This window comes from Rhizophagus irregularis, chromosome 17 (genome assembly GCF_026210795.1).
Source record: "Rhizophagus irregularis chromosome 17, complete sequence".
In the NCBI taxonomy this organism is placed as follows: domain Eukaryota; kingdom Fungi; phylum Glomeromycota; class Glomeromycetes; order Glomerales; family Glomeraceae; genus Rhizophagus; species Rhizophagus irregularis.
In genome coordinates this window covers 4,241,861-4,386,039 of record NC_089445.1, presented here as the reverse complement: position 1 = coordinate 4,386,039, position 144,179 = coordinate 4,241,861, and the positions used below count along the sequence as shown (strand labels likewise).

Below are 144,179 nucleotides of genomic sequence, written 5' to 3'. Positions count from 1 at the left end.
ACACTAGCTTTAAACCATGCAAGAAAGGCATAATCTATTGCTTTCTTATATTTTATATATCATTTTTTTGTAATTGGTTTGCGAAGTGATCCTCCTGATTTTTTTATAAGAGTCTTTGGATGCACAAATACAATTATTTCCACTTCTTGCACAAGTTATACAAACTAAACATATCGGACAAATATTAGGACTATAAGTTAAAGATGTAGTCTGAGACTTTATATATATATATATATTTGGAAAAATAAATATAAATATGATATGAATTATGAATCAATGAATTATATCGTTTAACTATTTTAACTATTATCGTTATGAAATAAACAAAGCAAATATAACGTGACAATCCGACATCCGACATACCGGACCGGATATCGGGTTCAAAATTTTACTTTGTCTCGAATAGTATGAAAACAGCTGTAAACATCTTTTTTTAATATTTTTCGGTCTTTTTAGACTGGATCTTTTTTTTTTTAATATTATTCTTTTTTCGGTAGACCGGATCTTTTAACCGAAATTTTTAATAAATTTTTAATATTTTTCAATCAGTTTTTTTGAATTTTTTTCATTTATTTTTATACATATTTTTTTTTTATTACCATATTTTGCGGTTAGTAAATAAGCATCCCTGCCAGAATTAAGCGATTTTGGCCAGAATTATGAGGACCTTGGCCACCATTAAATGCAAAAAAGGGGTAAATTTATATATGTATAGGTATATTATCGTTATCAGTTATTATTTATTTCGTCTTTTAGGTTTTAGATCTGGATACTACTATCTGGATCGAACACTGCAGTCTTACGGTAAGCGTGATTTTTTATTTTTTTATAATTTTTTTATTTTACTAATTTTTTTCTATTTTTTCTTTTTTTCGCTCTTTTACCTCTTATGTTTGGGACCAACATATAATTAAAATAAAAACGTGTTAATAATATATAAGATCTAATTTATTTAAATATAAAGCAAAGATTTTATTGTTATATTGATTTAAACTCATTTAATCCTGTTGCAACGCAACAGGTTAATTGATGTAAGAAATTAAACTAAATTTCACATTATGATATGGATTTTCATTGTCCACTATTTACTACCCATTTATTTAACCTATCACATTATAGCGATGTGCATTTCGCCGATTGAATATATACAAAAGAATTTTTAAAAATAGTACTATGCTACTTAAATCTCTCCCTCCCATCATAAATGTATTTTCGCGTCGGTAGTAGCAGAAAATAAGATGAATTTAACGCAGAATATTTGAGGTAGCAAAAAGGAATTTATGATAAAACATAGAAGTGCAATTAAATGAAAGTATTTCAATAATTTTAACGAATATAAGTATTTGGAAAACAATAATTAATGTTAGAATTCAAATTATTTTTTTTTTGTATCTATTAAAATAATTACTTGAATTTCAAATTTTACAACTCCGTTTTGCGGAAATTTTTTTTTTGGATGTTACTGGATCGGTCTTAGAAATTTGTAGAATATCACGTATAAACAAACGCAGTACGTATATTTTTAATTTTGTATCCTATAAAATAAAATAATTTATCGTTCATAGGCTTAAAATAAGCACTCTGTAAAATTTATTGGTAATGCAATTATAGTTGAAATAATATTACTTTCGTCACTTATTATCTTTGCCATTTGTCGACAAATAAGCACATCCTAAAAATACTTAACGCCTTACATTTATTATCGTAAAAAAAAATAAATTTATTTGTTATAAAAGATTTATACGCATACATATATAATATAAAAAATATATATACTATAATACTCTATCTATTCAATAATCTTCATTATAAACTACAAATCTGAATTTCCTAATGACACCTAATTTAATATAATTTTCAATAATTTTCTTTTTCTCATGATCTTTCATAATTTTAGATGATTTCAAGAAATCTATAATAATTAAAGAAAATGGTTTTTGTTGTTCACGATTACTCCAACTCATAAAAAACCATTCTAATACTTCTGGAAGTAATTGTAATTCCATCTGATGATCATAATGATGTATTAATTTAAAAAAATTTTTGGGTGAATAATTTACGATAACATTAAATAATTCTTTCATATCCATTTTTTGATCAATTAATTTAATACTTTCTAAATGTTGACAATTAACAAAAATAACTTTCAAATCATCATAACCGGATACTGAAGTGGAAAGTACTACAAGATTTGGACAAAATTTTGATATAGATAAATTTAAATCTAAGGCTTTAGTACAATCTTCTAAATAAAGCTTTCTCAAATTCTCTCCGTTTCTCTCCAAGAAATTATTAAAATGTTCAATTTTTGGAACCAAATAACTAAATATTAAAACTTGTAAATTTGGAAAGATAACACGTTGTAATTCTTTAAATGTATCCTCAGTAAAATTACCATTATTGGATGCTAATAGAAGTTCTCGTAAATTTTTTGGAAATGGTAATGGTATAAAATTTTTTATTTCATATACTCCTAATTTAACTGAAGTATTATCAGAAAGTTTTTCTAATAATGGAATTATACTTTTTAAAACTTCACGATCGTGAGATTGATGAAATATCAAATTTTTCAACTTATTTTGAGATAATATTAAATTCATCAATCCATCTGATATATGATGATCAATTACAACACATATTGCTTTTATATTATAACATATTTGTGATAATTGATGAAAAAACTCGGAATAAACATTTGAACGACAGCATAATTCTGAGAGATATTTCAAACTTTCTTGTGATCCAGGATATGAAGTGAATATTATATTCATTGATAATGGATCAATATGTAATGTTTTTAAAGAAGAAATTTGATTCATAAGCAATTTATATATTTCCTGAGCTACGGTTTTAACGGTTAAATCTTTTGGTGAAATAGATTTATTTTTAAGAAGGCGTTCAATCCCACATTTAATATGATAATCTGATAAAACTTTACAAAATGATGCGTAATTAAACATTGGAGGTTTTGATGTTGGAGGTGAAATTATTATTCCATTTATGTTTAAAATTTCTTTCGACTCATCCGGAAGACAAGCAATTAAAGTGCTATAATTACTAGAATCATAATTCCAAACATTACTCCATAATATTTTAACTGAAATGTTACACCAAAGTCGGTTGACTAATAAACATGAACGTAAGGTAATTTTATCTCTATCCAAATATCCAAGAATATCGTTAATACAGTCGGCGAGAAGTTGAGACATTTTGCTAATTGAAAAAAAAAAAAATTTTTTTTTTTTTACTAAAAAAATTATTAGCAAGTATCATAATTAGTTAGATTAAATACATGGCGTACATTTTGATTTGTGTTGTGTTACGTTATTAAGATACAAGAAAATATTTGGTTGATCAAACTTAAAAAGGTTTATTACTGCGGAAATAAAAAAAAACCGGAAAAAAAATTATACTTATAGCATTTTCCTAAATTTCGTATAAATATAAATACGTACACTATCAACATGCCATTGGCGTGGATCAGCGCTGTATTAGAACGTGAAACAATGTCAAATCTACTGAAAATTTAAGATTACAGTATAATAATTATATGTATATATATATATCTCTTTTTTTTCTCACCTAAAAAAATTAAAATCATTTATTCTCCTTTATTTTCACAAAAAAAAAGTGAATTTTGTTTTCTTGTTCTTATTGTTCTTAAATCTAAAAAATTAAAAAATCCCATTTACAAAAATAGAACAATTATTTATTCTATAATCTACATGCAGTGACATGCATGATAATGAAACTATAAATGTTTTTTGTTTTTGCGAATAATTTTATTGTGCTTCGGTTTGCACGACCGCACCCGAATGACCCGATATTCTGAAATTCACGGTATAGTAACTTTCATGTGATCGTAATAAAATTTCGTTACACCGCCTTGCACCCGATGCCTCGACCAAAAAAAGTCATGTGAAATTGAAATATTATTGAATACTGGACATCTTGGTCCAGTACATATTAAGTATAATGTAGTATAATATAGTAAATAACATAAACTATCATGAAAAAATCATCAGACGGATAATTTAGACTTAAGCGCCGTCTCTTGTTTATAGGCGCTTATAATTGAGAAACAAAACTTAATTTTTATATAACTAGTTATAGGTTAAGTAAATAATTAATATTGGCTAAATCACAAAATATATTTCTGGATTATTAATCCAGAAAATAATTAATAATATATCTTATGTTAAAGTGAATCTACGGTCTAACAAAAAAAATGGGACGTGATCCTCCTTGTGATATTTTTAACCTGTACATATTAAATATATGAAGGTCAAAGGATCTTACTTCACTTTCACGTGATAATTGGCGTGACGAGATTTTTTTTTTTTAACTTCCTAACCGTTCGACTGCGCAGACTGAGTATATATTCTAATATTCATAGAAACGAGAAAATTCTTTAAACTTAAATACTTCTTGTTTTTAATTATGGAATTTTCAGGGATAATGAGAAAAACGGTTTTTTTTTGGATTCAAAAATATCAAAATATTGGCCAAAACGTTTAAATTCGATAAAATTAATATTTTATTCACGGGATAAAGTTGCAAATGATTCTGATCAGTCAGTCGGTAGCCGCTAAGATATAGATGATATTTTTGCTGGCGGACCATATAAGAAGAAATATTGGTATATTGAGGGAAGTGTTAAGAAAGTATTGGATGTAAAATTAGGGAAACATCTGGAATAATAAATCATTTTCTCATTAATATTAAAGAATAGTCATTAAACATTTTCAAAACGTATAGACATAAAGCGAAGTAATTGAGTTTTATTATTTATTTGGCTTTATATTAAGCAAAATTTACATTTTATTATTGGAAGCAATAATTTTCATTTTTATTAATTATTGAGTAATATGAAAAAAAATCTAAAAAAATATATATATATAAAAAAAACTATCATATTATTCGTAAAAAGGTATCAACATTTTCATTTGGATTTTCTATTTTTTCTGATTCTAATTTTTTTGATATAGGGGTTATAATTGGAGCGGCATCATTTGTTGTATTCAAATTTGATTGATTTTCACTGAATACTTTCCATTGATTTTCTTTTTCAATGTCCAATTCATCTAATAACGTTTGAGCAAATTTTACAAGGAATTTTCTTCTATCACGAATAATATCAACACCTTCGCTTTGTATTTCATCCAATTTATCAAATGATTTAACAATTTTATTTTCATATTCCAAGAAATTTTTATTGTCGATTGAAATTGGTAAAATTTGTTTCCCATTTTCTTTATCAAATGTTAAATTTCCTAAATATTTCGTTTTTTGAATTTCCTTTAATTCATTCTCAATTTTATGAAGTATATATAATTTATTTAATATTTTATGAGTTTGTTTATTTGCTGATTGATTCTTAATAAAATTATATATTTTATGAGCTGCATTGATTTTAGCTTTTGTTTCGTCCTCATCACTTTGAATTTTTACTTTAAACGATTTTTTTGGTTGATAATTGGTGTTATATGTTGATGCTTCCGGTTGTTTCTGTTGCCTTGCTTTATGATCATAAAATCTTTTCAATCGTTCTAATTCTTGTTCTCTTTCATGTTCTTGTTGTTTTCGTAAAAATTGTTCCCTCAATAATTGTTCCCTTTGGTCTTCTTCATCAAATGGAAAATGATTTCGCGGAGTAGAATAATAAAAAAGTTCAGGTTGATTATAAAATGGGCTATAATTATTATGATAATAAGAACATGGATAATTCCTTGTACGAGGATAAAATGATGGTGGAGTACTTGGTTCGTACATGAAACTTGGATAAGTAAACATCTTTTATCAAAAGAAAAGGAATTTCAAAAAAATATCTGGTGTTAACAAAGAATAAAAAAATTTTTTTTTTTCTTACGTATTTAAAAAAGTTTATTTTGTATTTAAAAAAGTTTATTTTGTTAAAACTAAGAAAAAAAAATTCTTATCATATTTATGGATTTTAATAAAGAAAGTTCTAGACAATTTATAAGTAAAGTTTTTCTAGTAATTTCTTTATTCGAGAAAGTTCTAGATATTTATAGTAATTTTTACGGATTTAGACTAGTCTAGAACCTCCCAGAAGATCCGCATTCCTATTTTGGTCATCATCCGAAAATCCTAATACATATTCAATAATACATATTCTTACTAATGTTTACTCTTTTTTTAATTATCGTTTTCTAATCATTGGAAGTTATTCTAAATGAATAAATAAATATAAGATTGTAGGCGGAATCTGAAAATAAAATGGAGTCATTTCTGGCCCCCTAAATTAGGTTAATATTAAAAAAATCAATGATGGCGCAAGATACTCCGACAAATCAGGATTTTTTTTTGTTTGACACACTAATTATTATGAGAAATGTATTCATATTTAACATAATATTGTAAAGAATGATTTATTATTATTATTATTATTATTTTAAATCGACGCAACAAGTGGAACGAAATAAAGTTTATATTGCCAACCCAAAACAATTGCAAAAGTTTCAAAAATTCGTTGGATAGTTAGTTCATCATTTGGAATTCAAACTGTCTTGGATTTCATTGAGTCTAATCCGATTAAAAACCTGATTTGAATTGGATTCATATTTATAAATCAAAAATCCTGATCTAAAATTTCTATTGAATTGAATATTTATAAATTATAAACCTGATTTAGATTTGGATTGGATTATAAATCTAATCTGTATTTATAAATTAAACATCATGAATGAGATTGTATTGAGTCTAATTCATATTTATAAATTATCTGAGTTGGATTCCAATGAGTCTAATCTGAAGGGTTTCATTAAAGTCCATCCAAATTTATATATTAATAACCTGATTTGGATTTGATTTTATTTGAATTTGATTGAGCCTAAACTGTATTGGTATTCATTAAATTAAAAATCCGAATTGGGAATTGGATTAAGTGCGACATAAGATAAATTAATAATTGAATTCATCGATCGATAAAAAAAAAAGAATTATTTATAATCATCAAATGACACGAAAACTGATCATATTAGTAAGTAACCCGATCCACAATACTATTATGGTACTACCGAAAATTAATAATCCTATCCGCTTATGGGATTAGATTATGTAGATCTCAATCCAATCCAATTGATCGGCAAATCCAAATCCAAAACGAATTAAAATCATTTTTCTGTGTAGCTTAAATGAAACATTATTAACATGTTTATTGCATCAACGCATCAACTTCATAAATCACATGAATAATTATTTAAGGATAAGGAGATCATAATTTGAGCGTAACAAATTTTATTGACAAGAATACACAACTTTAATTAATTAATTATTTAATTAAATATCTTAGAAAATTATATATACATACGATATTGTATTTTAAAGCTATATTATTATTATAAATTTTAATTTTTAAACAAATTTTAAACCGATTGTTAAAATGATAAATATAAATTAAAATGTGAAAAATTAAGAGGTGCCCCCGAAAGTGAATTTTCTTAAAAATATCTTAATTACTTTAGAACCATTGCCTGAATAGTTCAAAAATATTTAATTAAATTCAAAGAAAGTCCGAACTCGTTTATATAAGAATGTGCAGCACGCAAGTAGTAGGATTTTTTAGTAAGAATTTGACGTGACATGAAATTTATTATAAAGAAAAAAATAATCTTTATTATTAGTGTCACATAATAATAGTCGTATGATATACCGGGATCCTCGATATATTAACCATATTGATATAACGAAATTGAGTTTTTGTATATAATAACGGATTTTTTAAAAATTTTATTAATGAACCGGATTGTCCATTATGTCGAGTTTATAAGTAACATAAATTTAAACTAGTTGCTTTTGTTCTAATTGATGCACAATAAGATGTAAGAAAAATTTTTTAGCTGGTGTTCTGGAGCCCATTTTATACTAACTTTACGATGAAAAACATTTATTTTAAGAAACCAGCAAATTATTTTTAAAAAAAATGCCTTATTTTAAAAAGAAACTTTTATTTATGAAACCCAAACAATCATCAAAATAAAAAAATGGCGCATTAAAATTTACAATTTGTAATAGGAAACAACATCATTTACACCGACGATGATACGTACGGTTAAACAATTTTCAAATAAAGGCCGTTCATATTGTAATGAATGTATCTGATCCTAGCTAAAGTTTCAAGAATATTCTCTAATTAGTAATATTAAAGACTCGATTACTATAACTTGTTGAGACAAGGATAAAAAGTTCGCCGAATATTTATTTTTTTTTTATGGTTGATCATCCACTAAATGATTGGACAAAGTAGCAATAATGGTTATTCACAAGAGTTTTGAATGAATTAATACGAATGGTAATATTAAATAATTATATTAAATCATTCCTGTAGTTCTATTTTGTTGAACGCCGTACTAAGAAGACAACTCATATTGTAGTGAATATGATTGGAAACGAGTTATAATGAGTAAATGATAATTAGTCAATAATATGATTAAAATTAATACAAAGGTAAATTTATTCATGAATGTGATGTGTATTCAGGGTTTAAAATAATTTTTAATAGAAACTTAAACTAGTTTCATGATTATAGCAAATTGCGTCCACAAAATATCTCATTTCCGATGAAATGATTCGTGTATTGGATGGTCACAAAATTTTATAATCAATTCTTCATTTTTGGTAAAAAATTCATGCATGGATGGACACAAATTTTATGACCAATTTATCATTTTAGGTCAAAGCTATATTTATACATCTGAAAATATTAGTACTTAATATCATGCTTCAATAGTGAATATTTTTTTGTCGAATTTATCTATTAGTTGAGAACTAGTTCATACATGCTAAAAGAGACCATTTAATGTTGGCGTAACGACAATATAATTACAAAGTTCTACTATATCACAGTCATATGTCGATTTGTGCGCCTTTAAAACGCGATTCCTTCTAAATATTTTGAAAACATATAATCGTTTTAACATTTTACATGTCATATTTTCTTTTGATAACTTCATTTTTTTCTTTTAAAACTTTCTGGAACGCCGACATGCATTAGAGTTTCTAAATGTGAATGATTATTTATTTGTAACTTTCTGGGTTCGAAATAAAAAGTTTCCATGATATTTTTTAATGTAGTGTGAAAATTTTTACAAAAATGTATGGACTTCAACACATTGCGGTGGATTTATGAAATTTGGCAAAAATTAAGCTCTTTCCTAAAAAATGTCAAATAATGACGCATCTTTACACTGGAAAAATTGGTTAGACGCAAGATTTGGGGTACAAAAGGGCTCATTTTTGCCTGTTCATTAATAAATTTGGGACTTAAATAGAAATTTGGTGACTAAAAGACTGTCAAATATTTATTTTATTTGACATGACGGACAAATTTTGAGGTATTTCACATATGTTTGCACCGTTGAAATTTATTGTTTGATTTGAAAAAAAATTGATAGTTGATTTGTTACAGAACTTCATTACTCATGCAATATGCGCTCAACGTATTGTATTATTAAGCACTCTTTACATAATCTCTTTTTTTAATGCATAAAACAATAGTAGCTCTTTATTAAAATCTTTCTTTATCGCAAATATATCGTGCAACGGTTCTTAATACATACCGTAATATATTTTACAAATTTTACAATAAGGAGGGCCAAGATGATACCACCAGGAAAGTTCAAGTCTGACTTTAACATCCTATAAGATCTGCATCAATACTTTCTTTTCATCGTTTATTGATATTTAAGTCGTTCCTTTGAATGTCATTTGCTTTCATGCTTTATTGTGGTTTTTTTGTTTGCAAAAAAAAAAATATTAGTACATAATAAATAAAACAATTATCCTCTTTAAAATGATACTTTGAGGAGAAATTTATAATAAAAAAATCGTTAAAACGAAAATAAAAATTTTTTCTAGATATAAAAATGAGCCATTTTTATTTAAAAAAATTTTCTTTATTATGATAGTTTATTAAAAATCAATGGCAAGGTAAATATTATTGCCCGTAAAAATTTTTTTAAAAAAAACCATTTTGATAAAGTGATAAAAGATAAATATTATAAATATTATTTTTTATTATTTAGTTTCTAACAGACCGTAAAAGACCGGTAAACTTTTTTTTATATAAAGGGAGTTCAATGTCTCCACGAAATACATAATACTTTATAGTGTTATGTGTGATCGTGTATTTACAAAGGAGTTCTGAAGGATGTCGTATTTTAATTTAAAGAAATGACATGCAAGTTGTTAACATAAAAAAAAAAATGTCGTATTTTAATTATGAAAAGTCTGCCGTCCTTGCATTAATATATGAATACATAAACATTATTTTTATTCAATAAAAAAAAATGGGGTTAAAAAATTCTTTTCTATTAGTAACAGTCTATAGACAACTTTCATGACAGAAACCCGGTGCAGAAGAGGAAAGAAGACCCTCTCAGCTGCGTGTAATCTTTTTAGCTAATTAATTTTAAGTTTTTTTCTTTTATAATAGCATGCATTTTATTTCGTATAAAATATATATATTATTAAAATAAAATTTTTTTATTTCATGAAAATATTTTATATCGCCCTTTTAATAACAAGTAAATAAAATAAAATAAAATAAATAAATAATATTTGATATGCAATTTAAAAACGCTAATTATAACAACACCTTTTGGGTTTGACCGTAAGGATGTTAGGAATATTTATTGTTTAGTCTTCAGTCTTTAGTTAAATAGATATATCATGTTCCATTTTTTCCCCACTTATACTGGTTGAATTATAATGACAACGCCTTCAATAACCCTCGCTCCATCATTATTTTATTTTAAGATTTGACGCTGAGATTGAAATTTGGAATATTATATAAAAAGATAGTGACAGTAATTTTTTTAAGTATGAAATTTACTTATAATAATTTTTAAAATATCGTACCTCATTTTAATCATAATAGCACAATAAGAAAACTTCAGTGCATTTAAGGATACAACAAAAAGAGTTAGAAATACTTGAAGGATAGAAAGAAATACGAATTATATTGGTTGTATAAGATGGATTATTAATAGAACTACATGCAAATCTGATATAAACGTCTGTTCGCGCAGAATTTATACTTTGTATTTGAAAAGTTTATTACTATGATGCTTTGTCGCGTCGCATCATTCACCAATATAAGCATTTATGCATTGTGTTATTATAGTACTCAGTATAGTTACTTTTGTGAAACAGTATTCCGATGCAAACTAATGTTGCGAGCGAAACCTAAGAGTTTCGCCAGAGGTCAATTCAGAAACCTGGCGAAGCTAGTTTCGCAAAACCCTTCAAAATTTTAAAACCTTCAAATTTATCGAAATATTTTATGGATATTAATTATTATTTTTTTATAATGTTATACATAGGCAAGAAAGTATGACGAGGGCATTCTGCATTCCAGCACGAATGGCTAATTTAACATCTCTCTTCATATACCCATCCCAACTAAACCGCCCTAGTTTTCCTCTATTTTTGGTTTGAAGGTTTGTCATGTGGTGTTAAAATGGACGAATCTTGAAGTTTTCACTTGGGATTCTTGTGTTAATACAAAAAAAATTTTTTTATTCTTGTATTGCATAGATTTAAGGCTATAAATTCCATGAAAATGATAAAAAACATGGAAAGATAAAACACGGATCAGATTTTTTACAGGGGCATATATATTTATTTGTTAAACACGTTTATCACATCCATTTTATCGTATAATTAATTGGATTATTTCTAAATAATTTAACAATTTTTGTAAAAAATTTTGATAAAAAATTTACGTCATCTTGAAGTAACATCGCATTGTCATTAAGTTATTATATCACGTGGTTTAAAGAGTTCAGAAGGTTACATCAATAGCGGCTAGTTTTGCCAATTTCGTCTTAGCTTTAACCTATCGAAAAGTTTCGGATTTCGCCTTTAAAAGTCCAAATGTTTTAACCCTAGAGCTTGTAACATTAAGGCCTGCAGTAAAAACATAAGTCTTTGACGGTTTACAACTAAAGATGTTAAGTCGGTCTTTTCGATCTTGTTTGTCCTAGCTGGTCTTTGGAAAAGTAACAAAGTTTGCACCTTTAGAATTTTGTGCCATATCTAGTAGTATAGACCAAAGACCGCCAAGTTGCAAAATTTGTGCTCAGCCCTACCCTTTTAAGACTAACATTGGATAATGTTAATAGAAGACCGGGTAAAAAAATGTTTTTTTCCTTAAATTCTTTTTTGTTCTGAATATATATATAGAGTAGCGTCATCAAAGTGGAGTTATGCGGTGTAAGGTTTGATTTGCGTACAATTTAAGATCTTTTTCGTTCATGGTAATATCATCAGATTGCGTATTTTTTTATCAAAATATTTACACGTAACATTTAGTTTGCCTAAATTTTGGCTAATCATGTTATATTTATGTTGCTTATTTAGCCAATCGCATGGCAATAGTTAGCTTTAATTGAAAGACTTTTTCATTTAAGGTTTGATTGAAGAATATTGTTGAAAAATGGTAAATGATTTTTTCATATCATATTTTTAGTAGGTTAAATAAAATTTTGGAATATGGATAATTTACAAGTAATTAATTGATTTTATAAGTTTATCAATAATAAAATTTGTTCTTAAAATTATTAGTAAATTGAAAAAGCAATAAATAAATAATTACTAAAATAGTCCTTATTTATTAAACATTTAATAAAATATTCTTAATTTACTTTACATGAATTGTTTTTATTTCCTTTTTTTTTAAGTTTTTCTAGTTGATTTTGAGCATCTTGATGTCCTTGATCAGCAGATTTTTTGTACCAATAAATTGCTTTATCTATATTTTTAACAATATTCTCATACATTAAGGCAAGATTATATTGGGCCTTACTATCTCCTAAATCCGCTGCCTTTTGAAATAATTCAAATGACTTTTCCTTGTCAATATCGGTTCCAATTCCATAATAATAACAATTTCCCAAACAATTTATTCCATATGCACTTCCTAAATCTGTTGCCTTTTGATATAATTCAAATGCCATTTTTTCATCAATTTCAGTTCCAATTCCTTTTTCATAACAATTTCCTAAATTAATTATTCCATACATTTTTCCTGAATCAGCTAACTTTTGATATAACTCAAATGCCTTTTTCTCATTAATATCAGTTCCAATTCCACATAGATAACAACTTCCTAAATGGTTTATTCCTTTTGAATTTCCTAAATCTGCTGCTCTTTGATATAATTCAAACGCCCTTTTATTATCAATATCAGTTCCAATTCCATCTTTATAACAATTTCCTAAATTATTTATTCCATCTGAATCTCCTAAATCGGCTGCCTTTTGGTATAATTCAAATGCTTTTTTTTTATTAATATCAGTTCCAATTCCATTTTCATAACAATTTCCTAAACTATTTATTCCATATGCATTTCCTAAATCTGCTGCTCTTTGATATAATTCAAATGCCTTTTTCTCATTAATATCAGTTCCAATTCCATTTTCATAACAATTTCCTAAATCATTTATTCCATTTGAATTTCCTAAATCTGCTGCTTTTTGATATAACTCAAACGCCTTTTTTTTATCAATATCAGTTCCAATTCCGCATTCGTAACAATATCCTAAATTATATATTCCATTTGCATCATCTAATTCTGTTGCTTTATGATATAATTCAATTGCCTTTTTTTTATCAATGTCAGTTCCAATTCCATTATAGTAACAATTTCCTAAATTATTTATTCCAGATGCACTTTCTAAATCTGCCGCTCTTTCATATAATTCAAATGCCTTTTTCTTATTAATATCAGTTCCAATTCCATTTTCATAACAATTTCCTAAATTATTTATTCCATTTGAATTTTCTGAATCTGCTGCTTTTTGATATAATTCAAATGCCTTTTTCTTATCAATATCAGTTCCAATTCCTTTTTCATAACAATTTCCTAAATTATTTATTCCATCGGAATTTTCTAAATCTGCTGCTTTTTGATATAATTCAAATGCCTTTCCCTTATCAATATCAGTTCCAATACCACTTATATAACAATGTCCTAAATAAATTATTCCATATACATCTTCTAAATCTGCTGCTTTTTGATATGATTCAAATGCCTTTACTTTATTGATGTCAGTTCCAATTCCATTTTCATAACAATTTCCTAAATAAATCAATCCACATGCATTTTCTGATTCTGCTGTCTTTTGATATAATTCAAATGCTTTTTTCTCATCAATATTAGTTCCAATTCCAACTTGATAACTATATCCTAAATTATTTATTCCAGATGCATTTCCTAAATCTGTTGCTTTTTGATATAATTCAAATGCTTTTTTCTTATCAATATCAGTTCCAATTCCATTTTGATAACAAATTCCCAAATTATTTATTCCATTTGAATTTCCTAAATCTGTTGCTTTTTGATATAATTTAAATGCCTTTTTATTATCAATATTAATACCAATTCCATTTTTATAACAATTTCCTAAATTATTTATTCCATTTGAATTTCCTAAATCTGCTGCTTTTTTATATAATTTAAATGCCACTTGTTTATCAATATTGGTTCCAATTCCTTTTTCATAACAATTTCCTAAATTGTTTATTCCAAATGCATTTCCTAAATCTCTGCCTTTTGATATAATTCAAATGCCTTTTTCTTATCAATGTCAATTCCAATTCCATTTTGATAACAATGTCCTAAATTATTTATTCCAGATACATTTCCACAATCTGTTGCTTTTTGATATAAATCAAATGCCTTTCTCTTATCAATATCAGTTCCAATTCCTAAATGATTAAATTTTCCAAGTAAGACATTATAATTTAAGTGATTTTGATTATCTAATAATAAATTATTAATTTCTTTCAAAGTTATATTTTGTTTATTAAAATAATTTAGGAATTCCAATTTTCCTACTTCATTATTATTAAGAAAATTCATTAAATTATTAACTAGATTCTCAAATTGATTACTTGATGATATTGAAAAATCTATTTCTTTTGTTTTCATCATATTAAAATATTGAGTAGTATTTTTAGATAAATCTTCATGTAATGAAATAATATTTTCAGAAATTTCAACATCTAAATTAGTTTGATGAGTTTGATGGATATTTGGTAATTGAATATCTTTCTTATTATCGTATAAGTTAAAATCTTTTATAATTATATTTTCTTTTGTTATAATCGCTTTTAATTTATCAACAACATGATTGATAGTTGGTCGATTATCAGGTTCAATATTCCAACAATCTATAAAATAATATTTTTTAATTAGAATCATTGTTTATTGTAAATTATATAAAATGTAATTTTATGCATACCGGTATAAATTTTTATATAATCTTCGGGTGTTTTAGGGATAGGTGTCTCTCTAAGGCCCTGTAAAATTCTTAAAGCCAAACAAATATTATATGGTATATCATAAAAAGGGGGTTGACCACTAGATATTTCCCATAATAATATACCGATGCTATAGACATCACTTTTTTCATTTAACACATATGATGTTATATTAAAACTTTTTGGATCAATATAAGGAATTAATCCGAATAATTTTGATTGAGAGTTGGATGTTTCCTCAATTCTTTTTGATAAACCAAAATCTGCTAGTTTAATAGTATTCTGATGGACTAACACATTATTGGAATGCTATTATAAATAATTACATAATTAAATTAATATAAAATATAAAATACTAATGATCATTAAAATAAAATACATAATAATTATAATAATTGTAAAATATTCACCAAATCACGATGCACGATTCCTTCATCATGCAAGCATGATACTGCATAAGCTAGTTGAAATGCAAGATTAAATTTATCACTCCAAGTAAGATTATCAAAATTTTCTTTTAAATATTTTCGGAGAGTACCATTTTCAGCATATTCTATTACCAATGAATATTCTTTTCTTTGATTTTCTTTTTAAAAAAGAAAAAAAAATTACAAATTAGTAATTAAATGATGTAAAATTAATAAAAGAACTTTTTATACCTTTAATGGAGGTTGTGACACCATAAAAACGGATAACATTATCATGAAAATCAACTTCACGTTGAAGTTGAATCTAGGTAATAAATAAAATATTACATCAAAATCCTAAACTTCAGTTTTATATTAATTAATGAAATGTGTTTAACATTATAATTACCTCATGAACAATGGCTTTAGCTGTAGCATCGCTGATATTAAAAAAAGATTTTATTGCGTAACATTTATGAGAATTTTTCCAGTTTGCACGATAAACTTTTCCAAAGCCTCCAGAACCACTCATATTCATAATGTTTAATAAGTTTTTTAGAAATAGCTTCTTCAATCCATTTATTCCAATCATTTGAATTGTTAATAAGTTCAGCTTTGTTAGACATTGTTAGGTACAAGAAAATTCTTAATGCGGGAAAGCTTTTCAAAATTGAATATTTTTTTGTGTTAACTATTTATATAATAGAACGCCAAAAGGTAACTGTCGATCATTTCATTTCTAAATCAAGGATTCATTTTGTGGATGGGAGTGATCATAAATTGTATATTTATTTTATATATTGCAAAAATGTACAGCCAATGAATGAATTTAACCTATTGTTAGACAATTTTTTATGAATGATTAAAGTATTTAATTATAGAAAAATTTATTAAGACTTTAATACCTAAAGTATTTACTAATTTGTTTCACGGTACATAATAATATATATTCATTATATTGTATTTCGTTGTTTTCTTTAAAAATTTTGCTGATTTTCATTTTCCAGCCCACTTTTTTTTCATATTTGTATATAATTAATTTTTGTAAATACTTGGAATAAAAGTACTATAACATGGATAATTTAATATAAGAAAAGCCAGGAAGTCATTTATTATTATCGTTCCTATTTTTTTTCACTTATATTTTTGTGAAAACCAAAAGAAAGAAACCTAACACAATATTGAAGTTGAAAAGTTGAATTAAAAAATACGATGAAAATCGAAGATTTTAATATTTGTTTAATAAGTAATTTAGGTAATAATAAAATTTATTAAATTTTCTTGAAGGAAGTAATGATAATTCATCATTTAGAATTTCTAGTAAATTTGTAATAAATTTAATAAATACTGTATTTCAAAAGTTTATCCACCATCATTCTTATGAAAGTAGATGACTAATGAAATAAATACTTGTTTGTATGACGTATACACTGATGGATTTTATACTTTTTATACTTTTTTATACTGGTGGAGTAATTTACAAAAAAATCAAAAAATCCATCGATGTAAATATATATAATACCGATGGGATAAACGACAAATAGTATAAAATATTTTATTGTATTATAATACAATACCAAATAGATGATTTTTGTGAAATTAATACAAGAGAATGCCCAATTGCCCATCTAGCTTACGTCAGACATATCCAATAAAAGAATTTATAAAGAATAAATGCCATCCATATTTATGCTAAATGTGCACTAGTAGCTGCTACCATAATATGCAACTGTTTACAACCTATGCGTAGTAAGGTTTCATTATAGTTGAAATTAGATTGAAACCTAGGTTGGTCATAATTATTACTTATTGCCAGCAACTTTAATATGCAATGACTTTCTTCAGCATACATATTGTTGTGACAAATAGTATGGATATAGTGATGCTATATGACAAATTAAATGGCATTTTGCATGTGAAAACTATTTTTCTAAGCCTAATAGGGCATAAGCCTTAATAACTAAGCCTAATTAAAACAAATAGTCAAACTAAGCCAATTGAAACCAAGCCAACCTAAGCCTTTTTTTGAAAAATAAATATGATAAAAATTAAATAAAAGAGCTAATCTATCAATATTCATATCTTGAATTCTTTATTATTCTTACAACTCTAATACTAATTTTTTCTACTAAAAGAAACAAAATTATGCAAAGATAATATTATTTCATCTTATAATAATACTGGATATTTTCATAATCACAAACTATAGAAGATATTTCCATTACTTAATTATGCTATATATATTTATTTGAAGTTTTATGATACTACGTGTATCCCAAAATCAACTATTATACTATCTAAATGTTAATACTATCGAAATGCTAATAAAACAATAAACCGCATTTACTCTCTAAAATGCTATAATTAATTTTAGAAAAAACCTAGCATAGCTTATGTATAAAGATTACTATAAAAAAAGTGTTACTGATTTTGTAGATGTTATAGGAAGAAGTTGGAAGAATAAAAGGAAGATATTGAAAATAAAAGTAATAAAAGTGAACAAGAAAAGAGAAATAAAAATAAGAATACAATAACTTCTATTACCTCCTTAATTTGATAAGTTTTGCCATTTAATCCTTTGCACAAAGCATCTACTAATTCACCATGAATAATATATTTATCTGTTAGAATCATAGTACTCCATATTTAATATTTTCTTCTGATATTTTAACTATTATAGTTAATAATAAAAATGAATATGCAATGTCTAAATTAACTGAGAAAGGAGGCTATAGCAAAGTTTAAATATATCAAAATTAAGAATTTTTATTGCAATATTAATTTATATGGTATTTTCAAATTATTGTGTAAGATTTGAACAAATAAAAGGATATTATCTATTACTGATTAAGATAAGACTTTTTTTCATAATTAGTACTAGCCACTAAGTATACATATCAAAAATATCCCTTCAATTACATTTAATATTTCAATTGATAATGATTGTGGGATTTTCTGGCTGCAGTTCTCATACTTTTCCAATATAATATCAACAACAAAAAAAATCAAAAAATATTTCCCCAAAACGAACAATAACGAAAGTTGCAACAACTAATACTGAGAAAAAAGAAATTAACACACAATCACGTGATTTATATGATCAACAAAGTAATTATTCCTTGTATAGAATATCTCTCTCAACACATTATGCTTAGTAATGCAATTAAATAACGAAAAATTAATTTTTGCAATGAAAGATAATAATTTAGATATTTATGGATTAGCTGAGACTAACTAAATTAAAAATAAACCAACACCAGAAGGGTACAAGACTTTATCATTATTTGATATGGAATAATATATATTTTCATTTATATTTTTATTAAGAATATTAAAAAATCCAATAGTTGAGCAAAATTTCTGGTCTAAATAATACTAGTTGGCAAGTGTACCATTTAGTAAAACAATTATCTGAATATAAATGTTTTAATATGGACAATTTTTCTAATATTAATTTATTTAAATTTTAAAAAAATATGAATATGGAGCATATGGTACAGTAAAAATGAATTTATTTAAATTTCCAAATAATTTAAAAATAAACCATAAATTAGATTGGAAGGAGTTGTAATAGATCAAGTTTTATCCATTTTATTGATTGATAATGGATCTATCACTATATTAGCAACAAACTATAAGATTAAAAATAGACTAAAATCATATAATTCATGAATATCATCATGCAAGAATAAATACCACAAATTCTATAACTGTAAAGAGGCCAAAAGAGCTTTTAGAAATAATTCTAAAAAAAGAATTATCAATACCAAAAGTTATTGATAATTATAATCATTTTATAGGAGGTGTGGATATAGCTGACCAATATAGATCAACAATTATCTGTTTAATAGTTTAGTATCATTCTGTGCAGGTTTGGAATTGATTAAAGTTTGACCTGTTTAACATGATTGACATATCAAACATATAAATATATTAGACATTAAATTTGTCAAATATGTGTAATTTGTTGAATATGTTAAATATGTTAAATATATTAGTATATGTATAATTTATTATATTAATATAGGTCAATATTTTTGTAGTAATGTTTCTTTCAGATAACAACAGATAATGAAAAGGTGATAAAGTTTTATTTGTGAAATCCTTTATTTATGGTTAAAGTGCTATACTACACGTCTGATTAGATACCGTTTAATTATTTACTGATTAATATATACAAACCTTCTGCTTACATAATTAAATAGTTTGCTAATATTTTAAGTGTTAAAGAACTGACCTAAGGTATTCATTATATTTGTGATGAAATATCTAAATGGTAATTTTAATGTTGGGTTAGATATTTTTAATCTAGAAAAGTTATTTATTTGATTTTGTTATATTTTACCTTCAAGTGGTTAAAACTCAATTTCTTTTTTGTCTTCTTGATTTGAAATTTTGAATCATAAGTGGGAAAATAGTGGATAAAATGATGTAACTAAATACATCTATTAAATAAATTACAAATCACGAGCTAAATCAGTTAAATAATGTATATATGTAAAGTGTAATTTCTTAATGATAATAACAACTATTTAGAAGATAATTTTTTCGTTTAATAATCTTAAAACTCAAATTGATATTGTGAGCTACTAAAAATTATTCTGTGATGCTTCTGGTTTTGAAAAAATAAATTTTCAGTTAACCCTACATTTTTCCATTTTAAACATAATACTGAAAGTTACTATTAAAAGGAATTGGGCAATAAATATGGTATTAAATCCGCTAAAATCAACATCACACATGTGATGTGTTTTTTTCAATTCCTTTATTCTTTTACTGTTTCACTATAAAAATAAAGAGACTATTCAAGTTGATGCTTTTGCTATAATTTAACTATTATATATAAAGAAATTTTGCTGGAGTGAGTTTTAAATTATTTTATAAAAAAAAATAAAATAGAAATAAAAAAAATAAAAATTTAGAAATCTATTCTAAATCTAAAAATCATAAAGCTTTTCACCACCCTTTCAAAAGATACCGTCTCCACCCTTTATAATTTTTTTGCTCCTTCTCTGGCAATTCCGCTAAGATGGCTGCTGACTGCCATCCGTAACCTATTTCGAGCTATTTCTCATTCTCTCCCTATGGTATAACAAAAAAAAATTAATAATGTATTTCATTTGTATCAAAATTAAAAAATGTATAGCAATTCATCTCATCATTGTTCTCAAATGCTAAAAATGGTTGCTAACTGCAAGTTGCAGCCAGCATTCGATTTGGATTCAATCGCCTGATCCACAATCGGCTTAACCAGATTACATTGCATGTAGATATATATTCTATGCAAGTCAGGGCAACCGCATAGAGTCAGTCTGAGAATATAATGCTTTTATATTCAAGAAAACTGAATAAGCACTACTACCAACATATTCTCCTTCCTATGATATAACAAAAAAAAATTAATATTGTATTTAATTATATTGAAATTACATAAAATTATGCAAATGTAAGATGAGTAATTTACATCATATAGGTGACGATGCTGTTATAACTCAGTGAATAGTAAAATAACTTTTTTTTTTTTAGAATTTTAAATGAAAAAATGCTTATAAATTTTTTCAAAATTTTTTTTATACTGAAAAAGTTTTTTTTTTTTCAGAAAATGAAGACATTTTTTTTATACAGTCAAAACACCTTGTTTAAAAATTCTTTGTTTAAAATATCATGTTAAGGGGTATGCAATTTTGTTAAGCTTTAAGGTTGGTCTAATAAGTAATAGATTTTATTATCTTAAATAAAATATAAAAAAAATAAATTTGCTATCTCATTTTTTTTGTCACCCTTGCTTTAAAGTTGTATGAATCAAATTATGCACTCTGCATCTTTTTTTATACTAGACGATTTTTTCTTTTGTTTCTAAAAAGAATAGATTAGGATTTCTATCTGGAATTTAAAATCCCTAACTTAATTAATACATATATTACTCAAAATCGTATTAGTCAAAAAAAAAAAGAATGTCATATGGTTCTTTGACAAAGACTTTTATATTTATTTAGAAAATTAAAAATTTTTGGTATTTGTGCCTGTTTTTGGGATTTCAATCAAAGAATTTGACAAAAGAATTGTAAACTTGCATGTGTTAAAATAATAATAATGGTTTATAAAAAATGGATAAACGGATTTAAGTGGTAATTACGCAGCAGCCACCCAGGTTTCTTTGCCGATTATTATAATATAACCAACCAAATATAGTTGAATATTAAAATTTTTAGACAATGGTGCATTATATAACGACATACTATATTATACTATATCAAATTTTCTTTCAAAACTGATTACGTAAGGTAATTACGCGTTTTATGATTGAACGCAATATTGAAAAATAATTTTATGCCAAAGCCGAATTGTATCAGTTAATCTCTTATAAAAGGTTCTTAATATTTCTAGCAAAACCTCAAAAAAAAAATTTTTTTATAAAAAAATCTCAAAAAAATCAAGTACACAATAAAATAAATTCATTTTCGTCTCATAAAACTCTAAAATTTCCTTTCCTAAATCAAATTACATAAATTACATTTTTTTTATTACACAAAATCAGCCAAATAACAAAAAGCAAATTTTATCTAACGTAATGCAACTTTTGCATCGTTAGCTTTTCTCTCATATTCAGTTATTTCATTAAATATTTATATTTATAATTCACCCTGCCTTCACAACCTTTTTCCAGTGACATATCAGCGACCTTTATATGTTTTAAAGGGTAGGGATTGTGTTCAAAGAGTCAGTATAGTTAATTATCAAAATTATAAAATTATGAAAATCATGAAAATTATACGAAATTATGAAAATTATAAAAATTTATGAAATCTCAAATTAGATCCATTTTTGTAAATGTAATCAAGTAATATTATTGTACAGATGATGTATTACGTACAATTCTTATATTAAATCAATAAATTCAAATACGAACAATGTCTCATAAAATCATTTTTTATTATTTATAACTTTATTAGTATTATACAATATAATTTAATTATAATATACTAGACTTTTATCCCAAAATATAAAGACTGCTGTTAACAATTCCTTTAATTGTCCCGTAAAAAACACGACCATAAAAATAATTATAGATCTCTCATTCAAATATAAAATAAATTCGCATATAATCTATAATCGACTTTAAATTCTGCTATCTCTAGAGTCTCTTTTAATCGTTCATATATGCTTCATTAATGATCTGATTAATAGTTGTACTATTGACATATCTAAATATGTGTCCATTTTTCTACTGCTGTTTTATTATATCTGACATATACTTCTATCACAAATTTCCGGATTATGCGCTACAGACTGACTCATTATTGTTCCACGAGATATCCAAATTAAATTCTTTTATAGTGATCATCTCCAATCAATATCTATATATCTATTAAATTCGTTCTCAAAGATCTATTAATATCGAGCGCCAACCATTCTACTACTTTATATCTATATTGGTTCATTTCTTTCATAAATTCTCTTGGACTTTAACCATTAATCCTCTCCAATATACATATATTACATATGTTAACTAAATTGGGTATAGACTATATTAAATATATTTAACATGTCGACCATTAATTTGACCATTGATCATGTGAGCGATCATTTATAAATATTTTATGATTATAATAAACCCATTTTGCATTATTTATCTGCTATATCATTTCCGAAATTCTTTGAATGAGACTTAACCTTATTTATCGAAATAATTAAATTATTTTTCTTAACAAAATTATAAACCATTTTCCATGATGAAACTGAATTAACATTTCATTTGCGTCACGCTGACCATATTAATTCCTCATTATTATATTAAATTATAATTATCAAAAAAGAGAAGCTTACAATATTGTCACTGTGTACTTATTTACAGTTAGACTAGTGATATTAATATGCTTCTGAGATTATGAAAATTATAAAATAGAAAATATGAAAAATTATAAAAATTATAAAATTATGAAATAAAAAATCATGAAAATTATGAAAAAGAATTATGAGTTAAAATGTTAAAACTTAAAATACAGAAAATAATACGAAATTGATAATCACAAAAAAAAATGAATATTATATATGAATGTTGTGCCCATCAATATTTTAATCCAATTTAAAATTTCCAATTTATAATGTCCTAAATTAATCATTGACCCACTTTAAAATTTGGACAATGGTCAATGGATGCATTCCAAATACTATTTCATATCTGGTAGCTTGGCATATAGTATTATTTATAACAAAAATATAGATTAAACATAAGGTCCAGTTTCTTGAATTATTTTCTACTCGTGTACGTGAAAACCCTTGACAACGAGAATTTGCTCTTTCTATCAATCCTTGTGATTGTGGATGCTTTGGTCTACCATTTACCAATTTTAAACTATCACTTTGTAAAATGATTTGGAATCTAAATTAGCGAAAAATTTTATACAATATTCCTGCAATAATTTCAGGTTCTTTGGAATTTAAAGTCTTAACCCATGAATATCGTGAAAAATGATCACTTATGTGTAAAATATAAAAATTTGTTGCTACAGATGTTTAATATCCATTTATATCCAATAAAATCACAATTTTAATTTTATCCTTTTTTTTGCTTTGTATTTATAATTTTTAGTAATAAATTATTATTTAAATCTTGATATTTTATCTATTTTACTATTTCTTTCATTTAACTAAGCTCATGCTAAACCTAATCCAGCATCATTAATGATAAAGTGCTCAAGTTTTTTATTGTTAATATAATAACTTTTATTAATTCATGAAGCAGCCATGGGATTTTAAATTTTTTTTGTCCAATTTCATGGTTTGATACTATATAAGGAATGTCGAAAATATTTTTATGATCAATTTACCCATTCTCTAAAGTCTCCTGAAATTAATAATTTGTTCCAATATAGCCCAAATTCATTAACTACCAATCCGTTCATCATAATAGAACATTCAGGAAGACTATCCAGTGTGAAATCAAAACTCATATAATTTACTAATTGAATCCTTAGATATGATGTTTAAGTACTTTCGCAATATTTGCTTCTAATGTATATTTACTGATATTTATTTTATCTTCTAAATATTATGAATCTTTGATTATATCACACATTTTATAGGACATTTCTTTTATACTATTTTATTTTTAATTTTCAGTATTATCTTTTCCTTTGACCAATCCTGCCTTCTATTAATTTAAACCTTATATTATGCATTAATTTTTTTGTTTATTAACCATGCTTCCATTAATTTATCTATCTTTTATAATATATATAATTTCTTTTAACCATTTTCTTTTCACTTATTTACAATTTTCAAATATAATATATTCCAAAAAATATTGTAATTATTCTTGTATTTTATCAAAATATAGTTTTTCTATTAAAATAATATATGCTAAAAGTAGCTGTATATCTAAAATATATAAAAAAAAAAACTTTTTCATTAAAAATTAAAAAATGTTCAGATAATGCTTTATATTATTATGATTTTCTGAATTTTTTTTTTTTTGTGAATAAAATTTGCTTTAAAAAATAAATACTAATTATATTACATAAAATAATGGCTATTTCTTTTTTTCTTAAACAATATGAGGGACTACATTTGGTATGTCTTTGTAATTTATTTCCAAAGTTGAAAAGGATTATTTTTTCGTTCTTGTAATTTGGTTCAGCTTCTTTTGTGAACCATTTTCTTTTATCGGATTTTTTAATATCATTAGGAAACGGAAACTGTTGTAAGTCCGGAGCAAAAAAAAAGGTTATAAATAAACCTATATCTTGAACATCTCAAACAGGAGCCCTTGTAACCTTTAATGATATTTTTGCAGTCTTTTATGACCGTGACCATAGTAATTACAAGGCACGGATCTGTTCATCCATAATATTGTTTTTGTATTTTTACTTTTTTGAAATCTTTCAATCATACTTATATGAAAATTGGCATGTCAGGAATAACAAGTACCAATATGAAAAAAGTGTCGGCATATCAACTGCTTTTTAATTAATAGAAGACATACACAAATGTGTACCTTTATCAAGTAGAATTACATAATGACCTGTTCTTTTGATTCCTAGTTCATTGGTAAAATTCTTTGATGTAAGTTTAATGCAATTATTATTTGAGGATGACGATGTAAATGAAATATACAAAATAATGATAATAACAAATGACTCTTATTATAAGAAATTAATGAGGTTTCTTATTATAAGAAACTCTTTCTTCTTCTAATTGTTTTCTTTTATCTCGCAAATATTTTTTTAAGAATTAATCTTGTTGAAAGTTTTATATTTAATTGGTAAGAACAATAGTACTATCAGAAAAATCAATAGCAAAATTTTGCTTAGTCATTTTCTCTTGCAGTAATCCAAATCCCAAATGTTGATGAAATCTAACTAAAATTTCTATTACTTACTTTACTAATTAAACTCTTCACCAATAAAAAAAACTCCATTTTCATTTTCTTTGTAAAAATCTTAGTAGCATATAAATAAGTAAATTATAGTAATTATACTTAATGTTAATAAGCAATCTCTTTAATTGCCCAATCATTTGTATATCTGGAATATGTTTTTAAACTTAATATTAAATAGATTAAAAATATAAGTATATCATTTTTTAAAGTAAAATTGTTTAATTAGATAAATGAAATTATAAGAATTAAAATTCTGTTTTATATCTTGTTCTTTCTAAGTTATATATTATGATATATTATATGATTTTTATTTTTAAAATTTCATGAATATTTTTATACTTTTACCAATAGTTGGAGTAGGATATATTTTGAATATAATAATTTATCATACTTCTTATTGACCTTCTTCTTTTATGATTTTTGATATTTAGTCACAATCTTGTTTTTCTTCTATACAACTTTTTTGAATATGAATTAGATAATCGTTATGTTATGATCTTATAGTAATATTATATTTTTTGAAATGATAATTCCTTATGTTCTTATATAGTTATATATATTTTTATAAGTTTAAGCATTAAAGTTAGTGAAAACATTTTTTTTTATCTTTTTGTTAAAATGGTATAAGATTATTAAATCTTTAATTTAATTATATATATATAGTAACTATGTGATATGTAATCTATTAGATAATTTGATGAGAATAAAAGAAAAAAGTGGAGCGAAAAATCATTGATTGAATCACAAATTTTTGGTTCATATTTAAATTTTTTTTTCCGGGTTACACCAGACGGAATTTTGCTACTAACATGCTATAATGGGGCTTTTATCAGCCCCTATTAATATTACAGTCATACAAAGTTTATAGTAAACTTATGGCTGTGTAAAAAAAATCGAAAATTGACATCATTTTTTGTATTAACAAATATCTAATCTACTATAAATGAATATGTTAGCTAAAATATACTTAAACAGATTATATTAAATTTAAATGGAATCTTAGGAATAAACTCTGAATAAGTTATTGAAATAAAAAACTCTATTAACGTTCATAACAAAATAGAGATTCGATCATGATCGCACGTTTTTATGTGAGAAACTAAAAAAATATAATAATAAAAATAAAATATAGGAGACCGGTTAACTTTTTGTGTAATTTCAAAAATTGAAACAAAAAGAAATTGATATACAGTAAAATTAGCTTATAGGGAAAAAAGAAAATGATAGATGCAAGATGAAAAAAAATTATTTTTTTGAACTTAAGTTTAATTAAAAAAATTTCCTTCATGAATTATATAACAAAAAATGCTTACGTGATTAGTTTGTGTTAATCACCTTTTAATAAAGTTGCTGTGCCGCGATTCTGTTGATCGATTATCAACTATACCAATTATTAATAATTTATTTAAGGTTTATCACATCTATAAGAAGAAAGTCCTGCATTTTTAAGGGGCAAATACCCATGTTTTATGCCATGAAACCTTAAATCCGTTTTTAGACAATTCTATAATTTGGGCGGCAGTATAATCAGTGAAAAATTAAATTAATAATTCCAAGAATGCAAAAACTAAATTATTGATTTATTTTTCTTTATAATAAATAAATAAATAAATATTTATAAATTAAAAACTGATTTTATATATTATCATATATTGATTCTTCACGGGGTTGATGCTGAAAAAATTTGGATCACATGCTCAGTTCTCGAATCAAACCTGTTTATTTATATATATATATACATATACATATACGTATTTTGATTATACTAAAAAAATTGTGTTACATATAAATTGGTTAAGCAGAAATTTTACAAATTTCAGAGCAAATTTCTAAATTAAATCGTCAAGTTTGAAATCAACCTTTTCAATAGTTTTTAAAAGTTTTAATATCATAAGATTATAAGCTTAGCTGAAATTGTTGCAAATAAAACCAAAATTATCTGATAGATTCTCTATATTCTCTGGGTTCTGGCAAAAATTTCTGCTCATCACCTGCGGCGACGATCATTACTGTACACTTTAGAGTTATGTTACAACTAGGGTAATTTGGTATTGTTAGTGAGTTATAATATAATTATTGCATTATTCAGTAATTATTTATATATATTTTAAGTAATATAATAGGGTTTATATTAAAAAGTTGATTTGTATTTTGTATATTTATCAAATAATAAATTTTATGGTTTATTTTGAGTTTATTAGTTTTATTAAAGAAATATTATATTTAATGATCAAAATGAATTAATCCTGTAACATGTTAAATGGTAATAATATAAAGATAAATATAAATATAATAGTTTGTATTGATTTTAATAAAATATTAGATATGATGATAATGTTAAGTATACGTCAAGGTTGCATGGGATGATCTCCCTCCTGAATATTATCGAAAATTAATTGATAGTATGCCTCAGAGGGTCAATTCTGTTATTTTCGCGAATGGATATAGAATTAATTATTAAATTTTTGTAAAATTCAATAAAGGAAGGCGTAATGAACATGTTAAATTTTTATTTTCATTTTATAAAATATATAAAAATTTTTTAATTTTGAAAAGTGGCCGGATCATTTAGGTCACCATCTGTATGTAACATGATCTGTCCATGTTATTTGATTGGCGGTCGGGTCATATTATACACAATTCTTTATTGCTGATATAATTTTCCGGTTAATGAAATTTTAATCACTTTTTTTACAAAAAAACTTAGTTTGTATTAATAATAATTTTTCTATTCCCATCCTCTTGGAATGAATGATGCAGCTATCCAGTTATTTTCAGATTTTGTAATTACAAATTTTTTTTAAATGAATATTATTCCTTTTTCAGTCAAAGCCAATTTTTTTTCCATCATTGTAATTCTTTTATTTATTTAGTGTTTTTAATAATTTTTTTATCACTATAAAAATTTGTTTTTAAATTTTCTATTAATAAAATAGTGGCAAAAAAAAAAATAATAAAAATTGATATGAAAATATAGAAACATAATATGGACGAAATTATATTTATTTTGTAAAAGATATTTTGCGATGTGATTTTAACATGATTTATATAAAGAAAAAAACTCCATTAATCCATTTATATTTTGAAACAATAAAATGATATATCTTTTTTTTATACTGTATATTCATACTGTATGCTTATAAAAAAATAAAATCTCCATATTTTTTAATATTCCACATTTTAAAGTACTTAATTAAATTCATATATTTATTATTAAATTCAAATAATAGAATAGCATCTGTTTTTTAATACTAATATATTTCATTAATTTATAATGTTTCATACATTGCATTTATTTATTAAGTTTCATTTATTCACATTTATTGTTAACCTTTTGTATACATGCAATTTACTTTATATATACTGCCTATTATCAGAATAAGTATGTTAATTATGTAATCATTTATGAACTTAATAAATAAATGCGTTAAAAAAAGAATCAGAATAAGTAAAAATTGGCAAAAAATCGGATCGCCAATTTTTGGCTACATCTGTCCAATTTGTGACTTTTACAGCCGATTTCATAGATCGTTAGTATATTACCAATATAAAAATGTAGATTCCATAATCCATATACAATTTTTTTGTATGGTAAAAAATAAAGAAAAATTTATATTGTAATATTAAATTTAATTTTAAATAATAATGCTTTATTAAGTAATATTAAATAAAAATTTAAATTTTAAAAATACATTAATGAATGTAAATATATTTGCAATTCAGTATAGTATGATCATAAAAAATATAAATTACTCCACTGCATTTTCATGAAAATTGGATTTTGACTGCTAAACAACTTTTAATTAATAAAAGAAGTCGATTTCCTTTGACCAAAATGTTCAAAATACGTTCTGAAGTGACAAAACAGAAAAAATAAAATTCATGAATGAGTACCATTGTGAAAAACGTGAATAACCCTTCAAGTATTAACTGTACCTTCATGAAAATTAATATCCAAGCAGATTATGACCCACTGAAAAACTTTCAATTAATATAAGAAGTCAATTTACTTTGACTGAAGTGCCTAAAATACGCTCTGAAGTGACAAAACGGAAAAAATAAAATTCGTGAATGAGTACCATTGTGAAAAACGTGAATAACTCTTCATGTATTAACTGTACCTTCGTGAAAATTAATATCCAAGTAGATTATCACCTGCTGAACAACATTCAATTAATATAAGAAGTCGATTTACTTTGACTAAAGTGCTCAAAATACGCTCTGAAGTGACAAAACGGAAAAAATAAAATTCGTGAATGAGTACCATTGTGAAAAACGTGAATAACTCTTCATGTATTAACTGTACCTTCGTGAAAATTAATATCCAAGTAGATTATCACCTGCTGAACAACATTCAATTAATATAAGAAGTCGATTTACTTTGACTAAAGTGCCTAAAATACGCTCTAAAGTGATAAAACAGAAAAAATAAAATTCCATTGTGAAAAACGTGAATAACCCTTCAAGTATTAACTGTACCTTCATGAAAATTAATATCCAAGCAGATTTTGACCCGCCAAAAAACTTTCAATTAATATAAGAAGTCGATTTACTTTGACTAAACTGCCCAAAATACGCTCTGAAGGTAAAAAAAATTTGTAACTTAGTACTATCATGTAAAAATGTAAATAACTCCAAAAATATTAACTGTGCTTTCATGTAGATTAATATCTTAACAGCTTCAAACTTGCTGAACTACTTTTAATTAAAGAGCAAGATATACTTTGGCCAAAATGCTCAAACCATAATTTGAAATATGTGTAAACAAACTATAATATTTGTTTATATTTAAATTCTGAGTTATTTAATTTAAATATGTTTGTGTTTATATTTAAGGAAAAAAAATAAAATTTTACTTCTATTTTATTAGGTTTTTGTAAATGAAAAGACAAAAAAATAATCAGCTGAAAAAATAAAAAAATTCTTTGTTAATAACCGTAATACATGATCACATGTTGCAATATTAAAACTATATTTAAATTGGTAATATGTATTACATATATGACCGATAGGCCAAATTATATCTCCTGCTATTACAATTGTAAAATAATATTAAAATTATGAATAAATTAAAAGTTTTTCTAATTTGAAAAATGCAAATCTTTCTGAATTACTCAAATTTTCAAATCTGTTTATTATAGTATAATCAATAGTTAATTTTCACTGCAAAATCTCCTAGGAATGGATAAATAAATACATATAAAATTTACTACCCAGTAAGGTTTTTTTGGATGGTTCTAACCTCTACTTATTATTTATTTTATTTATTTTATTTTTTTTATAGAGAGAAATTGTCATAATACATGTATTATTTTAAAATTAACATTTTAAAAATTAAATTAAAAAACTATAATTTATTAATTAACAATAAAATGTTTTTTGTTAAAATTATTTAAAAATTTTTTAAATTATAGCGAAAATGCTACAACAGTAAATAATATTATAATAGCGAAATTGATCAGCAAACAAATGAAAACATGCAAATATTGAATGATGTCTCAATTTAACAGGTATTTTCAGTGGCACAGGAAGAGTTTTTGCGAAAAGTTGGCATTAGAAGTTTTTTTCATTGTCATTGTCATTGTCATTGACTGACAATGACATTGACATTGACATTGACATTGACATTGTCACTGACATTGACATTGACATTGTCATTTACATAAAGTTATATAAGATTAATTTGAGAGTTTTTTACCAAAAAGGAAATTTTTTTATAAAAAGAGAAATGATTTTCAATTTCGAGGCAATTCAGCAGGTGTTTTAATAACAAATTGAGAAATGATTTCCATAGAAAATCTCGTGATAAAATTTATAATAAATTTAAAAATAAATGATCAACAAATGATCAACAAAATTGTTACTAGTTTTATAAAAAACGCCCAATAATATCTTTTTATTGTTTTAAAGCCGAAATTGGTCCAAAATTAAAAAATTATTTTGGCAACATGTATAAACTGTACGTAAAAATTAATAATATCCATTCATATTTTAATATAAATTTGGAAAAAAACATTACTTTTAACGGTATTTCCATAGTTGACATGTTCTACAGGTAACCTTAGAAAACTTTTTATTCCACTTCTTCCCATGTAAATTTCCTTGTTTTAAAATGTTAAAATGTTAAAGGATAATCCAAAAGTTTTTATTATGTTACAATAATTCTTTCTCTAAAATACGTAATACGGTTTATCTCTTTAAAGCAAAAATATATTGAAATGTCATTTTCCTTAAACTGTTTTATTTCTAGGCGAGAATTCTAATAAAATTTAATTCTATGACATATAGTTTTGTTAATAATTTTATTTTTATAATATAGACAAGAACAGGGAAATAACAAAATCGGTAATTACAACTTACAAGTATTACAAATACAAGACTAAACTAAACCATACTCAGTTACCTACAATCCCGCCAAATGTGAGTCGTCCTGCCTTTATTTAACACAAACTAATATACACTCCCATATTTACAGTATCTTTCGTCTTTTTAATGAAAAAATGCCACTTGTAAATACTGCCTAAAGTGGAATGATGCATGGGGAAACAAAAAACAGTGGTATTGTCCTATTTCTAGGTTCTAATCATAATGAAGTGACGTTAAGTGGTAAGCGGTTGAAATATTGGCACACACGTCTTGCGTGGTAAAAGTTTCATTTATTTTGTTTTTTGGTGTTTATTACACCGTTTAGGAGGGTTCATCCCCACTAGATAAATGTATTCGGGTGTTTCAATAGGAAGCGTGCTTGATCATATGCATTCAGTTTGAATTTGTATCTTGATTGGGCTGATTCCAGAATATCAGAAACTTGTGAAAAAGCGTTAATAAGATTAATAAAGGGGATAGATTTGGGTGTAGTGGATGATAGCGAAGCCATTGTAATGTCTATGGGTAAAGAATCATCAATCAACATAGTAGGTTCTTGTGAAACTTGCGCTCCTTCTTCAGAAGTAGTTGCAGGTTTCAGTGTTACAGTTTGTTTGGCAGCCGACTGTTGTTTCAATTGTGCAAGTTAGTTGTACTAATCACTTATGCATTATAAACGTTCTTCCTATTTAATATGGTCTTGACGTTCTTTTTCTTCTCTTTTAGCTCTATGAGCCTGGTAATGTTCATTTCTTTCACGGACTTTAGCTACACGGTGTTCAGTGTTGTTTTCTTTTTGTTCTTTCATTTGCTTTTCATAGGGCGAGTTGGAGTTAGTTCCAATTTTCTTCTTGCTGCTTTCAAAGCCAAGCGACATCTATTTTTCTTGAGAGCTCTTTATTCAGGTGATAGTGGAGGGCGTAAATGTGCAAAGAATTTGTAAGGTAAATGTTAAATTTTCTTAATGCATAATTCGGTCACTACCATTATTCTCCTTAGTTCTCGAATTATCGGGTAAAATTGGTTTAAAGGTATTTGACTCATTTAATTGTTTGAAGTGGAAACAGGACACTCATTAATCCACGATTCACCCAGCGTACCTTACAGAAATGTCACGAAACGGCCGGCATTAAGAAATTAAGAAATTAACTATGTGATAAATAATGTGTGACAAATAAGATTTCACACCTCGAAAAAACTTTGTCTCCCCAGAACTTATGAAAAATGGAAAGTGTGACGCATGTGACAAAAACAGTCACGTGTTTTGTGACATTTTTGTAGGGTACGCTGTAAATCCTTTGTTATGAAAATTCCTAGATAAATGATGTAAGTTTTGTATATATGCGGTTCTTGATATCTTTTTTATCGAGTCTTTCTTGAACAGCCCAAGTCTTATCCATTAAAAGTTGTCGCAGGCGTGGAAAGTATTTTGGAACTACGCTTTCACTTTTCAGAAATTGGTAGTTGAACAAAAAAATGTATGTTAAGTAATGTTTGTGATTTAGATGAGTAGATTATCATTGTTTTCACCCAAAAACGCGTTTTGTACGAATCACATAACGGTATGTGTGAGACCTTTTAAAGGTTCCTCGAGTGTCCCCTGTCTTGTGCCCCAGAAAGGCAATAGAATGAAACTCAAAGGAGATAGGAAAAACTTTCGTGGCTTTAAGAAATTGAAGGTTAAGTTTTCTGGGGTGGGGCGTAGTTTCAGGTGTATTCTGTTGCAGCGAGTCCATAGTTTGTAACAAAAGTAACAAATATTGTGGGTAGGAAAGGGTGACGGGTGAGGCAAGTTCGTGGTAAAAAGTTTGTTCCTAAAAGTTTATATTTATAGTTTTTGAGACAAAAATGAAACATTATTTGTTATTAATAATAGCTTTACAATGGTTCAATATTTGTGATTTATCAAATTTGTAATAAAAAAAAAATTGATAATTTAGAGCTTTAATTGGATTTAATACCCATTCTGAGTACTTGTAAAATAAAAAATTATTATTATTCAATGTGTTTTCCCATATTCAAAGTGTTGGTGTTTTCAGAATTCTTTGCTATGATAATGTATATTTATATTTTTGTATCAAACTACTAATGTGATATTTAGCCCACTCAGATCCACTTAAAAATGAGGCAAATATGAGCTTTTCAAGCCAAAACATTATAATTATAGTTTCATTTGATTCGATTTTTTTTTAAAAAAAATCTTTTTCTTTAATTTATTTAAAAGTACTAACCAGTCTATCATTATCTGTGAGAAATTGTGGTGATAATAAAGCTTAATATGTAATTTGGTTGGTCCAGTAAAGCCGATCACTAATTAAATTTGTGAAATCTTATACGTAACACACGTAACACTTGCAGTTGCCTATTTTTTGATGAATACGTTGCGATTAGCTACGCAATTCTTGATCATAGCCACAAATAAAATTTAGCCACAAATATTGCTATTTTTTTTGTAATCATTGATCTTTAATATTTCTTCTTAATATTTCTGCATTATTATTAATGTAAGAAGACGATTAATGGAAAATTACCAACAATGGTTAATTAATTAATCAGCTGTTTGCAAAATTTTAAAGATGTGAACTTCTTTTATTAAATGTGAACTAGGGTTACATGATTGTTTAAGAAAGATGATTGATCGCTATTATGCATGTAAAATTTTTTCTAAATTTTTAACTAAAATTTCTGATTAGATTTTTTGTGGCTTTTTGCATTATTGGAAATGTTTGGGATCTTTGGCATAAGCCGCGAATTTACTGGAGCTTGCAGTCAAATTTTGCGGAAAATTACGTCATAATCATAATCTGATTTATTTTATTATTAATAATTATACGCACTTTTTAATAATAACAGATGTCCAAATTATGCTTTATTTTAATATTTTTAATGAGTTACATAATAATAAAAATACTCTTCAATATTGCCTTTAGTTAATAAACTTGGTGTGAGATTACTATTCCAATTCTGTTGAGAAATCCTTGAAATTACCAAATTATTCAAAATGGAAGTTTCTACTGGATGTAATCATTCACAAATAATATAAAGAGTTAAGGTATTGATTTTATAATTTTTATAATTAATTCATACAAAAAGCCTTTAATTAATTTTTTACTGCGTTTCCTAATAGTCGTCCGGGATCTTTCTTATAGTTATTTTATGGATGATGTTTATTTAAAAGGATAGTAAGCTAAAAAGTCTATCAGTAGTTTAAAATTATACACGGGACATTAGTCTCCATGGTATAGGGATCCGTACAAAATCCCGAATGTCAAAATCCCGAATGATACGAAATTCCGAAAAATCGGCCAGTATTAAGCATAATGCTGGCCAGTTCGGGATTTTCGGGATTTTGACATTGTACCAGATCCCGTGGTATAAACCAGTTATTTCATTATCATGGCTCTGCTGTGATGATCAATGATATCAAGACTTCCCGGGATGGATAAAAATATCTAAAGTTAGAAATTAAAAATAACAATATCTTAGAATTAGAATTTTTATCTGTGGTATTGATTACCATCTGACTTCACTCAGATTTCTGATTGATATAAACTAAAATAAAAAAAAATAATTATTAATGGGGAGGAGAGGTCATTCTGTATATCTTTGAAGTTTTTTTTTTATTCGTCTAACTAGTGTGAAAATAATTGAGCCTAATTACAATTCCCTACTTTTTTTTGTGTACCAGCGGAATTTATTAATTTAAAGGTATGAATAAAGAGATTATTATTATCACTTTTGTAACCATATTTAAACAAACTTTTAATATTTTTATTAATACTGTATATGATATATAATTTATAATACACAACTGTGATGAATACCTTGTAGAAGTGACATTACATAATTTCTGATAAATATTGCGTGATTCACATACCACCAGTAATATCTTACTCTTGTAGCTTATGTGGCTTTCTATTGCCATCCGTCAAGTACGTGGTGTACAACAATCAAACAAAACATCTAAGCAACAATTCGAGCTTATAACAATTTCCGTTTCCTAGTTATAGATTGTAAAGTATATAAATATCCTTTGAATGCTGTTATTAATTATCTTAAATAATAATCTTTTTATCAAGAATAATAATAATATCCAAATTAATCTTTGACATCTTATATCTTATTGTTAAAGAGTTGCATAATGATAAAAATACCCTTCTTTCTTGCCTCTTAGTTGATAAAATTTGGTATTCCAATCCTATGGAGAAATCCTGGATTATTTAAGTTTGTCAAATGAGGGAATTCTACCGGATTTACTTATTTACATTTATCAGTTGACTCAAGAAATAATTTAAAAAATCACTGCATTTATTTTTCACTTAATTCAACCATTATTTAACTATATTAGTATTTATAGGCATTTAAATCTGGGATGCTTATTATCTAAATGAAGTTCTTTGACTTTTTATTAATGAAGATACAAAATTCACACACCTTTGTATGGGACTTTAACTACCCAGTACATCAGGAAGTTTTTACTGGTTAAAATCTGCAGAGAAATCCACGTGGAACCATCATGGAAATTCCAAGTGGAACCAATATTTTCCGAATACCCTGTGACGAAACATGTGTAGTGGAATCACAGAGTTCGAGGCCGTCACACGTGGATTAATATCAGGTGATTTGTAAAAATATTTTATCTCAAATTATTATTATTATTATTAATTTAATTGTATTTATTTTTACCCACCTTAGGAACCGAACCATATATTATATCGCATCTCACGAACTAACCATTATACTATTTGATTTTTTTTAATAATTACTAGGATTATATTTTATATTTATTATTGAACCGCGTAAAAAAATTTATAATATAAAAAAAAAGATAAAAATATTCGTTCTATATTTTCTATATTAATTTTATTAATATATCTTTAACTAGCACTATTATACTGTGCTATTAATAATTTCTTGAATTTCACAGTAATTTCTGCGAATGAATTCCACGTACTTCGCTGAAGAATTCTACGGATTTCCAATTAAATTTTACAATACACGGAAATCTTGGAAATCCACATAATTCTTTTATGAAACACGTGGTTTTGTGTGGAAACCTATCCACGAAAATCGATGTGTAGAATTCCACGTGTTTTCAAACTAACCTACGTGGTTTTACGTGGACCGATCTACCTAAAAATTTCCTGATGTACATCTTTTCACTGGATTTAAGTGGTGCCTATCAGATAATGAATTTCTCAGTTGTAGCACTAGTTTAGATAAGAGTATTCTATCTGGATTAATAGGGATTGTATTGGGAAAGACGACAATCATGGTTTCACTAGATTAATTGAACTTAACAGGCCATTTAATGTTAGTCTTCAACAAGTTATTTTAGTGGAATGCATGATGAAGAATTTAGTAAAGCTCTTGAATTATCACTAATAAAACATACAAGAACAATACAAAGTTTCAATTTAACTAAACCACCTAATACTACCAATTTCCTATCACACACTATTAATTTAACAAATTTTGAAATTAAATGGCGAATTTTGTGGTAAAGAATAACACCATTTTTACAAACTCTGGAAGTTAAAGAGGATTATTCGAGCAATTTATAGGAAATGTCCAAATCTAAAGCATCTTAAGTTTGAAATTAAAAATAATAACATTTCAGAACTAGAAAATTATTAAGAAGTTTCTGGTTATATGATAAATCATAGGAAATCTTTTCACACTAAGGTAATAATCAAACCTATTAGACACGGATTTTTCTATTAAGAACCCAGATTAAAAATTAAAATAAGATTACTATATCTACTGGATCCTGCAAATACCTAAATGAATTGCATATTCTTAAAAAAAATTGTTTTGATTGGAATAATTGTCTTGAAATATTATCAAAATCACCACCAGCAAATTTATTAAATTTAAATTTGATTGCAATGATATAGATGAGTTTCAACTAGAATCTTTAGAATTATTTTTGATAGTTGGAAAGTTAGACAACCTATGTGATTACAATTTAATTCCTATTGTAGTTTATCTAATGTATTAGATATAGAATATAATGATTTAATAGATTTAATAAATAAATATAACTAAGAGCAAAATAAACATTAAAATTTTTTTGTCTAATAATTTTAGTCAAACCTATTCTTAAATCAGGCTAAATTTGCTTATGTCTTTTAACAGATTATGATTACAGTAGTAATATTATTGCTTTGCGTCCTTTAACAATATTAAACCAACAATTTGAATGCTTCCCATCACTATTCAGTTATCTTTTGTAATTTTATGGCTTTCCGGATAGTTTCTGTCCAGAATTTCAAAGGTAAGCTTCAAAATTAATTTTTTTTTTTATACATTTTTTAACTAAACTTAGCTAATGTCTTCGTTTATTTCCTTTTGATGTTTGTTTATTCCTTTAAGGTTCTGAGATTTCAAAGTACTACCCCTATGCCATAAAAAAGTATGTCTGGAAGTTATCATTGAAAATGTCCGAAAAATAAAATGCCTGGAAAATTGCAATATTTTGGACATTTAGGACACTCATTCCTGGTCATTTTCAACACTTTCGGAAAAACAGTAAAACTTCCACGCTTATTGAAAAGTGAAGAAATAGATATGAAATATAAAGAAAAGAAATAATTACCTTAGTTACTGGCTGCGACAGGCACAGAAAAATAACAAAAGGCGGCGCAGATCGGAACGTAAAAACGAGACAAAAAAAGATCGTCAAAAGGATGAGATAATAAATGATACATGAAACACGGGACACGATATATCGAAGAACTTTCTACTAATAAGAATAAAGAAACTATTACAATAAGAGCCGAAATGAAACCAGATACATAATTCAAAGGTTTTTTCTGCTGTATAGTAATATTGAATAGATGCATTTCCACAAAGATGATGATGAGATCAATGGCAATTAATAAAAGAAATTAAGAAGATAACATCAAAATACGAGGAACGCTATTTAAGAGTTGATTTGATGGTAAATTCTTCAAGATCAACAAACAAATGGCGATCACTTCAAGGAAAAAATCAATTTAAGAAGAAAGTTGGATGATATTTTGAAAGTGATAAAAATATATCATTTTTGGATTTCCGTCAAAGGACATAAACAAGTTATCAATCACAAACATCGAAGTCATATCGTTTTGGTAAATAGAAGGGATATATTATTATGTACGATCTATGTAATTCTTTGCTGCTGTATTACTTAGTTTAAGTATTTGCAAAGGTGAACGTGACTAGTGGAGTATCCGTTCATATTGTAATAAATCACGTTAAAGTTGTGGCATTTAATCAATGCCCATTCCATCATTTTATTATAGAGGGTAAACGACTTAAAAAACTTGGATGTAATAATCAACCAGTGTATTATTATTATTATTTGTAAATATGAATAATTTGAACAGTCCACATTAATAGATTGAAAGTAAATTAAATCCCTAAGTTATCTTGTAAACGGCAAAAAAAATTCTTTAATAATTAATAGTCTCCGGTTGTGAGATCTTTTTTTTTTAAAAAAAAAAGCTGGGTGCGGATTTTTCATCTCTTTATATTTCTGAATAATTTTAATAAACTTGTTTGCGATGATTGAATGATTGATGAACAAATCTAATTCCATTTCACTAGTACCACATATGTTACTAAATTTCTGCGTTAGATAGTGTGTAAAAAAAGCAAAATTGCAATAACTACATTGGCACTACTTCTAGGTGATGCTCACGTTTTAAAACCACTAACGGGTTGGGAGGCCCAGTAAAAAGTCATTGTATAAAAATCGTGCAGTTTTTGTTTTATTTTTGTAATAATTATCTAGTTTTTGTTTAGTATTTGTATAATTGAATAAAATCGCATTTTTTCATAAAATTTAATCATATGATTATTGTAGGCTTTCGTAACATTATTAATATTCTGACATTTAATATTAAATTAAATTTTATTTCGTAAACTTAAATGTGTGATTATTGTAGATTTTTTATAAAGTTATTAAATTCTAAATAGAAATTGTACAATTATTTTAATATGGATTTTTGAAATTTGTTTGAAATTTGTACTATTTATTTAATTCGTGCAATTACTAATTACTTTCACCATTTGAAATTTTGAATCTATATCACTCTCACATCAATAAATTGCTCAACTAGCGTATTTTTGCAATATCTTTGTTATATGGTGAAAATTAATTAATGGAATATCATATTCTATATGTAAAAAATACACAAATTTAAAAATTAGAAAAATATGCTAAAATATTATATCAATATATATATATATAGTTTAAGAATCATAAACTTCGTAGCCACGCTCAATTAAGGCAATGTATTACTAGACCTACACTAAAGATGACTTTAGCAAGGCTTTCTTTGAGAATTAAAGAAATTTCATACAATTTGCCAGCTGGTGGGATAGCTTATGACCTCTAACCTCAAGTCTGTTTATACAAATAAACCAGAATATTTGCATACTAATAAAAAGTATAGTTAAGGTACTTCAAAGAATGCCTAAAAAGAAAAAAACAAATAAATGAACATTAGAAAACATTCATCAAAATTAAAAAAAAAGATAAATAAATACAGATGATCCCAGAAAAATTACAGCCGAATATAAGGGATATGATCAATATACTAACCAAATTTTACGTGTCATCTAGATCCATCTAAAGGAAACCTTTGGCATTTTAGGCAATTACAAGAGACTTTTAATCCTTTGTTACTTCTATTTTTTCTTTTTCTTTGACAATTTTTTGTAATCATTTTTTTTTAGTTTGTTATTTTGATAATTAAAATTTTGATAATATTTTTAATGATTATAAATGATATGATTTAGTTTAAATAATAAAAATTCTAAGCACTGTATAGAAATAATAATGTCACCATAAATAGTCTAATAATGAAAGAAGTAAGGCAAATGATGCCCGATGGGATAAGATTTAAACTTTCATTAATAATTTGCTGTATAGAGATAGCAATATTAGCTAGGAAATTATGTAATGTTTCAAAACAATCAACGTTTGTTAAAATTTCCAGCTGTGCCACATTCCTTAATGATAAGAAAATCAACAATGGGCTATATATTAATAATAGGATAGGCGTAAATACTGCGCCACCAAAATTGATATATAGTTTAAGCATAATTTCGTGATTATAATGATTACAACTTTTATCTTTTCTTCCAAAGCAAGAAAAAAAAATAAAATAATTTCATATAAGTTTATATTATCAAGTTATTTAATATTCACTATTTACTATATTATCTAAAATGGAATATAATGATAGTGAAACAACTGAAACATCCAACTCTGAGAGTAGCTCTTTTAACAGTGAATATGAAGAAAATGAAACGTCCAAAAAAATTGCTGAACTTAAACAAGAAATTGCAAAACTAGAAAATACTAACAAAATAAAACAGAAAAAAACAAAAAAATTATTAACATTAAATCAACCAAAAATATCAGAAGCCAAATCATCTGATAGTAAATTAGCAATGAAAATAAAAAAAGGATCGTTAAATTGAAAAAATAATACAACAAAAATGAAAAAAAGATTATAAATCAAAAAAGTGATACTGCTGAATTCTCTAGCAATGAGCCTGAACAGGTAAAATTAACTAAAACATTACATATTTACATACATATTTTTTGGGTTTATTACTGATTATTACTGTATTTATTTTTATTGCACGTCATATAGCCAATTTCAAAAGGAAAATATAAACACCAAAACATTTCTTCTTATCTTCATATACCAAAAGAATTTGGCATGGTTATATGGTATTGTAATGTTTATAATTGTATTTTTTTTTTAAAAAAAATTGTTCTCTAAAAATTGCAGGAGTTTATGAGACTTTTAGTAGCTGAAAAGCTCTATCCTTTATGCCCTACTACTGAATATCATGATATGCCTCTTAGTGAAATTAATAAATGTATTGATAGGGTAAATAATTGGCATGAATTTATTAGTTTGATTTTTTTTTAACTTAATGTTTATTTTTTATTTGTTTAATTTCGAAAAAAATCCATCTTTTCCAGAACTGTAAGTGATTGGGAAGAACGTGAGATGATCCGTCGGCATATTAATTATAAGCGTAAGTCATATGTTTAATTTTTAAATCGATCAGCAGAATTGTTTAACAATACTCTTTTTTTAAACATATAGGATCAACTCTTAGTGATAAAACTCAAAAGACACTTAAATCTCGTAAACCAAATGGAAATAGCAAAAGATTTAAGAGAAAAGTGGTTGAATCTAACGATGAAATCAATGAAGAAGAACAACAAACAAGCGGATCAACTTTATCAACAAAAAATTGTGGTAATTTTTAAATATTATATGAATTTTTTTTTGTAAATTAATCAATGAATTATATAATATTTCGAAATTATAGTATTATTACTGTAGAATGCCATTATTGGAATTTAACAGCTCAAATATAAAAAGTTTGGAAGAACTTAATAATGAACCTTCACAAAGTAAGTATAAATTATAATGCATTTTATAGATTCTTAACAAATAATTAACTAATAATTATATTATATATTGAAAGCAGTTGATAGAGTAATACAACAAAAAAGTGATGTAGAACAAGAAACTGATCAAGAAGTTTCACAAGTTAAAGATCATGGTAACAAGCATAAAGCAACACATAATAATGAAAAACAAAAAGAAACTTCTCAAGTAATACGTTCTAGTTGCAAGTGTAACGTAATACAACAAAAAGGTGATGAAGAACGAGAAACTGATGAACATGAAGATGATCAAGAGGCTCCTCAAGTAAAACATTGTGGTCGCAAGCGTAAAACAACACAAAAATTACATAATATAAAAAGCAAGAAGAAATCCTTCAAGTAAGACGTTCTAATCGTAAATGTAATATAACACAACAAAAAAATGATGATAATAAACAAGAATATAATAAGAAGCAACGTAAAAAATAGTTTTATTAATTATTTTTAGTATAGTACTATATTATCAATATTTTATAGCAAAATTAATACATATTTAATATATTATTCTTACAAAAATCTAATAAATAATATACGAATTTATTTCAAATGCTAAATAAAAATTCTACATATTTATCACAAATTTCGTATAAATGGATGCTCATAATTGTATTAAATTCATTATACTAACATATTTTACATTTTTTATACAAAAACTTGATAGAAACTTTTTACTGGGAGGTGAAAGAGTGATTTTTCATTCTCAAAAGAAAATAAGAATATATTACTCTGAATATATTTATTTTATATTTGTGAGTTAGAGGTGGAGCTTTGGGTGAAGCCAAAAATATAAAATGAAACTTTTGTTAAGATAAAATGATAATTTAATTCATTTATTAATTCATCAAACCTTATTGAATTGTTTTATTTACTTTAAATCCGTTTTATCGTTGTTCTGACAATATAATTTATTCCATCAGATTATTTTATTTACTTTGTTATGACAAACAATTGAATATTCCATATTTCTGTTTCGCTTACAGACAGCCTAACGCTGGTCACTTGATCACGTGCTCGTGCATAGCTCTATATAACTCTGGCCAAACCTGTCGGGCAAATGTCTTGTCGGGAAATCATCCGTCAGGAAATCGTGCCGTAACCTTCTGTTTCATTGGAGCTACTGTAAATATTATCCTAATTTATGAAATTACTATCGTACAAAGCGTACCTAAAATATCTAAAAATTTACAATTTTCCGAGGCGTATTAAGAAAATAAAAAAATTTTATTGTATAAATGAGTTTATAATCCGACCTAGCCTTTACATTATTATCAATATAAATAAATACAACAGTTAAATTAAAATTCAAAATTCCTAATAACAAAAAAATTTCAAATAGAATGACAACCATAATAAACAAGTATATTTAATACGTACTAAATCTATACTACTTATTTTAAAAATTTCTTGGTTTAACTTTAACGAGTAATTCTTTACAAACTGAAAGTAAAGTAGAACTATAATTTAGTGGTGCATTTGGATCTGCCAATTCAATATCATATTTTCTATAAATTAAGGTTAATAAACATTTTAATTCTATCATCGTTAAATTTCTTCCAGGGCAGGCTCTAATTCCACCTCCAAACATTGCAAAAGCATTTTTAACGTGTTGTTTTTCAAGTAAATATTTATCATCATCATCAATTTTATAAAACCTATCAGGATCAAATTTTTCAGGATCAGTCCAATAATCCTTTCGTTTCATTATTGCACAGTAAAGTATTGAAAATGAAGTTTTTTCTGGCCAAATATATCCTCCAACCGTATCTTTTTCAATATTTACACGACCAAGTGAGTAATTTACAGGAAAATGACGATGTACTTCCTTAATAACTGCATCGCAATATTGTAGTTTATCGATATCATTTTGCGTTATGGGTTTTGTAACGTCCTTTCCAAGTACTTCATCAAATTCTTGTCGTAATCGTTGTACCACTTCGGGATGATGTACAAGATGATATATGATAAAGCAAAATAAATTCGAAACCTAAAGATTTTAAATGAATAAATGCGTATATTTTTAACAAAAAAAAAAAAAAAAAATTTCACTCACAGTATCAGTTCCTCCGCCTATTGCATTGAGTATATTACCCAAAATTTCTTTGTCAGTCATTGGTCTTAACAAATCAGCATCAATGCTATGTTTCACAATGTTAATATCACGTGGTGTATTTGCAATTACATTTAATGTCAACATATCATGACGGAGAGGTTGATCTAATGGTGTATTCTCAATTTCAATTCTTCTTTCTTTAATAATTTTATATACTTTTCCGTCTAGAAAATCTCTATTTTTTAATAGACTAATTACTTTTCCACGAATAAAAGGAACATAATGACGCATAAATCTATTAAAATAAAAAAAGTAAAAGGCTCCTCTCATAAATGTTTCGATTGATTGAATAAAATTTTCAGATTCTTTAATTTTTTCTTTTTCTTTTTCATCTAAATCATTACTTTCAAGTACGAAGGTATGATAATAATAAGAAGCCATACAATTATTTTTTACTCCCGTTGAGATTTTAAAAATCATTTCATTTGAAAATCTTTGCATCCATTTTATAAGATCTAATTCATGATTTTCTCCAAGTTCATTCCAATAAGATTCCATTTCAGTCCATAATTCATTCGCCCATTCAACAGCTTGATTATTAAAACTTGGGGCCATCATAGCTTGTGTAAAAAATCGACGATTATATTTCCAAGATTTTGGATCAATATTGTTAATTATTCCTGTAGTACCTATACGGTATTCTCTAAGTCCTTCAGTAACAAGAGATCTAAAAGGATATTTAGTTTTTTTTGAAGATACATTCATATTTTCAATTAAATCTGTATTACATAATATTATCATACGTTGTCCCACTAAGCTTATTTCAAACATATCTCCAAATTTTTTATGCAATAACATTAACCAATCATTAAATTCATAACCAAATCTTTGATGAAGATTACCAACTATTGGAAGTGGGAATGGACCAGGTAAAGGATTTATACGAGTGAAATAATGATAATAATATCGAGATACATAGAGAATTATGAAAATTATGAAAAGATAAAAAATATCGGAAATTCCAAATGAACTAAATGAAGAGGTAATCATTGATATCATTGTTGAAATATTTCTTATTTTTTTTTAAAAAAAATTATTAAATTTTGGAAGCGCGTTTCTTGCGTATTTATATATGTATATTATAGATAATAACTGTTCGATATGTTCGATAGAAAGATTGTTTCTCGTATAAATCAAAATTAAAAATTGTTTAAATCGGTCAATGTTTTGATGATTTATGGTAATTTTATGTTTACAAATTGAGTATCCAAAATTTTTTGTAAAAAAAAAAATATTTTCCATAAATAATTAAAGCATTTGACCGGTTTAAAGTTTCATTCTTAAAATCAATTATATGAAAAATATTGAATCATTTTAAAAAAAAAACTCATGTAACATAACTGCTAGTGGATGAACTATTTATCCGTTCATGTTAAATTCTATCCCCACGTGACCGGTGACATTTACTGTGAAAAAACACGGTGGGGTATGTGATGATTATTTTTAGGTCACGTGGGTAGAAAAATTGTTGTGAAATCACGTGATACTGCAGAGTATCAAGGGCGGCTTGATTAAAATAGTGTATATATAAACTCCTGGAAAACCTACTAAATATTCAAAAATCACGTAGCCATTTTAGTGAGTGTTTGTCGGTACAAAAAAAAACAAAATATCGATATAAAGAAAAATTCCTACGAATCCGACGATTATTTTAAGCCTGGAAACAACCCTGTAAAAAAAGTCATTCTAAAAGGCTCATTCCCGGAATCAATATCCTTATATCACGTAATTTATCAAATTTATTTATATTTTCCGTAAATGGATCCGTGAAAGGCTCATTTTTACAGAAATAACGGATAAAATTTTTTATAGGCAATAATGATAATTATTTAAAGACTTATCACGTACTAATTAATTAATTTTTATTATGACAGATTATTGTTTTCGTAACCATCACCACCATAATGATGTATTTTATTTCCATTTTATTTTGTTGTGATCAACTCTAAGTTATTCGTGAAGATACGACTGACACTGACGAATGACGATATTTCTCTAATCATTCACCAGCCTAAACTGTATGCAGTATGGTTGATTTGAAACAATGAAAGCGCATTGTACTTTTAGTGAATAAACTTAATTCTGTTCCATTTGCAATGAGAGCAAATGGGATAATACAGTACTTCGTTAGGCCTTTTTAGCGAGAAATTGCCACAATCGAGAAAACCTGTCAGCCTGAATGATCTTATCAATTGTTCAAATTGAATTTGTTTATAGACTTGTATAATAAAGAATCAAAATTACCGTAACAGAAATAACATTTAAGAATACCCTATAAAAAAAGTTGTCCAAACACTGTTCGGTTTTTTGTTCGGAAAATTGACCCGTTCCGAACATTTACTTGACATTTATTGGACAATTATCATGATATTGTACGTTTTTTATGTGGTCGAAAATTCTCAATCTCTGCATCTTGTATTAAATTGTAACAAATATTGTATAATATCGTGCGAGTGTTCGGAAAATCGACCCCATTCCGAATATTTATCAGACAAATATTTTTTATAGGACATTTTTCCGAATAAAAACCTTTCAGGCGTTATAAACACAGATGTTTGACATATGATCATGTTTATTTCTTAAGAAAAATATAATTGAAATTTTATATCAGTTCTGAATGGAGTACTCTATGAATATAGGGCGTCCTTAACGTACAGTAGGGTGTACAATATTAACGTACAAACTGGCCCGAGTTTAGGAGTTATGCACTTGCACGTGATAGCGTTAACGTTAACTCCGGCCAGTTCGTACATTAATATCGTACACCCCCATTGTACATTAAGGAATCCCCATGAATATAATACTGTATAATTTAAAGCTAGCCATAGTGCAGGCCAAATTTGTTTGTAATTTTGATCAACTCCGCACATCGATTTTTTTTTATAATCAGCTTAACGTACGGTGGGTGTACATACATCCTACCAGAGTTTAGGAGTTATGCACTTGAACTCTGGCGTTAATATCGTACACCCCACTGTACGTTAAGGAATCCGTTATAAAGTTAATTGTTCAATGGATTTCTCGTAAAATACAGATTTTTTTATATAAAAAAAAAAACTTTTATTTAAAAGTTAGCGACTTCGTCTTTAAATAATATAAAATTAATAACCTAATAAATAATAAAAACTTTTTCTCGCAATATCGATATTACATATATTCTTGTTGTTAAAATTCTATTCTCACTTCAATTTTTTATTGTGAGCATAAGAAAAGCAGATAGATCTCATCATAATCTATCATAAAATTGTTTATACAATAAATAATTACACATAAAACATTGCCAAAATCGTTGAACACAACTTTTTTATTTTAATTGTAATTAATGAATAACATTTAGTTCTATATCTGATTTAAAATGAATTACACAAAACTCGACTGACATGTCAAGCGGATGAACCATTGATTCATTCAATTCGGGTTATATAATGAAAATACACGTGACAATACAAATTATGTTTATACTTTAACTGCGTATGTATACTGTATTACAGGGAGAAGCCGATTTTATTACTTTTTGTGTGTATAACTCTATATTGAGCTTCCATTAGTTATAAAAATTATTTAGGTTTCGTGAGTTGATCGAGTCATAAATGTTTTTTTTCTAAAAAAAAAAAAAATTATTCAAATAATTATATTCATTTCTAGTGAATTCTGAACCTGCGCATCTTAATTCTGACGTTACTAAATCTAACAAGAACGATTCATCTTTCAGCAAATGAGATCAAATAAACTTATTATACTGACCGTATTACTCAATGTTATTAATTTTTATGAACATAAATATTTATGCTGAAATGATGTATCAGCTTCCTTTTGTTTTTATTGAGCATTCGGAAAAATTAAAAATCATATAACAATGTTAAGTATAAAAGCGTATTATAGTTTTGGTAATGATCCTATAAAATCAATAATTATTTAAAATTTCCTGTCTTGGAAATAGTAACAAAATAAATTCAACCTTGATAATTAGCCATAAATATAGCATCTCTGCATTAGCTGTGTCAAACATTCTAGCCAGAGTAAGTGGATTTTTCTTTCGATTAAATTAAGGTTTCAAAGGTTTAATACACATTAGTAATCTCTTTTATCAAATAAACAATTAAAAATTACGATAAATTTTTTAGAAATAAATATAAATAATAAAAAAAATGAGCTTTCGAGCTATTATGAAAAAATATCGGTTACTCAAATTTTTTATAACATTATTCCCATAATTTTCTTGGTTTAATTTTAACGCGCAATTCCATCTTTACAGCCTGTGATGAAACCAGATTCATAATTAATCGGTGCATTTTTATCTACCATTTTAATATCATATTTTCCTATAAAATCGAGGCTAATAAACATTTTAATTCTACCATCGCTAATTTTCTTCCAGGAAAGGCTTCAATTCCACCTCCAAAAATTAAGAAAGCAGTTCTAACGTGTTGTTTTTCAAGTAAATATTTATCATCTTCATCAATTTTATAAATCGATCAGGATCGAATTTCTCAGGATCAGTCTAATAATCCTTTCGTTTCATTATTGCACAGTAAAGTATTTTCTTCTGGCTAAATATATCCTCCGTCTTCTTTTTTTCAGCACTTACACGACCAAGTGAAAAAGTTACGGGAAATGTCGATATACTTTCTTAATAACTGCATCGCAATAACGTAATTCATCAATATGTTTGTATGTTATTGGTTTTGTAGAATCATTTCCGATAACGTCATCCAATTCCTGTCATAATCGTTGCTTAACTTCAGGAAAACGTCCAAGATAATATGCGACGAAGCAAAATAAATTCGCCGTCTATGATTTTAAAAGATTTAAAAGTTAAATAAATAAATAAATATATATATATATATATATGTATATATATATATTTTTAAAAGTTTTTCCTTCTCAATATTAGCATGATGAGACATTGATGAGTGTCACCATGTCTCACAACGTTAATATCACTTGATGTAAAATTTATTTCCATATTTTTTATGCAATGACATTAACCAATCATTAAATTCATATCCAAATTTTTGGTGAAACATTGGAAGTGGAAGTGGGCCAGGTAAAGGATTTATACGAGTGAAATAATTGTAAATAATATCGAGATACATAAAGAATTATGAAAGTAATGGAAAGATAAAAAATATCGGAAATTCCGAATGAACTAAAATGAAGAGGTAATCAATTATATCATTGTTGAAATATTTATTATTTTATTTTTTTTTTAAAAAAAAAAAGAATTATTGAATTTTGGAAAGCGCGTTTCCTGCGCATTTATATATTACATTAATTATATATACAATAGTTTTTTTCATTAGCAATTGTTTAGTTAATATCCATTTATGTAAGATTTTATTTAAATTCCTCGTACCATACATATTTCGGAAGGAAATTTCCCGTATGCCACCAAATTAAAATCCTTTGCAATTATTTTTTTTAAAAAAAAACTCCGATTAACGATATATTTTTAAGGCGACACAAATAATTTTACTTTCTATAAATTTCTTTAAACCCCTTATTGTTACCAAAAAAACGTATCCTATATAAAAAATTCGTGGGACTTTGTTATTATCAAAATAAGGAAACTCCTAACCTGCCAGATGATGATCTCGGAAAACTTACGGAAATAAGTTTTAGCTTATACTGTATTACGATAATTGTTCATCGGACGTTTCATTGAATGACGGCTTTTCAATTTTATGTTCCATAATAGTTGACAGATTATTCAATATATTTCTGATTTTAATTTAAGATTTCAAATTAATATTATTTAATTCCAGTTAAAAAAATTTAATATTTATATTTTAATTTATTATTTTTTCATTTAAATTTGGACCCGGTTTGAAAAAAAAAGCAGGTGCATCGGGTAAATTCGGGTATCTATTTATTATGTTGATCCGGAACTTAACTCCAGCCGAGATTAAATTTGCCAAAATTAGTATATTTTTTAACGCTGACTAATGGCTGATCATGTACCATTTTGCGTGAAAATTTTTTTAAAAAAGTAATTTAGAAGTGCAAAGCGAAAAATAATAGATATAATAAAAGCCATAATTCCTTAATGAGAAAATACATACTTACTGATTCTAAACAATACATTCTAAAAATGTCAAACTCAAGGAGAAGGATAAATTATAAAACTACTGTACATAGTTACGTTATTTTAACCTTAACGATTAAGTCTTTACAGATGTAAGTAAACCCGAATCATAATTAAGTAGTGCATTTTGACCTTCCATTTCTAAATATTGTGAAAGAACTTTAACTTGTCTTTCAATCACTTTCTTCAGTCTTTGTAAACTTTATCAGGATTGAATTTTTCAGGATCAGTCCGATAATCTTTAATCTTTACGTCTCGTAAAAAGCAATCTTATGTATGAAAGAGAATCCTTTAAACTATAATTTTATCGGTTTAAATTTCAGTTTAATTAAAATTTTAATGAAATATTGAAATTTAGAAAATCAATGAATTATTTAAATTTAGAAATATTCTATATTTATTCAATATATAGATGCGCCCCATCATAGATAAGGAATGATTGTCATCGGAAAAAATTTTTTATCTCCTGTCAGTACAAAATAATAATGTAGATCTTACCTCTTATGGATAATACGGATAATACGGTCAAAATTTTTATTATACTTTTTAGATACTGACTAACATTATCTTAATTCCGGCCCTGAATAAATGTCCACTCCTGGGCCTGATTCTATGTATATATATCGGGTCTTGCAAAGATATATCTCGGGTTTTGCAAAACTATAACTCGGGTCTTGCAAGGATATTATCTCGGGTCTTGCAAGGATTATCTGTTACAAATGTTACAAATCAAGAAATCAAATGGCTAGCATAATATTGTAATAAACCGGGTAATTATAATTCAACATTAATCATTTAAGAAAAAAATAAATAAAAATAATAGGACGTTTAAACGGTGTCACATGACTTCAAATAACCAGTTTTTGTACATCTAATACATTTAAATGTTTCATGAAACTATTGTGTAAAATTATAATCAGATGCCATTATCCACGGATCAATGTAATCCAATATTAGCAAATTTTTAAAGTAGAAACTTAAATTTCGGTATAAATATAAAGACATAAGTTCTTTACTTACATCCTTTTTTTTACATTTTAAAAAAAAAATGATACCCTCAATTATTATCAATGCATTTTCTCTTTTGTTAGTTCATATAATTCTTTATGTAATTAGATATTATTATCATTATTTCACTCGTCAAAATCCTTTACCTGGTCCATTCCCACTTCCAATTCTTGGTAACATTCATCAAAAAAGAGGATTGGAATATAATGATTGGTTGATGTTAATGCATAAGAAATATGGAGATATTTTTGAAATAAATATGGCAGGGAAACGTACAATCGTATTATGTAGCATTGATTTGATCGAAAATATGAATATAACTTCAGAAAAAACTAAATATCCTTTTAGAAATATTCAATTTGAAGGAGCCATTGAATATAAATTACAAGGATTAGCCAGTAATAATAATCAAAAATATTGGAAATACAAACGTCAACTTTATACTCAAGCTTTGATGAGTCCAAGTTTTAATAATCAAGTCTTTGAATGGATTAATGAATTATGGAATGAAATGGAAACTTGTTGGAATAGTCTCGAAGAAGATTGCGAATTGGATCTTATTAAATGGATGAATAGGTTTACAAATGAAATAATTTTTAGAATTTCAACTGGTAAGAAAAATGACGCTGTTATTTTTCATTATAAAAAGATTGCTCTTGAATATAACGCTTTTTATGAAAAAGAAAGAGAAAAAATTGAAGAATCTGAAAATTTTATTCAATCAATTGACACTTTTGTGAAAGGAATTATTTATTTTTACGATTTTAATAAGTTCATGCGTCATTATGTTCCTTTTATTCGTGAAAAAGTGAAAAGCTTATTGAAAAATAGAGATTATTTGTATGATAAAATATATGATATTATTAAAAAAAGGAGGATTGAAATTGAGAATACACCTTTAGATCAACCTCTTCGTCATGATTTGTTAACATCTCACATAACCGCAAATGTGGCACATGATATCAACTCGGTAAAACATGTCGATGCTGATTTATTAAGACCAATGGCGGATACAGAGATTTTCGGAAGTATGATTGATTTTATAACTGCAGGGACCAGTAATGTAAGTAAAAAAGTTCCTTTTTTTTTTTAAAGAATATTAAGAATATTGAATTTTTTTTTAAAAAAAAAATAATAATAATATTTCAGGTAGCAAATATGTTTTGCTTTATCGTGTACTATCTTGGACATTATCCTATGGTGAAACAACGTTTTCGAAAAGAATTAAATACAGTTCTTAAAACAAAATTCATAACATATAATGATCTTGATAAATTGCAATATTGTGATGCAATTATTAACGAAGTATATCGACATTGTCCCGTATTTTCTTCGATTAATCGTGTAAATGTTGAAAAAGATGTCATCAGAGGATTCGATTGGCCAGAAGGAACTTCATTTTCAATATTTTATTATGCAATAATGAGACGTAAAGATTATTGGACTGATCCTGAAAAATTCGATCCTGATAGATTTTACAAAATTGAAGAAAAAGGCAAATATTTACTTGAAAAGCAATATGTTAAAAAATCTTTTACTATGTTTGGAGGTGGAATTAGAACCTGTCCTGCGAGAAAATTAGCAATGATGGAATTAAAATATTTATTAGCATCAATTTATAGAAAATATGATCTTGAATTAGCAGATATGGATTCACTACTTAAATATAATTCTACTTTAATTACAACTTGTAAAGAATTAATTGTTAAAATTACACCAAGAGATGTGAGTTATAAGTATTAAATTAAAATTTACTTTCTTTTTATTTTCATTACAAATAAATATATAACTTTAATTTATAAAATGTGCCAAGATTAAATTAATGATGCAAACAAAATACAAAAGATTGTCAAGCGAAATTAGAATTTTTATTGTTAGACGTAAAAGTAAAATTCAAAACATAGGCAGGTCGTAATCCAATACGGCGAAATTTAATAAAGAAAAATATTTCATAATATAAAATTAATTTCAAAAAAATGCTGGGTAAATTTATATCCAGCCCTGCTTAGATCTCGCTTTATCCCAAAAAAGGATATTTTTTATGCCGATCAGTTAATTCTGGCTAGAATTAAAATATCACGTGATTTAACGGAAAAAAAATTGAAAGAAAAAAAGTTTTGTTAAATAAGTTAAAAACGACATTCAATACCATCTTTGGTGCTTTAAGTAAACTTGCAAAACAGGCAAAATTACACATTTACACATACTGTATGACTTTTAAAAATGTTTTTTATATTAAGAATTTCTTTTTTACAAATTTTTGTTGGATTTAAGCGTCATACGGAGGGCGAGATACACATTTATCTTATGTTGATTTATTTGATTTATACATTTTCATATTCAGTATCATAATTCTTTATTCAAAAAACGCGCCATTAAAAATAGTATGATGATTCCATTGTAAAGATACGAGAGTCATCTGTCATCCGTCATCTCTTTAAAGCTTCAAGGCTTTTCTATTTTTGATAAAAAAACTATAAAATAAAGTAACGAGCTATGTCATGAAATATTCGGTAAAATGAAAAAATAAATTGAAACTTATAAATATAAATATGTATACAAAAAATGGCAGTGTCTATGTTACATTTCAAAAATTTTTCCGAAAATGGTACAATAATAATTATTAGTTTACAACATAAATTCGGGACCCGCAGATCCAGTAATTTGGTAAACTCCAGCCGAGGCTAAATTCGCCAAAGTTAGTATTTTTTATTTTTGGCAATTTTTAATGCTGATCAGATTTTTTTTTTTTTTTTTTTTTGTAAGAAAGTTATCAATTTATTTAATATATTTGTAATAGATGCAGAACTAATACAAAGAAAAAATTTACATAACACATCAGAAATGTGTCTCCTGTTATACCAGTTATTCTTCCTGCTTCGAACAAAGTTAACCGACCCTCTTAGCCAGTCTATTGTTAATACTAACAGTTAACCCTTTATACTGTTATGCCAGTTCTTGAATGCTTATAAAAATAAGCGTATATGTATATGGTAAGCAGAAGGATTAATGAATAAAATAAATGTTAATAATGTTAACAAACGCGTAATGAAATAAATTATATAAAAACACTAATAAGTGTATCACTGTCGATCAATTTACGAAGGTAACACGAACAAATAAATCAAATGCGATTACGGTAATGCATATACAATTATTGATTCACAAATATAACAAAACCTAAGATAAAACAATGATGCTTTATTAAATTCAAGACACATTATCTGTTTTTACATTGACTTGGAACACATATATTTATAACAGTAAAATCTATGCTAATCATGTTTAATATATTGTATAAATGCTACATGTTTAATAAGTGTTATATATTAAATATATTAAATATGTGCTATATGTTCAATATCGAACATTCGTAACATTTTGCAATATTCGTAACATGATCGTCGGTCACGTGATCATTCGATTAACAATACTGTTGAACACAAAAAATAAATTAACTTTCTGTCCAAAAGATAAATAAAAATTTGTAATGGTCATTTTTCTATTTACATTTAATATCGTGATACACCACTCTGAATCGGTATCACGTAATTGTTGATCGTCCATTAAGGTCGCTAATCATCCTCTTTCTCCAAGAGTCCATCTAAAGCCCATTCGTAATAATCTTGAACCTTCTCCGATCCAAATGATAAGTTCTTTCTTGCCGTTCAAAAAGGGTTTCTCCGGTTTGTACGCGAACTCTTCTCCTATACCTTCTTTTTTTCTATCTGATCCTTCACTTCCCTGAAAGTTCGAAAAGACCATTTTGTTGTATTCCTTTTGTTGTTGCCAAAGCCAGTGTCTCTTCCAAATCCTGTTGCGACCTATAATACGTCAAAATTTTCCAATGACGGACTTTTATCACTTCGAAAAGGCAATTAGAATTAAGTGTTTATGAAAATTTAGCGTTAGCTATCGTATAAACTAGGTTAATATCACGTGGTGTATTCGAGGTTAACGTATCATGACAGGTTGATTTAATTCTCAGTTTCAATCCTTCTATACAATTTATTTTATCGTAAAAATAATCTCTACTTTTAATAAGCTATTTGCTTTTCCACGTTTCCCACAAATGAAAGGGACATAATGACGCATAAAGCTATTAAAAAAAAATAAATTCTAAAAATAATATATTTCCATATGTTTTAAGCAATAAAATTAACCAGTCGTAAAATATATAACCAAAATTTTTGGAGTATTACCAAAGACTGGAAATGGCCAGGTAAAGGATTTAGACGAGTGAAGTTATTATAATAATATCGAGATATGTAGAAATAATGTAACATTGCAACGATTATATACATGTACATTACATAAAAATAGAACCACGTAAAAAGTATATTTTTTATTTAACCCTTAAAACAAACTATGAAAGAAATTAATGTTAAGTATTTTGGAACATAATTCATAACGAAGTATATATGCATTTACACACGTATGTTTCGTTATTTTAGAATTTTCTTGGTTTAACCTTAACAATTAAGTCATTACAAACCGTGAGTAAACCTGAAAAATAATTAAGTGGTGCGTTTTGATCTGCCATTTCAATATCATATTTTCTATAAATTGAGGATAATAAAAATTTTAATTCTATCATTGCCAATTTTCTTCCAGGGCAGATTCTAATTCCATCACCAAACAAAGTGTAAGAAGTTTTGATATGTTGTTTTTCAGGTAAATATTTATCGCTTTCTTCAACTTTGTAGAATCTATCGGGATCAAATTTTTCAGGATCAGTCCAATAATCTTTACGTCTCATAATAGCTGAATAAAGTATCTGAAATTGGGTTTCTTCTGGCCAGGTATATCCTCCAACTGTATCCTTTTCAACATTTACACGACCAACCAAAAAAGCTATAGGAGTAAGACGATACACTTCTTTGATAACTGCTTCGCAATATTCTAGTCCATCAAGATCTTTACTTGTTATGGATTTTGTAAAATCACTTCCAAGAATTTCATCAAATTCTTGACGTAATCGTCGTTTCACATCTGGATAATGTCCGAGATAATATGCAGTAAAGCAAAGCAAATTCGCTGTCTGAGATTTTAAAAAATCTTTAAAAATTATTTTAGTTTTAATAAGTGAATGAATGCAAATTTAATTACTTACTGTATCAGTACCTCCGCCCATAGCATCGAGTATATTACCCATAATTTGTTTGTCAGTCATTGGTCTTAACAAATCGGCGTCGGTATCACCATGTCTCACAAAGTTTATATCCCGCGGTGTATTCGCGGTTATATAGGATGTTAACATATCATGACGAAGAGGTTGATCTAATGGTGTATTATCAATTTCAATCCTTCTTTTTTTAATAATATCATATAATTTATCGAAAAAATAATCTCTGTTTTTCAATAAGCTTTTTACTTTTCCACTAATAAAAGGAATATAATGACGCATAAATCTATTAAAAATGAAAAAATACACGATTCCTCTTCAGTTAATAACACTTCAAGTGATTGAATAACATTTTCAGATTCTTTAATTTTTTCTTTTTCTTCCTCATTTAAAGTATTATCTTCAGGCATGAGAGTATGATAATAAGAATAGACGCAATTATTCTTTACACCAGTTGAAATTCTAAAAATCATTTCGTTTGTAAATCTATGCATCCATTGTAAAAGATCCAATTCACGATTTTCTCCAAGATTATTCCAATAAGATTCCATTTCTAACCATAATTCATTCGTCCATTCAACAGCTTGATGATTAAAACTTGGTGTCATCATAGCTTGTGTAAAAAATTGACGATTATATTTCCAATTTTTGGGATCAGTATTATTAACTAAACCTGTACCATCTAATCCATATTCTTTAAATCCTTCTGGTATAATTAGTCTATAGGGATATTTAGTTTTTGTCGAAGATACATTCATATTTTCAATTAAACCAGTATTACATAATATGATTGTACGCTGCCCAGCAAAGTATACTTCAAAAATATCTCCATACTTTTTATGCAATAACATTAACCAATCAACAAATCCATATCCAAGTGTTTGATAAACATTACCAAATAAAGGAAGAGGGAATGGACCAGGTAAAGGATTTATGCGAGTGAGATAATTGTAATAATATCGAGATACATAGAGAATTATGAAAGTTGTTAAAAGATAGTATATATCAGAAATTTTAAACGAAGAAATAAACGTTGATAACATTGTGAATAAATTAAAATTTTTTTTTTCTTAAAAAAAAAATCTTAAAACATTATTAAGTTTTAATTCTCGTTATTTATATTAAATATTGATAAAATGGTCAAATTGAAAGAGATTAGTGATTCACACAATGAATTCAAAATGATTGTTCAATAATCTCCAAATCTCAAAATAAAATGATTATAATAATGATATCATGTGAACGTTGATCAAATTGCATTTGGCGTATTTCTCAATAGCGTGTAAATGGCAATTTCATATATATATATATAGTTTATAGTTTCCTTTATTTTATTTAACATAATCATAACTCATTAATTTGTTTCACCCTAGATTCAGAAAGTTCTAAAGTTCTTACATATATTAATGTAGATTTGTACGAACTAAAAATGGGTCGACCCGGGTACTTTACTAGATACAAAAATTTTACTCTCAATTAATACCTTCCTTAATTCTGGTAACTTAAGCTTAATTCTGTAAAAATTGTATTGTGCCCCCTCGCCCCAGGTATTATTCAATTTGTGACCCAGGTTTTTTTGTATAAGACTCGGGTACTATATGCAGTGCTAGACGGTAGTAACTTTAGTTTCGGCCAGAGTTAAGATTTTTAACCTTTTGGTCAAATTATTAATAATGTTGGACGGTAGTGTGGTGGATATACAGTAACTATTTATGGTTCGGAATTTTATTAGTACGAAAATTTTTATTTAGAATTATAGAGATCCCTATAAAAAGTCGATCTGATTTTTATATTCCATCTTTTTTCCGTGAAAGGTTGGAATTAATAACCTTATATCACGGAATTTATCGAATTATTTGCATTTTCCGTGAATGGATCCGTGAAAGGCTCATTTTTACGAAGTTTTTACAGAAATAACGGATAAAATTTTTTATGTAGTGAGAGTGTTGTATACTTTCGAATTTACTTCATAACCTCTTTATTTTTTATCGAAATTTTAATTGATATTAACTATACGTATTTTAAATAAAAACCATTTTTTTTTATGCCAACCTAATAACAGACAAATAGATTTTTAGTCTCCGCGGTATAAACCAGTTATTTCCCAGATCAGCAATAATAAATAAACTATATAAATTTATTTATTAGCACAGAAAACAGGGTCTGGTACAAGCTCAGAATCCCGTAGGTATAATATTCAAAATCCCGAAAAATCAAAATACCGGAATGATATAATAAACTCGGAATTCAAAATACCGAAATGAAAAATCTTGAAATTTATTAATAGAAAATTATTATTATAGGGTGTCGGGATTATAAAGGAATAAAGTTTCGAAATATTTTTTTGAAACGTACTTGGAATTTGGTATCCAAGCGAAGCTGAAGATTTAGAATGTCGGGATATTGTACCATCGGGATTCCGAGCTTCGGAACCACTATGTATTTTACCATAAAAGATATAAAGATTAATATGTGATATTTAGTCCAAATGACGTAATTAAAGATATTTATGCAATATATATATACAGTATATTATATAATAATTTATCTAAAAATACGACATGATCCTATTTGGCTGCATAATAACTAATAATGAGACTAATATAAAATGACTTCCCTACAGCTAAAAAAAAATTTTTTAATTTTTTTAATATCAATCGGTTAATAATTATTTGTTTTTATCCGGTTAAAGTTTTTTTTTGTCGGTTCCGACCTCTAAATTGTATGTTTTTTGCATATTTGAATTTTATATGCTAAATATTGTATTGTTAATGATGAAAATTTTTAATTCGTTTCAATAGTTGGTTTCTAATTACTAAATTTTTTAACTTTTATTGATATGAACACCATCATTTTAATAAAAAATCGTCACTCTACGGTACAAAATTAATCTGTAGATCCGGCACAGATTTCATATTATATAAATTACGTTAATTGGCATATTTTGATGTTGATTTTGTTCTACAAGGTCAAGTAATCATTATTTTTGGCAACGCTTAACGCAAAACTAACTTTCTGACTACATCAACCCATTGTCAGCAGGCATCTTAAAAAAATCGGATTTTCAGTTTTTGATGATTAAATTTAAAGAATTTGAGTAGCCTTAAAAAATTCAAACTTGTAGGATATAAAATTACTGTATATATCATAGTCTAGGTTAAGGAGTATGGTATCAGCAGAAATAGACTGTTTTTGTATGCGCCGTCCGAACTGTTGCTGAACTGATGATTTTCAGAAAAATGGTTACATGTCTGAGTTTCTTCGGAATAAAACAAAAAAAATGATCATTTTCCAGAATTCTTTTTATAGGGCAGCTAGTTTGTTTTTTAGTGTTAAAGAGTGGGTTTCATGAAGGCAAAAAATTATTTTTGACTAAAGAATCTTATTTATTATTTGTCGTTTGAAGCTGGTCATACGTATGATTCAAAAATACTAAATAACCTTTTATTCGCGGGATGCTGTATATTAAAAATGAATTAAGAGGCTTTTTGATCGAGGCCCACCAACTGATGAGAAAATATTAAAGATGTCGCCAAGTATTCAATTGGAGATTCAATTTCTGACATTTTTATCAAATTCGGAAAGTATTCTGGAAAAATGGAAATGTTTCGGAGTTAAATTTTTCTTTTCTGAAATAAATTTAGGCGCTTATACATGAGTAGTTATCACAGTAAACTGTTCGTAAATTCATAATATTGCCCTCAGATCTTTAACCAAACGCCAAAGATCACGTGAAATGCTTCCAGTTCCATACGTTTGTTTCAGGGGATGTCTAAGCCGTGTTCGATCACGTGATACAAACGTACCTTGATTGGACACTATAAATAGACAGACATTATGATTGGCTTATGATCACGTGAACGAACATGGCTTTTAGACGACTTGTTTCAGGCATCTGAATGAATTATGTAAAAAATGCTGTAGAACAATGTGATCATCTAGGGCGTATTTCAATATTTCATGATACTTTTTTAAGTCTATAAAAGGAACAAGTTGTTTATTTTAATCTAATTATAAGATAATTGGTACAAACATATTGAAACATAATAAACAAATAAACGAATAAACTGATGTGTAGCAATAAAATTTTTACACAGGGGATAAAAAAATTTTTTTTTAACATTTTATCAAAAGAAAGTAATCAATTTATTTTTATTATTATTATTTTTTTTTTTTCAAAAAAAATTTTATCACACAATTAACTTTACATGATGATCATTGAAATGGGTATCAAATTAAATTAATAAAATATATAACAAGGGTTCATGTTTAAAGGGTAGTTAGGATTGTAAAAATGCAAAATATATGGAAATTGTGTTAATTAATTTTTTATTCATCTTTTTTCACATAATTTTTCATGATAGGGGACTTTGTAGTTACGTCAACTTTTTTTAGCGTCATGCCAGTGATTAAAATTCATTGTTACACATGCACTTGTGTGTTTTTAAGGTTTAGATTTTTTTTTTACGAACGATAAGAAAACAGAAATATCAGTTAGGCATATATCCACTAATCTTCCTCTTAATCCATTGGAAACATTTAAATATAAATATTAAACTAATGCTAATAAGATAAGATGATAATGATAATAATATGGATTTCGATCCAATTAATTTAATTAATAATATTTTAAAGATTAGGAGATAAATAGTACTGCTAATTAAAGAGTGTAAACGCAATAAAGGAAGATGAAATTTATTTTTTAATACATAATAATTTTCGAACTTGTTAAAGAATATTTATATTTTTTGATATGTTCATACTGAATTCACGTCAACGACGTAACACAATGTGGCGCAACTTGAGATACGCCACTAATTAAATGTTCTTCCATCTTTACCACCGCTGCTTTTACAATCATCACCATAGAGTTATTAGGCGTGGAGTATTCAATATGGAGGTGGGTGTTGAATGATCGTGGCACATGACAACAATCATCTTTAATATTGAATAATATTTGCTCTTTTTACCAAATTTAGATATAACAATATCTGATATATATTCACTACGTGCCATTATTATTTTGGATTTAATGCACTAACTATTTTGCACATATGGAAAAAATGTCCTATGTAGGGAGAAACATTGAACATTTTATACATTTTACATTTTACATATCGGCTGATTAGAAACATCAAGCCAATTAATATTTAAACTCAGTTGATGGGTTTATTATATAACTGATGGTTGCTTATTGTCATTAGCATATAAAATTATGGGAGGCTTTTCTGATCAGCTAATATGATACATTTTATTCAAAAAAAAAAATAAAATGAAATCGGAAATTAATGATTTGAATGATAATAGACCACAATCAATTTAATGATAAATACGATCACGTCTCAAATTCCCGTATCTGAAATTTAACAATATCACAAACTAATCCAGTTTTAGAAAGTAAATTGAAATATTAAAGGTAATCTTAAATCTGGTTATATTGATTTAAGATTATCTTGTTTAATTTTTTTTTTTATTGTTCAGTTAAATTAATAAATTATATATAAATATATACAGATAAAATATATACAGATATGATTGATAAATTAAATTATATATACAATATTTACAGTTTGATATAAAGAAAGAATTAAAAGAATTATGATTACTACATTAGTCATCAACCATACATTCTAGACATTCAGTTCTTAGTAGATTCTTATTTAATTGTACACTGTTAAAATCAAGTAAGCGACTTGTATAAAACGCTCGTGGATGAGTAGTAATATTATTCTGTACAATTGGTGCATTTATAAATTCCATAATTTGCTCTTTTTTTTTTTCTTCAATATCTTCAATATTTTCATTATCATGAAAGTAAATCCAATCCCTAATTGTTTTAAAAACCTCGGATGTTGATGGTCTTTCATTTGGATCTTCATCCCAACACCTTTTCATTAAATTAGTGTAACATTGTGGGATGCCTTTGGGAATTTCTGGGCGTTCACCTCTACAAATATCTAAACTAAGTTGGAGATTATGGTCTTTATCATTAAAAGGTGGAACTCCAGATATAAATTCCCACATGATCATAGAAAAACTATATATGTCGCTAGCTTTAGTATAAGAATTACCCCTTAAAATTTCTGGAGCCATAAATGGTATAACACCATAAATGTCATCTTTTTTTAAAGATGATTTAATAGGTCTACATAAGCCTAGATCGCTTATGAATACTTTAACTTTACCAGTTACGTATTTATGTAGTAAAATATTACCATCATGAAAATCACAATGTATAAGATTTACATAATGAATATCTTGTAGTCCAGAAATAATCCCAAATAACATATATAATTTTTTTTCCCAATTATTTTTGCTTATTGTTTGCAAGTTTTCTCTTAGGCTTCCTTCACTTGCATAATCCATGATGACCATGTATCCATCAATACCCGAAATTTTGGTAAACCCATGTAGGTTTATGATCGCAGATGAATATAAACAATCCTTATGATATTTCCACTATAAAAAAATTTAGATATATTAGCATAACTGAAATGAATTATAATTAAAATTTAAAAATGAATAAATAATGCATTATCATACTTCAGTTAGAAATTCGTTTATATTTTCGTTAATATTATTGTGGCATTTAAGTACCACATTAACAGGTTCACCACTTTCTAATTTAATAATTGACTTATATACGGTTCCATTTCCTCCTTTATCAAGATATGTAATATCTTTAATTTCCAACGTGAACCATTTTAATGTCCATTCGTTCAAGAATTCATCTAAAAGTGTGTTTCCACTTGGTACAAGTCTATAATTTAAAAATAACATTAAAATCTATATAAACCTAAAATTAAATAATAATAATAATAATAATAATAATAATAATACTTACGCTAAAATTTAATTGTATAAATATTTATGAAAAAATTAAAGAATTCAGTTATAAATAAATATTAACAAAGATGTAATAATAATAGAGTTAAATAAATAACTTACGTCCTACTATTTATTAGTTAATAAAAAATTTAGTTAGTTTTAATGTAAATATTATAAATATATAATAATAATATTTAATAAATAACTTATTAACTTACCAACTAAAATAAATTATCAAAATAATTTTTAATTTTTTTAATAAAGAATTTAATCAATTTAAATTATATGTAATTTTAAGCAATGAGTAAAATTAAATAACTTACGTCCTATAATAAAGAATTTAATTAGTTTTTAAAAATTATATAAACAATGTAATTGATATAATTAAATAAATAACTACTTACGATCTATATTTATTGTTAAATAATTATTAATAAATAAAGAATTTAATTTAGTTCAAATTATAATAAAAATTATAAATATGCATAATAATAATAATAAAATAACTTACGCTCTATGAATTTAGTTAAATTTATAATTACAATATAAACAATTAATATTACATAATATTTCAATAATAAATAATTCATAACTTACGAACTAAAATAAAAATAAAAATAAAAATTTAGTAATTATTAAACATTATATAATATGTAATAATAGAATTAAACAAATAACATATAACTTACTATCTAAAATAAATTTTATTAATATTTTTTGTAGAGAAAAAAAAATTAAGTTTAAATTATGATATAAATATGTATAATGGAATTAATTAAATAACTTACACACTATATTATTATAAATAAAGAATTAAGTTAGCTTAAATTATAAGCAAATAATAATAAATTTAACTAAGTAAATAAATAACTTACATCCTATTATATTATTAAATAATTTTTTAAATGAAATTAATTAGTTTAAATTATACGTGACGTGGATTATTATATTATTAAATAACTTACGTCCTATAATTTTTTAAATAAAGAATTTAGTTAGTTTAAATTATATGAAAATATTATAAATATGTAATAATAGAATTAAATAAATAATTTATAACTTACGAGCTAGAATAACCAATTTTTTTTTTAAAAGAAAAAATCAAGTTAAATTATGATATAAATATAATGAAATATAATTAATAACTTAGTATAATTTACCATCTAAAATAAATTAGAATTTAATTAGCTTAAAATAGGTATAAATATACTGTATAATAATAGAATATTTAATTTACCTTCTATTATAATTAAATAATTTTCCATAATCCATAATAAAGAATTTAGATGTAAATATTACTATATAAAATATGTAATAATAGAATAAAATAAATAATATAACTAGTAACTTACCAACTAAAATAAATCATCAAATAATTTTTTTATATAAAGAATCCAGTTAGTTTAAACGTATAAATATGTTATATCTGATATTAGAATTAAATAACTTACTCCCTATTATTATTAAATAATTTTTAATTAATTATAATATAACAAATTTAAATAAATATTAATATAATAAAATTAAATAAAATAACTTACATTCTACGTCCCTAACTAATTATTTTAAATAAAGAATTTAGTTAGACTAAAATATATATATGTATTACTGTATATAACATGTAATAATAACTCACCATCTAAAGTAAAAGTAAATTATCAAAAATTAATACAGTTTAAATTAATGTAATAACAGAATTAAATAAATAACTTATAATAACTCACAGACTAAATAAATTATCAAATAATTTTGAAATATTTGATTAATTATGAATATTATATAAATAGAATTGATCAAATATTTTATAACTTACCAACTAAAAAATAAAGAATCAAGTTATATATATAAATTTTATATAATAATGTTAATAGAATTAAATAAATAACTTATAACTTACTAACTAAAATAAATCACCGAATAATTTTTTAAATAGAATTTAGTTAGCTTAAGTTATAGTATATTATTAAAATATTCACCGATGCCCCCGAGCATCGGTGTATATAATTTACAAAAAAATTCATCGGTGTATACATAATACCGATGAGATAAAAATAAATAACTTACTTTCTATATTATTAAATAAAGAATTTAGTTAGTTTAAATTATATATAAATATATAATAATAAATTTAAATAATAATAACTTACGAACTAAAATAAATTACCAAATAATTTTTTTAAAATAAAGATTTTAGTAATTTAAATTATATGTAAATAATAGTAATAGATATTATATTAACTTACGCCCTGTAATATTATTAATTAATAGATAATTAGACGTATATATTATTACAAAATTACAGATATATCATATATATAAAGTATATCACTTACAACCTAATTATTTAAATAAAGAATATAGTTAATTTGAATTATATGTAAATATTAAGATAGACATGCACGATATAATTAAACAGTGTAACTTACTTTCTATAAGATAATTAATTTAAAATAATTATTAAAAACTTAGTTATTCGAATTTTACGTAAAATACGATTAAAAAGAAATAAATTGATAACTTACTGACTATATTATTATTTATTTTTGTTAATCATTAAATGAATTGAATGGATTGTTTAATTATATAGAATACAACAAAAAAAAAACTAATTCTTTCGTTCAAATTATAACTTATTTAACTTACGATCTAAATTATTTTTAATAAGAATATAGTTAGTATGAATTATAGGACACGGGATGTTTAAAAACGGATCACGTGACAAAGAATAATTTCAGCCGGAATTAGTAGAAATATAACATCATGTGAATCAGTGTTATAAATTCCGCGAATGATAGGCGCTACTAAGAAAAATGACGCCTAATATTTTCAACGAAATACGCGGGAAATAAAAGTATTGTACGCTGTGTCTACTGCGCGAATCCAATTTACATCATTGCTGATGTGATATAACATAGGATTTTTATTTATACACTAAAAAAAATTCGTTGCGTGGTGACGTATGACAACTGATGGCAAATTAATAACACACGATCCGTTTATAAACACCATGAGAAATATATTTCAGCTTGTTAGTGTATTTACCTTTAAGTTCCTTGTCGCTGTTGTCGCTGTTGTTGCTGTTGTCGCTGTTGTTGCTGTTGTTGCTGCTGTTGCTGCTGTTGCTGCTTGAAGCTAGTTTTATTATATCGCGAATTTAGTTTAAAAATTGTAAATAATTCTAATTTGTATTAAATATTATATATTTTTTACCTTCTTCTTCTTGGTTATAACTCATGGTTTTCGTTGTTTATTCAAAAAAAGATGGAAAAACGCAAAATATAATTTTTTTTATAAACCGCAAAATATAAAACGAAAAATATAATTTTTTTATAAACCGCAAAATATTAACGCGGTATATATATATATATGAATTGTAATTATAAAAATATTATCGGTCTTTGACCGATATCACATTCGATAAAAGTATTATTGGTTATTCTATTAGAATTTGTTATCAATAATAATATTTATGGAAATGCATTATACGTAAAGCACCAAACAATTCAAATAACCCTCTAAATGATTTGTTCAAAATAAGTTAAACCGGATAAATTACGTCTGTTTAAATGCATAATAAATAAAACGATAGACCGGTTCCATGCGAACGTTCTCAGTATTTGATATCATATCACATGATTTTATTTCTGAGGCTTAATAGTTTTTAGAGAAAATAAAATGAAAAATTCGGATAAAAAGCAGGATCGAAACATTTTTAATTAGAAATTTCTTTGTTTATATTTTTAAAAATATTGTAATAATATACATATAAATCAATTATAATAATATTTAATCTACCGCTGTTTCATTTACAATAAAAAAATAATATTTAATCTATTTAATTTACCGCTTATGCATGAGAGTTTTTTACCGCAATCTTAACAAAGTCGCTTTGAGTATGTTGTGTCACCCGATTAAAAGTGACATCGACATAACAATTTTTTATATTTTGCAGTATAATTGCAATATCTTATGTAATTTAATTATAAAGTATTTTTTTTTTATAAACCGCAAAATATAAAACGCAAAATATAATTAAACAATTAACGCGGGTATATATATATATATATATATATATGAATTGTAATTATAAAAATATTATCGGTCTTTGATCGATATCACATTCGATAAAAGTATTATTGGTTATTCTATTAGAATTTGTTATCAATAATAATATTTATGGAAATGCATTATACGTAAAGCACCAAACAATTCAAATAACCCTCTAAATGGTTTGTTCAAAATAAGTTAACCGGATAAATTACGTCTGTTTAAATGCATAATAAATAAAACGATAGACCGGTTCCATGCGAACGTTCTCAATATTTGATATCATATCACATGATTTTATTTCTGAGGCTTAATAGTTTTTAGAGAAAATAAAATGAAAAATTCGGATAAAAAGCAGGATCGAAACATTTTTAATTAGAAATTTCTTTGTTTATATTTTTAAAAATATTGTAACAATATACATACATATAAATCAATTATAATAATATTTAATCTACCGCGGCTGTTTCATTTACAATAAAAAAAATTAAATATTATGATAGTATAATATTATTTAATCTAATCTACCGCTTATGCATGAGAGTTTTTTTACCGCAATCTTAACAAAGTCGAAACTTTGATTATGTTGTGTCACCCATTAAAAGTGACATCGACATAACAATTTTTTATATTTTTCAGTATAATTGCAATATCTTATGTAATTTAATTATAAAGTATTTTTTTTTTATAAACCGCAAAATATAAAACGCAAAATATAATTAAACAATTAACGCGGGTATATACATATATGAGAATTGTAATTATAAAAATATTATCGGTCTTTGACCGATATCACATTCGATAAAGATATTATTGGTTTATTCTATTAGAATTTGTTATCAATAATAATATTTATGGAAATGCATTATACGTAAAGCACCAAACAATTCAAATAACCCTCTAAATGATTTGTTCAAAAAAAGTTAACCGGATAAATTACGTCTGTTTAAATGCATAATAAATAAAGCGATAGATCGGTTCCATGCGAACATTCTCAGTATTTGATATCATATCACATGATTTTATTTCTGAGGCTTAATAGTTTTTAGAGAAAATAAAATGAAAAATTCGGATAAAAAGCAGGATCGAAACATTTTTAATTAGAAATTTCCTTGTAAATATTTTTAAAGATATTGTAATAATATACATATAAATCAATTATAATAATATTTAATCTACCGCTGTTTCATTTACAATAAAAAAAATTAAATATTATAATATTATAATAATATTTAATCTATTTAATTTACCGCTTATGCATGAGAGTTTTTTATTGCAATCTTAACAAAGTCGAATCTTTGATTATGTTGTGTCACCCGATTAAAAGTGACATCGACATATAACAATTTTTTATACTTACCAGTATAATTAGTATAATTGATGTAATTTAATTGTCCTACCCCGTGAAAAATTTTTATCCGAATTTCTGTAATAACTCCGTGAAAATCTAAGCAATTTGGGTTAATTTCCAATGTTTTGAGGTTAGAAATTCCGGGAATATGATTATACAGAATAAATTTTTTTTTTATAGAACCATCATTAAACGTTAATAACAGAAACTTTTTTTTCGTTTGAAAAAATTCTTTTTTTTTTCTTTAATAAATTCTTTTTTTTCTCTTTAACAATTAATAAATTATCAAAAACAAATAACAATAACAAAAAATTAAAATAATTACAAAGATTTGATATTCCGGTAATTATTGAAACAAAAAAAATCCTAGAACTGTGTTTCGATATTGATAGGATATTATTTTGTTCTTAAAAAGAACTCTGATAATTACTATAAATAAAACTTAAAATAATTTGTTTATATTAATTACATGACCAAATAAGAATAAAATTTTTTTTTTTATTATTATTATATAGATATATATGATATAAACGTTCAAATAATGAATCCATCAAAGAATTCTGCTAATTTTTTTTGGGTAAGTATTTCGGAGTTTGTAATTTTTTTTTTTAATTGTTTCGCATAGATTTAATACTATATAGTTTTTCAAATAAAAAATAAAAAGAAGAAAAAAAAAATTTACCAAAAGTAGATTACAATAACAATTTTTTTTTAAAGTTTGGATATGCAGAACAATTATCTGATTTATAAAGTAATAATAATAAACTCCTGCATATGATATTTCAAAAATTTTTTTTTTAGTGTGACAAATTTCTACAAATGATTTCCCACACAAAAAGTTTTATCGGCTGCTGTTCTAAATGAAACAATTAAAAAATGGATGATTGGAAGTTTCAATGCATATTGGCGCTAGAGTTGGGATCCAGCTTCCTTTTTTTAGAACATTACTTCTCAAAAAAAGATTATTGATATTTTTTTTTTTTGCTCTTGATTTTATGAAAAAAAAAACGCCAACCCGTTTTTTTTTTAAAAAATATTAATATACAAAGATTAAGTGACCGAGTATATAGAAAACTATTCCATATATGCATATTCAATCAATAAATCGCCAATAAAGTGTGGTGTTAATGATAATGTGGAATATTCTGAATATTCTGGTCCGACTTTGCATGAACCATCAGGTAATAAGAAATACCTCAATATAGGATACACATAATCACAAACATAATAAATTATTAATAATCATTCGATTTATAAAGGTATAAAAATAAGGTGGATTTTGACGAAAAGGAACTATTAAGTACTGATAAATATCTCTCAACTAATATATATCTAAATTTATAAACTTTTTTAAATAAAAAACTGTCATTATGAGTTTCGAAACCGTAACTATAGCTGGAGGTACGGGTAAAGTGGGCCATTTTATAGCTGAGGCATTTTTGGAAGATGGCTCCTATCGAATTAAAATTCTTCGACGGAAGTCAAACGAAGAAGACAGCAATGAAATGGCTAGATCGTTGGCTTCCAAGGGAGCAGAAATTGTATACGTGGATTACTATAAAAAAGATGATCTCGTCAAAGCACTTCAAGGAACCGATGTTTTAATTAGTGCTTTAAATATGGATTTTGTAGGAGGTGCGTCCTATTATGACGTTCAAACCCCATTATTAAACGCTGCCAAAGATGCTTCGGTAAAAAGGTTCATCCCATCCGAATTTGGTGTAAAGATGAAGTATGTTTTTTTTCTTTCCTTTTTTTTTGTTTTTTTGTTGTATGTTAATTTATGATAAAATTTATAATGATTTTTTTTCTTAACAAAGGTATAGAGCTAATCCATTAACGGATAATAAAAAATTATTTAGAGATAGTGTAGAAAAAAGTGGTCTCGAATATACGTATATTTATTTCGGAGTACTCCAAGAAGAGATTTTTCTGTGTGGGTTTGATATCGAAAAGAAGAAAGCTACATTCTTTGGTGATGGTAGCAAAAAGATTCCCACCACTTCTTTTTCCGATTTTGGTAAATATATCGTAGAGTCACTTAGAATGCCAGAAGCTCGTAATTCTGAAATTACTGTTGCTGGCGCGAACATGTCTCCGTTTGAGTACCTTGAGATATTTGAAAAGGTTACTGGTGAGTACATATTCATTTAATCATTATTAATTCATGAATTTTTGCAGTAACTAATTATGATGGTTTATGAAGGTTCGAAATGGGAAGTGGTTGTAAATAGAAAAGTAGTTGACGTCATATTCTTAGATAGATTCATGGCTGCAGTGGCGCAAGAAGCGGAGTTTGAAAAGTTGGACAATGATAAATTCAGTTTCGCTCCTAGACCTGTTTCCGAAGTTATTGAAGAGCTCGTAAATCAAGTGTCGGGGTGAAAATTGAGAATACCAACATCTCCGCCAATGATATGTTGATCATAGATCATATATAACCGCGAATATACCGTGATATGGTCGATTTGTTATGACTGTCAAAGAAATTTTGGGGTAATATACTCGATACTATGATTAGAGAAACAGATACTGTAAGTGAAATTTCTTTAATAAAAATATTACTATATTGTATTACGTATTTACTTTACGTATTTACTTTCAAAAATTCATTTAAAATCTTTAGGTTTCGAATTTTACTTTATCATATAACATCTCGGACATCACTCCAAGTGGTACAACGTATTACGATAAGTTAATGAAGTTCTTGGGATGTTACACGTATAAAGATATCGATATCGCTTACTTTAAAACATGTTAACGTTAAACTGCTTTCCTAAGTAGAATCAATATATAATTGAAATGGTGGGACTAAATGTATATAATTCTGCTATATTTACAGTTTGTAAAAATTACAAGAAAATTTTATAACAAATAAATATTTATATATAGAATATATTTGTTTATTATTATGATTAGCGACTTTTCTTTATAGATTATTTGATTGTATCGAAAGGAAAAATTGTTTTTTCGATCACAATATCTTCTTTTATTAAAAAAAAAAATTGACATTAATATATCTGCTGCATATTGGTAACATCATGAATCAATGAATGTAGGGTTCTTTATTTTTTCAATACGCCACGGATAGTTGAAAATTTTAGTACGTTCTTTATATGATTCATTTTTTCAATACGCCACGGATAGTACGACTCTAATAAAATATTATTTAGATTATCTAAAGTTTTTTAGAATTATAAACATGTTTTTTATACTCATCAATCCAATTTGCCTTATATACTTTATCAACTTCATCTTTCGCGGTATATGTGAAACATTCAATATTTACGGTACTAACCATATGTTTTTAATTAATTAACTTGCAACATTTAACCATGATTTATAGTTTTTTATAATGGCTTAAGTTATGAAATTTGTGACAGATTTGTTTATTAGAATATAAATATAAAAAATTTATTCAGTATCATACATTTCCCTGTAAAAAAAATCGGTTCGTTTTTTATATTCCGTCTTTTTTCCGTAAAGGGCTCGCTCATATATCCGGAATTAATAACCTTATATCTCGGAATTTATCGAATTATTTACATTTTCCGTGAATGGATTCGTGAAAGGCTCATTTTTACAGAAATAACGGATAAAATTTTTTATAGGGCATTTATAGATAATTTATTGTAAACAACATATTAAATGATTAAAACAAATTTATAAATGAAATTTTTTAAATGAAAAAAAAAAACTACAAATTATAGTATTCATTATAATTATAATAAGGAAGAAAATAAAAATGTTCATTTTGATTATCATTATCATTGTAAAAAAATGGATCATCGCTGTTATCGCAGCTTGTAATATAATAATTATAAATAATAGGTGGAAATGTTTCTAGTGTTATGGCTGTCGGGGATGGAACGGAGATGGGAGGTTGTGTTAATGAAAGGGAAGGTACTTTCTGAAGTTCCGTTGATTCAACTTCAGATGAAAGAGATATAAGTGAATATCTCAATGCATAAATTTCATAAACCCGCTCAGCTAACTTCTTATAAACATTTTTTTCTTGAGGTGTGGCGCCGTTCCATAAAATACTTGCTGTTTTACTTATTGTACGCATATTATGGTTTCCACTCTTGTTTGCTTCTTTGGAAACATTGAGTCTGCATATTAAGAAAGAATTAGGTGGCTTTTTTGCTTTTGATTCAATTGAAGCAACGAATAATTCTGGATCATTAAATAATGGTGGGAAGATATTCTTCCTATCTAGTTTTTCAACCAATGATGTTGCCAAAAATTCGACGGTAAAATGATTTTTTTCCATTTTGACAAAATGTGAGTGGAATATTGTAGAAAAAGGGTAATGTTTAAGAGTTTTTTCTTTTTCTTTTTCTTTTTTTTTTTTGAAAAAAAAATGAAATAAATTTAAGTCCTATATATATAAATTTTTACATCAACCGTCTACAAGAAATTTGGCTTAGATGACCATCTACAATATGTCACGAAAGTTACGCATGACTTTTGCTTTCAACGTACAGACTTTAGACAGTAACCAAAAAGGACCATCCATCAGTGAGTGACCTTTGAGTAACATTAAAAAATTCCAAAAAAATATTATTATAAATATAAGAATTTAGTTAGAATTTATTAAAATTGAGAAGACCCGGAAAAATCTTTTTAAATATTATAATTTGTTCACACAAACGATCTACGTAACTTGATACTATTATGGAATTTATAAAGCCTTAATAAAATTTGCAGATTCTCGGCCGAACACGTAAGCATAATCTTGGCCAAAAGTCACGATGCGATTTCCTTTTTCGGATTTTAACGACAGATGGAAAAGAAGTACCATGATATGTAAATGAATTATATAAAAAAGTACATAATAACAATGTGATCATCGAGGGCGTATTTCATGAGTTCTTTTTTAGTTATGAATTTCTGTAAAAGGAATAATGATTAGTAAAATAGAAGAATTATTCATATGTTTCATTATATTTTGTTTATTAGATTATAGTTGGTACAAAACATATGTGAAACATACGAATAGACGAATAAACATTTTACATGATACTTTGCAATGATTTTTACCAAAAAAAAAAATTCACGAGAACCTTTCAAAATCTTTAATAGGTTAATCAATTTTTTACCTGATAATGACAACAGGTTTAAGGTAATAAAAAATTTTACATTTTTCAAGAACTCCGATGTATGCATGACATTTTGATAATTAATCATTTGTTCTCCTTTGTTTGGATTTTTTTTTTTGAATTTTTTTTTTTTTGAACCTAAACAATGTATTTTTAACAAAGGAAAATAAAAATAGTTAATGAGAACAAATTTAGGTATTTATTTATTTTCTCAAAGAAAAATCATTTACTTATTTATCGGCTTCGGTTTACTCTTTAAAAAAGGGGATATTGATTTTAAAAAAAAAGGGGATATCAATTTTAAAAAAAGGGGATATTAATTTTAAAAAAGGGGATATTACCGAAATTACGCTTCAGTCGCTTCATCTAAGATATTTTATTAAATCGACATTTATTTGTTAAAATGTAAATAAGGGGATGAAACGCCAAAATTTCGAAAAAGGAAATTCTAACAATATTTGTTATTGTTACAATTTTTTATACAGAGCTGAACAAAAGCAGATTAACAAGCGTAACTATATTTAGTTAAAATCTTTATGCATAAATTAATCGGATACAGCGGAATTAAATTCCAGCACAATGTGGGAAAATATCATTTAATACTTCCGCTCTTTAGAGCTATATGTAATATAACTTATCAATTAATTTATGCAGGTTTAGCATCAATAAACGTTCAAATATAAAATTTATGACTGTATTTTAGTATTTTATAATAATTATTTAAAAAATATTTGACAAGTAAAATTGTTTTATAATGTAAAGTAAATTTATTTGATTTATAGATAACAATTTAATAAAATATGAAAATTATTGATAAAATACTTTCTAATGATAATAATAAAATAGACAAGTATATCGTAACGTATTTATATAATTAATCGTCTTTTTTGATACAAATACCATAAGGACGCACATCTTCTTCATTAGGGGAAATCCAAATTTCACCAACTTTTTTTATCGGAATTTTAATTAAATTATTTGGATTAACTCTATTTTGAAGTACAATTCTATAATTTTCACCTTCATAAGTAAATTTAGTAGCATATTGATACGCAATATTAATATCCGGAGTAGAATAAATTCCATATCCGAATGCGAATCGTTTACCCTTACTCAAAAGATAACCATCTTCAGCAATTGATCGACAGTTAAGTTTCGCAGTTCCATGATAAGAAACTAATATTAAAATTAATAAATTATTGATAAAATAAGTAAATAAAAAAATATATTCAAATATTACTTTTAAATATTGCAAATATTTTCTTTTTCTTACCTGGCCACTCATTTTGTACCGAACTTGTTAAACAACGTCTGTTCTTAACACCAAGCCAATTGTTATCTTCGTATTTATTAAGAACACTGAGAGCAATTCTATTCCAACCACAAGGACGTTTATATTCAACATTTCCTCTCATGAAAGTTATTCCTTCATCATTTTCATTTGTAAAATCATAATCATATTTTCGGTCAAGCATATCAGGATGAATAAATAACCCATAAGTACCACCATCACTTAATATCAATAAATATAAGGTATATCCATATTGTATTTTATAATCTCTTAAAGTAATTTTCCCTTCTACTACTTTACCGGAACAAATTAATATTTGTTGATCAATTGGTACGCCTTCTTTATCTTGAATTTTTGCTTTTAACTGACTAATTGTTTCATTTAAATCAACATCTACTGTTATAATTTTATCCCATGATGATTTAATGATCACGTAACTTCGTAATTCGATATTCATATCATCGGTTGGCACTTTACCACGAATTAAATGCGATTGATGAAAATATTCATGATCCAATCGAATATAACCATTATTTCGTTTTTTAATATATTCACCGTATGAAATAACATTACTATTCGTAACAGCACTTAATGCTGCAGTTAAGAGCGTATTTGACATTTTCTCGATGTTTGAAAAATATTTTTTGCGTGTGTATATTATTATATATTGGGTTTCTCTTCCCTTTTTTTTTATGAAAAAAATAGGGATATAAATTATGTTTCCTTTAAATAAGTATTTAATCAATATTAATTTTATTATTAAAGTTTTTGATTGTCACATATTTGTTCATATCGGGTATATCAATTTTATCAAAAAAGAACATAAAAGCAAAAAAAAAAAAAAAATTCTGATTTTAAAATGATAAATGTATTAAATTATATTAACTATATTTAATTAAAATCTGCATGTATAACGTGTAACCATATCCCGATTATACAATATAATTTAACCAGTTATATTCATTCTGTTGATAATCTCGGATTTGGAATTCCAGAACAGCATGTACAATAATGAATAATGTTATAAATAAAACAATTGTTTGTTATTTTTCTAAATATATTATTTGTATGACTTTCAAATTTTGGAACGATTGTAATATTCGGAATTACTAATTATTACTTATGAAGTTAAATACTTGAGTTTAAAAACATATTAGGATAAGGTCATCGAGAGGCGTACAGAAATAATTCTATCAATTATACAAAAATATAAAAATTTATATCACTTAATTCCGGGTACTGTATAACAATACTATCAGTATAGTTTTAATATTATTAAACGCTCAATTTTAAAAATTTATTAATATTATCACACCAATTATCGTAGTAGTTTAAAAGTAGGCGTTTTTGGAGCTAAAATATTTCCGCTTATATGATCACAAATCATATGTTTACTCCTCCCCTGCATGTTCCCACAACAATAATTTTTATGTTCTCATATTATGGATATATGAAAACAAATTAATATTATTAATGCGGAATAAATACTGTACATTCCAAAGAAATGCCCTCCAGGCATTAAACTGATTAAAGATAAAGCGCGATTATATAATAACTAATACAAAATAAAGGAAATGAGCATTTGTCGTTTAAAGGAAGGAATAAAAGTAAGTATGAGTCGAAATTCAACTACTGCCGCAGTTCCTTCCCACTACTTTTTCTTTTTTCTGAACCCATACGCTAATCTTATATTCTAATCCCTATCTTAAAAAATTTTTTACTTTTTTTTAGTCATAATTCTATCAACAATCTGTTTAAAACGAGTCAAAATATCGTGCGTAACACTTTTAAATGATAAATTGGACGAAGAAGAGCTGACAGTTGAAGTAATTGATTCTGTTTCATTTTGATTGACTCTCTGTGCTTCTTCAGTCGAAGATTACATAAGGTCATAAAGTCTTTTTTCTTCATAGAGATCATTAACGACTAGTTCGATGTTTTTAATCCTATCGAGAATTCCTTGCGCCTCAATGTTGATTAATGCGATTGCCGCAGTATAATAGGAATTAATTCTGCTGATCTCCACAATTAATCTATCATTAATTTCTGTGTTACGTGCATCAATTTCATAATTTCATTGTCTTTTGACAGCATACAGATAAATGGCGATCCCATGATCATAGGGATTTTCTCGATAAGAAAAGATGAGGTAATCGCCATAAATGGAATGTTTTAATTATATATTGTCCATATTTATAATTGTTTTATAAATTTGATATTAAATATTTATTTACTATTATTATTATTTTGTTTTTTATCCAGTAAAGAAATACTTGTTTATTTGATTTAATTAAACGTTTACCAGTTAATAAACTTGTTTTAATACCAATTTACATGGAGTGTACGAAGTATAGTTACAAGAATCACATGATTCTGCTTATAAATTTACAAGCGAAATGTTATTTCTACATTGATTCTAAACTACCTATACTGACATATATTATCCATAATCCATTTTCATTGTCCCAATCGATTTCTTGTAAATGCACACCGAAAAAAATAATATATTTCATCCATACCTTATTTGCCTTATTTGCGTAAATCTTGTCCGGAACTTCAAAAATTCTTTCAACACTTCTTTCAAACTGCGATATGTCAGTTTCTTTTAAAAGAGCCCACAACGGAGAAAATAATACAACAAACGTGATAAGTCTCTCAGCAAAAAAAAAACTCGGTCATGTGATTTTTGAGCATGTGATTTTGTTACATAAGGCGCAGTTGTGTCAACTGATCTATTTAACTGCCCCAAAGTCAAAATTCAGGCCGAAATTGTCCGGCCAGCACTATACATTGTGGCCCGCATTATGAACTGATTGTCACATTCATGTAACATATGTGATCACGCGATTTATAATTCCGGCCGGCACCACAAATTTGGCCAGAATACCAAATGATTTCGGCCATGTTCTTAAATTTCGGCCAGAGTTTCGCTTCAGATTTCGAACCTTTCGGATTCGGCCATGTTTTCGGAAAATTTCGTCTACATATATAATTTTGATAGCCTAATTACCTTCTATTTTAGAAGAACAAAACTAGTCGGCATTATAAAGTAATAAGAAAGTCATTTAGTCCAATTAATAAATTAATTGAAGATGTTGAACATTATTAAAATAAGCGTACCATGCCATTAACATGGAGGGGGCAACATCTATAAAATTTCACTATGGGATGTATCATATATGGTAAACAGTACCAATCTTGTACATAACATATGTCTCATGCGAAGCGCCCTTGACTATTATTATCATGTATCGGTTGCTACATACTGTATAGATTATCTCAAATCAAAGTATAAATCGGTAATCATTTAGTTGATAATCATTTTCGGTGTTATCAAATGAAGGTATAAAATGGGAATCATTTAGTCGATAACAGTTCTTCAGTTGTTTACACGCATAATGACGCTATCATGTATTTCTCTCAAATAAAATTATAAATCGGGAATCATTTAGTTCGCTATCATGCATTTCACAAAGATTATCTCGAGGACCAGCAATCACTTTAACACGTACAGATCCAGCATTATATAAGTGACTAATAGTGATGATAGTTCCAAAAAACAAAGAAACATGAATATTCCAATTTCGCATTCCGAATATAATAACATTCCTAGCCTTGGGAAAGCTCTGTTAGCCTTGGAAACCATCCAAGACCTGATGGTTATAGGTGATATCTTCTTCAAACATACTATGCAAGCTACTTGGGGATTATGTCTTGTTCACCGTCATTTTAATTTAAAGCCAAATGAAGTTATGCTGGAGCAACCCTATTATTCAGATTCACACATAGTCACAAAGGCAGTTGACGTGAATGAAGTTACTACGTCATTCACAGGATCGAGCTACTACCTCAGCGAGGAAAGTAAACTTCAAGCTTTCGAATATCGATATGGTACAAATACTTATATTGAGGAGACTATGCAGAGTGAAAAGTTCTTTGTTTTCCTACGCGAATTTGAGCAATTGCTCGTTAAGTTGGGACTCCGTAACATCCTTGGTCTAATCCCTCGGGCATATATTACATATGGTCTCGAGAAATCAAATTACGAGAAAAGGGAGAATGTCGTACAACTATTGGGAGATGGTGTGCCTGTTGAAGAAAATTCTGTGGTAACTGCGTGGACTTTTGATGAGTGTGAGATTACTGATCAAAAAAATTGCGTTACAAGAAGACTTTGCATGCCCAACCTTTATTGTGTTAAAGTTGATTCCAAACACGTGAATGTGGAAGACCACAAAGCTGATTCTTATCACGAAAAATACCCTTGACTGACCCAGACGATAGGCTTACCAAATTACTATAATAGCTCTGCATTTTTGTATTTATGTTTATTCGTTAGGAATAAGATTTCTTTGAAATGAATTATGCTTACTGTTGTAGGAACACAAAATTTATATTGTATTTACAAATATATTAGCAAAGCTATTATGCATTTATAAAATACGCACATACATTAAAAAATTCAAATGTCTTTATTATATTTTTTGCAAAGTAATAAATACGAAGTAAAAAATGATAGAGTAGCAGGATGTTTCATGGGGGAAAGCCTGCCCATGTGATGGCAGTTCCTTTCCCGCTACTCGGTATTACTATCTAAATTATTAATTTTGCTATCTAACCATAAACCAATATCATCTAAAGTACTAATGTACCCATCCTTTTTCAAGATAATGCTGACGTTGGAGTATCTTAGGGTTAGGTAAGGAAGGTTAGTTTAGGCTGAAACTTTTGCCTTTGGAGTTAGTGTTGACCTTAGGGTTAAGTAAAGAAGTTAATTTAGGCCAACGGTCAACAATTATTGAAGATAACTGCGTAGTGCAATTTCCATAGCTACACTTACTAGCCACACATGAATCACGCGCCCGAGCTTGAGCTCTGTTAATCGTGAATCACTATATAGACATCGTGTTTTTCCGTAAGAATTACATTTTGTATAATCTCTAATCTTAGCAGAAACAAGTACATTACTTTGTGCTGACCTAGTTTTAGACTCCATATTGATTGGGGAAGAACGGAATTTTTCTGTTATAGATTTACCATATAAATTCGCAAATGTTAATTCATAAATAATATTTGTTAATATAATTCTATAATGTATTTGTAAAATTATCAAAATACCTCGTGATGGTACTGGATCAGGAAAATGTCAATGGGCATTCTAATAGGATAACGTATTTTGTAAGTAGCTTGATTACATTTTTTTATCTAAAAAAAAACTATAAAAGTTAGAATTAAACAAATTCTTCTTATGATGTTACTATCTTTATCACCTGAAAAGAGTATGCTCTTTCTTGACAATGAGTTTCAATAAATTCAACCAGAGGCTTGTGTTTACGCATTTGTTGTTGTGTTGTTTCATTATTAGTCAATGTGGCATATACCCTATAAAAAATGTTCGTCCGATAAATATTCGGAATGGGGTCAATTTTCCGGACACTCGCACGCTATTATACAATATTTGTTACAATTTAATACAAGATGTGGAGATTGTGAATTTTTAACCACATAAAAAACGTACAATACCATGATGAATGTCCAATAAATGTCAAGTAAATGTTCGGAATGGGGTCGATTTTCCGAACAAAAAACCGAACAGCGTTTGGACAATATTTTTTATAGGATAGTATATTCTTTAAGAGGTTTTCGGTTATTGGTATGAAGTTTGTTGGTTGTGTCAACTGAGTTCATATTGATAGGAAGAAAAAAATAATATTACGAAAAGGACAAGAGAACTAGGCGAGCTAGTCGTAAAAAAAATTTGGTTCCTAAAATTGTAAATAATAGAATATTAAAATAATAATGCATATATCTTTATAAATTATAAAAGAAAATTTACCTCAAACATTTCATTAATTTCCAAGTCTGATGCAGGATCATCAGTTTCAAATGTTTCATTTTTCCAAATAAATATTTTGTACGTTCACGAATTAATTCTTGAATTGTAATGCATTTTTGTAATTCTGCTTTTAAGTTTGGATTATCTTTTGATTTTTCACGTATATCTTCTAATGTTTTTAAAGTTTCAAACTCATCTTTAAGTTCGTCTCTTCCTATAGCAACACCTTGTGGTTCATAATTAATAACGCTCATAATTCTTTCATCAGGATTACATCAACTGTGATGTGGAACTGTTCTAACTGCAATTAACATATCAAAATCACTTGCTAAAAATAAACATATTAAAGCTACTTGAACGGATCCAAAGGTACATCTGTGGTCAGGACTTCCATCAGTATAAAGTGATAAAATTGAAGGTAAAGGTTGATTTTGATATTGCTGATTCACAAGATTAAAAAATTCTGTTGAATTCCTTAAAGCACTACTTGGCTGAAAAACTGTATCCTTATAACATACATACACTTTCCCATCATAAAAGGATTCAGATATATTATCTGGTATATTAACAAATAGTGTAACAGATGGAGTTAATGATAACTTGGTAAAGTCATCATGATCGGCTTCAGTAATTTTTCCTTCAGTTGATGTCAAAGTTTTTTTTATTATGAACACTTGTAGATACAGGTACACCCTCACCATTTGGTACCTTATGTTTATCATCTGCTGAGATAAAACATGCATAATCTCGATATTTGATATTAAATTAAATTCGTTCATACTTAAATATAATGCGGCAGCAATGCTCATCTTCACTAGATTTTTGTAATAATCGGGATTGCACCTTATATTTTACATTAAAACATCCTGTAATGCATAGCTTTGGTAGCATATGCATTAGATAGCGCAAAATTCAATCTTATCCATTCTTCTGATGGAACTACATCATCATCAGGCAGAGGTGGTCCTTGGTATTTCATATTTAAACGAGCAATAACTCTATCTCGTAACTCTCGAATATATATAACATATAAAATATACACAACAGTATCTGCTCGGCGTTCATTAATAACAGTATTATTATGCTAGAAATAGACAAATGTAATATTAACATTTGATCGTGAATTGTATAACACAAAAATATATTTATCATTACCTCATTAAAATATCCATCAAATTCATTCCAAAACATATCAAATTTTGATCCTTGAAATCCATTATTAGTTCTTAAATCAATTATTATTGAAGGATCCCCTAGTGACATCATAGGACGCAGTCTTTCTTTCATCTCTTTACTTATTTGATCATTTGCCAATGAAGCATCGCCAGTTAAATTACGATACAACATACATTTTTCCTCATCTGTCTAGTACAATATATTGATATAATATCATTTATACGAGTAATCATCTGTAGTTTCATAATATTCACAAGCTACTTCAGTATCAGGTGCTCTCCATATAAAGTTAAGAGTTCTAAGATACTTTCCATGTGAATGCCTAGAATAAATACAGATATTTCAATAAAATAATTCTTATTTAAAGAATAGAATTACTAAAAACTTACTGATACAATCCTGCAGGTACAGACAATTGAATATCTCGGATAAAATTATGCTTTTTTATAGGATCGTTTGGTACATTCTGATTAAGATCAAAAAACCAAATAATTCTTTATTCTTAAGATCAGAATCTAGTCCAGAGTATCTCTCATCAATTTCTCCAACATGTATAGAAATAAGACGAATATTACAATTGGAAGATAGCTCACGCGCTGGATTTTTACTTTCATGAATACGTTTCATATTATTATTAGTAGCTTCAAGATGATCACTATACTTTTTCATCATTGTTGTGACTTCAAAAACATTTGATACAACTTCTTGCCAAGAAGCTTTGCATGCCCACGGTTCAGCTAGAGAAAGTTCTATAGAATTAGCTAAATGAAAAAGTTCTAAGCGTATAAGCTATGTTTTTTTTCCTTCATTCTTTGATAGTATTCATTATAGACACCATCTTGCTGATATACTGGAAGAGAGTTAAATAATGAAGGAAGATGACATCCACTTGAACGCAATTTTTCCAAATATGGATCAATATACCAGATAGCCTTAGTTAAACACTCAACAAATCATGTTTCGTATCTTCTCTTTCTTGTACTGGAAATTGAAGTCTGGAATCCATTAGCCTTTCAAAAGCATTAGGAAATTGTATTTGTGGTGGTGATGTTGCGGGCTTGCGGCAATATCGGATGGAAGGAGAACGAATTTGAGCTGTGTAAATTCTAATGTTTTTATTAATAACAGTTTACTTTCTAATCCTTCGTGCATTGTATCCTTTTTTCTAACCTCAACACGTACATTATGGTGTAGGTAATTTCCAGAAGTTGAGTCAAATATAGTTAAAAAGAGATCGTTTTCTTCAACAAAAAACGAGAGTTCTTTGTTCAATGTTGCGTTATATTTAAAACATATACTTGCATAATTGTTCTATGCATTTGCATTTTAACGTGCGCGATAAAAAATTCAAGGTGCTACATTTAACAATCATTTATAAACCATATTTGAATTTTTTTATTGTACTAATTTACTGCGCTAAATCTGTGTTGCACGAAGATCACACAAGCCACATTTGTCAAATACGGTCAGTCGTACGACAAAAGAAATAATAAATATCCCACGTACTGAATACTGATAAATTACTTTTTTTACTATTTTTTTTGAGGGAATTATATTATTTGCTGCGTCATAACAAGCAATCAGGAGTTCAAGAGTCTATCTTATTAGTCCCGATGTATTCAGAAAGGTACACAGAAACTCTCTTAAACCTCTATTGAATTCGACATAGTTCAAATTATTAAATTCGTTTCTAATGTCTTCCTCTAAAATCATACAGCTCTTCCATCTCGTTAACCATCGAGTACAATGCAAAAAATATATATTTATATTTATCTTTGTATCCATACTTTTGACGTTACATCATTTTTTTTGTTTATATTTCTCGAAATCATATATAAACTCTTCACTTCTCCCCCACACCTCTTTTGAAGAGTCTATTTTCGTTCCCATTGTGGTGTACGTTTTGATTTCTATTATTAGCATCTTTATACCAGGAGATATAATATACGCTTGGCGTAAAAACAAGTATAACGCCCATCTTCTTAACAAGACCGTGGAAAAAGGAACTCGGCCTATAATTGATATTTCAGATGATGAGCTTGTTCCTCGACCTTTAGTTGTAGAACGCCTTAAAAAAATTTTTCAACCGAATAGGAATCAATCATTTTATCATGTGGTCTGCGGTGAACATGGGACCGGGAAACTACGTTAACCAGAATTGCATCAAGGGAAGTAGGGCAGGATAAGGACAAGGGTATACAGGGCGGAATGGGTGTCATATATGTTGAAATTCCTTCTGATACTGAAGATAAAGATGTAGAGCACTTTGGCAAAGCATTTAGGAAATCTCTTAATTTTAGATTTGAGGAACATATTTCTTTTACGGCACAGCTTATGAAGAAAATATTAGGTGATAATGGTAAGTTAATCATTATTATCCTTTACAACTGAAGCTTTTGATCCCAATGTTTCTTTTTATAGGTGAAGCTGATAGGCGTCCCAAGTGGAGAAGAGCCTTGGAAGCCTTCAAGAATTCTGGCACAGTGTACAAAACAAAGCACAATAAACTTCCAGTCATCGTTTATGACAATATCAGCAGATTGATTAATACAAATCCCAAAGTTCTTGATACTCTTCAAGATGATGCTAAAATGAGTACTGATCATCGAGAATACAGTATTTGTCAGCAGTGAAGGAAGTGTCTCAGGAAGAATGGAGTGTAAGTACTGGCACTTTTTGTGCTCTTGAAAATAGTATTACTTACTGATCATAATTCTTATTTTAGCTCGTAGTGCTGGTTACGTGCGAAACATCCAGTGATTGAAATTGGAGACCTTAGCAACGAAGAATCAATGAAATATTTAACTGAGAAACGCAAGATCAATGAAGTAGAGGCAAAAAAATTATACGAATTGGTTTGTGGTCGAATTGTAGAGCTAAAGACTGTGGCGGATGATTTTCTTAACGGACAATCCTTTGAAGGTATTCATTATTTGCTTCATATGAGTTATTTAATTCTGCTTTGGATTATTGTTTTAACTTCTTTTTCGTGTAGTTAACACTGCACAACTACTCCGAAAGCAATTACATCATGAAGTAGGAAAGAAAGCAATCAAGGCTTTATTGGACTCTAAAGAGTTGGGTTTTACGACATTTATAGAGTTTTTTGATAATTATGAAGAAGTTGACAAAGTGCTGGAGACCAATATATTTTCATATCATCTCGAAAAAACATTGTGACTTTCCAGTCTCTATCCGTAGAATCTTATATTCGAGAAAAGGTGACATATTCATTAATTAGAGTATATGGTTTACATTTTTAAAAATATAGGAGTTGCATAGAAATTTTCAATAATATATGTATAAATAATGTAATTAATGCATAATGCGATAAAAAAATGAACCCCAATTTGGGTAAGTCTTTATTAATAATTTTTAGAGCAATAATATCAGAGAAGCAAGTGAAATATATGATGCTATCAAAGAGGGAAGGAGTATTCAATAGATTAAATTTACAGTACTCACGAAATTGTCCAAGATGCAACCCGAAATTTCTTTGACATCTGATCGAATTCCATGTGGATAAAATCAATGTTATCCAGGATATTACTGTTAAACTACAAAACACATCGAAAAATGCGTCATATTTAAAACAAAGAGTGAGAACTATAGCAAATATCTTTCGTTGCATAATATAAAAGGATGGCTTGAAAAATGTTCCCAAAATATACGATGTATATCATCCATTTTTTCTCATCTCTTACCTAATAGTAAAGAAAATATGTTATTAAGAAAGTTTATGACAAATTTTATAGTTAATAATTTATTTTTGATACTTACCCCCTTCAACATCAAATACGCATAATATATAATTACGATATTTAATGGGACAAAAAAATTAATAATTCTCATACCATGTAGATTTTTTTCTAATATGCTTATAATCCAAACCGTATATATATAAAAAATTGTATACAATCCTATAATCATGATTTTCGCATGGAAAATTGGGAATTATATTTGGTATATAGTAGCATTCATGCTTAAATAATAAATAAAAAAAATATTAGGATTTTGTGGATAAAAGAACTAGTAATTGTTATTCACTTACTTATTCTTTATCATTTATGTATGATATTTATGTCTTATAGGCCATATCCTAATTAATTATACAAATTTTGTAAGTTTTTTACTACTTATTACATATGTGAAATATAAATATAAAGTATTGGTGTAAATTACTTTTTTGACCAAAGATGATAGCAATAAAATATCGTGGATATAATTAAAAATATAAGTAAGAGTACGCCTGATGTATAGAATGCTGCATTTGTCAGAAAGAAGCAAAATTCTGATGGTAATTCCAAACAAGAGTTTCTTTGCGTGTAAAAAAGGAACACGTCGGAAAGGAATGTACTACAAGAAATGAAATTCCATGTAAGATTGTTTTACTGTAAAACTATAAATGAAGTAGAATGTAAAAAAAAATTGATATTTATGATAAGCAAATTTATAAATAAATAAAACCTACCATTGTAATAGGAAAGGGGATCAGTGCAAGAGATGCAATAATATTAGTAATAAATTTGCCAGATACTAATAAATAAATAGTAAATAAAAATGTGTATCCAGCCATGTCAATTAAATATGCGTAAAGGAGTATTTTTTCAGAAATTTGATATGAAAAATTCGAAGAATCGTATCATCTTTTCTTATACCATTTTTGTAATACTAATTTCAATGTTCGGTTGATTATAAAATTTTTTGGAGGTTGTATATAATTTCTTTTTAGGCAATTTCTATTTGTACACGGGGTGTTTAAACACGGGTCATATTAGTAGATTAAAAACGGCATTCAAAACCTCCTTTAATGTCTTAAGTAAACTTGCAAAGCAGGTGAAAATACATATATTTATCTGTAATATAATAAGAATAAAAAGTAAAAGAGTATAATGTCGGTAGCATTCAATTTCAAATTAAAAAACAAAAAATTAGTCTATTAAAAATTATATTTATATGACCCGTGTACAAACACCCCGTGTAAACTTAGAAATTTTCTTCTTTTTATTTGTTTAGAATTTTCAGCAGATTATGTATTATGTAGAGATTTTTTTATCAAATACAAGATTTTAACATTGGCAAATTTATGACCACTATATATAATTTTTAACAAAGATGTTTTTTTAATTGCTCGTTTCGCTTCTTTGTAAACAGTAAGGATTTTTTTTTTTGTCGTATGGGAAATCCAAAAAATTATTTTTTCTCAACAATTCTTTATATTTCGGAATATAGTCTACCCAAATATTTAATATATTACAGTGTTTTACCCTCTTGACGAAGAAAAACCATGCTATGTACCAAAATTGGAAGAAGGAAAAGTCTTATCTATCGCAAATTTAAAATTTGGCATTGGTCCTCAAATTGATAGATACATTTATTTGTTTTAAAATTAAATTTCACATTATGATATTATTTTATGTGATTTTTGTCCACTATTTACCATTTATTTAACCTATCACATTATAGCGATTGTGCATTTCGCCGATTGAAAATATACAAAGAATATTTGGGGTAGCAAAAAAGGAATTTTATGATAAAACATAGAAGTGCAATTAAATGAAAGTATTTCAATAATTTTAACGGCTAAATAATTTTGACGAACGACTTTGCTGAACTCTTTTCATCCGCACTTCATTAATCGATTGGAAAGGTGGCTGACATTAGGAAATTAATTATGTAACATTCTGGGATGCGATATATACACAAAAAATTTTATAAAAGTGAAAAGCATTCATCAAAGAAAATTACTTCGTAAAAAAAAATATGGTATACTGTAAATACGAAATCTTTGAATTTGAAAAAAACTTCGTCAATAATTTTGCAACTCCTAAAGCTTCAGTTGTTAAAAGCTTGAAATATTTTGACCATAAAATGATTCAATTTATTATAAATATAAAGTAAACACTTAAAAATTTTTTCTTTTGATCTCTTCTAGTTGGAAAATTTTAATTTTTGCAACTTACAAATTCAAAATCCATAATTATAGGAATTCTTATGATCCTATACAACTTCTGTATGCTAAATTCGTTTCCTGCTTTATAAATATAAGTATTTTGGAAAATAATAATTAATGTTAGAATTCTTGTTGTATCTATTAAAATAATTACTTGAATTAATTATTAATGTATCTAGTATTCAAATTTTACAACTCCGTTTTTGCGGAATTTTTTTTTTTTGAATGTTACTGGATCGTTCTTAAAAATTTGCAGATTATCACGTGTAAACAAACGTAATATGGAAATTTCAAAAATTACAGTACGTATGTTTGTAATTTTTATCCTATAAAATAATTTATCGTTCATAGGCTTATACAGGATCTCAAATGATACGTACATAATTTAGAACAGATGGAAGAAAAACTCAACATTGCTTTAGTTTTTACATAAGTCAAACTGGCAGAATACCGCATTTTACCGAAAATAAGCACATTCCGAAAAAGCATAAAATAAGCACACTGTAAAATTTATTGAAAATCCCTTGTAAAAATTTAACCAGACATATAATATAATAAATGTAATTATAGTTGAAATAATATTACTTTCGTCACTTATTACCAATTTCTTTCTTTTGCCATTTTTCTCGGTTGTCTAATCCACGCTTGCTTTATAATCCAACGTCTGACCATACTAACATTAAGATCAAAGTAGACTTCTAGTTCTGCCATGTTGTTTTATGTAATTGACAACTTACATCTCAATATAATACGAAATTCATCAAAACAACTTTTCTACACTTAACAGCTCGTTTATAACTTTGTAACATTATTGGTTCTTATAATAAAGATCATTGGCGCAGCTTGATAAAAAAATATCCCGAAAATTTACGTGATTTTTTCATCACTTCCCTCCGTGTTTCCATTTCTAAAAATCTCGTACGCTTTACGGTTAATCAAATTTCCTACCGAAGTACCGTACTTGTCCTATATATATATACTATATATTATAGAGTCAGTACAGTACGATTTTTTTATATGACGTCCAATTACGATATATAGTAAAGTAGTATGGTACGATATGATATAATAAGTAAGATTAATTATGTACATGTACGATGGGTACGATGCCAATTGCAAATCGTACCGAAATACCATAGGAATTACAACCCTATAAAAAAATTGGATACGTTTTTTATAAAGTTTTTATACGATTTTTTTTCCTTAGAAATAACGTATCATAATAGGATACGGAAAAATGCACAATTCCGTATCACTAAAAATATGGTTTGGATACGGAATTTGCACGGAATTCATATGGAATTTACATGATTTGATCACTGATTTTATCACGAAATTTATACGATTATGGTCACTGAATTTACTATTTGTACAGTATTACAGTTTACTATAATTATATTTATATAAATCTAATTTTACTTTATTAAATTAAATAAAAAATAAAAAATAAACAAAATACAAATACATTATGAAAATTCCCTTCTTATTACACCTATTGCAACCAAAATTATCTATAAGTTCAGGTTCATTTGGAGTAAAACAACCTAAAAAAAACAAAAAAGAACGTCTAACTTAATTGGAAACAAAACCCCCCTTCATATAGTATCTGCAATCGTCCAAGTCACCAAAGGTCAGTATTCCTACAAAAAAAGAAAGAGAACTCCAGAATGTCTGACCTACATAAATGAAAAGAATTATGAAGCATCTGATGAAAAAGAAACCAAAACAACAAAATAAATCCAAAACTGACCTACAAAAAAAGAAGACTCTGAAGCAACAAAACTGAAACAACCTACAAAAAGAAAAGAATCTGAACCCAACTTACAAAAAAAAAAAAAAAGAAAATTTGAACTGACCTAAAAAAAGAAAAAAATCCTGAACAATCCTACAAAAAGGAAAGGACTCCCAAACTGATCTACAAAAAAACTGAATCTTCTCACAAAAAAAAATCTGCTGGCCTATGAAATAAAAAAAGGGATAAATATAAATAAAAAAGAAAGGGGAATAAAGAATAAATCAAAAAAAAATATTTTTTTAAAAAGAGGGTAACGAAGTTAGGAGAGTTAAGAAAAATTTTTTTTTTAAAGGGAGGACGTCAAAGTTAGAAAAATAAAAAATTTTTTATAAATAGGAAATAGAAATAGAAAGAAGAAAATTTTTAGAAGAGTGGGAATAAAAGAATAAAATCAAAAAAATTTTTTTTTTTTAAGGAGTGACGAAAAAAAATTTTTTTTTAAAAGGGGGGGTGACGAAAAAAGAAGAAAAATTTAGAAAAAATAACAAAAATAAGACAAGAGAAAAGAGAAGAAAAGGAAAGACAGAAAGGAAGATCGGAAGATCAAACTCATCAAAGTAAGGGTTTATATAAAAACAAAAAACGTATCATAACAAAACAATAAACAATCACGTGATCTCGTGTTATGATACGAGATTTTTGTAAGTTTAAAAATTCCGTATACATTCCGTATGATTAATTTTTTCCGTATACATTAGTTTTTTCAAAAAATGTTCAAAAATGAATTGCTTATTAAATATACGGAATTTGTATACGGAATCTATAGAAACGTACATAAAATGTATACAAAACGTATCCTTTCCGTATACATATTTCTTATAGGGCAATATCACATAAATAACCTTTGGATATGATTATAGACAAAATGAATACTAATTTTATCAAAAAATTTTTAGCCTTTTAATGGTAATTTTAAAAACTAAATAAAAAGGAAAAAAATATTATAAGTATTACCCTGTAAATAAAGTCAATCCGTTTTTTATATTCCATCTTTTTTCCGTAAAAGGCTCATATTCCCGGAATTAATAACCTTATATCGCGGAATTTATCGAATTATCCCATCGGTATTATGTATACACCGATGGATTTTTTTGTAAATTATTCTACCGGTATAAAAAAAGTATAAAAAAGTATAAAATCCATCGGTGTATACGCCATACACAATGAGATAAACCTGTTATTCCATGGGTATCTAATAAATACTCCATATACACCGATGCTCCCCTCCCTTTCGGGGGCCCCCAAGGCATCGGTGAATATTTCAGTTATTCATTGATCCCCATGGAATAACAAGTATTTATTTACATTTTCCGTGAATGGATCCGTGAAAGGCTCAGTTTTTACAGAAATAACGGATAAAATTTTTTATAGGGTTATATTTTATTAGATGACTTCGTACCGTATCTGTAAGTTTAGTTGTATTTAAATAATATATACAGTACATCCAGATAAACAGGTACGGTAAGAACGGTAAATAGAAAAAGCATACCGGTTAAAGTTTAGTGTTATTTGTTTGGTTACGGTATGTTCATGTGTATTTGTTACGGTATAGTTGCTTTAATGTGTTTTAGGTATGATTTAGTATTCTCCATTTGACGATCTTAACCTGCTTCTCTGGATATACTACTATATGAACATAACAGTTACACGTTTACATCTTAAAAAAATTTTACATTATAAGATTTATTTAGTTGTTTCAAAATAGTGAAGTTCGCTAGCTGGAGCCTAAAGCTCCGCTCGAACCGGACGATCTTTTAGATTTTAAATATAGAATTTGCGAAATGATCAGCTGATGATCACATGCGCAAATATCATTTATGCTTAATTTCATAGCTCGTGAGCCAGCTTGAACAAACTGCATTGAAGCTCGGCTCGAACGAGCCGAGCTCAATTGATTGCGATCCGCGGCTCGGCTCGGCTGGCTCGAGCTGGGCGGAGTACTACCGGAGCCTGCCTGCCCAGCCCTACTGCTCCCTACTTAGTAGAACACATTCTGAAATGCCTATCGGGCCTCTGTAGCTTATACAATAACTATAGAAGGAAGGCTCAGAGAAGGGGCGGGTACTTACTATTTTTTACATTACGAATTTATCAAATTCAGCCAATTATAGTAGATGAAAAAATGCTAAAAATAATTTTATATTATAGTTATTAGATATTTTAATCTCATCATTTTTATTAATAAATGAAAGCAATGAAACCGTAATGCCAATAATTTTTGTGTAAACTTATTGCATATTGATGGATTAACCATATCAGATTATACAATGATTTGCCGAGTCACCGGTTTTCTCAACAATTATTATTTAAACAATGCTTCAGTGACTCTAATTCACAATCTTTTTATATTAATTTTATTATAAACTATGGGCAATACAAAATCATCCCTTAAAAGTAAAGTATTATCATGTTTCTATAAAAAGCGTACTCCGAAACCAAATGAATCTCAACAACCCGAAATACTCGAACAATATGAACTACTAAACTTAGAAGGAAACTTAAGAAATCCAAAGACTACTTATCATTTGTCAAATCATTGCTATGACGATATTGATAGACAGTATTTTAACCATTTTTTTAGGAGACATATGTTTCAAAGTAGTTTTTCTGCGCCGATTGAAAAAAAATTAATTGAAGGAGGATGTAAAGTGTTAGATGTTGGGTGAGTTAAATGGTAATAAGGGCGTAGTTCTTCTGCATATTTATTTTCAAATCATAATATATAAGTCGTTGTGCTTTACAAATTCCTTAAATTTTTATATTATATATTTTTAAGATGTGGGCCAGGTGCATGGTTGATAGATCTAGCGAATAAGTATGAGGATTCAAATTTCTTTGGAATCGACATAAAATCTGTATATCCAAGTGAAGTAAGTAATACGTAAAAATATAAAGAAAGTAAAGAAAGTAATATAAGTAATTAATATATGTTTATCGTATTATTAATAGGCGATTCCGGAAAATTTAGAGTTCGTTGAAGCAGATATATTCAATGGGCTACCATTTCCTGATGACGAATTTGATTTCGTACATCAAGAGGTTATGGGTCTTATTATCAAAGCAATTCAGTGGGATTTTGTGATTTCAGAACTCGTTAGGTATATAAAATGAATTTTTTGATTTTTCTCCTTTGTAAAAAAAAAAAAAGTTTTTTAAAAAAGAAATGTATTTTATAGAGTGACAAAGCCAGGCAGTTTTATTGAATTGGTTGAATACATTTCACCCGAAAAGAATGGTCCCGTAATGAGCGAATTGTATCGCACTCGTAAATAAATTTTCTCATTTTAATTTTAAATTTGATATTTTTATCATTACGTTAACATATATATGTGTGTGTATATTTTTAAATTGTAGATGCGAAAATATGTTTAGAACGTGGGGTTGATACAAGTTTAACTTCTAACCTTGACGAATTGATGAGTTCTCAACGAAATATTTCACAAGTTAACAAAGATAAAAGAACTTTCATTATAGGTCCTAATGGTGGTAAAATTGGATCAACCATCTTAGACATATTAACGACTTTTATTACTTCAGACATTGCAATTGAAGAAATAACAGAATATCAAGGTGTTACTAAGGAGGAATACATGAAGAAGTTTACGAAGCTTAAAAAGGAATTACGAAATACTAGACCAATGCTCACTATTTGTAGATTTTGGGCCCGAAAAGATCTTAACATTTAAATATGCGTTAATCACATTTCATATCTTATTATATTTCAATTTGGTTATAAATTTTTAAAGAATTTATTTCTATTATTTCTATACTTTTGATTTTTTGAATAATATTGATTATGAAGTCATTGTTTAATGGTCTTTTACGATTACAATGTTGGCAAAAAGCAATCGGAAAAATATTTTCTCTATATTTCAAGTTTCAACGATATTAAGTTAATACTCAACCAAATTTGATATTCTTTTTTATTTGTTAAAGCATATGACACTTTAATTATTAATTTTTGAAAAAAAAAATACAAAAAGAAATAAAAAAGGTTTAATTTAATGCGTTATAACACAAAAATTTATTAAGAACATGCTTATCATGAAAAAAAATTAATCTAATTCGTTTAACAATTTTATCACAAGTCCACAACCACCGATCACAGCGAGATTAAAGAAGGTAAAGTATTAGGCAAAGGATTTGGGGTTAGAGAAGGGTATATGTATATATGATTAGGGTAAGGAATTATTGTAAGATAATAAATCAAGAAAAGATAATAATAATAAAAAAAGAAAAATAATTTTTGCAATGACTCGTGCGAAAATTATAAAGATATGTCAACAAGATGGAATTTCTATTGTAATATATGGTCGGTTATTCACGTAAATAAAATAATTACGCAAAATACATAACCTAAAGAGGAGAGTTTATTTTAGAATATGAAATATTTAAGAATAATATAAATTTGAGATATCTTTATTAATTTGTAATATTTACCCGCTGTAGCTCTGGCTTTACTACTCCAAATGTGACCGCAGCACCCCCACCTTCTTCGGATCCCGTATCACTAAATGGCCCGCCGCGTGCGTGTAATTTTGCCCTATTTGTTACTAAATGTGCATAATACACCGGAGGTACCTATTTTAATATAAGACAATTATTACTATTACTGCATACAATAATAACAAATGCAATTTAAAATCTTACCAAAGATACCGAACGCGTACATCGCGCGTATATATAACAGAGGTTATATGATAATGTTTGTAACCTAAATTATTAAATAAATAAATTAGTTACTATATTAAATTTACTAAATTAAATTAAAATTAACTTACATATCTGGATTAAAACCGTTATCGTCATATAAAACATAATAATGGGCTGGCCGAGACGTCCCTAATAGCCCAGCGTGACTTTGCAAATCTATTAAGGATTTAAAATGATTTAGAAATGCTAAAATTGCATATGTATATGTAAATTAGATTACTTACAAAAGTCAAATTCAAATGGATGGGTTATAACAGTCTCGATCACTGTACCCGGGGGACAATTTCCCGTTCTATCGGCATCACGACTATCAATTGGGAAAAAACGTGTGTGGTGCCTCTTCTGCACCACAACAAATGTTATCGTTGGTTTATAATTAGCGTCAAGAGCTTGACAAGCGGCTGTAATAATTATAAGTTAGAAAATAAATCAATCAAATTAACGAAAAGCATGAATATGTAATAAGTACCTTTAATCGCGGCTATTTCAGTAGTTATTATGCTTCCGAACTGGCTTTCAGAAATTCCGTCTCGATAAAATAATATTCTTTCAGGCTTTCGCCCACAAGTTTGGTAGAAAGCTTTTAACAACTCCTTAACCATGTTCGCCAAATCGGCGATGATTTCAGTACGACCTCTTTGGATTCTGATCGATGCAGCATAACGGGATGCTTTAGCGTCCACAGAGGCAGTAACTGCAGCAATAGATGGTCGTTCGTCACTGCCTAAAAAAGAGATGCGAGAAATAAAAATATATTAAAAATAAGGTTGAGGAAAAAAAAATAAAAAAAATAAAATTACCAGGTCCAGGTGCAGGGTGGGTAACGTCTGCGCCCATCAAAATGGTGGGCCTATCAGATATAAATGGAATTTGTGTAGGATCAATAAACGAATTCATCCCACCGAGTTTCACGTTAATCTTTAGGCAAACGTTCGCACAATATTGCTTTTTAGTCTGTCTTATATATCTATTCTGGACACACTGAGTCGCAACACCGATGACAGTGTCGCTCACACGTTTTATTTCGGCGTATAATGGTTGTCCTGTGTTAGGAAGAATACAAAGAATTAGTTGCGGTTGGGCCTTGGCACTATTGCCAGCCCTTAACCATGCTTGTTTTAATGATTCCTCTATATTTCCTTGAGGGTTCGCATGTAATATTGGTGGATTTTTATTTGGGATATTCTGTGATTATAATAACATTTATTAGAAACTTGAATGATTCATAAAAGAATGATTCATGTGTTTATATTGATTAATTGATTAAGCTTACCATCCCCGTATCTTGACATGTGTTTGCTAGTTCTCTCACGAACGCATTAATATCATGATCAGGTAGAACGTCAGGGCTTAAAAAAGCCAAAACACACCAAGAGCCGAGGGTGGCTCCGGTTGCAACTTTCTTGTCACGTAAGTTCCATACTCCACCTGCCGGTTGGATACGATTATCTCTTGATGATGGATGGTAATGGATCGTTGGCGTTGGTAGAATTCTACCATCCACCTGTTCGCGTTATTGAAAATAAAATTAAAATATAATTTATTCCCGTATCACAATAATACATATTTTAAACCTACCATGGCCATTTCATTAGATACTCTCACTCCAAATTGTTGCATGTATTCATCATTTCGGTAATCTAATATATTGAGCCCAGCTCGGATCTTATTTGCACGAAGGGTCGGATTCTGGCGAGTGAAATTCATCATTTCATCTACCTGTTTTCCATCCAGTTTCCTCATATGTCGTTGACCCTGTTATACACAAAATATTTTTTTTTTGTTTAGAAAATAAATTCTTATAATTATATGATATTGTTAGATGAATCACATAATTTACCGGAATTACGTCGCAGACCTCAAGAGGAAGGAAAACGTTCCTTCTTACAATAACGCAAGGAAGGAAGGGATAAATTAGCCGCATATTGTAAGTGGTTTGGAAATAGGTTGCTACGTCGATGGTATTACCATCTTTTTCAAACATGGTGCGCGATGCGGGTGTTTGTGTTAATCTTTCAATTTTGGAACTTGTTCGGGCTTCGGCTCTATGATTAACTCTTATTTTGAGGTTTCTTATTTTTCTCTCAACCTTTTGATGCTCCCTTTCAGAAAGGCCCCTACGTAGATCGTCAGGAGATCTAAGCTCCAATATTTTTGCAACAATTTGCACAAGTCGACCACCTTCATAGAAAGCGGTTGCACTTAAGTCAATGTTTATCATCATTTTGTCACTAGTGGGACGGGCAGATTGATAGTACCCTTGCCATACTTCAGCACCTCCAGAAATAGAACGGGATCCTTCCGGGGTAAAGAATGATCTACCTACAGCAACATGTAAGGTAGAAACCTTGTGACCGATTATTGCGTCCAGCGCCATTATTGCTTATTACATAAATGATTATAATCCATTATGAGATTCGTTTTTATTAAAAAGAAAGAAACTAAGAAATAATAAAAACTTACCCGTTTGGCAATTATTGGTCATCCTACTTCTCGCACGTAAAAACTGAAACAGTTCCCCCATGACGATATCTCCAACCCTTCTAATTCTAATTCTAAATTCACGTGGTGGACGTCTACTCGCCACGGGCGTTCTTTCCTCTAGTGTCACCTAATTTGTTAAATATAATTTATTATACTCTTTTTTTTTAAAAAAATTTCAAAAGCCAAAAAAAGTAAAGATATTTACGTTGAAGGTAGCGGCGTCCCCAAAAGGCAACAATTTGTGGGCGAGCATATTTTTTCTTCCTATAAACAATTTGTTATTAGTTAGTATCCATTTCCATCTTTTAAATACAAGCATATATTTAGATATTAAATAGCATTAATAATTTATAAATAAAAAGAAATTATGAAACAAAGTTTTGATGTCTTTTTGAAGTAATATTTCGCTCCGTTTTATTCAGTGTATCGAAAAATATTTTTTTTTTCGTTATTGAATACGTACCATCGAATACTGGTCTTGCGTTTCCAAGGGCTCTTTCTCGGTATTGGTTCACAAAACTTTCAAATATTTTCATATTTAATCGCGGAGGGACCTCAGGTGTAATAGATACATCATAATGTATAATATTATTTTCCGGCATTGTAATTACTTCAAAAAAATTAGTTCGAACTTTAATTGGTCTTCCTTCACGGCCAACGCCTGGTCTTCTTACAAATGGTGTAATTTCCATGATTGATGAAGAAAAAAATAATAATTTTTATGAAGATTTGGAAAGAAAAATCAATATTGAAAAGAGATAGAAAATTTTAGGTGGTGTGAAAAAAAGAAATTTTATTTTTTCTTTTTTTTTTTATGGTAGACTTGGGGAAAAAAAAGGATATTTATAATAACATTGGGTTTTTGTTGAGAAAAAGCAGTAACAATTACAAGTGATTGATTATTGAAAATTTATATTTATATTCCGGAGTAACGGACTTTTTTTTGCGTATGAAATGTACTAAATCATATATAGCTTAGATCAAGTGAATTCGTAAGCCTCATGAAAAACATAAGGTTATTGTCTCCAATTTGGTAAAATTTTTACAAAAACAGTCAACATTAACACTTTCATAATTTGGTAAGTTATTTACAAAAAAAAAGTCAATAAGACAAAGACATTTATTACGTAATTTTTTAGGGGATTCGGGGATTCGGGGATTCGGGGATGCGGAGTTAGCGAAAATCTTATGTTACACTTAATAAAAATCATGTGATCTAATATTGTAATTTAATTGGTACCTCTGATATTATGTAATAAATGTCATTATACCATTATTACTTTTGATAATAACTACACGCACCCGATCCAGATTCAAGATAACATGCAAGGTTCTTGTAATTGATGAATAATTTGAATAATTTCAAATAATTTTACTTCCTTACTTTCCATATATGCACTCATTAAACCATATGATCAAATCGTATGAATGATCTACACAAAAGAAATTTCCGTATTTATATTTTTGATTTAAAAATGATTTAGTCATATGAGTTAAGGAATATATATCACATATCGGTCTTAAGCGTGCAATACAAACAAAGAAGTTGTTTAAACTGGTTGAAAAAACTTCAATAATTTTTACGCAAACGAGGTTAATGAAATAATAATTTTTACGCAAACGAGATTAATGAAAGACGCCAACGGAGTAAAAAAATTAAGAATCGCTTATATAGTATAAATTAATTATTGGCGTATGTTATTGTTCAGTCATTTAGGAATATGCGGAATTTTAATGACGATATTTTTATTATATTGAAATCAGTATTAATTGTAGCATTAATTCCTATTGGTCACCGCAGTATTCAACTATAACTCAGTTATTGAATGGGGGATATCATAAATATTTAATATTAATTTAAACATATATTCATAGCTGATAGTATCATAATAGTTATTTCAGGGGGAACCGTGGATACCATTGATTTCACAGCTGCGCCTTGAAAATCATGTTCCATAATTTAATATATGATAGACTTAATATTGATAAATTTTATTTAATATTGTGAGAAGATAATAATATAAAATACTTTAATTCGCTAAACTATAAGATACCTTATAAAGGAATTACAGAATCACTAATACATTCAAAATAATTCAAATAATTAAAAGTTTCCAAGATCATATCACTTGCTACTAATTCAGTTGTTTCTTGATATGATGGTGGTTGTAAAAAATAAGAGATATAATCATTCATGGCTAAATAATTTTCAAATAAAGGAATACTCACAATATTAACATGATTATCACGTTTGATCATTTTTCTTTTATTGATGTTCCAAACATTTTTTAAATCATTTCGAGAGCGCAATATTCCAAATTTTTCTTTCATTTTTAACTGTAAAAGTTTCCAAGAAATTGGTTTGTTATTAGAGTTAAGATAATTCTCAACCCATTCAAAGATATACTCCTTCTCATGGAGAGTGATGGGTACATCTTTAGCTAAACACACTATAGAACAAGAAAATAAAAGTTATTATAAAATTTTTCTAATAAAAGAAAAAAACATGTGATTTTTACATTTTGGGTTTAGTTTATTCGTCCAGCTAAAATTTATGATATATTATTAGTTATAAATTAAAAATAATAATAATAATAATAATAATAAACTTACTGGTGGCATATTTTTTTTGGATCATGTGGAATCATCTTGCTTATTTGAACAAAAGGATCCCGTTCAACTTTTCCGTTGTTAATCCATTTCTGCATGTAATCAACAATAATTTTTTCGCTCTAATATAAAAACAAAAATGAAAAAATAAGAAATAAGAATGAAAATGAAAAATAAAAAATAATAAAAAATAATAGATTTAATATAAAGTTATTTAACATACATCGGAATCAATCTTGTTATATCTTTTCTCTCTTTCACTTTGATAATTCATGACTTTATGTTATCCGTCAGTGAGCAAAAAGAAGAGGAGTATGAATTTAATGTTTAATTTCTATTTATTATTATTATTATTATTTTTTTGAAGTTGAAGGGAACGCTCCATTCCCACTATATTTATATTAAAATCTATAATATGACCACCTCTTACGCTCTGATTACGTACAATTATTTTGTGTAATATTGAAAAAGCGTAAAATATTTACGTATAATGAACTTTTCAATGATATTGATAAAGTATTAGACAAAGGATTTGGTTATCTTGATTTTTATTCGTTAAGGTCTAAATTTTAATTAACAAATTTTCTTCTTTTTCTTAAATCTTAGATGTACCATCATTTACATTATTAATTCTATATAAGGTTATTAATATATTAATTTATTAACTTTTTCCATAAGTACGCAATGCAATATTTTGTGTAATATTATGAAAAAGAATGTTGCAGATCCTGACATAATGTATATACTGAATTATGACATTCGATAATTTCGATGAAAATATATGTAAATCACCTTCGTTTCTATTTTTATATCGAAATCTTTTTTTTTTAAAAAAAAAAATATATAGTAATAATGATAAGAGATTTATTTTTCGTTTGGCATCTCATCGTGTGACTATGCAGGGAATACAATATACTGCATAAAATCATATGGACATGGCATTTCATCGTGTGACTATGCAGGAATGCATAAATCATATAGACATGTAATATTCTTTGATCATGAAGAGATATATGATGGAATAGTTTTTCTTTGAAAATAAAAGAATGAAACCTCCATCTGGTATTATCAATGATTTTTTTGTATGTACTAAAAAGATGTAAATCGCCTCACCTGAGTTAAAAATAAATTTTTTTATTTATTGAAAGAAGAATTTATTAATTATTTTGTTGTTTCGGAAATGAAACAATATTCCGTTCAATGAAATCTCATGCAACTCATCAAATGACGATCAACATACTATCTCAAATTTGGAAGTACATTATTGATACGCCAAAAAAATATTCTCGTCTGATGTTTTTAATTCGTCGCTCTATTTTTATATTTAAAAATAATATTTTTCGCTAATACAAAATAATCTATTAATAAATTACGAATATTGTTAAGATACTAAATTCTTTTAATACTATTTTTGCTCAATTTTTTAATCAAAAAAGGGCATTATATTATTTACTATTGTTTATGCAATTAATATCGTGATGAAAAAAGTGCAGCAGTTTGTTTGTTTATACTGACCATTAAAATTAAAATTTACTAAAATATTCTTTATAAAGATTTATTGATTTTTGACAAAAATAAGATAAGTATGCGCCGACGGTCACGTTAATAATTTTTATGAATATTAAAATAACAGTAAAATTTAATGAACCCGCAGATCATGATAGAGATATCGAATAACAAAAGTGGGGTACGAATAACAACTGCCTTAATATTAATTTATAAATAATAAATCTTAATAATAATAATAACGATCATGAATTATGAGCTAGAGACCAGAATTTTAAATTCTTTACATCTTCCACTTCCAGAATTAAAAGATTGCTGAAGAGGATTTTAATCGGCAACGACAATAATGACATTTTAAATATAATAGAATTATAAGCAACATGAGTTATTAATTAATAAAACTCGAGGCCAGTGGTATAATACATTAAATCTATGATTGCGTGGATACACCGATAAAAAGTTCCAGAAATTGCCAGAATCTATGATATGGACATTTTATTTAAATGTAGAAGGAAATTTAACGGTAGATCCTCGATCCTCGTCTTCCATGATTCAGCTTCTGATGATGATCGGCGAAGTTGTGATGCAATTTTTCTGCGGAGAATAAATCTGACACATAAACGTGATTGGTCCATTACATATTTGTGTAACTTGAGTATTTGTTTGACGCTTCTTTTGTTTTTATTGTATTTATCGGTTTTGTTTTCGAATTTAGCAAATATAAAATCAGTATAAAACAAATAATTGTTATTGTATTTTTCCATAAACTCAAAAACTTTTCATACTTTTTTTTTTCAATCATAATGTCTAAACTCATTCCTGATATTTTCGCTTTAATAATTAAAGAGTTGAATAATGATTATGATACATTATTCAGTTGTCTTTTAGTGAATAAACTTTGGTGTGAGTTAACTATACCAATATTATGGAAAGATTGTTTAAATCATAATTCAAAATCAAGATCTCATGAGAAAAATATTTCACTTATTAAAATTCTTTTCACATTTTTATCCGAAGAATCAAAAAATTTACTTATTATGAATGAAATTAATTTATCATTTATACAAACACAAAGACCATTATTCAATTATATAATTTATTGTAAATCTATTATTACATTTGACGTAATAGAAGTTATTAAAAATTGTTTCGAACCACCACTTTCAAGAAATCAGGAAAAGATTATAGAAGAAGAATTTTATGATATGATTTTTAATAAATGTTCTTATTTAAAACATCTTGGAATTTCTCATAAATTATGTTATAAGAAACATGATATGGTGAATTTTATGAAATTAAAAGATAATTTATCAAATCTTGTTGAATTAACTTGTACACAATATATAGATGAAAGAATCTTTTATAACTTGGCAAAAATTTGTGTTAATATTAAAAAACTTGAATTAAAAGGTAATAATAAAAATAATAGTCAGGGATTAATTAAATTAATTGAAGTTCAAAAGAAATTAGAATATTTCATTTATAGTGGACAAAAAGGACAGAATTGGGATAATTTTTGTGAGATGATAGGTCAAGCATTAATTAAACATAAGAATACACTTAAACATATTCATGGAAAAATTCGATTATGTATTCCTCTTAATATTTTAGATTCTTTTGTAAATTTAGAAACTTTAATGTTAGGATATTCCACGAAAACTATGAATGATTTATATTTAGTTAAATTACCAAAACTTCTTAGTCTTAGAGTTTGTCATCTTACAGAAATAAAAGAATTAATACAAAATACAAGTGGATATCTTAAAATGATTAAAATCCATAATCAATTTGCCAAGAATATTAAAGCAGAAGATATTATACAAATCGTTATAGCAATATATCAAAATTGTCCAAAACTAGAACATTTATGCATTCCCTTTGTCGATACAATCGACGATGCATTAGGAGACCTGTTAGTTCATTGTAATCAATTAGAATATATAAAAATATATGGTAGATTACCTTTTTATGAATCTTTAAATGGTGATGTGATATTAAAAATTTTATCAAAATCAACTTCAAAAAAATTGGAACGTATTGAGATAAGAGGGTCATGGAAATTTTCAGTTGAATCATTGGAAGAATTTTTAAATAATTTGAAAGAAAGAAATTATTCGCTTTATTTTAAATTTGATTTAAATGATGATGATTGTCTCAATGAAGAATTTTCAAGTATAATTCAAAATTTTGTTGATGATAATGTTCTTAAAATTAATCCACTTAATTATCAACAATTTTTTTTGTCGAGATTTTCAATTCTCCAATGATAATTTAGGGGGATTACTTATTAGTTGTCTTTCATATTTACTTGAAGTAGTATATCATTATTATTTTAAAGATATAGATAATCTTGAATTTTATTTCATTTGTATTTCTTGTGTAATAGAAAATATAATAATAAAAAAATAGTTCATATTGAATTAAAATTCGATACGATTAAATTAATCGTTAATACATTTTTTTGTATTACATAAGATATCAACAATTATTAAAATTATTCACGTTTCGCTTAATTTGATCTAGTGGATTCCATGATCGGCGGAAATCAGACGATGAACGAGTGAGTATTATCAATTGGTGGTGTGAGGACATCATCCCTAGCGTTCCCAAGAAAAAAAGCACTTGACACGTGACCATGTAAAAATCACACACCCCTCAATGTTTTCATTGTTTATATTTATCTGAGTTTTTTTCGAGTTGGTAAAAACTTATTCGTCACTCATTATTTGTCACCGCACTGTTCACGTGACAGTGCATAATTCCGCATAATACCGGCCGCCAAGTGCTTTTTTTCTTGAGAACGCTAGGGTAGTTTTGATTTTTACATGATAGGCACGCGTCAAAAACAATAATTAAGAAATATATATATATATATATATATATATTCATAAGAAGAAAGGGAAAGAAGAAAAAAAAACAAAAGGAAGAAAATAAAAAAAAGCAAAAAAGAAAGAAGCAAAAAAAAAAGATGTTAGAACAAAGTTAAAGAAAGAAAATAGAGAATAAAGGAACGAAAAAAATCCCACCTATATGGAACCGAAATGCCAAAGCGAGCGCCGAAGTTGCCAAAGAGCTGGGACCTAAGAGGAAAAAAGAGTTAGAACGATAGAACGAACGAAAAAAAAGGCAAAAAGAAAAAAAAATGAAAAACGTACCTTAGAACCGAAGAGTCAGGATCTAAGAGAAAGAAGAGTTGGAACGATAGAACGAACGAAAAAAAGACAAAAAGAGAAAAAAAAATGAAAAAAGTACCTTAGAACCTTGGAACCTTGGAACCGAAATATCAAGGCGCCGAAGTTGCCGAAGAGCCGAAGCAAAACATAAAAAACAAAAATAAATGCCCAGGGTAAATTATACAATTTTGCTTTTCTTACTTTTTTTGAGATGTTAAATGAGTTTATATTAATTGGAAATTTTTTACATTATAGCTCCCCGTTATCCTTATGTACAGTACTTGCATTTGAACCATCTGTTATTGAAGTACGTCATGTTTGAGAGGAAAGAATAGTCGGAACGAACGAAAAAAGAAAAAAAAATGAAAAAAAAGATGCAACCGAAGAGCCGAAAACCGAAGAGCCGAAATGCCGAAGAGCTGGGACCTAAGAGAAAAGGAAGTTAAAACGAAGTTAAAGAACAAAAAAAGAACAAAGGAGCGCAAAAATAAGAATCCACTTGTATGTGAAACCGAAATGGCAAGGCGCAGATATTATATATATATATATAATTAAAATTTTACTAAATATTAAGTTAACTTAGTTAAAAGTTGAATCCTAAAAATATGTTATATCAAGACATCGGTTTATGACAAAATTCTACGCTAATTCTGGTAAGGTGACAATCACTAGCGTTCTTGATTATTTTATAGCTCTTAACGTCAAAATTCATAAGAATTTTGTGAGACTTTTCCGTTTCCATAGTTGTATTTGCATAATCAGGACTATCTGGAACTTTCTAAACCACGGTCCGAAATACTTCTCTTTTTACTTTCAGGTAGCATCACCTTCGAGCAAATCTTAACTTTCTATGTAAAAAGATGTTCGAGAAAAAGCACGTGTTAAGACATCTTGTGTTAAGGTCACATAAGATCTGAACATATGCGCCACTAAATTTCTTGGATTTATTTACGTAAAATAAAAAAATAAAATCACCTTTCAATTTTTTTTTGTCATCTTTACTTGGCACTTCCGCCTCAGTTGGAGTCATGAATCATGATGTAAGAATTAGTCTATCTTTATTCGATGATTCTTCTTGTTGGGGAACCTTTATTCCATAACGTTCCATGTGTTCCATGTATAATCCGTAACTTTTCTGTTAGACTTTTCTAAATTTTTATTTTCTTCTCGTTTTAATTGAGATCCTTCTTCAATTTCTTCGTCTTATATATCTTTTGTCCCTGTTATTTCGTCTTAGATGAGCCGGCAGAGCCTATTTTACTCATCAAAATAATTTCCGACGGAGTTTCACATGTTCATCTCTATGCCCATTGTAGCGGTAAGGTTAATACGAGGAACTGCCATTGTTTTAACTTGGTATGCCGGAGGAAGTGACCCCGACCGTTGCACTCATGGTGCCAGTTGTGATAGCCCCGGCGTCTGTATTAGATATTGTAAAAAAGGAGGAGATTTATCGAATATGGATCAGACGTTATTGTTCGAAGAAGTGTGGGTGAAATTGTTAATAGTGGAACGTCTGGTGCCATAGTCATGGAAGCCCTTCGTATATATATATATAATTCGAGATCACCCTGAACTACACCTTAGGTCCTATAGTAATATCAAGTCTTTTGTTGCGGAGAGCGAGGCGACTTCTTTGGGGTTAGACTTCTTGAGAATAATTTAGATAATAGTTATAAGTGCCGTCTGAATTGCCGAATTGAAATTACGGCATTACGAAATATGGATTTTACCATTTAAATATCTAACAAAACATCAAGATCAGCATTATAGATTTACGGATTAAAAATTATCTACGGCATAATCAAATAAAAAAAAATATTTACTTCCTTTGTGTAATTTTTGTATACTTGGCATTAAATAATTACGGCATTACGACGATATAGTATATTACGGTATAGGCTTCATATGCCATAATTAATTCCGACAGCAAGTATAATAATAGTCCCTTCTTAATTTGGAAGTAACATCTAAAGATTCAAGGTCTAAAATAAAAATAAAAATTAAAATTATCGATCAATTGATTGATCAACGTTGATCGAACTTCAAGCCCAACACACGGTGTTAATACTACTTAAACTAATATTGAAGTCAGAATCATTAATTAAAAAAACTATGCTATAACCGCCATAACCTTATTAATAAGCCAATATAAAAGAGTATCAAAAAATCAAAATCTTGTAGTTACAGTACCTATTTTTTTTTTTATTGCAATTATTCCATTACTAAGATATTGACTTTTCCTGCAAATTTTCGATGAAATGGGGTTTCGGCGAAACGTACTTTCGGTGAAATGTCCATTCGGTGAAATGTTCGTTCAGCGAAACCTCCCTTTGGCGAAATAGCTTCGGTGAAATGGGTTTCTGCGTAATGTCCTGATAGTTAATCCTCGATAACCCATTTTCTTCCAGAAAAACCATTTTGAAACTTTCTCCTTTTTTTTTGGTAGAATTTCGAACTAATGATACTGGCTAATCTTATTAAAGATATCAATATTCAAATGCTAAAGAAGCGAGACTAATGAATTAAAGATCTAGAAAATTAAGATTTCTAAATTAAATAAAAATTAATCATTATCGGTCAAAGTAAAAAAAGGACGCTTAAATCATTTACCTATTTATTTAATTTTCGTTATTAACTCTTTTTTTTTTTATGGTAAATTTGCAAGCACTTCAATATGATTAAAGTTGTCCACATGAAGTCATCTTTCATTTTGTCGTAGCCACTTTACCGATGAATGGACATTTCGATAAATGGATATTTTGCCGAATGGACATTTCGCCGAATAATTATTTATTCTTTATCGTTTTTATACTAAATAGTACATAAGAAAACTTTTTCTAGAAATATTTTTGAATTAACAAAATGATTTTTATTAAATTTATTTCATTATTTATAATACATTAATCTTTTTTTTACTTACTTTTTCGTGAATAAGTTTTTTCAGGAAAATAAAATTATTTATTTATTGCTTAACAATTAATATCAGTTACTATGAATGTTAAAGTGATAATATCCTAGAAAAAAAGGATCTCTAAAAATAATTTTCATTGCGTGATGAATATTTTTAATCGCTACCATTTTCGGTAAGATGGAATTCGGTAAGATGGAATTCGGTAAGATGGAATTCGGCGAAATGGACGATTCGGCGAAATAGATTCGGTGAAATGTACTATCGGAGAAACGTCCTTTCGGCGAAATATCCCTTCGGTGAAACATCCCTTCGGCGAAACTTCCCTTCGGCAAAATATCCCTTCGGAGAAACATCCCTTCGGTGAAACATTTCTTCGGTGAATAGCTTCGGCGAAACATCCCTTCGTCGAAATGGCTTCGACGAAATGGCGTAATGTGCCGTAACCTCCGTTTAACTTATAATAATCAACTAATATTAAATTAACCACTCTAGGAACTGTTCTAACAATTTAAAAAGCAAACTAAATTTAGTCTAAGTATAGATTGGTCATTTAGTCGTTACTTAATAACAAATCAAAAAATAAATTTTTTAATTGATCATTACATGATATTCTAGGAAGGCCCATTTGGTAAGTGAGGGAGGTTCTACTACCTGCGTAAATATATCCTAGTTTTAATTTACCCAGAAGAACTGAAGTAGAATGGAAGACGTACCGAGATGAAATCTCCATTCCTAGTTAAAGGACTGTAAAATCTTTTTTTTTCTAAAAGAAATTATATTAGCTCACAATCGTTATAGATTAACAAAAGAATTTTGCAAAAAAAAACTATGTAAATATATTATATGAACGAACACGATCTTTACAATCGCTATTCTTATGTTTTTTTACTCACTTGTTATTCTTCACTATCATATTTATATAACTTATATTCAAAATGGGGACAACATCCAATTTTGTAATACGTAATATTTCGTTAGAGAATATTTGCTAATGATAAAAATTTTGCATTCCATTCCATGAAAAACAAAATTATTAATAAAACATTAATTACTAGTAAAGAAAGAAGAGTGAATAATAAAATTTGACGATACCTTAGTGAATTTTATATGGCTTCTCAAGTTCAGATATAAAATAAGGTGGATCTTTAAAGCCTTAATACCCAATAAGTTCATATTTTCGGAAAAGGCTATAAGTCTTCTTTCGCATATAAGTCAAACTTCTTTCTAATGAATATTATTCAACGAATTCTTCGTTATCCTCTAATTTTCAGATCGATAACTCCAAGATTCAAGTTCATGTAAATTAAATTAAATTGACCTAATAAAATAAATAGTAATTAAAGATCATTAACGTGTACTTTTTTATTGAACGGTATAACTTTTACTTTACAAGAAAGTTGAGAAATAAATTGCTTCTCACCGATTTTAAAAAATCATGACAAATTTCGTACAGTTTTACATCCTTTCAAGTTTTTTTGAATATTCATAAATGATATACGAATTTACATCAAACCATTTTTTTAATAAAAAATTAACGTTATAAAAAAATACTAATTTTTATAAAAATTTTATCGTGAAAATAAACGTAAGTAATTTTTACTATTAGGTAAATAATATAAATAATAATAATAATAGTAATAATAGTAATGATAATAAAACTTATAAAAGGTCCAAGTTAAAAAAAAAAAAAAAATTAGAATATTTTATGTGTATATCATTGGTTAATAATAACTTGAATATTTTTAGAAAAGTTGTATTGATAAATTAAATTTTTGAATCAATAAAATTTATTAATTTTTTTTTCGTGTTGTATAAATATAGAAAATAATAAAAATAAATAACAGAAAAATTTAGTTGTAAAAAAAATAATTTTTTCAATATATAAGACAAGTCGAAATTTTACGCTTTATAGAAGATCATATTAATGTTTTGATCACAAGTAACATTAGTGCATACTTTTAATAATCAAGAAAAAATTACACAAGCGGTTTCGGATCATTTATTACTTGAATCATGATAAAATATTGGTTAAAGAAATGTTACACAGCATATAAATCATGAAGATTGACAGATTTTTCCAAAAATATAGTTCATATGTTAACAAATATTTGCTAAATAAATAACCCCCTAATAAAAACGTCCATTGTTCTTTAATGTTTTAAAACAATAGACTCATACGCAGCATAAAATAATTATTATATATATTTGCTATTCCCAATAATAAGAATTTTGTTTCATAATAAATATTCTTACATTTTGAGTATTTGATAAATTTATAGTTGGCAGTTGGCTATTATAAATAATTATTTTATAATTTTAATGGTTGTAGCGATAATTTCTTGTGATATTATTTATAAAATTTATGATATCTCTTTAAGAAAAATAATTTTACGCTTGAAAAAATTATTTTTAAGGGTTGAAAATGAAGCTGTACAACCGGAACATAAGAATCGTGAATCGTACTGTAATTCCGTAGTGACAATAATGGAAATGATCGATGTAAACCAATTATTTCGCGATAGATAGTACAAAAGTAAAATTTTTCATTAGGAAAATTCCGAATCATATTTATAAGGACATGATTAACTTAGGCGCGTTATTTTCCCAAGCTTCATGCACGTAAGAAATTAAACAAACATGATTTAAAATTTAGGGGCATACGTGATACGTAATACAACTATTACGATGAATAATCTGTTATACCAAAAAAAGAAAAAAACTTTAGTAATAACTTATCTGCGTAACCTCACATGATGAAAATTTTTTCAATTCTGAAATTTCAAATTTTCAGCCTTTGTGTAAAATAATTTTTATACCCTGAAAAAAAAAAAATTGGTGACCATTTTTTAGAACGCCCCCCAAAAAACCCGTTTTGATAATTTTATACATGGTTTTCATTGAATATATATATTGCGTAATATAAAATCGCTAATAATTTCACAAAATCATATGATTTCGATTTTTGTCCAGAATTTGGTTAAGAAGATATATTAATTTGGATAAAAGAATTCACGAAATTTACAGCCACATCAATTGTTATTTGAACCACCTTCAACTTATTTACCGAATTTAGGTAAATTAATCATTATATAATAAGATCGCATGAGATAATATCGAATTTAAAGTTGACTGTAATTCAAGATTATAAAATAAATGATAGAAAATCTGTCTTTCTATAATAAAAAAGATTATGATATATAATAGCGATGGATTTTTGACGGGTTAAATGTAGAAATAATCTTGAATAACATACGTTATATGATGACATATATTGTATATAAATATTTAAAGAAATTTAATATATTTTGGGATTAAAATTGCTTACATAATGATTATATAATATTATTCTAAATGGTTAAATTTTTTTTTATCACTTTTTTACCAGAGTTCTCAATAATTATAACAGTATTTATATTTGTACTGTAAGAAGTGCAATATATACACGAGTTATTAAATGGGCACTTTTTTGTTTATGACACTTTTTATCTTTAAATGAAAAAATGATGAGATTTTTTTGGTAATTAAAATAGATTTATTAGATAAACCGATGAATTAATTATATCAACCAACATTTGTAATTTATATTTTATGAACTCCTTATTTTTTTAATGTAAATCATTTAATATAAAAAAAAAAGTTATTAGCAAGCAATTTTTATTATTGGTTATATCTTGTTTGTTGTCAATCAGAGTACGGTGTGACAATGTCATAAATAGTAAAGATATACAACAGATTCACTCAAAAGGGAACAATTAAAAAATTTCGTGAAACTGTTCACAAAAAAATAAGGTTGTTTTTTTATTATTTTATAAAAAATTTTTTTTTATATAAATTCCGCACAAAAAATTAATTTATTCGTTTAATTCCTCATTTCAAATCTCAAAAAAATGTTGTTATTCGATGAAACTGTATGTAGATAAATTTTACAATATTATATTACCACGTAAAAAAAATTTTATTAATTTTTGTTTTCTTTCTTTCTTTTTCTTAAAGAGTAATAAACTTATCACGTACGGTATGAAAAGATGGAAAAATCGTCATAATCGTTTCGTGAAGATTAGTAAATTGGTCCCAAAATATACTCCAAAACAAATTGCTTCCCAGTAGGTTACAAATTTATTATTTTTTTTTTGTTTCTTGTTTTTTTGTTTTCCTTTTTTTAAAACATTTTTTTTATAATTAAATTTAGCTGGAAGAATTATCTTGATCCAAGTTGTAAGTAATTTTAATTTTTTTTCTTTCTTTTTTTAAAAACTTGCACTTTTTTAAGAAAAAAAATCTTTTTTTTGTGCTACGATAAGTATGCCTTGATACTTTGGAGTTTGAAGAAAAAAAGTTTATTATTAAATGGATTCGAGAACATCGAACTGTAACTGGAGTCATTCATTGGAAATATGTAATTAAAGATTTAAAAATTCAATTTGGTAAGCAACACTCTGAAAACAAGATCAAAAACTATTGGAATTCAAGAAAGAAGAGTTACTTGAGAAAACTTAAAGGACTAAAAGTGAGAAGTATCAAAACTAAAGAACAAGTTAAAGAACAAGAAATGACTGGACCCGAAAAACAAGAACAAGAACAAGTGAAAATTTTGGATTCTGAAGAAGATGAACGTAAATTCATTTTTCATCATGTTAATTCCGATGAATTGCTTATTCCAAAAAATCAAAATGGGTATTCAAAAATTTCTATTTCATTCCTTTTAAATTATGATAACTAATTCGTGAAAAGAAATTAGTCAGGATTAAGAATATAATTATACAAATGGGAAAATTATGATATTTGTAATTTATGCCTTTTATTTATTGAAGCTTTATGTCGTATACTCGTATTTTCTTACCCTCGTTTGTTTTTGAATTATATATATACTTTATTTTATTTGACATTATTTATGATATTTATGTTATTCATATATTTATGTTTTTATGTTATTTACGCTATTTATTATTTCATTATGGGAATTATATATATATTATATGTATTATTTTTTACATTTTTTATGAAAATATAAATAAAACTTTTCGTCTTTTCGTTAACGAAGGAAATTAAAAGTCACGAGATATCTAAGAACCGTTTTTTATTGGCTTTTTTCTATACCAATTTGTGGGACTGATCGATAAAATTATATGCTCTTTTGGCTCTTTAAAAAGATTTTGGGCTCTTTTAAAAAAATTTTGGGCCCCCAAAATTAAACGTTGTAATATGTCATGCATACTGAAATACTAATCAGATCTAAGGTCAACTTTTTAAGTTATACCATATTTTTTCAAACACAAACTATGCTGATATTAGTTAGCGATTATATTATACTGTAATCATTCATAACTGTCACAAATCATATCATTTCTTAATTCTAATAATTTATTCAAGTAATTATATTTTAACAATTTTAGTTATTTATTTATTAAAATCATCATAAATATTTTGATTATATTATAATTCAATTCATTCGTTAAAAGATTTCGTTCTACAATCAATAAATCATTACAAAAAAGTAACCTTGTTTATTATTTATCACAAGTAACTTCTGGTGCTTCCTGAATTTCCAGTTTTAACCTTATCTTTGTTCAAAATAAATACATTTTAAAATTATATTCCCCAAAATTTTTAGTTGATATGATCAAGGATATTGGATATTTTCTGATTAATTAATTACAGATAAGCTTGTGTTTTTCTGCACGATAGATAATCTATCATCTTTTTTTTTGAAAAAACTTCGTTAGTTATATTGTTAAAAGAATTTCAAAGGGATGCATACACTGTAGTTTATTTCATACTTGCATCGACTGTTAGTATAGTATATTATTACAATAAAGAACAATATATACATATATATTGGTTTCGCTTATATTGCATTTCATTTAAGAGTTACTGTATATCATTGAAAGAAAACACAAAGAATTCGACCTTTTTTTAAAATAAAATAAAATAAAATAAAAATAATATCTCGATAGATCATACTTTTCTATATCAGATCGCATTCATTTTGATCGTGATCGGATCAAATCTCCGCATCTACCGAACATGAATCAATATATACATAATATATTACATACTGTATATAACAATATTAAGATATCATATCAGGAGAAATTTCAAACACGTTTTAAAAAAAAAATATAAAAAAATAAATTTAATTTTTTTCTGTACCATCATAATAATTGAAAAACATATCAGTTGATCAGATGATTAGTGTGTGAAAAAAAAAATAATACTTTATATACTTTATTAGGAATAGTATCATGGAATTTTTTTATAATATTTATCATATTTATCGGAAATACTGTATCTAATTTAAAGATAAAGTAATTTTATAACCAAATTATAGTAAATATTTTTTTATGTTAACGGATCATTTCGGGAATTTTATCAAAACAAGAAGCAATAATTCGAAATTTCGAATATTTATGAATGATGAAATTTTTTTCATTGAACTAAATTGAGTAATCTATTACCTGTCTTAAAATGTATATTTTCTTTACAATCTAGACCTAATAACTTTATTTTTATTTTTACCCACTCACAAAAAAAAATTTTTCACTTACACAAAGGGATAATTCAATCAATATTTAAATATATGTACTGTATATTAAAATCGACTTCTATAACTGACTTGAACTGCATTTTATGTTAATAATATATTATTAACAAAATATATGATAAAATTGATATATAATAAATATAATAAGAATAACTGAAAGCATTTAGAAATTTTTGTAAATCCTCTTCATTCTCTTCACTAACCTTTCGTTCACTAAAAATTAACAAGTATGCCACGTCAACGAAGAACAATTTGTAGAATTGACCCGAATGTATGTTAAAGCAATTTATATTAAAAATTTAGATATTAATTTTATATTTATTTTAACACTTTTTTTTTTAGAATGAGAGAATTATAACTCTCTATATGGATAAATGGAGTAGGTACGGAAGAGTAAACCGAAGCCCTTTTGTGGAATTGAGTAAAATTATTCCACACAGTCCCAGGCAAATTTGTCATTCGTAAGTTAATAACCAATTTTTAAGTTTCTCTCTCTTTTTTTTTTAAAGAAAACATATTAAATTAATTTATTAACCACAAAATGTAGTTGGTGGAATAAGTTGGATCCGAGACGTAAGTAAATTATTATAATTATAACTAAAAATCTTTTTTTTTTATAAAGAAAAAAATCTTTGAAGTAACTTTTTCTTTGTTTTAGTCTGTTTAACCATCCACGTACCTTTTACGCATCGAGAAAAAGAATATATTTACGAATGGGTAGAAGAGTATCTCTCCTATAATAATAACAAAAAAATTCCATGGAAGACTTTACAATCGAACATGGAAAAAGTATTTGAAAGGTTACGTTCCAGAAATGAAATTAAAAACGTTTGGTACTCCAGGAAGAGGAGATTAAACAGACAATTAAAAAATCTTACTGAAATTTTCAATAACCCATATCAAGTATTTTTTTAACGTCCTTTATTATATATATACTTAAATATTTTCATTTTTGTTTTCTATATTTTATCTCGTAAATTTCATATTATCTCACAATATCGTTATCTGTTATGTATTTGAATTTTTAAATCACAAATTTTTTTAAATAAAGTATGAAGCGTTAGCCCTTTAACGTTTATATATTAAAAAAAATGTGTAATATAATACAGTATAATATAATACAGTATGTCAAAGGAATAAGCGAACTATTTTTATAAAATTAAAACTAAAATTATAAATTTTTTTGATTTATATTCATAGTGATACCTTTTGTAAATTTCTTGTCTCTTTTATCTTTTCTCTCTTGCAAAACAAATTAGCTTCCTAATCATGTGAACATAAATGATAACTTCTAATAAATAAATATTTCATAAATACAGTAGTTCGACCGGCATTAAAAATCTGAAATAATTACAGCTGGAGTTAAGGTATCAACTAAATCTGTACGGCTTATACCCGAGTCTTTTATTGACTACATTGATTCCAAATCTATCTAAATAATAATCATAAAGTTCAATTTGGTGAATTAAGTAATAAACATTATAATAAATCAATGATATGGTAAATAGAAAATTTCTACTAGACAAGAGATGATTGCTTATACTCGTGTATATAGTAGTGCTTCGATCCGGATTGATCCGTTGATTAGCATCACATTTTTCTATTATTTTTGTCAAACTATAATTTTTGTCAGATTTAAAAAAATTATTCTTCCACAAATTTTATTAATTTTGGCCAAACTTATAGCTCCAACTCAAATAAACCGATGCCAAACCGTAGTAAACCGCGGATCGATCCGTTAAAAACCGAAGCACTACGTGTATATATATCCCGTGATATAATATCATAGTTTCTTAATTTTGCGGATCCTTGGACCAAAATTTTGACACCTGAATTTCCTATTTCGGTTTTTAGCAGAGTTTTCAAAATAAAGTTGATAGAGCTTGTACAAAATAATTGTTGACTTGTGGAAATCGTACCAATTTTTTAATTAGCATGTAGGTGCCTAAATGTGGTTTAAAAAATGGTTTCATTCTTAAGAGTTATATTGTACTATATATATTTCTGAATACCGGTGGAAATCGGCATTACGAAATCTTAGTCCGGCACTATGCTTTAATTCTGGCCAACATCCCGTATCCACATAGATTCCGTTTTCACCTACAACATAACATATACACTACCTAGACAAAAGTAGCGGACCTTCCATTTTTGTCAATTACTCAAAATTGTACATAATAACAATACTTGAAATTTTAATATGTGATAACGTAAATTCCAAAGAATGTATATTTAAAGGTTCACACTTCTAACTTTCACATAGCTATATTAATTAAAAAATGAAGCTTGGTAATTGTTACATTACTTAGACAAAAATAGTGGACCCTTTATTTTTGTTAATTACTTAAAATTACATAAAATAATAATGCTTGAAATTTTAATATGTAATAATATAGACTTTAAAGAACATAGAGTCAAATTTTTATGCTTTTAATTTTCATACAGCTGTATTTATTAAAAAAATCAAAAATTCTTGATGATCGTCAAATTAAAAAAAAGTGAATGATTTTTATTTTTTTAGATACTAATTGTTAATTTGAAAGATAAATTATAAAAATTTATATATAATATTTATTTTCCAGAGCTGTAACTTTCAAACAATATATAAATTAAAGTATTTTATTATGTAAAATTTTGAGAATGTGAAAATACAGTATTGTTGTTTTTAAAAATTAAATTTTCTCTCAATTTTTTATATAATTCATATAAAAACAAAAACTAGATAAAAAAAATTTAACGTATATACATTAATCAAAATTCTGTACTATTACATATTAAAATTTCTGTTATTATTATTATGCAAATTCTAAATAAATAGACAATAACAGACTATTTATTTAATTTTATAGATAATCGTCAATATTTCCCTTTATAAGTTTTTTTAATTAATATAGTTGTATGAAGGTTAGAACTATGAAATTTTGAATATATGTTCCTTAGAGTCTATGTTATCACATATTAAAATTTCAAGTATTATTATTATGTATAATTTTGAGTAATTAATAAAAATAAAAGGTCCGCTACTTTTGTCTAGGTAGTGTATAAGCAAAAAAATTGTGTATATTTTGCGTAAATCATTTCATTAAGTTATAAAAATAGTTTTGTGTCGCTTACCCGACAGGACATTTTCCCGACAGCCTAACGCTGGCCGTTTGATCACGTGCTCTTACTGCATAACTCCGGCCAAACTTGTCGGAAATCATCCGTCGGGAGATCGTGCTGTAACCGAAAATTGTGATCTTGTACTCGTGATCAACATAATGCATTTTGCATTAATATTGTTACCATATTTATTCATACCAATAAAGGCGTTTAATAATAAAAAAAAAAGAAAAAAAGATCCTTTTCAATTAAGAAGAGTTTTGATATAGCAATGGGTCAATGTATTGGTAAAGGTAAAGCATATAACATGAATAATAATATAAATTAGAAATATTCAAAATTATTAAAACAGACTTACAATATAGTAAAACTAGTTTTGTGTAATACCAAAGAACCTGAAGGTAAATATAATATACAGAACAAAAATTGAAATATAAAGATTTTTATTTATTAAAAATAACTTAATTGTAAATAATCAAATATAAATTAAACCAAATTTGCAATATAACAAAACTAGTTTCCAGTAATATTGAAGAAATTGAAGAAAGTGACACTGGAGAATTTGAGGGAAGTGGCACTAAAGAATCTGAAAGTAGTAGTATTGAGGAATTTGACGCTGAGGAATCTAAAGGTATATCAAACAAGTTGAAATATTAAGTTTTTATTTATAAAAAATTCAAATACGACAAATATAATTTAGACTAACTATATTATATAAAAATTATATTAAATGTTTAGCTTGTAAGTTAATATAATAATGAATTACTCATTATTTTTATTTTATTCCATATAACTAAATAATTTATTTAATGATTAATAATACTGTAGTTGGTAAGTTATCAGTTATTTAAATCTTTAGTACTTTATTTTTCTACATAACATTCAAATAACTAAATTCTTTGTTTAAACAACTATTTAATAATTGATTATATTACAGATGGTAAGTTACAATATATATATTATATATATCTGTTTAATATTTTACATAATTCAACTAATTATTCTTAATTTAATTAACTAGATTGTAAGTAATATATATCATTTACAGCAAATACTTTTATATTATCTTTTTATCTAACAAATTAATAATCAATAATACTACAGGGTGTAAGTTATATGATATCTATATTTATATTATTTATATAATTTAACTAATTTCTTTATTTAAAAAATTATTAAATAATATAGGGAGTAAGTTATTTATTTAATTCTATTATTACTTATTGTTATAATATTTACCTATAACTTAAACTAACTAATTTCTTTATTTAAAAAATTATTAAATAATATAGAAGGTAAGTTATTTATTTAATCTATTATTACTTATTGTTATAATATATACATATTATTTAAACTAATTAATTTCTTTATTTAATAGATTGTAAGTTGTAAATTATTTATTTAATTCTATTATGTAATATTTATATAATATTTACATATAATTTAAACCAACTAATTTCTTTATTTAAAAATTATTTAACAATATAGTAGGGAGTAAGTTATTTATTTAATTCTATTATTACTTATTTATATAATATTTACATATAATTTAAACTAACTAATTTCTTTATTTAAAAAATTATTAAATAATATAGATGGTATGCTATTTATTTAATCCTATTATTACTTATTGTATAATATTTACATATAATTTAAACTAACTAATTTCTTTATTTAAAAAATTATTAAATAATATAGAGAGTAAGTTATTTATTTAATTCTATTATTACTTATTGTTATAATATTTACATATAATTTAAACTAACTAATTTCTTTATTTAAAAAATTATTAAATAATATAGCGTGTAAGTTATTTATTTAATTCTATTATTACTTATTGTTATAATATTTACATGTAATTTAAACTAACTAATTTCTTTATTTAAAAAATTATTTTGTAATTTATTTTAGTTGGTAAGTCATAAGTTATTTATTTAATTCTATTATTACTTATTGATATAATTTTACATATAATTTAAACTAACTAATTTCTTTATTTAAAAAATTATTAAATAATATAGCGAGTAAGTTATTTATTTAATTCTATTATTACTTATTGTTATAATATTTACATATAATTTAAACTAACTAATTTCTTTATTTAAAAAATTATTAAATAATATAGGGAGTAAGTTATTTATTTAATTCTATTATTACTTATTGTTATAATATTTACATATAATTTAAACTAACTAATTTCTTTATTTAAAAAATTATTAAATAATATAGCAAGTTATTTATTTAATTCTATTATTACTTATTGTTATAATATTTGCATATAATTTAAACTAACTAATTTCTTTATTTAAAAAATTATTGAATAATATAGTGAGTAAGTTATTTATTTAATTCTATTATTACTTATTGTTATAATATTTACATATAATTTAAACTATCTAATTTCTTTATTTAAAAAATTATTTTAGTTGGTAAGTCATAAGTTATTTATTTAATTCTATTATTACTTATTGATATAATATTTACATATAATTTAAACTAACTAATTTCTTTATTTAAAAAATTATTTTGTAATTTATTTTAGTTGGTAAGTCATAAGTTATTTATTTAATTCTTATTATTACTTATTGTTATAATATTTAATATAATTTAAACTAACTAATTTCTTTATTTAAAAAATTATTAAATAATATAGGGAGTAAGTTATTTATTTAATTCTATTATTACTTATTGTTTTAATATTTACATATAATTTAAACTAACTAATTTCTTTATTTAAAAAATTATTAAATAATATAGGGAGTAAGTTATTTATTTAATTCTATTATTACTTATTGTTATAATATTTACATATATTTAAACTAACTAATTTTTTTATCTTAAATAATATAGGGAGTAAGTTATTTATTTAATTTCTATTATTTACATATTGTTATAATATTTACATATATTTAAACTAATTTCTTTATTTAAAAAATTATTTTGTAATTTATTTTAGTTGGTAAGTCATAAGTTATTTATTTAATTCTATTATTACTTAATGTTATAATATTTATATATAATTTAAACTAACTAATTTCTTTATTTAAAAAATTACTAAATAATATAGCAAGTAAGTTATTTATTTAATTCTATTATTACTTATTGTTATAATATTTACATATAATTTAAACTAACTAATTTCTTTATTTAAAAAATTATTGAATAATATAGGGAGTAAGTTATTTATTTAATTCTATTATTACTTATTGTTATAATATTTACATACAATTTAAACTAACTAATTTTGTTATTTAAAAAATTATTAAATAATATAGATGGTATGCTGTTTATTTAATCCTATTATTACTTATTGTATAATATTTACATATAATTTAAACTAACTAATTTCTTTATTTAAAAAATTATTAAATAATATAGCGAGTAAGTTATTTATTTAATTCTATTATTACTTATTGTTATAATATTTACATATAATTTAAACTAACTAATTTCTTAATTTAAAAAATTATTAAATAATATAGCGTGTAAGTTATTTATTTAATTCTATTATTACTTATTGTTATAATATTTACATATAATTTAAACTAACTAATTTCTTTATTTAAAAAATTATTAAATAATATAGCGTGTAAGTTATTTATTTAATTCTATTATTACTTATTGTTTTAATATTTACATATAATTTAAACTAACTAATTTCTTTATTTAAAAAATTATTAAATAATATAGGGAGTAAGTTATTTATTTAATTCAATTATTACTTATTGTTATAATATTTACATATAATTTAAACTAACTAATTTCTTTATTTAAAAAATTATTAAATAATATAGATAGTAAGTTATTTATTTAATTCTATTATTACTTATTGTTATAATATTTACATATAATTTAAACTAACTAATTTCTTTATTTAAAAAATTATTAAATAATATAGAGAGTAAGTTATTTATTTAATTACTAATTGTTATAATATTTACATATAATTTAAACTAACTAATTTCTTTATTTAAAAAATTATTAAATAATATAGATAGTAAGTTATTTATTTAATTCTATTATTACTTATTGTTATAATATTTACATATAATTTAAACTAACTAATTTCTTTATTTAAAAAATTATTGAATAATATAGCGAGTAAGTTATTTATTTAATTCTATTATTACTTATTGTTTTAATATTTACATATAATTTAAACTAACTAATTTCTTTATTTAAAAAATTATCTTGTAATTTATTTTAGTTGGTAAGTCATAAGTTATTTATTTAATTCTATTATTACTTATTGATATAATATTTACATATAATTTAAACTAACTAATTTCTTTATTTAAAAAATTATTGAATAATATAGATAGTAAGTTATTTATTTAATTCTATTATTACTTATTGTTATAATATTTACATATAATTTAAACTAACTAATTTCTTTATTTAAAAAATTATTTTGTAATTTATTTTAGTTGGTAAGTCATAAGTTATTTATTTAATTCTTATTATTACTTATTGTTATAATATTTAATATAATTTAAACTAACTAATTTCTTTATTTAAAAAATTATTAAATAATATAGGGAGTAAGTTATTTATTTAATTCTATGGTTTGGGACACAACAATTCATCAAATAAAATTGTCCAAATTAGAAATTTAATAAAAATATTTTGGATGCATATATTTAAAATAACTCAACATAAGTTTAATTGTTACTAACTTAAACTACAAAATGACGTTGAGATTATCCTGATTGGTGATCTAGATCAAATGTTATTGGCCTGCAAAGTTCAGTATTTTCTTAATAAACGGTAGGATTAGAAACATTTAATTCCGGCCAGAATTTGACAAAATTCTATAATTTAGGCCAGAACTATGACTGGCTGAGAGGTAGTGCAGATCATAGAATTTTTTCCCATGGCACGACTAAAGAGACGAGCACAACACTGTCAAAAAATAGCTAAAAAAAGAAAAAAAGCTGTGGAAGATTTGTTCCAGATTTTATTTTTGAAAATATTGATGAATTAATAAAGTAAACCATTTCCCAATATGGTTTGATTTTTAACCAATCGTAAATTAGTATTATATATATCACGTGATTTTTTAAATCTCAATTTGATGATTTGTTGTGTCCCCAACTATACTATTACTTATTGTTATAATATTTACATATAATTTAAATTAACTAATTTCTTTATTTATTTAATAGATTGTAAGTTATTTATTTAATCCTATTATTGCTTATTGTTATAATATTTATATATTATTTAAACTAACTAATTTCTTTATTTAAAAAATTACTAAATAATATAGCAAGTAAGTTATTTATTTAATTCTATTATTGTTTATTGTTATAATATTTACATATAATTTAAACTAACTAATTTCTTTATTTATTTAATAGATTGTAAGTTATTTATTTAATTCTATTATTACTTATTGTTATAATATTTACATATAATTTAAACTAACTAATTTCTTTATTTAATAGATTGCAAGTTGTTTATTTAATTCTATTATTACTTATTGTTATAATATTTACAGCTAATTAATTTCTTTATTTAAAAAATTATTTATGATCTAGGTTGTAAGTATCTCTATCATTGTATATTTTACATAATTTTTATTTGTTAACTAAATTCTTTCATTTGAAAAATATCTGTTACTTTAGTTGGTAAGTTGTAAATTATAGGTTATTATATGTATTTATCCAAAAATTAAGACTTATCTTATATTACATTAAATTCCTATTTAAATTTTAGAGTAAGTAATAATTTGTTTTGTGTAAATTATAATACAATCTATAATATCTATAATATAATTTTAACTGTTTAAATTTATAGATTTGGAAAAAGTGAAAATACAATTATAGATGATTTTATTCTTAAAAATAAATTAAAATGGATTCCTTATAACAAACTTAAAAATGTTGAATATCTTAGTGAAGGAGGATTTGGTGCTATATATAAAGCTACTTGGTTAAAGAATAATAGAGATGAAGAAGTAATTCTTAAATGCCATAAAAATTTAAATGAAAATTTAAATGAATTTTTAAAAGAAGTATGATAGTATTTATTTTCTATTTTTAATTTAAATTAAATTTTATTTATACTAATAAATTATTATTATTTTTTATAGTGGGGATATCATAGTAGTTGTTTAAGTTCAAATAATATTATAAATTTTTATGGATTTACAGAAGTTCCAAATTCATCAAAATATATGGTAGTAATGCAATATGCAAATAAAGGTAATTTAAGAGAAAATTTAACAAGAGTAGTTGAAAATAATTGGAATCAAAAATTATATATGTTGTACGAAATTATTTCTGGACTTAATAAGATACATGGAGAAAATCTTATTCATTGTGATTTTCATGATGGTAATATTTTAAATCATAATGATGAGAATAAGGATAAAATTTATATTAGTGATTTAGGATTATGTCAACCTGTAAAATCATTTTTGAAAAAGTATGATATTTATGGTGTAATGCCATTTATGGCTCCTGAAGTTTTAAGAGGCAAATCTTATACTCCAGCTAGTGATATATATAGTTTTTCTATGGTTATGTGGGAACTTTCATCCGGGATACCACCATTTAATAATAGAGCACATGATATTCAACTTAGTTTGAGTATTTGTAAAGGTGAACGTCCTGAAATTGTTGAAAACACTCCACAATGTTATGTAGATTTAATGAAAAAATGTTGGAATGAAGATTCATCAAAAAGACCATCTACATCAGAAGTGAATGATATTTTTGTAAAATGGATTTTCCGTCCTTATAATAATAAAGTCAGTGAAGAATTAAAAAGCAACATTATGGAATTTATAAATGCACCAATTGGGCAGCATAACAATCTTGTTACTGAATCACATCCACAAGCATGTTATACAAGTCGCTTACTTGATTTTACTAGTAAAAAATTGAATGAAATGATAGCAAGTGAAGATTTGAGTGAATATATGGTTAATTTAAAGTCATTAGGTATGTAATATAGTATATGAAGAAAATTAATCTTGCAAATTATTTATGTGAAATTAATTTATTTATTTAATTATTAAAACAGATGAGAATACTAGTAAAAAGTTAAATGAAATTCTTGAAAGTGAAGATTCACAAGCTAGTGTAAAAGTAAATGAAATGCTAGTAAGTGAAGATTTGAGTGATTATATAATTAAGGATTTGGGGTCATTAGGTATGTACTATGATATATAAAAGAATTAATCTTGCAAATTATTTATGTGAAATTAATTTTATTTAATATTTAATTATTTAGATATTAAAACAGATGAAAATTAACTAATCAATGTTTGTTTTAAAAAAAAATTTATAGTTTTTTCTTAAGATATTACACATTCAAAAGAAATTGTTTTTTTTTTAAATTTATTTAAACACTAAGGCTAGAGTAGTAAAATATTTACAAATTTCTTTGTTTGTAATTTAAATAATTCTTTTTTTTTAGCTTATATATTTATATTCACGTTTTTTATTATACTTAGAATTATTTAAAACACTAAGATTAGAGTAGTAAATATTTTACAAGTTTCTTAGTTTGTAATTTAAATAAATCTCTTTTTTATAACTTTTCCAATTATGAGATATAAATTATCAAAATAATATTATAAAATCATTTCCAATGATAATGTAAAATTTTTTATACTTATTTCAATAGCCAATTGTATTTAATCTATATTTGTTGACTTTTATAAATATAATGTATCAGTTATTTTTTTTCTTGATAAAACTAAAGTCTTCTAACTTTATTCTATTTTTATGTACAAGTACAAATGTATATGCTAAAATGAATATATCTATATATCTATATATTAATTTATTGCTCAATGTAATCAAATTAAAAAAAATTTAAATGTACAATAAATTATTATATTACAAATCACAGTAAACAATTTACTTGTTTTGTAGTAAACTATAATTATACTTGGATTTATGCTTTATTAATAAAAGATATAAATTATAAATTTATATAGTATTAGGCTGTATGCTTCATTTTTTAACGTAAAAATTTAATAAATAAAAATAAATTTTTTTTGGTGCATGTTAAATTGTTACCAAATATAACGTGCGTATATGGCAGTGCATATTATCAACCCTATGAAAAAAAAGTATCTGGAATTTATTCTGAAATGTCCAGTTAATTTTGAGACAAATTCCGGATGTATTCAGACATTTAATGTGTCCGGAAAATGTTCCAAAACGCGCACGTTTTGGAACATTTCCCAGACGTTTGGAACACATCCGGAATTTAGTTAGTCCGGAAACTGTCCAGAATTAATCAGAATCCGAACAATTTGTTCATTACATATAAATATCCATAGTAATCTGTACAAATACTGGTCAAATACAGGATATATAAATATTCCGAACATTTTTGGTACGTTTTCAGGAAACAAGAGGTCATTTTCATGGGGAGCTTGACATACTTTTGAAAGATCTTTTAAGTGGAAGTTATTGTAAAAAAAAAATGACTTCAATTTATAAATATGCAAATTGTTGATCTCTCTTTTATAAATAAGCTTCGTTAAAATAAATAAATTTTTTAAAACTATCTTTTTCTTAAATAAAAGTATAAACAAATGTTGTTTTTTATTTATAATGAGTAAATTAAGTATAGAGAAATGACAGATTTTGGTTTATTATAAGTTAAAATAGTAAAATAGTAAAAATTTAGGGGAATTGATAAACATCAGGGTGATTGTCACCTGAGTTTTTTTACAAATATGTCACATGATGTACGATATATAGAGTAAATTTATTAATCGGATTTTTTTAACTTAGCTAATTTTTGATCGGCTAAACTTAAAATTTTATCACAAAAGATATTTTAAAAAAAATTTTTTTTGCAAACATTTATTCTAATGAAATTTTATTTGCAAATATTAAAATTTAAGTCACACATTTACAATTTTAAAGAAAAAAACCACTGTATTTTTAATGAAGTGATACAAATAAAAGAAACAAAGATAAGTAAATTACATTGATAAGGAGAAAGATGTTAATAAAAAAAAAATGAAAATAACAATGGAGTAATGGAAAGTAATAAAAGATGAAAGGGTAGTGAGAAGTGATAGGAAACAAAAAGGAGAATAGGAAGTGATGGGAGATGAAATGGAGTGATGGAAGACGAAAAGGAGAGATGGGAAAATGAAGAGGAGTTATAGGATACAAAATGGAGTGATGGGAGACAAAATGGAGTAATGGAAATGATGGAAGATGAAAAGAAGTGATGGGAAGACAAAAGGAGTAACAGGAGACGAAAAGGAGTGATGAGAAGATGAAGAGGAGTGGGGAGAAGACGAAGAGGAGTGATGGGAGACGAAAAGGAGTGATGGGAAGATGAAGAGAAGTGATGGAATACGAAAAGGAGTAATGGGAAAATGAAGAGGAGTGATGGGAGACGAAAAGGAGTGATGAGAGACAAAAAGGAGTGATGGGAGACGAAAAGGAGTGATGGGAAGATGAAGAGGAGTGGGGAGAAGACGAAGAGGAGTGATGGGAAGATGAAGAGTGATGGGAATTTGAAGAGGAGTAATGGGAGACGAAAAGAAGTGATGGGAAGATGAAGGGGAGTGATGGGAGATAAAAAGAAGCAATGAGAGACAAAAAGGAATGATAAGAAGTAAACAGGAGAGAAAAAAAGATAATGGAAAATGAAAAGATGTAATAGAAAATAATGGGAGACAAAAAGTATGGAATAATGAGAAGTAATAGGAGGTGAAAAATGATGAGAAACAAAAAATAAAAAATTATCATGATAGGAGGTTGGATAGCAAAAAATAATGATAGGAAACCAAGTGAAAAATAAAACCATGAAGTAAAAAAAAAATGAAGTCAGCAAGAAATGAAATATAAGATAGAAATGAAATAAATAAAAAAATAAATAAAAAATAAAAACATACCTTTATTAATTGTAGAACTGAAAGAACTAAAAGAACTAAAAAAATGAAATAAAATTACTAGTGAAAATGAAATATGAAATAGAAACAAAATAAAAAAAAATAAAAAAATTAAAACGTCAAAAAAAAATTGACAGTTTTTAATTAAAATTAATAAAAAAACATTTTTTTTAATTAAAAATATTAAAATTGACATTTTTTTAATTAAAATTAATAAAAAAACATTTTTTTAATTAAAAATGTCAAAATTGATGTTTTTTTAATTAAAATTAATAAAAAACCGTTTTTTTTAAATTAAAAAAACGTCAAAATTGACATCTATATAATTAAAAAAATTTTAAAAATTTGTTTTGTCAATTAATAATATCTAACTTGACATTTTTAATTAAGATAAATAAAAAAGTGTTTTTTTTTAATTAAAAACATTGAACTTTGATGTTTTTAATTATTAATTAAAATAAATAAAAAAAACAATGTTTTTTAATTTATTAATTAGAAAAGTACGTTGTTATGATCAAAAAAAAAAAAATTTAATGATCAACGAAATTTAAATCTTACTACTAATCTGCTGTTGCTGCTGACTGTCAATCTGTTGCTGTTGATGGTCGTTGCTGGTTGTGCTGGTGATCATCATGCTGATGGTCATTATCGTCATGCTGATGGTGCTGATGGTCACGTTGATGGTCACACTGATAGTTGTGCTGGTGGTTATTATTCTTATGACGAGGTCTTGTTTGCTTATTCTTATGAAATCTTGAATATTCCCCTAGATAATAAATAAATAAAATAAAATAAATAAATAAATCAAAAATATATATATATATGTTTTTCACAATAAATATGTATATATTATTTACGTTTATTATTAATTATTGAGCGCATGATCTCTTTGATAGCCCAGTCATTAGCACATTTGGGGAACGATGGATTTTTATCTTTAAACTAATATTATTAAAATATTATTATTAATATTTTTAATAAAATCTTTCAGTTTGATTTAAGATAAACCAAAAGCTTTACCTTTTTGATAATAATTAAAACTTGTTTCATATCCTGATCAATCCACTTTTTCTTTGAATCTAAAAAGCCAGTTTTAATTAAGTCACGCAGATCACTCTATTAATCAAAAATTAAATATTAATACTAACTAACTTTAAAATAAGAACTGTTACTAATAATTTACATATTATACTTACACGATATCCTTGGTAAATCCTTTTGTCTAAGTGTAGTATTTTACAAATATTTTTCACGCTACCAGGTGGCTTTACAATACCGCGAGTTGATTGATTGTGGGTTGAAAATTGACCATGGGTTAAAGATTGAACTTGAGTTGAAGATTGACCTTGGGTCAAAGATTGAACATGAGTTGAAGATTGATTATGATGACCGTGATCATGAATAGTTGGAGTTGAAGGAGTAGGAGATGGTGATGATGATGGCGATAATGATGACACTGGTGATGTCTCCCTTCTCTGAGATTATATTTAGTTTACAAATTCATATAAAAAATTAGATACCAATTTTAATACAAATCTTTAAACTAAATTATAACATACATGAGTTTGTTGTGGACCTCGTAAACTTTGAACTATTGTGAATGAATAATTCATTAAATAACTTTTTAATATAAACAATTTAATAATTTTGTATAAGTATACCTTGACTGTGAGAATGGTTAGATTTTCTTGACATTTTTTTTTTTGGAAATAATAACACGAAAATATTGTGAAAGATACAAGAAAAAAATAGCGAAATCGCGTATATATATATGTATTACTTGTGTCGTTGATCAGGTTGATGACACATTTAAATTAGCAAAATTCTTTATTTTTGACATTTCTTTGATAAGAACGCCTTGGACTTTTTCCTAAAATGAATTGTAAATAACTTTTTTTTCCTAAAATGATACGAAAATGATCCTTTTTTCCTAAAACGAATTTTTCTATTATGATTCTTTCTGAAAATAAGAATACTCCTGAGAACAATGTTTCCAAGAGTGAATCTTCTGATAATTTAAAATGTAACCCCTGAGAAGAGTTAAGAAAAGAGTTGGAAGAGTTTCTCATGAGAAAGAACGAAAATATGTTCACAAGAATATTCTTGGAATGATTGTTCCTAAAAATGTAAATGGTTAAAATATTCTTCACGTTATTTTTCCAAATATATATGATCCTAAGATGTATATATATTTAGTTTTTTAGTCAGTACCTATAAAATAAAAAAAAACATAAACATGAGTGTTAAAATTTTTGTTTAACTTTAATAATAATAAAAAAATTCCGTGTAAGACTTTACAATCGAACATGGAAAAGTATTTGAAAGGTTGTGTTCCAGAAATGAAATTAAAAACGTTTGGTATTCCAGGAAGAGGCGATTGAACAGAGAATTAAAAAATCTTATTGAAATTTTCAATAACCCATTTCAAGTATTTTTTTAACGTCCTTATTATATATACTTAAATATTTTCATTTTTGTTTTCTATATTTTATCTCGTAAATTCATATTATTCCACAATATCGTTATCTGTTATGTACCACTTCAGTTGTCTTATCTCTTTAATTCTTTTTGCCTCTTCAATTGTTCTTGCCATTCTAATTCTTCTCGCCTCTCTCGTTCTTACCTTTCTGTTCGCATCTCCAATTGTTTTTGTTTCTAATTCTTTCCTCTCTAGTTCTTCTCGCCACTCTCGTTCTTGCTTTTCTTTTCGCATCCTCTCTTGTTCTTGCCTCTCTAATTCTTCTCGCCACTCTCGTTCTTTCCTCTCTAATTCTTCTCGCCTCTCTCGTTCTTGCCTTTCTTTTCGCATCTCCAATTGTTTTTGTCTCTCTAATTCTTCTCGCCACTCTCATTCTCGTCTTTCTTTTCGCATCCTCTCTTGTTCTTGCCTCTCTAATTCTTCTCGCCTCTCTCGTTCTTGATAATGGTGTAGTTAGCCGAAAAATTCAGCCGAAGGCGCAGTAAATTTTCGGCTAACAACACCCAGCCGAAAAAAATTCATGTTGATCTTGAATATTTTATTGGTTCAACATCTACTATTTTCGGCTGAATATTTTCGGCTAAATACACTTTTTTTAAATAATAGTGTAGTTGGCCGAAATATCCAAATAGCAGTCATTGCTCATGTAACCTCCTAATTCACTTTATTATGGTCAATAGCACCCTCTTCCAGTATATAATACATTTGTAAAGTTTAAAATTAATCTAAACTTGTTTAATTGGCTAAATTAATGATTTTCGAATCCATAATTCTGGCCGAAATTTTCTTAATTCTGTCCTAAAATTGGTTAAAGTTAAAAATTTCAGGTAAAATGTAACATCGTATTTATACAAAATAATCTTCAAACTAAATATGGAATATATAACTTCTTGTCAGTCTCTAAGTCAGTGTTTATTGAAATATTTTTTCAAATGCTTTTTGTTTTTTGAGTTGGATCTTAGCTAAAAATTAGTATATTAAAATAAGAAATAATGCAAAAAACTTGAAATTTGTCAAATATAGTGAATAATATAAGACATTAAATTAAAACAAAAAAAAATAAAATAAAAATACTGTATGTATATTTTCAAATACAATTCAAATCCCTTAAAAAAATTTCCCTTTTTTATTTTATTTGTATAATTGCATTGTAAAATTTTAATTATTCTTATAGTTAATAAACTATTCATTAATTTAAAGAACAATTAGTAAATATTAAAAAATTTCTTTTTTATAATCAAATTACTAAAAATCTAATATTGAAGTATGATTGGACGGAAATAAATGAGTTAAAAATAACAAATATTTTTGTAGTTTAATTTAATTAAAAAATAATGCACTGTTCAAAATAAAGTATAGACTGTATAGTAATGTTATGTACTTTTTGTTTTCTATAATAAATAAAATATTGTCATTATTTCATATTGACTGCTATTTGGATATTTCGGCTAACTACACTATTATTTAAAAAAAGTGTATTTAGCCGAAAATATTCAGCCGAAAATAGTTAGATGTTGAACCAATAAAATATTCAAGATCAACATGAATTTTTTTCGGCTGGGTGTTGTTAGCCGAAAATTTACTGCGCCTTCGGCTGAATTTTTCGGCTAACTACACCATTATTCGTTCATGCCTCTCTAATTCTTCTCGTATCAATACTTTTTGCCGCTTCAATACTTTTTGCCGCTTCAATTCTTCTTGCCTCTTCAATTCTTCTCACACCCTCAATTCTTCTTGTATTCCCGCTTCTCTTGATAGTACACTCTTCTCCAATATTCTTTTTATATTTTGTTCTTTATTAATATCATGCGAAGAGACTTCATTAGCATCGTTATTATCCTTTTTTGAACATCCTTTCACAATCTGAAATATTTCATATTCTTCTACGGAAAAATATTAAGCTTCTCTAATTAATTTTTCATAACAAGAAGGTTTCTTACAATAACTCTGATCATAAAAATTATTTCCATACAATATACAAAGTCACAATTACCGAATGATGGACCATAATTAGGATTATTATATATATATACCCTATAAGAAATATGTATACGGAAAGGACACGTTTTGTATACATTTTATGTACGTTTCTATAGATTCCGTATACAAATTCCGTATATTTAATAAGCAATTCATTTTTGAACATTTTTTAAAAAAACTGATGTATACGAAATGTATACGGAAAAAATTAATCATACGGAATGTATACGGAATTTTTAAACTTAATATTTTTAGAAAATAATTTTACAAAAATCTCGTATCATAACACGAGATCACGTGATTGTTTATTGTTTTGTTATGATACGTTTTTTGTTTTTATATAAACCCTTACTTTGATGAGTTTGATCTTCCGATCTTCCTTTCTGTCTTTCCCTTCCTTCTCTTTTCTCTTGTCTTATTTTTGTTATTTTTTCTAAATTTTTCTTCTTTTTTCGTCACCCCCCCTTTTAAAAAAAAATTTTTTTTTCGTACCTCACTTTAAATTTTTTTTTTTCATCACTCTCTCCTTTAAAAAAAAATTTTTTTTCGTCACTCCCTCAAAAAAAAAATTTTTTTTTTGATTTTATTCTTTTATTCCCACTCTTCTTTTTTTTTAAAAAAATTTTCTTCTTTCTATTTCTATTTCCTCTTTATAAAAAATTTTTATTTTTCTAACTTTGACGTCCTCCCTTTAAAAAAAAAATTTCTTTTTAACTTTCCTAACTTCGTTACTCTCTTTTTAAAAAAATATTTTTTTTTGATTTATTCTTTATTCCCCTTTCTTTTTTATTTATATTTATCTCTTTTTTTATTTCATAGGCCAGCAGATTTTTTTTTGTGAGAAGACTCAGTTTCTTTTTTCTTTTTTTGTAGATCAGTTTGGGAGTCCTTTCCTTTTTGTAGGATTGTTCAGGATTTTTTTCTTTTTTTAGGTCAGTTCAAATTTTCTTTTTTTTTTTTGTAAGTTGGGTTCAGATTCTTTTCTTTTTGTAGGTTGTTTCGGTTTTGTTGCTTCAGAGTCTTCTTTTTTTGTAGGTCAGTTTTGGATTTATTTTGTTGTTTTGGTTTCTTTTTCATCAGATACTTCATAATTCTTTTCATTTATGTAGGTCAGACATTCTGGAGTTCTCTTTCTTTTTTTGTAGGAATACTGACCTTTGGTGACTTGGACGATTGCAGATACTATATGAAGGGGGGTTTTGTTTCCAATTAAGTTAGACGTTCTTATGTTTCTTTTTTTGTTTTTTTTAGGTTGTTTGACTCCAAATGAACCTGAACTTATAGATAATTTTGGTTGCAATAGGTGGTTTTAATAAGGAGGAATTTTCATAATGTATTTGTATTTTGTTTATTTTTTATTTTTTATTTAATTTAATAAAGTAAAATTAGATTTATGTAAATATAATTATAGTAAACTGTAATACAAATAGTAAATTCAGTGACCAAATCGTATAAATTTCGTGATAAAATCAGTGATCAAATCATGTAAATTCCATATGAATTCCGTGCAAATTCCGTATCCAAACCATATTTTTAGTGATACGGAATTGTGCATTTTTCCGTATCCTATTATGATACGTTATTTCTAAGGAAAAAAATCGTATAAAAACTTTATAAAAAACGTATCCAATTTTTTTATAGGGATAGCATTCATCTCATCTTCTACTCGACTTAAAATAAAATTTTCAATATACTAATTTTTTAAAAGAAAATATAAACTGAAACTATTTATAGTATTACTGTGACCTGAAGTAGGTTTCCATATAATTGGTTTATATCCTCCAAGAATTTCATTACTATAATAATTGTTATAGTATCAGATTTATTATTACAAATCTCATGAAATTTTTTAGGTGAAAACCCATCACGTGAACCACGAAGAATTAATTTGAATTCGTATAAATTTCTTATATTATCAGTAATTCCTAATTTATCAATCCATCTCGAAATTAATCCAACATGTTGAATTGTAATGATCCTTGAATAAATACTTTTTGAATTAATTTCTTTTGTTATCATCAGTTTTGATTTGTTATTTTGTCGATAAATAAAATTTTTAATTAATTCTTCACGTAATTCTTTTGGTATGATTTTTTTATATGGATATACTTTATCTATAAATTCTTTAGGAGTTAGATTATAGAATTTAATAAAAGGAATAAATTGTTGTAGAGTATCCTTCAGAACATTGAAATCATCTTTTGAATAACTCGAAGGATCTAAAGAAAGTTCAGGATTCTGAGCAATACCCCATTTAAGAACATGTTCCCAAATTTGAATATCATCCATTTGAATATTATCGTTTTGAATAAGAGAAATCAAACATTTTTTTTGAAAGTGAAGTAAAATCAATTGAATTAAAACTTTTTCGGGTTCTTTAGACATCAATTCCATACAAAAATTTTGTAATTTTAAGAAAGAATCGTTATTAAAACTTGTTTGATATATTAAGTTAAAATTTTGTTTTTTTATTTTCAATCAAAAATAATCGTAAGTGTGTGATTAATTCCTGAAGACTAAGTTCACTAGCATTAATCAAAATATTAACAATGTCTGAAGTATTATATTCCTCTAAAGAAAGTCTTCCGCCATATATATATATCTTAAAAAAAAAATTAATAAAAAAATTAAAATAAATAACCAATTATAATTCAGAATCTTCAAGTTATCCTTACCTTAAGATGATTTCTCCGTAAATACGGAGAACGACAATTTAAATAACCATATGAGCACGGAATATTTTTACATGAGGATCATCACCAACTTCAACAGTAGTATCATAAATTCATAATATTCATTATCATCTAAAATTTCATGTAAATTTTAAGATAATTTTTGTTATCATCCATTACAACTGGAGTTTACTTCAAATGTAAAACGCCCAATCGATGATCATTTTTATACTTGGGAATTTCCGGCTAAATTGGCTAAATTAAAGTGATGGATTAATTTAATTGGTGCAGGTACAATGCAGATGTGGTTACAGTTACACAGATACAATTCAATTCGTACCAACGGTACACCTGTATCATTTATTTACTTTTTTAATTGGTTTATATTATTGAATTTTTTTTGTAGTAAACTTGGATTTATGCAAAAGATATACTGTAAAATTATAAATTTTATATAGTATTAGGCTGTCTGCTTCATTTTTTAACTATAAATTAAAATAGAAATCGTAAAATTATTTTTTGGTGCAATTTACATTGTTACCAAATATAACGTACGTATATGGCGGCGCATGTTACCAAATGTAAATTTTTTCTGTGCAATTACTTTTAATTTTTATTTAAATTATCTAAAATTTGCATGTATGCCTATAAGAAATGGGTTGAATATGTAGCAGACGACTTAAAAACCAAAAAAAAAAAAAATTTAAAACTATATTGTTGCTGCTAAGAGTGAGCTTTAATTTATTATAAAAAAATTTATGCAAGCCATAAATTTAAACTGCAATTTTTGTTTTACTAAATTTGTGGCTAAAGTAACGACTAATAATATTACCAGTTTGTCCTGAAATTTTAATTCTTGTTTATTAAGAACAATATTACAATATTTAGTATATTTTATATAATTTTTTAGTCAGGTACAAGCAATGTAAAGCGGTTTTAAAACGATATTGAGTATTATACATACATGTATAGCCTCCGAGGTTGTATAATATAATTGATAAAATCTATACAGTATAGTTGCAAATTAACTATACTCTGAGTATAGAAATTTTTAATGCTACAATGCTATTATACTTTATAAATTTAGTACATGCCATTAGATAACTTGATAGACTTAGATGTTCAATAAAAAAATTTTTTAAATTAAAAAGTTTTCCTAATCACATTTATTATTTATTTATGCATTTTTAAGTAAAAAAAATCAAAATTCAAAAATAATCCATATAATAAAATAACAAATTCAGCTTTAGTTATTTATTACGAAAAAATAGAAATATGAGTGTTAAATTTTCGGTTAACTTCATAATTTATCATCTAATAATCCCGGAAGACATATTGGACGCGTCCTGTTCTCTACAAAAAGAAAAAAAATGAAACGTTAAAATGTTTCTTTAAGTTAAATCCCAATTAAATCTTCTATTGCAATATAGTACCCAAATTCTCTAAGCAATGTTGCTCTTAACCTGTACCTTTCAAGGTGTTCAGATAGGAGGCTTCTACGGTTAAAAAATTAAAAGAAACGTTAGTAAAGGAGAAACGTTAGTAAAGGTCCTACTAACGTCCTTTAACTCTCAATTCCCAGCGACTACTTTCATTCAAAACCAAGGCCAAAATCTTCGTTCAGACGTTCAAGTAGGTATTACAAAAGTAAAAGGACAAAAGAAATGCTAATAAAGTTTATTAACGTTCCCTAGATTACCACTTCCTAATTCCTACCTTCCATTGAAACCGATCTCAAGTTCTGAAGTCAAATATCCAGGACGTCCGGTAAGTACCTACAAAATAAAAAGAAATCATGAAATTTTTAGGTAGATTGGTGTTTTTTTCACATATATACAAAAAAGTATCGTGAGAACTTTGTTTTTGCATATTAATTTTAACAAAAATTTATTTAAAAAAATATAATACTGTACATTTGGAAATTCTAATGAATGTACAGTATATTGGCGGTCTTCAGAATTCATCCTTTGTATTTTTTTTTTTAAAAAAAAATTTCTAGCCTATATGTAGTTAGAATCTTATCAAAGAAAATATTCAATATGAACAAATTAATTGTTTTCCATTATTCAAAAAAAACTTTTATTACATTTTTTTATTAAAATAAAATAAAATAAAAAAATGAATTTTAGATTTCTTCGAATCGAACTATAGTATACGTAATTTTGTCTCACAGATCTACATACAATTAGGTCAGCTTGCAGCAATGACGAACATTAATTAGTGATATTCATAATATTCATTCATATCAACACCGCCAACATTTAATCTGCATACACTAATTACTAGAACACGCATATGTATTCCCTTATTAGATAAATACAACTAACTATTATTGTAACTAAAATGAAAATTAATGAATCATTTGAAACATGATGTATTCCAAAAAAATACTAGTTACTTGATACAAAAAATTTTGTGTTCGATTTATTCTTGATCAACCTTTCATAACGAAAAAATCATAAAACTACGTAATAATTTTGAATCTAAAACTTGGTTTTGAAAATACTTTTTATTCTAGTATTATTTACGGTTACCGAAAATTCTGAATTACGATCAGAATGAAAGATTCAGAAGATTAAACATACGCCAATGATGATCAACCGCCTTAGCAGTTTAGCAGCTTTGATGTATGATTATAGTATTACATCACTAATCAATTTAATATAATTTTATATAAATATGGATCGTTTTTGCTTTTCAAGAGAATTTTATTATCCGCAAATATGCTTTCCGATAGCATAGAAACGAATGATTTTTTAAAATAAATTTTAGCCGTATTTACTCGTATATTCGTAGTTCGTTTTTTTTTATATTCGTTTTTATTTAAATTATTTAAATCATGCAAATGAAGATTTTAAACGATGAACAATCAAGTTTGTAAGTGACAACAAATAACTATTTTCACTTTTAAACAAACTTCCTAGGCAATCATAACTCACCTCGACAATCGTATATCTAAAAATCCCACCGCTATTCTTAATGTTTCGTCATCAAGGTAATTGTGAATTTTATGTAAGAAAATGTAAAAGTATAGATTTTGATTAATTTTTACTTTAAAAGTTTAAAAGACGGTTCTGGTATGATGAATTATTACGGTCACTCGACAACCTATCAGAAAAATAACTTTTCTAAAGTATTATCAATACGTGATGATATTATATAGGGAATTTATTTTATATTCTCCTTCACCCCGAAATCGTTTAGTCGTTATTGTTACTGCGGCAAAATAATAATAATAATCATTCCTTACGCACATCATTATATTTCATGTTTTTCATAGGTTAATAACTTTTTTTTTTTTTTTGAAAAAAAAAAATAATAATTATCAACTATTCTTCGACATTCATTTACATTCATCAAATAAAATATAAAATTGTTTTTATGACGAGGTTCCATAATATTTAATCATATTTGATAAATAGATTATTAATTGTAATGAATCAATATATAAGAATATGTATTCATATATTACATAATAAAGTATATGATAAATTTGTGAATGTATTACGCATGTCTTATATACATTTTCGGCTTTTCCTTTTTTTCGTATCAACAATAAAAGCACTTCGCGAATTATTGGGGTGCGCTGTCAACTAATTAAATCAAAACTAAGTATGGTTTTATATATAAAAATTTTATTAATAAGATTTTTATTGATCAATATGATATCAAATTCGGGAATTTTCTTTGTCTTTTATTAGAAAAATCCCCAAGATTTTAAAATTCGATAACTTTTGGGATTCAATAAATATTAAAATTTAAAGAATACTCAATAGCTTAAAGAATAACATACAGTAATATCTCGCTTTTTCGAAAAAAATACTAAAGAAAAAAAATTTTATCTTATGGAAATGTATTAAAGAGTAAATATTTATTATTGTCGAAACTTAAATAATTTTTTGAAACAAATGAATGATTTATGATTATGTAAGCGTGGCCCTACTGTAAACTGTATAAATAAATTTCACGTGATCATATAAAACCGCGCCACAATTAGGGTTGTTATGATGATGACAAATGACGTCAATCATTTGGTATTTGTTATTAAAAATTTCCATTAACTTAATCTAGACACGATGGACGTGAAGCTAAAACATTTTCGTATTTTTCCCACACTGAATAATAAAAATGGGCAAACCACCACTAGTGGACTACTAGTGGTTCAGACTTTTGAAGGAAAAGATAAAAAAAGATGAAAAGGGAACGTGAAAAAGATGAACAGGAAAGGAGGAGGGAAGCAAAATGGAAAAATAAGGATGAAAGGAAGGAATGAAGAAGATGAAAAAGAAAGAGAAAAGAAGACAAAAGGAAGAAATAGTATACCGATATATTGTTATTAAAGAATATCTACTATTCATTATCTATTGTTATTAAAAATAAAATCCCAAAATTTTGATCTATTGTTATTGAAAAATCCCCAAAAATTTTTTATATATATATACTATACCGATCAAAAAAATCCTAGAAATTTTTTTATACCTATCTATTGTATTATCTCATTGGCGTCAAGATACGACTAGGAATAATGGCGGTTGTATTTGCGTATTTGTGTTTGGTTGGTGTTAACCTCTTTGGCACCACAAAAAAATTTTTACTGATTTTTTTAAAACAATTTTCATGCTAATAAAACTAATATGATATACACTAAATTTTAATTTTTTCATCTTAGTTTTAAGTCATATATAGAGGTCATAAAAATGAATATAAAATATTTTTAATTGACAGCAAGAATTACAAAATTAAGATTTATAGAGATGGGCGCCACTGCAATTGATGCATGATTTACCGTAGTAACACCACCAATTTTATAATTAAAATTTCACCCCACGTGACCGGTGACAGTTAAGTGGTTGTGAAAAAAATAATTTTGTAAGGCAAAAAAAAACTGTGTCCCTCAGATAAATATAAACAGTGAAAACGCGGTGGGGTGTGATGCCGGTGATGAATATTATTAGGTCACGTGGGGGTGAAAAATTTAGGGCCATCCTTAACCTGATCCACCGGTCCAGATGCTTATTCTGGACCAGTCAACTTTTGATTGGCTAATCAGCCCTTTTATTACATAACTCCGGCATAATTTATTTTATCTCTTACTCTTCCTATCTTTCACTCTTTCTCTATTCTTTTTTGTGGTATGTTAGTACTTAGTATTTCATATTTCATTTCAGTTTGTATATTTTAATTTTAATTGTATTTATTGTAGTTTTATGATAATACTAAATGTTTTTTATTTTCTTTTTGAAGAGTTTTATGATATATTGATATTATTCTGGAAATCAAGTGTTTTTTTTTTAAGTTTTGGGGTTAAGCAAAGTTGTTCAAAAAAGGTTGTAAATTACACATTTATAACAAAACTTTTAAAGCTAATATAATACTATTACTTTGTACTTTTGTTTTGATATTAACGTTAAAATAATTTTAATAATAAAATTACAGTAAAAAATAATGTAAAGACCTTTTTTATAAAGTTATATATGCAATTTTACTTATTTATTAATAAAGTTTAATAAAATGCATACCAAAGTACAAATTTTAAATAACATATTACTTTAAAATGGTAGTATTAAATGCTTTAAAAAAAGGCATTTCGTACCTTTTTTTTAAAAAAAACGCGAATTGTTTTTTTTTCCAAGACAAATGTTACACAAAACAATCTCATCCAATTAGATTTGCTGGTCCAGGATAAGCATCTGGACCGTGGCCCAGGATAAGGATGCTCGTCCAAAAATTTAGTGGTGTTACTGGGGAAGTGTTGATACATGTATGGCATCACGTGCATGAAACCACAGCCCATCTCTAATCATGTTACTTAAATTTTATTGGTTAATGATCACGTGATCAGGTTTATCGAATCATTTTTACTATAGCTATAGAAAAATGTTTTTCTGGACTCTTTCCCACAAATTCCTGGAACAAAAATTTACGAAGTTGGACGTTTATTTTTTTAAATATTACAAATAACTTTCGTTTCCACTATATCAGAAAGAAGTTTGCTCAACACCTTACTTTTAAATTTTTTAAGTTCTTAACCTTTAAATATAATTTTTTTATGTCCTTTACCTCTTTGAAATATTTTCTTTGCAATTACTTTTTGTCGCTCTTCGTGTCTGAAAGTTAGGAACAACTTAAAAAATGTTGGGTTTGCGGCGTTCATCACCACTCCAAAATTGGGAGGTTCCGTTTACACAAAGCAGTATGCATCGCTCAAGATGCTCGATTTTATCATCGCCAAATTGCTCGTCAAACCTCAGCGGAAGGCATAAAAGCCAATGAACACGTTAAAAAAGTGCATTCTAACCGGCTTGGTATTGGCTACACCGTTACAACGTAGTGCACTATAACAATCACCCTGAATTAGTCAGATTAAACAAAACTCAACGTTTCGCTAAAGGGAAGAATAAAGTCCCTGACACTGCACCTTACACAACAACGACCGAACACGTATATTATAAGGAAGACTCTAAATTGACCTTTGATATCGTACGTTCTCCTCAACAAATCGAAAGATGGAACCGTATCACCGTAGTACGATTAATACTAGTCGTAAAAAATTTTTTACTGGACGCAGTCCTTCTAATCGTTTCATTCCTCAACCTGCCATGTTTAAACAAATTCAACATGTTCCTGAACGACATTATCACGCCCTTAACAATAGGGCATCTGACCCTTATAACAACGCTTTAAAGAATTACTTACGTGGTCAAAAAAGATGGTTACGCAGATAACAAACTGAAGAAACCATTACCACCTTTACCTATTGGTATCCAGGGAGATCCTCGTATATACTACAAAAATACGTACAATATTAACTTCTTTGACTATAAAGTTAGACGACGTTTCGACGTCAGTTTCATTCCGCAATAAATTATGGATATAATCGTGCTTTGCAACTTTATCAATTTGCGCAAAACCATCGACCAATAATCGTCGAAGATCTTACACACCGAGTAAATATACTAAATGGCAGATACATTATACCTGCAAAATCTCGTCTCTTACTAAACAAACCCGACGTCTATTTACGAAGAACTCCACCACCTGATAATGGATCGCATACACCTATTCACGATTCATCACACGTTCCGTACCGGATACCCCACGAGAGATCAGGGATGTTTACTTCACCTCCGCCGACTCCAGTGCGTCGATAGTTCTTTACAATCTCATAAAAACAATACCGGACCTCTTTATAACACCATTCTGCATCTGACAGTATTTACGTGCAGCATCGATTGATGAAAGTACAATACGGACATATGATTAAGCTGAAACTCCCTTTTTTTCTCCTGTTCGCTTTTTCCAATTTGTTGTCATCCTAATCAAAACCAGTATGGTTGCTGATTAGTTATTTTTTCTTTATTTTCTAGTAAGGGCCCGCTCCAGGGTTTTTTTGGGGGAAGTTCTATAATGGTTTCCTTTAAATTCGTTAGAATAGCTTGTGATTTTCATTGTAATTCTCCTTTACTATCCATAAAATAAAATAAATAAATAAAATAAAAATAAATTGATCCGTTATAGCGAATATCGAGCTTTTACTAATAAACTCCGGTATATCGAAACTATTTTAATATACGTGATTTGGTTCTGTGTATAATGTTAATCATTAATGGAATCATTAGAGTTCAGGATAATGTCAAAAAAAATATTCTATCCGGTTCCTAAATAAATGAAGAAACGTGTCGATGATATTATGAAACAAGTTATTGTTCGTACGAAAGTGAGCGATTTGATTTGCACATCACCAAGATAGTTTAAACTCAATTCAGTTTTGAAAATTTCTATAAACATGTTCCAATACGCAGTTAATGCACATTAAGACATATCAGACATAAGAAATATAAATATAAGGTGTAACTATCGTTATAAAAATTAAAAAAAATTAAAAAAATTTGTAACTATTTTTGACGATCTAAAAACAAGGACACGATAATCATATAATAATAAATACAATCTAATTTTCTTTTGGATATGGAAGATGATAAACATTAAAAGGATATCTTGAAAGATAATAAGTTTAAAAAGGAACTTCTAATCATCTAAACGATTTACAAACAATTAATTGATATAAATTATATCGGAAATCCCATCCTTTTCTACCCTATATTGGACCATATATGGAAAGACTAGAATGCCGGAGAAAAGAACGTGAATTCGTATTTGTCGTAAATCAAACTTAAACTTTATTGAAAAGAATTACCGTGGACGAAGGCTAGTACAAAATATTATGTCGATCATAATTATTATATGTATAAGAAGTATTAGAAGGTTGGAATCTCGAGTCTCATAGATATAATAGGATGTAATTCCCGTCTTTGTTCCTTTTTAATTAAATCAATAAAGTCGTAACATGAATTAAAAAAAAAGAAGTATTGGAAGGATACATTACGTAAAAGAATGTCATGACATTTTCTATTCTAGAATTAGGGATGTTAACGGTCCGGTCCGGTCCGTCTTGGTCCGGTTTTCGTCGGTCCACGGTCCGGGACCGGGCCGAGGACCGGGACCGATCGGTCCTATAGGACTGTGGTCTGTAGTGTTTCGATCCGGGCAGAAACCGTTATCCGGATAAATTAAAAAAATATCCGGTTTCTATCCGGATTATCCGACTCGGATAAAAATCCGGATATATCCGGATAGAAACCGAAACCCGGATAAAATTAACAAAATTTTTTTTTACTATAGATCATTTTTATTAAATAAAATTCGTGGCATTCATTTAATTTAATATATGGAATTTAATTAATTTAATATGTAACATTTATTTAATTAAATTCGTGGCAATTATTAAATTCAAATGTGGCATTATTTAATTAAATTAGTGTATTTTTTACTTAAATATGTGGCTTTTATTTGATTAAATTCATGATTTATTTGATTAAATCTGTGGCTTTAATTTGTGGCTTTATTGAACTAAATTCGTGGCATTTATTAAATTTATAACAATTAAATTTCACGGGATTCTTGTAAAAATTTATTAATCAATTTATAGCATTTATCCTTTATTTATTAAATTTAAATTACAGTTAATCTAGTCCTAAATAACCAAAATAAATAAATACTGTATAATATTAACTATATTATATAATTAAATGCTGAACTATATAAATTTAATAATAAATGCCGCGAATTTAATATTTTATATTCAAATTATGCGATATAATTTAAAATTATTTCCTTGTAGTTAATGAATAATTATAAATAATAAAAAATATATTATTATATCTTTAAAGTAAAATCTAGCCTTTATATAATATGAATTTACCAATATTAAAAATATATGAAATGTTATGAAAATTAATAAGTGATTTATTTTTTATCCGGATTCCGGGTCAATCTTACCATTTTTTATCCGGATATTTATCCGGGTAAAACCGTAATTATCCGGATACCTAAAAAAAAAATTTATCCGGGTTTATCCGGTTGAACCCGGAAACGGATCGAAACACTAGTGGTCTGGACCGCGGTCCATAAAAAAATTTCTACCGGAATTAACAAAATTTCCTTTTTTGGAAAT

The 144,179-nt window shown here is 26.4% G+C and overlaps 35 protein-coding genes across 35 annotated transcripts; 19 read left to right on the top strand and 16 right to left on the bottom strand.

Annotated features, from left to right (window-relative positions):
• Positions 1-1,753: 1,753 nt before the first annotated feature.
• On the bottom strand, positions 1,754-3,219 carry OCT59_009643 (uncharacterized protein). Its single transcript, XM_066133719.1, has one exon. The coding sequence runs from the start codon at positions 3,207-3,209 to the stop codon at positions 1,794-1,796; it is 1,416 nt and encodes a 471-aa protein (XP_066000134.1). The 5' UTR covers positions 3,210-3,219; the 3' UTR covers positions 1,754-1,793.
• Positions 3,220-4,911: 1,692 nt separating this feature from the next.
• OCT59_009642 (uncharacterized protein) lies at positions 4,912-5,908 on the bottom strand (the record flags this gene model as incomplete). Its single annotated transcript, XM_025315417.2, has 1 exon — positions 4,912-5,908. Exon 1 carries the CDS (start codon positions 5,791-5,793, stop codon positions 4,912-4,914), a length of 882 nt encoding a protein of 293 aa, XP_025182783.1. The 5' UTR covers positions 5,794-5,908.
• Positions 5,909-12,659: 6,751 nt separating this feature from the next.
• Positions 12,660-16,233, bottom strand: OCT59_009641 (uncharacterized protein; the record flags this gene model as incomplete). Its single annotated transcript, XM_025330199.2, has 6 exons — positions 12,660-14,575; positions 14,638-15,198; positions 15,270-15,597; positions 15,699-15,874; positions 15,948-16,020; positions 16,105-16,233. The coding sequence occupies 6 exons, from the start codon at positions 16,231-16,233 to the stop codon at positions 12,660-12,662; spliced, it is 3,183 nt and encodes a 1,060-aa protein (XP_025182784.2).
• A 16,376-nt stretch (positions 16,234-32,609) lies between these two features.
• OCT59_009640 (uncharacterized protein) lies at positions 32,610-33,092 on the top strand (the record flags this gene model as incomplete). Its single annotated transcript, XM_066133718.1, has 2 exons — positions 32,610-32,719; positions 32,840-33,092. 2 exons carry the CDS (start codon positions 32,610-32,612, stop codon positions 33,090-33,092), a joined length of 363 nt encoding a protein of 120 aa, XP_066000133.1.
• Positions 33,093-41,661: 8,569 nt separating this feature from the next.
• Positions 41,662-41,916, top strand: OCT59_009639 (uncharacterized protein; the record flags this gene model as incomplete). Its single annotated transcript, XM_066133717.1, has 1 exon — positions 41,662-41,916. The coding sequence occupies one exon, from the start codon at positions 41,662-41,664 to the stop codon at positions 41,914-41,916; it is 255 nt and encodes an 84-aa protein (XP_066000132.1).
• A 69-nt stretch (positions 41,917-41,985) lies between these two features.
• On the top strand, positions 41,986-42,724 carry OCT59_009638 (uncharacterized protein; the record flags this gene model as incomplete). Its single annotated transcript, XM_066133716.1, has 5 exons — positions 41,986-41,999; positions 42,093-42,172; positions 42,311-42,335; positions 42,431-42,486; positions 42,558-42,724. The coding sequence occupies 5 exons, from the start codon at positions 41,986-41,988 to the stop codon at positions 42,722-42,724; spliced, it is 342 nt and encodes a 113-aa protein (XP_066000131.1).
• Positions 42,725-42,801: 77 nt separating this feature from the next.
• OCT59_009637 (uncharacterized protein) lies at positions 42,802-43,250 on the top strand (the record flags this gene model as incomplete). Its single annotated transcript, XM_066133715.1, has 2 exons — positions 42,802-42,871; positions 42,946-43,250. 2 exons carry the CDS (start codon positions 42,802-42,804, stop codon positions 43,248-43,250), a joined length of 375 nt encoding a protein of 124 aa, XP_066000130.1.
• A 1,118-nt stretch (positions 43,251-44,368) lies between these two features.
• On the bottom strand, positions 44,369-45,017 carry OCT59_009636 (uncharacterized protein; the record flags this gene model as incomplete). Its single annotated transcript, XM_025308910.2, has 3 exons — positions 44,369-44,409; positions 44,483-44,891; positions 44,958-45,017. 3 exons carry the CDS (start codon positions 45,015-45,017, stop codon positions 44,369-44,371), a joined length of 510 nt encoding a protein of 169 aa, XP_025182787.2.
• Positions 45,018-53,268: 8,251 nt separating this feature from the next.
• On the top strand, positions 53,269-53,752 carry OCT59_009635 (uncharacterized protein; the record flags this gene model as incomplete). The annotated part of the gene is made up of 2 exons (XM_066133714.1): positions 53,269-53,659; positions 53,733-53,752. The coding sequence occupies 2 exons, from the start codon at positions 53,269-53,271 to the stop codon at positions 53,750-53,752; spliced, it is 411 nt and encodes a 136-aa protein (XP_066000129.1).
• Positions 53,753-56,560: 2,808 nt separating this feature from the next.
• OCT59_009634 (uncharacterized protein) lies at positions 56,561-57,370 on the bottom strand (the record flags this gene model as incomplete). Its single annotated transcript, XM_025308890.2, has 2 exons — positions 56,561-57,151; positions 57,224-57,370. 2 exons carry the CDS (start codon positions 57,368-57,370, stop codon positions 56,561-56,563), a joined length of 738 nt encoding a protein of 245 aa, XP_025182789.2.
• A 5,475-nt stretch (positions 57,371-62,845) lies between these two features.
• Positions 62,846-64,015, bottom strand: OCT59_009633 (uncharacterized protein; the record flags this gene model as incomplete). The annotated part of the gene is made up of 2 exons (XM_025308593.2): positions 62,846-63,694; positions 63,779-64,015. The coding sequence occupies 2 exons, from the start codon at positions 64,013-64,015 to the stop codon at positions 62,846-62,848; spliced, it is 1,086 nt and encodes a 361-aa protein (XP_025182790.2).
• A 6,816-nt stretch (positions 64,016-70,831) lies between these two features.
• Positions 70,832-72,222, top strand: OCT59_009632 (uncharacterized protein; the record flags this gene model as incomplete). Its single annotated transcript, XM_025325108.2, has 4 exons — positions 70,832-71,193; positions 71,282-71,595; positions 71,668-71,825; positions 72,088-72,222. The coding sequence occupies 4 exons, from the start codon at positions 70,832-70,834 to the stop codon at positions 72,220-72,222; spliced, it is 969 nt and encodes a 322-aa protein (XP_025182791.2).
• Positions 72,223-73,158: 936 nt separating this feature from the next.
• Positions 73,159-73,734, bottom strand: OCT59_009631 (uncharacterized protein; the record flags this gene model as incomplete). Its single annotated transcript, XM_025331766.2, has 1 exon — positions 73,159-73,734. One exon carries the CDS (start codon positions 73,732-73,734, stop codon positions 73,159-73,161), a length of 576 nt encoding a protein of 191 aa, XP_025182792.1.
• Positions 73,735-75,314: 1,580 nt separating this feature from the next.
• Positions 75,315-76,545, bottom strand: OCT59_009630 (uncharacterized protein). The gene is made up of 2 exons (XM_025315418.2): positions 75,837-76,545; positions 75,315-75,739 (listed from the first exon to the last, which is right to left on the bottom strand). Exons 1-2 carry the CDS (start codon positions 76,471-76,473, stop codon positions 75,438-75,440), a joined length of 939 nt encoding a protein of 312 aa, XP_025182793.2. The 5' UTR covers positions 76,474-76,545; the 3' UTR covers positions 75,315-75,437.
• Positions 76,546-77,428: 883 nt separating this feature from the next.
• OCT59_009629 (uncharacterized protein) lies at positions 77,429-77,854 on the top strand (the record flags this gene model as incomplete). Its single annotated transcript, XM_066133713.1, has 3 exons — positions 77,429-77,465; positions 77,586-77,680; positions 77,768-77,854. 3 exons carry the CDS (start codon positions 77,429-77,431, stop codon positions 77,852-77,854), a joined length of 219 nt encoding a protein of 72 aa, XP_066000128.1.
• A 1,569-nt stretch (positions 77,855-79,423) lies between these two features.
• Positions 79,424-80,122, top strand: OCT59_009628 (uncharacterized protein; the record flags this gene model as incomplete). Its single annotated transcript, XM_025310391.1, has 1 exon — positions 79,424-80,122. The coding sequence occupies one exon, from the start codon at positions 79,424-79,426 to the stop codon at positions 80,120-80,122; it is 699 nt and encodes a 232-aa protein (XP_025182794.1).
• A 441-nt stretch (positions 80,123-80,563) lies between these two features.
• Positions 80,564-81,380, bottom strand: OCT59_009627 (uncharacterized protein; the record flags this gene model as incomplete). The annotated part of the gene is made up of 8 exons (XM_066133712.1): positions 80,564-80,605; positions 80,695-80,746; positions 80,834-80,876; positions 80,973-80,984; positions 81,050-81,059; positions 81,125-81,236; positions 81,290-81,298; positions 81,373-81,380. The coding sequence occupies 8 exons, from the start codon at positions 81,378-81,380 to the stop codon at positions 80,564-80,566; spliced, it is 288 nt and encodes a 95-aa protein (XP_066000127.1).
• A 1,166-nt stretch (positions 81,381-82,546) lies between these two features.
• On the bottom strand, positions 82,547-82,881 carry OCT59_009626 (uncharacterized protein; the record flags this gene model as incomplete). Its single annotated transcript, XM_025315420.2, has 2 exons — positions 82,547-82,774; positions 82,846-82,881. 2 exons carry the CDS (start codon positions 82,879-82,881, stop codon positions 82,547-82,549), a joined length of 264 nt encoding a protein of 87 aa, XP_025182796.2.
• Positions 82,882-83,079: 198 nt separating this feature from the next.
• Positions 83,080-83,538, bottom strand: OCT59_009625 (uncharacterized protein; the record flags this gene model as incomplete). The annotated part of the gene is made up of 3 exons (XM_066133710.1): positions 83,080-83,188; positions 83,256-83,332; positions 83,416-83,538. The coding sequence occupies 3 exons, from the start codon at positions 83,536-83,538 to the stop codon at positions 83,080-83,082; spliced, it is 309 nt and encodes a 102-aa protein (XP_066000126.1).
• Positions 83,539-83,888: 350 nt separating this feature from the next.
• OCT59_009624 (uncharacterized protein) lies at positions 83,889-84,249 on the bottom strand (the record flags this gene model as incomplete). The annotated part of the gene is made up of 3 exons (XM_066133709.1): positions 83,889-83,972; positions 84,049-84,177; positions 84,247-84,249. The coding sequence occupies 3 exons, from the start codon at positions 84,247-84,249 to the stop codon at positions 83,889-83,891; spliced, it is 216 nt and encodes a 71-aa protein (XP_066000125.1).
• Positions 84,250-84,479: 230 nt separating this feature from the next.
• Positions 84,480-85,018, top strand: OCT59_009623 (uncharacterized protein; the record flags this gene model as incomplete). Its single annotated transcript, XM_066133708.1, has 3 exons — positions 84,480-84,493; positions 84,584-84,643; positions 84,787-85,018. The coding sequence occupies 3 exons, from the start codon at positions 84,480-84,482 to the stop codon at positions 85,016-85,018; spliced, it is 306 nt and encodes a 101-aa protein (XP_066000124.1).
• Positions 85,019-85,074: 56 nt separating this feature from the next.
• On the top strand, positions 85,075-85,630 carry OCT59_009622 (uncharacterized protein; the record flags this gene model as incomplete). Its single annotated transcript, XM_066133707.1, has 4 exons — positions 85,075-85,225; positions 85,288-85,427; positions 85,484-85,525; positions 85,592-85,630. 4 exons carry the CDS (start codon positions 85,075-85,077, stop codon positions 85,628-85,630), a joined length of 372 nt encoding a protein of 123 aa, XP_066000123.1.
• Positions 85,631-85,658: 28 nt separating this feature from the next.
• OCT59_009621 (uncharacterized protein) lies at positions 85,659-86,046 on the top strand (the record flags this gene model as incomplete). Its single annotated transcript, XM_066133706.1, has 2 exons — positions 85,659-85,788; positions 85,862-86,046. 2 exons carry the CDS (start codon positions 85,659-85,661, stop codon positions 86,044-86,046), a joined length of 315 nt encoding a protein of 104 aa, XP_066000122.1.
• A 4,345-nt stretch (positions 86,047-90,391) lies between these two features.
• OCT59_009620 (uncharacterized protein) lies at positions 90,392-91,309 on the bottom strand (the record flags this gene model as incomplete). The annotated part of the gene is made up of 4 exons (XM_066133705.1): positions 90,392-90,495; positions 90,570-90,611; positions 90,676-90,777; positions 91,279-91,309. The coding sequence occupies 4 exons, from the start codon at positions 91,307-91,309 to the stop codon at positions 90,392-90,394; spliced, it is 279 nt and encodes a 92-aa protein (XP_066000121.1).
• A 1,671-nt stretch (positions 91,310-92,980) lies between these two features.
• On the top strand, positions 92,981-94,300 carry OCT59_009619 (uncharacterized protein; the record flags this gene model as incomplete). The annotated part of the gene is made up of 5 exons (XM_025308898.2): positions 92,981-93,276; positions 93,391-93,484; positions 93,564-93,712; positions 93,791-93,879; positions 93,969-94,300. 5 exons carry the CDS (start codon positions 92,981-92,983, stop codon positions 94,298-94,300), a joined length of 960 nt encoding a protein of 319 aa, XP_025182799.2.
• Positions 94,301-99,866: 5,566 nt separating this feature from the next.
• On the bottom strand, positions 99,867-100,695 carry OCT59_009618 (uncharacterized protein; the record flags this gene model as incomplete). Its single annotated transcript, XM_025325109.1, has 4 exons — positions 99,867-100,261; positions 100,331-100,356; positions 100,425-100,543; positions 100,645-100,695. The coding sequence occupies 4 exons, from the start codon at positions 100,693-100,695 to the stop codon at positions 99,867-99,869; spliced, it is 591 nt and encodes a 196-aa protein (XP_025182801.1).
• Positions 100,696-102,730: 2,035 nt separating this feature from the next.
• Positions 102,731-104,194, top strand: OCT59_009617 (uncharacterized protein; the record flags this gene model as incomplete). Its single annotated transcript, XM_025325110.1, has 1 exon — positions 102,731-104,194. The coding sequence occupies one exon, from the start codon at positions 102,731-102,733 to the stop codon at positions 104,192-104,194; it is 1,464 nt and encodes a 487-aa protein (XP_025182802.1).
• Positions 104,195-106,403: 2,209 nt separating this feature from the next.
• On the top strand, positions 106,404-106,628 carry OCT59_009616 (uncharacterized protein; the record flags this gene model as incomplete). The annotated part of the gene is made up of 1 exon (XM_066133704.1): positions 106,404-106,628. One exon carries the CDS (start codon positions 106,404-106,406, stop codon positions 106,626-106,628), a length of 225 nt encoding a protein of 74 aa, XP_066000120.1.
• Positions 106,629-111,901: 5,273 nt separating this feature from the next.
• OCT59_009615 (uncharacterized protein) lies at positions 111,902-112,734 on the top strand (the record flags this gene model as incomplete). The annotated part of the gene is made up of 4 exons (XM_066133703.1): positions 111,902-111,922; positions 112,008-112,117; positions 112,204-112,229; positions 112,316-112,734. 4 exons carry the CDS (start codon positions 111,902-111,904, stop codon positions 112,732-112,734), a joined length of 576 nt encoding a protein of 191 aa, XP_066000119.1.
• Positions 112,735-114,784: 2,050 nt separating this feature from the next.
• OCT59_009614 (uncharacterized protein) lies at positions 114,785-115,470 on the top strand (the record flags this gene model as incomplete). Its single annotated transcript, XM_066133702.1, has 4 exons — positions 114,785-114,826; positions 114,898-115,016; positions 115,103-115,128; positions 115,214-115,470. The coding sequence occupies 4 exons, from the start codon at positions 114,785-114,787 to the stop codon at positions 115,468-115,470; spliced, it is 444 nt and encodes a 147-aa protein (XP_066000118.1).
• A 7,192-nt stretch (positions 115,471-122,662) lies between these two features.
• On the top strand, positions 122,663-124,919 carry OCT59_009613 (uncharacterized protein; the record flags this gene model as incomplete). Its single annotated transcript, XM_066133701.1, has 8 exons — positions 122,663-122,665; positions 123,018-123,024; positions 123,105-123,111; positions 123,457-123,673; positions 123,752-123,863; positions 124,263-124,604; positions 124,687-124,815; positions 124,897-124,919. The coding sequence occupies 8 exons, from the start codon at positions 122,663-122,665 to the stop codon at positions 124,917-124,919; spliced, it is 840 nt and encodes a 279-aa protein (XP_066000117.1).
• Positions 124,920-128,118: 3,199 nt separating this feature from the next.
• On the bottom strand, positions 128,119-129,229 carry OCT59_009612 (uncharacterized protein; the record flags this gene model as incomplete). The annotated part of the gene is made up of 6 exons (XM_066133700.1): positions 128,119-128,300; positions 128,392-128,476; positions 128,555-128,650; positions 128,731-129,009; positions 129,094-129,125; positions 129,196-129,229. 6 exons carry the CDS (start codon positions 129,227-129,229, stop codon positions 128,119-128,121), a joined length of 708 nt encoding a protein of 235 aa, XP_066000116.1.
• Positions 129,230-130,040: 811 nt separating this feature from the next.
• On the bottom strand, positions 130,041-130,343 carry OCT59_009611 (uncharacterized protein; the record flags this gene model as incomplete). The annotated part of the gene is made up of 1 exon (XM_025325111.1): positions 130,041-130,343. One exon carries the CDS (start codon positions 130,341-130,343, stop codon positions 130,041-130,043), a length of 303 nt encoding a protein of 100 aa, XP_025182806.1.
• Positions 130,344-132,058: 1,715 nt separating this feature from the next.
• Positions 132,059-133,306, top strand: OCT59_009610 (uncharacterized protein; the record flags this gene model as incomplete). Its single annotated transcript, XM_066133699.1, has 5 exons — positions 132,059-132,095; positions 132,867-132,892; positions 132,959-133,028; positions 133,103-133,153; positions 133,245-133,306. 5 exons carry the CDS (start codon positions 132,059-132,061, stop codon positions 133,304-133,306), a joined length of 246 nt encoding a protein of 81 aa, XP_066000115.1.
• A 7,865-nt stretch (positions 133,307-141,171) lies between these two features.
• Positions 141,172-141,390, top strand: OCT59_009609 (uncharacterized protein; the record flags this gene model as incomplete). Its single annotated transcript, XM_066133698.1, has 1 exon — positions 141,172-141,390. The coding sequence occupies one exon, from the start codon at positions 141,172-141,174 to the stop codon at positions 141,388-141,390; it is 219 nt and encodes a 72-aa protein (XP_066000114.1).
• Between the last annotated feature and the right edge of the window lie 2,789 nt (positions 141,391-144,179).

Excerpts from the sequence above, each read along its gene's own strand:
- OCT59_009643 (XM_066133719.1), bottom strand. The coding sequence starts at position 3,209 with ATGTCTCAACTTCTCGCCGACTGTATTAACGATATTCTTGGATATTTG.
- OCT59_009630 (XM_025315418.2), bottom strand. The coding sequence starts at position 76,473 with ATGTCAAATACGCTCTTAACTGCAGCATTAAGTGCTGTTACGAATAGT. Across the intron at positions 75,740-75,836 it reads GGTACAAAATGAGTGGCCAG|TTTCTTATCATGGAACTGCG; the intron begins GTAAGAAAAAGA and ends TTTTAATATTAG.